Raw genomic sequence first — 144,179 nt, 5'->3', positions numbered from 1 at the left:
CTCGGAACAACCCTACTCCTCGGCCAGAGCGTCCAGTCTATTTGTATAAATGTTAGATTTTTTTCTTCCACTTTGACATTACAAAGTATTTTGTGTAGATCGTTGACCAGAAATGACAATACAATCAATTTGAATCCCTTTGTAACCCAACAAATTGTGGAAAAAGTCAGAGGGTGTGAATAGTTTCTGAAAGCACTGGGTTTCTATAGAAGAAGACCATTTTTATTCTCAACTTCTTAGTTAACTCATAAATATGCTTTTTAAATGCCCAGATATTTGTAAGCACCATCCAAGGTACTTATGCTTAAATCATTAGAATTATTTTTGTGTGCTCTAGAAAACAATATATACTTTGTTTGACCCGCATTCAATACAAATGTAATGCACACTGACAAGTGAAACAACTTTAACAAATGATTTGTGAAGTAATTCCCCTTCTATAATTTAACATGGCCATCATACTGCATGGTTTTAAGAGATTTAAAGGTCCTATGCAGCCATTTTAACTAAATGTCAATTTGTATTTTTTGTATTTGTATTGATTATGGATCCCCATTAGCAGCAGCTACTCTTCCTGGGGTCCAGCAAAATTAAGGCAGTTTATACAATTTTAAAAACATTACAATACATTCACAGATTTCACAACACACTGTGTGCCCTCAGGCCACTACTCCACCACTACCACATATCTACAGTACTAAATCCATGTGTATGTATAGTGCGTATGTTATCGTGTGCTTGTGTGTGTGTGTGTGTGCACGTGTCTGCCAATGTGTGTGTTGCTTTACAGTCACCGCTGTTCCATAAGGTGTTTTTTTAATCTGTTTTTTAAATCTAATTTTACTGCTTGCGTCAGTTACTTGATGTGGAATAGAGTTCCATGTAGTCATGGCTCTATGTAGTACTGTGTGCCTCCCATAGTCTGTTCTGGACTTGGGACTGTGAAGAGACCTCGTGTGGCATGTCTTGTTCATTCATTTCAGGGTAACAATTAAGGGTAACAATTAAGGGTAGCACTTTATAATAATTCCACGTAATAAAGCATTTATAATGGATTAGTAAATAGTTTCTTCATCATTTATTAATCATTACTCCCACATTTTGTAAATGTTAGTTACATAGTTATTCACACATTTATAAACAACTTTTAAAGTATTTAATAATGCTTCATAAGATCATTCATACGATGTCTAATATAGATCCTTATAAACCATTTACTAATCATTAGTTAAGTCTTTTTGCGTGGTCTCATCTGAAGTGTGGGCTATTTATACTTTACTTACATTTTTTATTTTATTACTTTTACCCCTTTTTTCTCAGCCAATTTCGTGGTAGTGACAGTCTTGTCTCATCGCTGCAACGCCCGTACAGACTTGGGAAAGGCGAAGGTCGAGAGCCGTGCATCCTCCAAAACACAACCCAACCAAGCCGCACTGCTTCTTGACACAATGCCCACTTAACCCGGAAGCCAGCCGCACCAATGTTTCGGAGGAAACACTGTGCGCACCTTGCGACCGTGTCAGCGTGCTCTGCGCCCGGCCCGACACAAGAGTCACTAGTGCGCGATGGGACAAGGACATCCCTGCCAGCCAAACCCTCCCCTAACTCGAACTCAGAATCTCTAGTGGCACAGCTAGCACTGCGATGCAGTGCCTTAGACCACTTGTGCCACTCGGGAGGCCCCCTTTAGAAGTACTTTAGAAATGTTTTGAGTGACCAGTGTAATTTCTCACAAAAAGATGGACATGCCATTGGTAGACATTCCAGCAGTGCCTGATGCTCCTTAAGGTTTAAAATGGCCCTTAGAACATTATCAATGGTTAAACAATAAGCACACAATACAAACGATGTTTAAGACAATATATTGAACATTTTATTCCAAAACAGTCACACCTTTGTAATAGTGTAATGTGTAACTTTAGATACTCCGTGCTGAGTAAAATAACGGTTTTAGTCTGAAAATGCAAACATAAGCGTTTCTTGTCAATGGCTTTTCTACCAAAAGTCTGGATTGCAGTCACTCTTTTAGAGCAATCTAATCACGGTTAACTCAGAACTACAATCTCTCCTAATTTGGTCAGCTGTATGATTAAATGATGGATCCATACCATAGAGATAGATAGAGGGCTCATCTTTGTATCTTTTCCATTATAGCGTCTGTGACAGCATGGGCAGCGCCATTGAAGCAGTAGTTAATTTGCTTCTTCACGATTGGTTGGACATCCAACAGGACTCCAACAGGGTCACCAGGAGTGATCAGCCAATGAAATTGGAAGTCCCAACCAGTTGACTGCATTAAAATGCTGAAAGACCTCAATGGCGCTGCCCATGCCAAAACGGTCTTTTGGCCACAAGAGGCCTCTATCATTCTTTATAGGCCATGTTAGAAATTGGGAGTACTGTTTGCGAAATCTCCACCCTAGTAAACGTAAACATTCAGGACAACGTGCTGCAAAAGGACCATCAGGTTGGTTGGTGGTACCTTAAATGGGGAGAACGGGCTCGTGGTAATGTCTGGACCGGTATCAGTGGAATGGTATCAATTACATGAAAGACATGGTTTCCATGTGTTTGATGCCATTCCATTAGCGCCATTCCAGACGTTATTATGAGCCGTCCTCCCCTCAGCAGCCTCCACTGCATCAGGTAGGCCTAATGCTGGAATGTATACCAATGGCATGCCCATCTTTTTGTAAACAAATTCACTGGTCACTCAAAACATTTTTAAAGTATTTATAATGCATAAATAGCCCACACTTTAGATCAGACCACACAAAAATACTTAACTAATGATTAGTAAATGGTTTATAAGGACCTATATTAAACATCTTATGAATGGAGTAATGATTAGTAATGATGAATAAACTATTTACTAATCCATTATAAATTCTTTATTATGTGGAGTTATTTAAAAATTGCTAACCAATTGAGTACCTTACTATGATTTGTTTTCATTTAAAATGGTCAAAAAGAAACAAAAATAGCTTCTTAGAAAAGAGCAAATTCTCAAGCAAGAATTTTGCAAGCTATGACTCTCTGGGAGTGGTCTGAGTGGGGAGGGAAAAACTGAAAACTAGCTGTTACTGGCAGAGAGGTTTGGAAATCTCTTTCTTATTGGTCTATTAACGAATTTACCACCTGGTGATGTCACCAGACAGGTTGAAATTTCAGGTGGTCTTTTCAAACAGCTCTTACACTAAAAGGGCATTATCATAATTTCACTATTTCACAGATTTATTACAACCTCATAGTGTGGAAATATATACAGTATAAAACACCGGAAATCACATTTTGACTGCACTGGGCTTTTAAGAATATTATTATATTGTTGTTCTGTGTGTGTGGTGGCGGTGGTGGGAAGGGGGGTAATGAGGTGGTTTCAGGTAGATTAATCTAATAATAGCCAATTGATATTGAGCATGATATTGAAATCTCAATCAACCACGATACCGGGAACCTCTGTCCACCAACATGATTTTATGACCACAACTTAAGTGAACCAGACATCGACGTGTGTGTGGCATATCAAGAAGCTGATTAAACAGCATGATCATTACACAGGTGCACCTTGGGCTGGGGACAATAAACGGACACTCTAAAATGTGCAGTTTTGTCACACAACACAATGCCACAGATGTTTCAAGTTTTGAGGGAGTGTACAATTGGCATGCTGACTGCAGGAATGTTAACCAGAGCTGTTGCCAGATAATTGAATATTAATTTCTCTTCCATATGCTGCCTCCAATGTCATTTTAGAGAATTTGGCAGTACATCTAAACACGTGTAACCAAGCCAGCCCAGGACCTCCAAATCCGGCTTCTACACCTGCGGGTTCGTCTGAGACCAGCTACCCTGACAGCTGATGAAACTGGATTTACACAACCAAAGAATTTCTGCACAAACTGTCAGAAACCGTCTCAGGGAAGCTCATCTGCAGTTCAGTGTTGTAACCAAATTCATTGGGAAAATGCTTACCTTCGATGGTCACTGGCACGCTGGAGAAGTGTGCTCTTCACAGATTCATCCCGGTTTCAATTGTAGATGGCAGACAGCGTCATGTGGGCGAGCGGTTTGCTGATGTCAACGTTGTGAACAGAGTGCTCCATGGTGGCGGTGGAGTTATGGTAAGTGCAGGTATAAGCTGCAGACAACAAACACAACTGCATTTTATCGATGGCAATTTGAATATACAGAGATCTTGAGGCCCATTGTTGTGCCATTCATCCGCTGCCATCACCTCATGTTTCAGCCTGATAATGCACGGCCCCATGTCGCAAGGATCTGTACACAATTCCTGGTAACTGAAATTCCATGGCCTGCATACTCACCAGACATGTCACCCATTAAGCATGTTTGGGATGCTCTGGATTGATGAGTACGACAGCGTGTTCCAGTTCCCTCCAATATCCAGCAACTTTGCACAGCCCAAATTGAAGAGGAGTGGGACAACATTCTACAGACCACAATCAACAGCCTGATCATCTCCATGGAAAGGTTTGATTGTTTGTGTTTATTGTATTTTCTTATTTATAATTATTCTTGCTTTTTTGTGTGGGTGTGAAGTTTGTGATGCGAAATGTTTTTATCTATCAGCCTAGGGACTATACATTAAATCTAGCCAACTGGCTAAATCCAGCACATTTACAGAAATGTGAATTAATAATGTAGGCCTACATTGTCCGTCAAAAAAAATAAAAAATGAGTCGTTTTATTTCAAATATTTAATCTAAGCCATTTGTTGAACGTCACATTGATAGCCTAATGTGAATGGGACCTTCTGCACCTAGATGCCCCTGTTTGTACGGAGTTGAGATCATTTCAGCGCCTCTATCGCCTGAACAGGGCCTTTGACACTCCTCTCGACCGCACGGCGCACCAACGCCCTCGCCGACAGCTGGAGCTGGGTGAACGGCTTTCTTCAGTCACTATTAAAATGCACAAAGGCAGAAGTGATGGAATAAGGAGCTGAAGCTTTTGTGGATATACAGGATATAGACCTAGGCATATCACTTGAATGAAATGTATTCATGCAGGCTGTCGACAGAGATAATGTTGTGCGTTAGAGTATGTGGTCCCGAGCTCTCCAGAGATGTGTTTCTACCTGGGGTCGTGTTCGTGCAAGGATAAATTGGGAATCCAAACCAAAAGAGATGGTAAGTTGTGCGTGTCGACCCATAAATGAATTCATAGTGATAGATAGTCTAAATTGTTATGTTACAGTATAGGCAGGCATATGTTTATAGCATGGGTACTCAAATCTTACCCTACGTGGTCCGGAGCCTGCTGGTTTTCTGTTATACCTGACAATTAATTGCACACACCTGGTGTCCCAGGTCTAAATCAGTTCCTGATTAGAGGGGAACAATAAAAAAAATGCAGGTGAACTGGCTTCGAGGTCCAGAATTGAGTTTGAGGGTTATATAGGCTACTGGACTGAACTGATCGACAATAATAATTCAATGTGTTTCCAGTAGTAGGCTTACTCATTAGGCTACAATGATGATTCAATAGGCTGAAGTCGCTGGTTGTTGACAAGTTTGGCGAAGAGACATGGTGAAGCTCAGGTAACAATGTCATTAATTAACAGTGGACTCATTAACATCATATTAGACTATATGGAAGTCTCTTGATAATTGAATAATTGCAATAATATGTTGTGTAATTCCAGAAGGTGGCGTTAATGGCTAGCGTTGAGTTCTCTCAGCGTGGAACTACAGGCTAGCTAATTGATGGATTCATTCACTGCTCGCTGTTTAATGGTCATCAAAGGGATGTGTAATCTGCTGAAATGAGTTCATTATCATCATCATCATTATGGGGCGGCAGGTAGCCTAGTTGTTAGAGCGTTGGACTAGTAACCGAAAGGTTGCAAAATCGAATCCCCGAGCTGACAAGGTAGAAATCTGTCTGTTCTGCCCCTGAACAAGGCAGTCAACCCACTGTTCCTAGGCCGTCATTGAAAATAAGAATTTGTTCTTAACTGACTTGCCTAGTTAAATAAATGTAAATAAATAAATAAAATACTACTGTCCCGTGGCACTCACGTCTGTAGCCATGAAGTGCTTTGAAAGGCTTGTCATGGCTCAAATCACCACCATCATCCCGGAAACATTAGACCCACTCCAATTTGTATACCACCCCCAACAGACCGCCCTTTCCCACCTGGACTTAAGGAGTGCCCACAAAGCTCATCACTAAGCTAAGGACCCTGGGACTAAACACCTCCCTCTGCAACTGGATCCTGGACTTACTGACAGGCCGACCCCCAGGTGGTAAGGGTAGGCAACAACACATCTGCCATGCTGCGTGCTTAGTCCCCTCCTGTACTCCCTGTTCACCCACAACTACCTGGCCAAGCATGACTCCAACACCATCATTAAGTTTGCTGATGACACAACAGTGGTAAGCCTGATCACCGACAACGATGAGACTGCCTATAGGAACGAGGTCAGAGACCTGTCAGTGTGGTGCCAGGCCTACAACATCTCCCTCAACGTGAGCAAGACAAAGGAGCTGATCGTGGACTACATGAAAACGAGGGATGAACATGCCCCCATTCACATCGATTAGGGCTGTAGTGGAGTGGGTCGAGAGCTTCAAGTTCCTTGGTGTCCACATCACCAACAAACTATCTGTCACACCCTGATCTGTTTCACCTGTCTTTGTGCTTGTCTCCACCCCCCTCCAGGTGTCACACATCTTCCCCATTATATTTATACTTGTGTTGTAACGGCTGTCCTCGCTGACAGAAGAAGAGGACCAAAACGCAGAGTGGTTAGTGTTCATTATTTAATGAAAATAGACTGAACACTTCAAAATACAAAACAACAAACGTGACAAAACCGCAAACAGTCCCGTGTGGCACGAACACTGACACGGGATACAACCACCCACAAAACCCACGTGAATCACCGGCTGCCTAAGTATGATTCTCAATCAGGGACAACGATTGACAGCTGTCTCTGATTGAGAATCATACCCGGCCGAACACAAATATCCCAACATAGAACAAACACATCGACAACCCACCCCAACTCACGCCCTGACCAACTAAAATAATACAAGAGAAAGGAAAAACAGGTCAGGAACGTGACATAACCCCCCCCCTTAAGGTGCGAACTCCGGGCGCACCAGCATAAAGTCTAGGGGAGGGTCTGGGTGGGCGTCTGTCCACGGTGGCGGCTCTGGCGCTGGTCGTGGTCCCCACCCCACCATAGTCAAACCCCGCTTCCTTGGCCTCCTCCCAATGGCCACCCTCCATATAACCCCCATTAGATTAAGGGGCAGCACCGGAATGAGGGGCAACACCGGACTGAGGGGCAACACCGGACTGAGGGGCAACACCGGAATGAGGGGCGGATCCTGGCTGGCTGGCTCTGGCGGATCCTGGCTGGCTGGCTGGCTCTGGCGGATCCTGGCTGGCTGGCTGGCTCTGGCGGATCCTGGCTGGCTGGCTGGCTCTGGCGGATCCTGGCTGGCTGGCTGGCTCTGGCGGATCCTGGCTGGACGGCTGGCTCTGGCGGATCCTGGCTGGACGGCTGGCTCTGGCGGATCCTGGCTGGACGGCTCTGGCGGATCCTGGCTGGACGGCTCTGGCTGATCCTGGCTGGACGGCTCTGAAGGCTCAGTACAGACGGACAGCGCTGGGCAGGCAGACAGTTCAGACAGCGCTGGGAAGGCAGGCAGTTCAGACAGCGCTGGGAAGGCAGGCAGTTCAGACAGCGCTGGGAAGGCAGGCAGTTCAGACAGCGCTGGGAAGGCAGGCAGTTCAGACAGCGCTGGGAAGGCAGGCAGTTCAGACAGCGCTGGGAAGGTGGGAGCAGCCGGAGAGAGAACCCGGAGAGACAGCCTGGTGCGGGGGGCTGCCACCGGTGGACTGGTACGTGGAGGTGGCACCGGGTATACCGGACCGTGAAGGAGGACACGCGCTCTTGAGCACCGAGCCTCCCCAACCCTACCAGGTTGAATGGTCCCCGTAGCCCTGCCAGTGCGGCGAGGTGGAATAGCCCGCACTGGGCTATGCTGGCAAACCGGGGACACCATTCGTAAGGCTGTTGCCATGTATGCCGGCCCGAGGAGACGCACTGGAGGCCAGATGCGTTGGGCCGGCTTCATGACATCCGGCTCGATGCCCAACCTAGCCCTACCAGTGCGGCGAGGTGGAATAGCCCGCACTGGGCTAAGCACGCGTACTGGGGACACCGTGCGCTTTACCGCATAACACGGTGTCTGACCAGTACGACGCCCTCTCACTCCACGGTAAGCACGGGGAGTTGGCTCAGGTATCCTACCCGGCTTTGCCACACTCCGCGTGTGCCCCCCCCCAAGAAATTTTTGGGTCTGACTCCCGGGCTTCCGTGCTAGCCGCGTACCTTCATACCCCCGGTTCCTCTCTCCGGTTGCCTCCGCTCTCCTCGCTTCCTCCAGCTGTTCCCATGGGAGGCGATCCTTTCCAGCCAGGATCTCCTCCCATGTGTAACAACCCTTGCCGTCCAAGACGTCTTCCCATGTCCATTCCTGTGTCTGTCTCTGCTGCTGTCGCTGCCCGTTTACACTCCGCTTGGTCCTAGATTGGTGGGTGGTTCTGTAACGGCTGTCCTCGCTGACAGAAGAAGAGGACCAAAACGCAGAGTGGTTAGTGTTCATTATTTAATGAAAATAGACTGAACACTTCAAAATACAAAACAACAAACGTGACAAAACCGCAAACAGTCCCGTGTGGCACGAACACTGACACGGAATACAACCACCCACAAAACCCACGTGAATCACCGGCTGCCTAAGTATGATTCTCAATCAGGGACAACGATTGACAGCTGTCTCTGATTGAGAATCATACCCGGCCGAACACAAAAATCCCAACATAGAACAAACACATCGACAACCCACCCCAACTCACGCCCTGACCAACTAAAATAATACAAGAGAAAGGAAAAACAGGTCAGGAACGTGACATGTGTTCTCTGTTTGTCTGTTGCCAGTTCGTTTTGTTCGGCAAGTCTATCAGCGTTTTTCCCCTTGCTTCTGTCTTTTTCTAGTTCCTGTTTTCTAGTTTTCCCGGTTTTGACCATTCTGCCTGCTCTGACCCTGCCTGCCGTTTCGTACCTTGTCACATCACCCTGGATTATTGACCTCTGCCTGCCCTGACCCCGAGACTGCCTGCTGTTCTGTACCTTATGGACTCTGATCTGGATCACTGATCTCTGCCTGCCCTTGACCTGTCGTTTTGCCTTCTAGTAATAAACTTTTGTTACTTCACCACTGTCTGCATCTGGGTCTTCTCCTGAAACATGATACTATCATGGTCCAAACACACCACACCAAGACGCCTATTCCCCCTCAGGAGACTGAAAATATTTGGCATGGGTCACCAGATGCTCAAAAAGTTCTACAGCTGCATCACTGAAACAGACAGAGAGACATACACAGATAGACACAGACAGACAGAACACGCATGCACAACGCACACACACAACTCTTGTGCATAAACAGCACACATACATGCATATGCGCGCACACACTCAAAATGAATTGATATGAATCAACAGGCCAACTTGATGTGGAAAAGGATTAAGCAGAATAACTTGTTTTCACTATTGTTCTCGTCATTGGATAAGTACTCAGACAGTGCTATATTTATGGAAATGCCCATGTGGTCTGTGGTGGTTGTGGTTATGTTTGCTCTAAAGGAGTACACCATCCTCTTCAGTGATGTGGTCACCTTCACCAACATCTGCTCAGAGTGTGAGCCCATCCAGATCGTCAACATGCTCAACTCCATGTACCTCAAGTTCGACCGGCTCACCACAGTACACCACAGTACACACAGTTTACAAGGTAACAAAATATTACATTTGTTAGATAGGCTAAACATCATTATTTATCATTCATAATTGAATCTTGTGAATTATTCTACATATCCATCTATTCATCTTGACCAGGCAGCCTGGAATAGCCATTCCAGTACTTATCTGACCAATATCAATCTGCCTGTGGTTGTGTGTGCATCAGGTGGAGACCATAGGCCTACATGGTGGTTGGTGGTGTGCCTATCCCATTGTCCGGCCATTCTGAAAGGGTGGCCAACTTCGCCCTGGGCATGATCATAGCAGCTAGGGAGGTCATCAACCCCATCACAGGGGGGCTTATCCAGGTGAGACCCACAGATGGCTGGTGTGTTTTTGAATGCTGGATTGATTCTTCCCTATATTTTTGTAACAGCATTGTTCCATTGATCCAAATCCAAAGGGTTCTGTTTCCCTGCCCTTGTCTTTCTTTTTGAGATGATCTTTCTCAGTTCTCCTGCTAGTTCATCACAATACAATACCTCTCTCTGTGTCAGAGGCTGGTCTAGTGGGTAACGAAGCTGCCAGCAGCACATAAATGTCACCCCCTAGCGTTGATACGAACCTTTCCACTACTCAGTGATCATTTACACCTATTTCTATCTCGATAAAGTAAAAATATCCCACAAAATATATTTAAGAAACAACCAATACCTTTCTGCTGTAGATCCGGATGGGTGTACACAACGGGCCGGTTCTAGATGGTGTGGTGGAGGAGAAGATGCCTCGGTACTGCCTGTTTTCGGAGACAGTAAGCACAGCGTCTCGCATGGAGAGCCACGGCCTCCCCAACAAGATCCACCTCAGCCCTAGTGTTTACCTGTAAGACCTCAGCTCATGTCACTGAACTGCAGGAAATGAAATCAATCAAGAAAGCAAGCAAGCAATTGTATTTATAAAGCCATTTTTACATCAACTGTTGTCACAAAGTGCTTTACAGTAAATTGATGGTTGGTTGGTTGGTATGTTAGTTGCTTGGTTGGTTGATGGATTGATTTATTAATTGAGTGCTTTGTTGGTTGAGCCCATAGGACTCTGGTCAAACATAGTGCACAATAGAAGGAAAAGGGTGTTCATATGTATAAGGCTTTGTGTTCATATGTCTTCTCCCTCCAGGGTTCTGAAAGACAAGGGCTTCATGCTGTCTGTCTGTCTGTCTACCTCTCAACTACTCTCTTTGAAAATACACACCTTTATAAATATACAGTACAGCTGAGGAAATGTCTTAGATGTGCGTCTCACCTTGTTGCACCTTATTTGTCTAATTCTTTGGGTAGCTCAGCCTCAAATGCATTATCTCAACAGGTTTTCTGTTCCCTGATATTTACGGCGCATTTAGCCACAATCACCACTGTGGTAGATTCCTAATGCCTCACTCTAATGCTAGACCTCTTTGTTGTAACCTAATCCCACAGCCATCCAGAGGGTGCAAAGTGAAGACAGGAACCCCACAGTGTCCATGGAGTATAGAGACGGCCTGAACTACCCGCTGCCCTCAGTCCAGCTCACTGACCCCCAGCCACAACTCAGAGCCGAGCCTCACAGGTGCCTCCTCCTCCTCCTCCTCCTCCTCCTCCTCCTCTTCTTCTTCTTCTTTCTTTTCTTATATCTTTCTTTCATTTTATTTCATGACATTCTTGAATATTTACATTTGAATTAAATCGTATATTCTTAATCTCTTATATTCTTCATATTGTTCTAAGATGATCTTTAAGTCATAGGTAAAAGACCGCTCCTCCATTTCTTTTACATTTCTCCTATTCGTTACCTCCATTGCCTCCCACTCAGCCTGCAGTGGTGACTCTTGGGAGGTTCGTGTGTTTCATAGGAAACCTCAGGACTCAGAGAGCTACGGCGGTCTCCACAGTGACAACAAGTCAGAGGAGGGAGGTCTCCTCAACCCAGACCACCAACTGACCAGAGAAACCTTGTACCAGAGTCCCACTCCCATAGAGGCTGAGGCTCCTCCTTCCATTCAGAGGAACAAACACATCCAGGCCAGTTTCTGTGTGGTCCTCTGAACTGTTGAAATACTACCCAGACCAGTCACTGTAGCCCAGTTTATACCTGGTGTCACGCCCTGGCCTTAGTATTCTTTGTTTTCTTTATTATTTTAGTTAGGTCAGGGTGTGACATGGGAAGTTTGTGTGTTTCCTCTAGTTTAGGGTGTGTGTATTGTTTAGGGGGTGTTGTATAGTGTATGGGGTTGTGTTCAGGAGAGAGTTCTAGGAAAGTCTATGGTTGCCTGGTTTGGTTCTCAATCAGAGACAGATGTCATTAATTGTCTCTGATTGGGAGCCATATTTAAGGCAGCCATAGGCTTTAGGTGATTGTGGGAGATTGTCTATGTCAGTGTGTAATGGTCAGTGTCAGCACCATTTTGTTTATATAGCTTCACGGTCGTCAGTTTGTTATTTTGTTAGTTTGTGTATAGTTGTTCGTTTCGTGTTTCTTTTCTCTCTTCTAATAAAAGAAGATGTATTTTGCACACGCTGCGCCTTGGTCCATTCATTCACCTCAAGACGACCGTGACAGAATCTCCCACCACACATGGATCAAGCAGCGTGAGCGGAACCAACAACAGCGGCAAAGTAACCAGGACTCGTGGACATGGGAGGATGTATTGGACGGCAAGGGTTGCTACACATGGGAGGAGATCCGAGCTGGAAGAGATCGCCTTCCATGGGAACAGCTGGAGGCGATTAGGAGAGCAGAGGCAACCGGAGAGAGGAACCGAAGTTATGAGGGTACGCGACTAGCAAGGAAGCCTGTGAGTAAACCCCAAAAATGTCTTGGGGGGGGGCTAAGAGGTAGTGGGCCGAGGGCAGGTAGGAGACCTGCGCCCACTTCCCAGGCTAACCGTGGAGAGCGGGAGTATGGGCAGACACCGTGTTACGCAGTAGAGCGCACGGTGTCTCCTGTACGTGTGCATAGCCCGGTGCGGGTTATTCCACCTCCCCGCACTGGCAGGGCTAGATTGAGTATTGAGCCGGATGTCATGAAGCCGGCCCTACATATCTGGCCACCAGTGCGTCTCCTCGGGCCGGTTTACATGGCACCAGCCTTACGCATGGTGTCCCCGGTTCGCCTACATAGCCCGGTGCGGGTTATTCCACCTCCCCGCACTGGTCGGGCGACGGGGAGCATTCAACCAGGTAAGGTTGGGCAGGCTCAATGCTCAAGGGAGCCAGTACGCCTGCACGGTCCGGTATTTCTGGCGCCACCTCCCCCCTCCAGGCCAGTACCACCAGTGCCTACACCACGCACCAGGCTTCCAGTGCGTCTCCAGAGCCCTGTTCCTCCTCCACGCACTCTCCCTATGGTGCGTGTCTCCAGTCCAGTACCACCAGTTCCGGCACCACGCACTAAGCCTCCTGTGCGTCTCCAGAGCCCTGTACGCACTGTTCCTTCTCCCCGTACTCGCCCTGATGTGCGTGCCCTCAGCCCGGTACCACCAGTGCCGGTACCACGCACCAGGCCTATAGTACGCCTTGAGAGTCCAGTGTGCCCTGTTGTTGTTCCCCGCACTAGCCTGAAGGTGCATGTCCTTAGCCCGGTACCTCCAGTTCCGGCACCACGCACCAGGCCTACAGTGCGTCTCAGCCGGCCTGAACTGCCCGTCTGCCCAACGGCGCCTGAACTGCCCGTCTGCCCAACGGCGCCTGAACTGCCCGTCTGCCCTACGCCGTCTGAACTGTCCGTCTGCCAAGTGCCGCATGAGCTGCCCGTCTGTATTGAGCCTTCAAAGCCGCCCGTCTGCCATGAGCCTGCAAAGCCGCCCGTCTGCCATGAGCCTACAGAGCCGTCCGCCAGACAGGAGCCGCTAGAGCCGTCCGCCAGACAGGAGCCGCTAGAGCCTTCCGCCAGACCGGATCAGCCAGAGCCTTCCGCCAGACCGGATCAGCCAGAGCCTTCCGCCAGACCGGATCAGCCAGAGCCTTCCGCCAGACCGGATCAGCCAGAGCCTTCCGCCAGACCGGATCAGCCAGAGCCTTCCGCCAGACCGGATCAGCCAGAGCCTTCCGCCAGACCGGATCAGCCAGAGCCTTCCGCGAGCCATGACCAGCCAGAGCCGTCAGCGAGCCATGACCAGCCAGAGCCGTCAGCGAGCCATGACCAGCCAGAGCCGTCAGCGAGCCATGACCAGCCAGAGCCGTCAGCGAGCCATGACCAGCCAGAGCCGTCAGCGAGCCATGACCAGCCAGAGCCGTCAGCGAGCCATGACCAGCCAGAGCCGTCAGCGAGCCATGACCAGCCAGAGCCGTCAGCGAGCCATGACCAGCCAGAGCCGTCAGCGAGCCATGACCAGCCAGAGCCGTCAGCGAGCCATGACCAGCCAGAGCCGTCATCCAGCCATGACCAGCCAGAGCCGTCATCCAGCCATGACCAGCCAGAGCCGTCATCCAGCCATGACCAGCCAGAGCCGTCATCCAGCCATGACCAGCCAGAGCCGTCATCCAGCCATGACCAGCCAGAGCCGTCATCCAGCCATGACCAGCCAGAGCCGTCATCCAGCCATGACCAGCCAGAGCCGTCATCCAGCCAGGATCCGCCAGAGCCAGCCAGCCAGGATCCACCAGAGCCAGCCAGCCAGGATCCGCCAGAGCCAGCCAGCCAGGATCCGCCAGAGCCAGCCAGCCAGGATCCGCCAGCCAGCCAGGGTCAGCCAGCCAGTCCGGTGTTGTCCCTCAGTCCGGAGCTGCCGTCCCTCAGTCCGGAGCTGCCCCTTATCCTGGTGCTGCCCCTTATCCTGGTGCTGCCCCTTATCCTGGTGCTGCCCCTTAGTCCGGTGCTGCCCCTTAGTCCGGTGTTGCCACTTAGTCCGGTGCTGCCCCTTAATCCAGTGGGGTTAATTTGGAGGATGGTCATTTGGAGGAGGATACAAAAGCGGGTAGTGACTATGGTGGGGTGGGGACCACGACCAGCGCCAGAGCCGCCACCGTGGACAGACGCCCACCCAGACCCTCCCCTAGACTTTATGCTGGTGCGTCCGGAGTTCGCACCTTGAGGGGGGGGTTATGTCACGCCCTGGCCTTAGTATTCTTTGTTTTCTTTATTATTTTAGTTAGGTCAGGGTGTGACATGGGAAGTTTGTGTGTTTTCTCTAGTTTAGGGTGTGTGTATTGTTTAGGGGGTGTTGTATAGTGTATGGGGTTGTGTTCAGGAGAGAGTTCTAGGAAAGTCTATGGTTGCCTGGTTTGGTTCTCAATCAGAGACAGATGTCATTAATTGTCTCTGATTGGGAGCCATAGGCTTTAGGTGATTGTGGGAGATTGTCTATGTCAGTGTGTAATGGTCAGTGTCAGCACCATTTTGTTTATATAGCTTCACGGTCGTCAGTTTGTTATTTTGTTAGTTTGTGTATAGTTGTTCGTTTCGTGTTTCTTTTCTCTCTTCTAATAAAAGAAGATGTATTTTGCACACGCTGCGCCTTGGTCCATTCATTCACCTCAAGACGACCGTGACACCTGGTGCTAACACATACGTCCTTTATCCTGAGCTTGTCCTCATTCTGATTGTGCCCACATTTTACCCGTTGCATCTACACATGATAAAATACACATATTAGAATGTGTCTCTTATCCGTCTACTGTGTCCGCCTTGTGACCAGATTTCCTGGTCCTTCCCGGTATGCAAATTATTTAACAGATATTATTTCAAAATAATATTTCTTAAAGACACATATTGATAAGTCAATGGTGCCACCTGTCAATGATTTTAGAGGGAGGTATAACGATGATTTAATATGTTTTACTGTCCAACTCCTTCTCCACTGGTAAGACATCCAGACACAATGCATCCCTGACTACCTCTGGAGGTGGTCAGGAACATCAGATCTGGCTGACCTACAAAACTGTAGCTGACACTCTGCCCTAGATACTGCTTGTGGGATAGGCCTATTTCCGTAGGCCTAACTCCCTGCTCTTCACATATTTATGGGCTATAGAATAGATATTGTTCCGCCAAAGGGTCCATCTCTCGCCATCTATCTTCACCTCACGAATCCGTCTCCGCAATCGCATCCAGATCTGTCAGATGGTTGGCCAGAACTGGTCGGTTGGTGTAGATGTTATCCACAGGCAGAAGAAATGTTACCGTCTTTACTTTGGCCCTGCAAAACAAGGGGAATTAATAGAAACCATAAGCAAAATGCTACATGTTGCTTTAAATTAGGTGATCTAAAAATTCTGGTGAGGTTGGATGAGAAGGCCCACTGGGACACTCACCTGTTTTTGTGTACGTATTCTTGGAGAAAGAACCTGTTGGTTAACTTCTTTGCAGTGGTGCTGATCTCGTTTCGTCTTGTGTGGAATTCCCGAAGATGGATGTGGCCCTTCTGTCGAACTTCCTCGTGAACTCGACCCCAACTTGAGTTGCTTCCCTTCGCAACCGCTTCATCTTTCGACACACTCTCTTCGGTCTCGCTCTTCCTGATCACACGTGGCTTGTTGGAGGCGATTGAGTACCTCCGGCTGGTCATTACAATGTTCTCTGTGAGATCAATAAAACAAATTGATCAGATTATTTTGTTCAAACCAGGCCTAGCTTTAAACAATGTTTATACATAAAACATTGTGCTTTATCTTTCCATTTAAAACGACAACTGCAGTTGATAGTGCGACTTTACCCATACTGCCGCTCGAGTGCGGACGCATTCCGTCTCAGGTTTATGTGGGATGGATTGTAGTCAGCCCCGGTCCTGGGCTGTCCTGCTGGTGAATATGGATTAGGTTCACCAGGCTCAGTCCCAATCACCGGCTGACTGATTTCCCCCTGTAGCACACTGTTCTCCATATCAAGCTTCTTGATTTCATTGCTATCTCCATGACCACCTCAGCGAGGCTCCAGCTGCTTCCATGGTGCTGGATTTCTGCTGCCAGAACCACGGCTTCCCATACAACCACGACTCGAGCAAGAGGAGCTCGTTTTGTTGCGGTTTTAACATGCTGCCTGTTCTAGCTCTCTGCCAGTCTCTGTCTGCGTCTCTCAATCTCCGTCTAGATCATGTTCAAAGAAGATTATGTCGCCTTTCATCACTTATACAGCTAAAAGGGCTCGGGTGATCAGCCAATGGGACACAAGCATTGTTTTTATTAAGTGGCGCGCAGTGTCGTATTTCAGGAAAAGCATGCTGCGGAATGGACAAGGAGATGAAATCCTTGCTCTGAACATTTCAGCAAAGGAGGTAAGCTATATAATAACATCTAATAAAGTTGTCTTGAATCAAACCGTAGGCTAGGCCATTGTGTGAATCTGATAATGAGGCAGATTACAATTGTCCTCCGGGGCAAATGATGTGTATCTCCTCCCCACCACCCACGACATCTAAAATATTAATTAGATCTAGCAAAGATGAATCTAGGGTGGCAAAACAACCGGCAGACACATTATTGTTGCTCTCTTTTATTGTATAAAACGCATCAATAAAAATGTGTCATAAATGGACAAGAAGGTTCTATTAGGCTACTATAGGTTTTGATTGGCTTAGGTCGGATGACATCAGGTTTTAGTTATCTGTTACCAGAGAGACTGCAGCCATCGGGACCAAATGAAACATTACACGTTTACACACTGCAGCATGTGCACAGAAAAGTAGACACATGCTCATGTGATATGGCTCACAACAAGTCAGATTGGTTGTCTCTGTGATGTTGCGTCCCATTGCGATAATAAACATGAAACAAAAATACATGGTTATCACTCACATTCATTGTCTAAAAAGTGAAAGTTACCTCAGGACTGACAGCCAACAAACGTCACAATAAGAAATGCCCATCATTCATGATATCACAATTGTCAAACGGCCTTCTATTTGGCTGGTACCCTAAAGAGTTTGTGGCAGATCAAGCGCTTGAATAGCTCAGCAGCTTTAACTTTGAAAAGGTGAAAGAATTGTTATTTTCTCATCCAGTTTCGTTTTACAATGCGAGTAAAGTGCACAGATCTTTAATTGCATGGTCCCAGCCATTAACAGGTGAGAGCACAGTTTTTTTTAATGTAGGCTACATTTTTCATTGAAACAGACCAACAGGTCAATATTGGGGGTTTCTAATCTTACTATCACTATGGTATCAAAGACTCTAGAATTTTGGCAACAAAATTGGTTGAAGCTGTTTCCATGTTATTTTAACTTAGGCTATTGGATTTGCAACCCAAAATTTATATTGAATTAATTTTGTTGATAACAAATCAAATAATCAAACCGAAACCCAGTGGGATGATGACACACAAACGCTCCAAAGCAATTATTGTGCAATCCGGAGTAAAACAGTAGGATAGTGCAGTAAAGGAGCAATCAATTTTTAAAAAACTTGCTGGCATCTTTCAGCATAACAATATTTAATTGACCAGCGCCCATACGGTGGGAATAGGGTGCCATTTTGGACACATCCAGAGAGACAGTCAGACATGGATTCAGTTACACCACATGCAGACCAGAACCACTGGAAGTGAGTGGTACATGGTAAGTAAGCTCAATGTGTTTCCTTTCAGAGAACAAACTATAAAGAAAGCTATTATTTTGTTTCTGTATGAGTTTGTCAGGGTGATTTGGTACTGCTTAGACCAGAATGAGAGTGCACACACGCGCATACACACGGCGCACGCACATGCACACACACACAAAATGAGTGCACTTTATATGGAATAGGCTGCCATTTGGGATGCAGCCGAGGAGCGGAGCAGGCAGCGGCACAGCTGGGAGTCCTCCTCTCATTCTCACAGAACAACAGGATTGCCTCTGTGTTGCCTCCGATGACGTGAATGCAAATGACCGTTGGACGACTGAAGAACCCCATTCTGAGGAGACGTCAAAAAGAAGGTGGTGAAGGAGAGAATAAATGAGAGAAGGGAGGGTGGGAGCGGAGCTGGGTTATAAAATGCATTGGGTACATCATGACTCTGTAACTTCTTGCTTAGGTTTAGCTTTACTGTAATTGTGGTACTTATTAAATACTTTTGTATTTATATTTATTAAGGATCTCCACTAGCTGCTGCTAATACCCTGACTACACAGCTTGCGTCGGGTGCGCGAGTGTTGCAAAATAAATGTAGAAATCTATATTATTAAATTATTGCACGCGCGTGCCAACGAGCGTCTGTGTTGCTAAGGGCTAACACGGAACCCAAACCGGCTGCGCATGTGCGCCATCGTGCATAAATGTATTTTGTTCCCACACACCAAACACGATCACAACACGCAGGTTAAAATATCAAAACAAACTCTGAACCAATTACATTCATTTGGGGACAGGTCGAAAAGCATTAAACATTTATTGCAATTTAGCTAGCTAGCTTGCACTTGCTAGCTAATTTGTCCTATTTAGCTAGCTTGCTGTTGCTAGATAATTTGTCCTGGGATATAAACATTGAGTTGTTATTTTACCTGAAATGCACAAGGTCCTCTACTCCGACAATTAATCCACACATAAAACGGTCAACCGAATCATTTCTAGTCATCTCTCCTCCTTCCAGGTTTTTTCTTCTCTGGACTTAATATTGTGATTGGTAACTTTCATAAATTAGGTGCATTACCGCCACCGACCTTGTTTGTCTTTCAGTCACCCACATGGGTATAACCAATGAGGAGATGGCACGTGGGTACCTGCTTCTATAAACCAATGAGGAGATGGGAGAGGCAGGATTTGCAGCGCTATCTGCGTCACAAATAGAACTGACTTCTATTTTAGCCCTTGGCAACACAGACGCTCGTTGGCGCGTGCGAGCAGTGTGGGTGCAATAATTGAATAATATAGATTTCTAAAATTATTTTGCAACGCGAGCGGTGTAGTCAGGGTTTAAAATAGAAGTCAGTTGCTAAGGCAGCAGCCACTCTATCTAGGGAGTTATCTAATTTTTTAAAAACATTACAATACATTTCACAACAGATTTCACACTATACTAAGTGTGTGCCCTCAGGCCACTACCACATATCTACAACACAATATCCATGTGCGTATATGTTATCATGTGTGCGTGTATGCATGTGTATGTGCCTGTGTGTGATTTTACTGCTTGCTTGAGATGTTTGATGTGGAATAGAGTTCCATGTAGTCATGGCTCTATGTAGTACTGTGCACCTCCCATAGTCTGTTATGGACTTGGGGACTATGAACAGACCTCTGGTGGCATATCCTGTTGGGTATGCACGAGTGTTGTTAAGAAGTCAGAGCAACACTTTATTATGGACAGACCTCTCCCCACCTTAGCTACATCAAAATGTTTTGACCATGACAGTTTACAATCCAGGGTTTCTCCAAGTAGTTTAGTGTCCTCAACTTGCTAAATTTACACATTATTCATTAGAGGATTTAATTGAGGTTTAGAGTTTAGTGACAAATTTGTCCCAAATAAAATGCTTTTAGTTTTTGAAATATTTCCGGACTAAATTATTTCTTGCCACCCATTCTGAAACTGACTGCAGCTTTTTGTTAAGCGTTGCAGTGATTTCACGTGCTGTGGTAGCTTACTTGTACAATGTTGTGTCATCAGCATACATAGACACGCAGGCTTTACTCTGAGACAGTGGCAGGTCATAGTAAAGATTTGAAAAAGTAAGGGGCCTAGACATCTTCCCTGGGGAATGCCTGATTCTACCTGGAATATGTTGGATATGCTTCCATTAAAGAACAACCTCTGTGTTCTGTTAGACAGGTAATTCTTTATCCACAATATAGCAGGGGGTGTAAAGCCATAACACATACGTTTTTTCAGTAGCAGATTATGATCGATAATGTCAAAAGCCGCACTCAAGTCTAACAGAACGGCTCCCACAAGCTTTTTATTATCAATTACTCTCAGCCAATCATCAGTAATTTGTGTAAGTGCCATACATGTTGAATGACCTTCCTTATAATCATCTGATGATTTATCACTCCAGTGTTAATCTGCTAAATTGTAATTATTCGATTTATTGTCTACCTCCTCATGCCTTTTGCACACATTGTATATAGATTCTCTTTTTTTCTACCATGTTATTGACTTGTCTATTGTTTACTCCATGTGTAACTCTGTGTTGTTGTCTGTTCACACTGCTATGCTTTATCTTGGCCAGGTCGCAGCTGCAAATGAGAACTTGTTCTCAACTAGCCTACCTGGTTAAATAAAGGTGAAATAAAAATAAATAAAATAAATAAGCATGCTGAAAATCTGTTAATTTCTTTAATGTAGCTGTTAAAACATTTTTTCCCCAAAAGTTTACTAAAAGGTTGGTAAAAAGATGATTGGTTGACTGTTTGAGCCAGTAAAGATGCTTTGCTATTCTTGGGTAGCGGAATTACTTTTGCTTCCCTCCAGGTCTGAGGTCACACACTTTCCCGTAGGTTTAGATTGTTGAGATGGCAGATAGGAGTGGCAATATCTTCCGCTATCATCCTCAGTAATTTTCCATCCAAGTTGTCAGACCCCGGTGGCTTGTCATTGTTGATAGACAACAATCATTTTTTCACCTCTTCCACACTCACTTTACGAAATTCAAAACAACAATGTGTCTTTCATAATTTGGTCAGTTGTGCATGGATGTGTAGGTTCAGAATTTTTTTTGTTTGTATGTCATGCCTAAATTTGCTAATCTTGCCAATGAAAAGATCATTAAAGTAGTCGGCAATATCAGTATGGTTTTGTGATGAATGAGCCATCTGTTTCAATGAATGACAGAGCCAAGTTTGCCTTTTTTGCCCAAAATGACATTTAAGGTGCTCCAAAGCTTTTTACAATAATTCTTTATATCATTTATCTTTTTTTCATAGTAGTTTATTGTTCTTTTGTTCAGTTTAGTCACATGAATTATCAATTGACAGTACGTTTGCCAATCAGCTGTGCAGCCAGATATATTACATTAAGTTGGTCTTATACCTGTGCATTAACACTAATTACTCTAGTAACATTGTATTGACACATTGTTACATAGTACCTTCAGCAATTACATAGTATTGGAGTTCAACTGTTATTACACTAGGGGAATAAGGAACAGTCCCTATTAGAGGTCGACCAAATATGATTTTTCAAAGCCGATACCAATACCGACTATTGGAGGACCAAAAAAAGCCGATACCGATTAAATCGGCCGATTTTTAAAATATATATTGTAATAATGACAATTACAACAATACTGACTGAACAATGAACACTTTTATTTTAACCTAATATAATACATGAATCAAATCTATTTAGTCTCAAATAAATAATGAAACATGCTCAATTTGGTTTAAATAATGCAAAAACAGTGTTGGAGAAGAAAGTAAAAGTGCAATATGTGCCATGTAAAAAAGCTAACGTTTGAATTCCTTGCTCAGAACATATGAAAGCTGGTGGTTCAATATTCCCAGTTAAAACTTCTTAAGTTGTAGATATTATAGGAATTATGACGCGTCGACTATTTCTCTCTATACCATTTGTATTTCATATACAATTGAAGTCGGAAGTTTACATACACCTTAGCCAAATACATTTAAACTCAGTTTTTCACAATTCCTGACATTTAATCCTAGTAACAATTTCGTTTTAGATCAGTTAGGATCACCACTTTATTTGAATAATGTGAAATGTTAGAATAATAGTAGAGAGAATGATTTATTTCAGCTTTTATTTCTTTCATCACATTCCCAGTGGGACAGAAGTTTACATACACTCAATTAGTATTTGGTAGCATTGCCTTTCAATTGTTTAACTTGGGTCAAACGTTTCAGGTAGCCTTCCACATGCTTCCCACAATAAGTTGGGTGAATTTTGGCCCATACACTTTTTCAGTTTTGCCCACATATTTTCTATGGGATTGAGGTCAGGGCTTTGTGACGGCCACTCCAATACCTTGACTTTGTTGTCCTTAAGCCATTTCACCACCAGCCATTTCACCAGGATTGAGGTCAGGGCTTTGTGATGGCCACTCCAATACCTTGACTTTGTTGTCCTTAAGCCATTTTGACACAACCTTGGAAGTATGCTTGGGGTCATTGTCCATTTGGAAGACCCATTTGCGACCAAACTTTAACTTCCTGACTGATGTCTTGAGATGTTGCTTCAATATATCCAATAATGTTCCTTCATCATGATGCCATCTATTTTGTGAAGTGCACCAGTCCCTCCTGCAGCAAAGCACCCCCACAATATGATGCTGCCACCCCCGTGCTTCACGGTTGGGATGGTGTTCTTCGGCTTGTAAGCCTCCCCCTTTTTCCTCCAAACATAACGATGGTCATTATGGCCAAACAGTTCTATTTTTGTTTCATCAGACCAGAGGCCATTTCTCCAAAAAGTACGATCTTTGTCCCCATGTACAGTTGCAAACCGTAGTCTGCCTTTTTTATGGCGGTCCTTTGCTGTTGTTCTGGGATTGATTTGCACTTTTCCACCAAAGTACGTTCATCTCTAGGAGACAGAACGCGTCTCCTTCCTGAGCGGTATGACGGCTGCGTGGTCCCATGGTGTTTATACTTGCGTGCTATTGTTTATACAGATGAACGTGGTTCCTTCAGGCATTTGGAAATTGGTACCAAGGATGAACCAGACTTGTGGAGGCCTACAATTTATTTTCTAAGGTCTTGGATGATTTAACTTTGTCAAGCAAAGTTTGAAGATAGGCCTTGAAGGTAGGCCTTTTCTGAGATCTTGGCTGATTTCTTTTAATTTTCCCATGATGTCAAGCAAAGAGGCACGGAGTTTGAAGGTAGGCCTTGAAATACATCCACAGGTACACCTCCAATTGACAGATTATGTCAACTAGCCTATCAGACGCTTCTAAAGCCATGACATAATTTTCTGGAATTTTCCAAGCTGTTTAAAGGCACAGTCAACTTAGTGTATGTGAACTTCTGACCCACTGGAATTGAGATAGTTTGTTAACAAGAAATTTGTGGAGCGGTTGAAAAACGAGTTTTAATGACTCCAACCTAAGTGTATGTAAACTTCCGACTTCAACTGTATGTACAGTATGTACGTAATCCCTATGTATACATGTATGTATGTATGTATGTATGTATGTATGTATGTATGTAAGTGAAGAAAAATACTACTAGAGATTAATTTTCACTTACCCTGTGGGGTTTATGGACGTTAACAAATTTTATTTAAATGTTATACATAAAACATTAGTTTGTTCATTCTTTTTTTTATTTAGCCAAACAAAAAATCATATATTTTTTAAATATTAATAATTCTTATTTACAATTTAAAACAGTACAGTAAATAATAATAACAACATTATCAATCATAAAAATGTTATAAAACATAAACTTTCAATTCGAAAATCTGTGAGCTGGGAATTCCAGAATGTTAGGATACAAAGTAGCTATGCGGAGTTGTCCTACATTCAAACAGGAACTAGAGGTGTGTTCAATCAAACAAGAAGTAGGCTACATGTCAATTTGTTCAGCAGGACACAACGTTGTGGAACATTCCGATAGAAATAAATGATGTGGAATGAAACATGTCTCTCTGCCTTATAGAAGAAGAAATCATGCCGGCTGAATCCATCCAATTTCTATCTGCATCCTTCAACAATGTTTGGCTACTGACCCTAATTTCCTTTATAGAACTCCTTGAACTGTCATTTTACAGTACCTTTTGGAATTGCTTACCCCAGGTGGCAAACATTTGCAGCATAAATATAACCAACAGAATATGGACAAATTGTTGTGACCAGAATTACAACCAAACTTTTGCTCTGTTGAACGCACCTCAAGCTCATTAAGGTCACAATTTTCTAAAGGGATGGGGTTGGGTAGAGAAGGCGTGTGTTGTCTGGGTGTGTGTGTGTACAGAGTAAGGAGATGAGGCGGTCGGCAGGGGAGTGCAAACATGGATTGAGCCTTAAAAACAAAACAAAGTAACGGTACAGCAGCCTGTTCTACTGGACATCATCGTCATCATCACCAGGACTGCAGACTACCGGGACGCCAGACTACCACGACCAAAGTCTACAGACTTCTGGACTTCCCCATCCACTTCCCTTTTTTCCCCAGCTCCCATAAAGTCACAGTTCCAGTCCCCTGCTCCTTTCTGTATAATTCCTGGCAGGAGGAAAAACGACGTCTGTCACCAGGAGCCATTTTGGGTAAACATGTCCTCCTAGGCACTGTCAGATTGCAGCATGCCTATTGGCTGCTCAGAAGGCGCTGTGTCGTTCTGTTCCTGGTGGTCTTGTGTGAGGGATCTTGGCATGGAGGAGAGACATAGATAGTCAATTCATGTTTCAAATCACAAACAGACATCTGATGAATGTATGATGCGACCAAGCACGCACGCACACACATATCTGCTGGTAGGTTAGTATAATGCACAGCTCAGTGCCACTTGTTCCATAATGACAGAGCCGAAAGCATGGTAAAGTGAGGGGGGGGGGGATTGTGTGACGTGCCAGCCTTAGAAACGATAGTGAGGGAGATATTAGAAAGAGAGGAGCAGAAACTGAATGAGAGGAGTTGTCTATGCAGCTGAGATCCAATGAAAGAGAACAAATGAACAAAGGGAACAACACAAAGAGATGAGACAAAGAGACAAAACTCTGGCTAATCCAGCAACAGCTCATGCGTAAAAATAAATGATGAAACAATGATATCAGAGAAAGTAGTGACGGATTAAAAAGAGTGATGACGTGAGAACAAAACTGTACCACACGAAAGTAAACAAACACATTTGATATGAAGAGCGTGAAGGTTAGCACTGTAAGTAGCTAGGCTAATGATTGAACAGCCCATTGGCTGAATGTATCAAGCTTCTCACAATAGGAGTGCTGACTTAGGGTCCGTTTTCCTTTAACATCACAATGAATAAGATAACATGGACGGGGGGGGGAGGGGAGCTGATCCTAGATCAGTACTCCTATTCTGAGACATTTGATGCAGACAGCCTCAGTTGTCTAAAGAAACAGCAGTTTCAATGTTTCGGGGCAGTTCCACAGACCTGCTCATTCATGACGGTGGAGAGCTCCGTGAGCATGTCCCTGTAGTGGGCTCTCATCTCCTCCTGGTACTCCAGCTGGTCCTCCTTGATCAGCCGCTCGTTGACATCCAGCGCCTGGCCGCACGCCTCTGCAAACTGCCTTCAGAGCCAGACAGGGTATGTTAGGGCACTATGAGGGCCAAGAGTTTTCCCTGTCCTGACCATGTGACTTGATCTGGAAAAACTCTGGGTTCTAGTTATCTTGACCTGAATTGACCCCAACCCTTTTGCTTAAGACGTATCAAATGCATCATCGATCTATGTGTGGCGCAGTTGGTAAAAGCGTGGCTCTGGCAATGCCAAGGTCGTGGATCCAATTCCCACAGGGGTCACACAACTAGGGCTGTGGCGGTCACGAAATTTCGTCAGCTGGTGATTGTCAAGCAAATAACTGTTGGTCTCACGGTAATTGACCGTTAATTAATATAAATACATTTAGCATCTCCTGGCTTCCTACAAGCCACTGATGCAGACCTTTGGAACATCTACATTTTTAAAAGTCGAATAACTCCATGTAATATAGCCTACACCTTCATAATAAATCCATTATTTATTTTAGACATGGCTAAAGAAACATGATATGAAGAAAATGTAGTCTATTTCAGATGAACAGAACAGCATACTCTGAGTTGTCCTTATGTTAAGTCCTGATCTGGCTATGCCATATGGCTGTTGGCTACATTAGCTGTCAAGATTTGCTTAGAATTCCGTGGCATTATTTTTTATTATAGTATGAAGAATACAATTGAACAAAGCTGAATAAAATAGAAAGGATATTTTCTCCAAATGATTTGAGGGAGTGCGCACATGTAGCTATTCTGTATTGAGCGGTTAACAAAGAAATAGGTACTAAACTCAGCAAAAAAAGAAATGTCCCTTTTTCAGAACCCTGTCTTTCAAAGATAATTCGTAAAAATCCAAATAACTTCACAGATCTTCATGCTTGTTCAATGAACCATGAACAATTAATGAACATGCACCTGTGGAACGGTCGTGAAGACACTAACAGCTTACAGACGGTAGGCAATTAAGGTCACAGTTATGAAAACTTAGGACACTAAAGAGGCCTTTCTACTGACTCTGAAAAACACCAAAAGAAAGATGCCCAGGGTCCCTGCTCATCTGCGTGATCGTGCCTTAGTCATGCTGCAAGGAGGCATGAGGACTGCAGATGTGGCCAGGGCAATATATTGCAATGTCCGTACTGTGAGACGCCTAAGACAGCGCTACAGGGAGACAGGACGGACAGCTGATCGTCCTCGCAGTTGCAGACCACGTGTAACAACACCTGCACAGGATCGGTACATCCGAAAATCACACCTGCGGGACAGGTACAGGATGGCAACAACAACTGCCCGAGTTACACCAGGAACGCACAATCCCTCCATCAGTGCTCAGACTGTCCAGCAGACTGAGAGAGGCTGGACTGAGGGCTTGTGGGCCTGTTGTAAGGCAGGTCCTCAACAGACATCACCGGCAACAATGTTGCCTATGGGCACAAACCCACCGTCACTGGACCAGACAGGACTGGCAAAAAGTGCTCTTCACTGACGAGTCGCGGTTTTGTCTCACCAGGGATGATGGTCGGATTCGCATTTATCGTCGAAGGAATGAGCGTTACACCGAGGCCTGTACTCTGGAGCGGGATCGATTTGGAGGTGGAGGGTCCGTCATGGTCTGGGGCGGTGTGTCACAGCATCATCGGACTGAGCTTGTTGTCATTGCAGGCAATCTCAACACTGTGCGTTACAGGAAGATATCCTCCTCCCTCATGTGGTACCCTTCCTGCAGGCTCATCCTGACATGACCCTCCAGGATGACAATGCTACCAGCCATACTGCTCGTTCTGTGTATGATTTCCTGCAAGACAGGAATGTCAGTGTTCTGCCATGGCCAGCAAAGAGGATCTCAATCCCATTGAGCACGTCTGGGACCTGTTGGGTCGGAGGGTGAGGGCTAGGGCCATTCCCCCCAGAAATGTCCGGGAACTTGCAGGTGCCTTGGCGGAAGAGTGGGGTAACATCTCACAGCAAGAACTGGCACATCTGGTGCAGTCCATGAGGAGGAGATGCACTGCAGTACTTAATGCAGCTGGTGGCCACACCAGATACTGACTGTTACTTTTGATTTTGACCCCCCCCTTTGTTCAGGGACACATTATTCCATTTCTATTAGTCACATGTCTGTGGAACATGTTCAGTTTATGTCTCAGTTGTTGAATCTTGTTATGTTCCTACAAATATTTACACATGTTAAGTTTGCTGAAAATAAACGCAGTTGACAGTGAGAGGACATTTCTTTTTTTGCTGAGTTTATATGCTTAATTTAGAGTTATTAATGTAACTTTAGTTGTTCTACAAACGTTGGGCTATATGTTTTGATTTTTGATACATTTTAAGACTGCAGGATGCTACTCTAATGATGATTTGAAAAAAGTCCATGAGCTATGGTTTGTTTTTTTCCGCAGGCTGTACACACTTCGTCAGTACACACTTGTACACGCTGTACACACTTGATAATGCCTCGATTTTGCCAGCGGCATCCCTTTTGTGTGGCCATAATGCACCCTTAAAAAGTCCATGCCTTTTGCAGCCCTTCTCCCTGTGTGCTGCCTGCTCCGAAGCGCCTCTCACTCACACCGCTTTCCATCTCACATGATCGGGTCTTTCTCACAGGCTACAATGAAGACAGACACATCCGGGACGCAACTGCGCGCGTCCTTATCCAATTCCGAGGTGCATATTTAAGGTATTGGAAGAACTGTCCACATTTACTTTTCGTCAGCCAACAAGATTAGTAGGCCTAACGAACAGCAAAAGCATTAGCCTACGTCAATCTACTATCCCCCATAAACAGTTGACCTATTCTATTCTGTGCAAGAAATAAATATTCCAAACACAGTCTGGGATAGTTGTGGAATGCGATAGATCACAAATTAATACAACCACTAGCATCAAAAAACGTTTTTTACGCACTGAGGCTGACGCAACAGATCAGAAAGTTTAGCTTAAAATGTTGATAAACTATCAGGCTATTTCTTCACATTATAAGCGCAGCAATGCGCACATGGCAGTGGTATACAAGCGCAAATCTGCCATTAGCAGAAAGCACCATTATCAAAAGTGACTGCAAATGCAATTATGCATGTAATGCTTTTATTATAAAGGTGCATTTTTATGGTGAAAATTTTCTTCCCCAAACGTGAAACTCACGCGCTGCTTATGGATGCCAGTTAGGCTCTACACCCCTTGTAAAGCAGATTAATGTGCTTAATTCTAAGAAGGTATTTGGCCAATTTAGTTGTGATACAAACCTTATCAAAACATGAGGTGTTTGATTCGAAAAAAATCACAAAAAAAGGCATTGTTTCTTGCCTTATCCTGGGCATCATTCACAAGTGATAATATATCATTCACAAGTTGATAGGCTAATTTTGTCACCCATCAGACTATTCTTGATTTAATCTTGTCTTTCCATATCCTAAATAATGTGTGAAATTCAATTTTGATTTAGAGTGGACCATTATCATGCACCTGTTTCGAAACAGGGGCAGGGGTAAAAAATACATCTCTGCACTTACATTGTTTCCTGAATGCTTAAACACGAACAGTGATTCTTGAAGCATTATATTTGAAATCATTAACACTTGTAGCCAATGCATTTACCAAGTGTGCCAAACTGAATGCACGTTCTCTGCTTACACTCAGTTTGAAATTTTAAAAACACACTTTTTGCAAAACTGTAAACACAACTCACTGCTTTACACTCAGTTTGCAATTTAATAACACACTTCTAGCAAAACTGTAAACATTGGTCCCTACATTGCTACACTATTTTGCCAATTGCCTTTCCACATTGACAATGTGAAAACACTTTTAGAATACGAGTTCACTTACAAATCAGAGCTTGAGCACTATAAATAGGCCACAGGTAAACATTTGGTTTGGACAACAATGGAGGCCAATATTGGACAGAGTAAAAGGGGTGAGAACTAGAGGAGGACGGGGAAGAGGAAGAGGAGTCAGGAACACAATAACTGATGAAATCAGAGCGACTGTGGTTGACCATGTTTTCGACCATGTTGTCAACCATGGGATGAGCATGAGGGAGGCTGGGCAACGGGTTCAACCAAATCTGAGCCGCTATACTGTTGCATGTATCATCCGGATATTTCGAAATGAGAACCGGTAAGTAACTTTAAGTCCTGTAGTCTTACTGGTACAGTAATATGTACTGTACTTTCATAATGAGAAGGATCTATCACTAAAACCATTCAAATGTTTTCACAGAACTCCAAGAAAACCAGTATCTGGTGGAAGAGGTCGACTGTTCACCTCAGAGCAGGAGACCCACATTGTAAATATGGTCATTGCAAATAACTGCATCAGACTCAGAGAACAGCAGGACCACATAATGGCAGATAACACCGTATTCCAAAACGTCAACAGAGTGAGTCTCTCTGCACAGTCTCGTCTACTGAAACACAATAGAATTAGAATGAAGCAGCTGTACAGAGTCCCTTTCGAAAGAAACGCAGACTGTGTAAAACAACTGAGATATGAAGCGCAGGTAAGCTATACTATCCTATCATTGGTACTGGATCTGGAAGTGTATGGTGCTACATCATATAATTGACTGATCCCTGCTTTTCGTACCGCGCTACATTGTTTTGTCTTGTCTCTTTCAGAGAGTCATGGAGCTAGAAGCAGATGCAGTACATCATGAGCTAATATATGTGGACGAGGCAGGTTTCAACCATGCAAAAATATCATCGGACACCGTGCCATCATCAACGTCCCGGGACAACGTGGTGGCAACATAACAATGTGTGTGGCTATTAGTCAAAACAGCGTCCTTCACCATCATGCAATCCTAGGCCCATACAACACTGCACACATTATCACATTTCTGGACACCCTCCACAACAGACTAATCTCTAATGACCAGGGGCCAGAGCAGCCCAGGTACGTTATCATCTGGGACAATGTTAGTTTCCACCGGGCTGCTGTGGTCCGCAATTGGTTCACAGGTCACCCACTTTTCAGCACACTCAATCTCCCCCATACTCTCCGTTCTTGAATCCTATTGAAAAATGATTCTCTGCATGGCGTTGGAAGGTGTACGATCGCCAGCCCCACCAACGCATACCCCTTCTACAGGTGATGGAGGAGGCTTGTGGAGACATGGATCAGGGGTCATGCCAGGCCTGGATACGACACTCCAGGTGATACTTTCCACGCTGCCTAGCTCAAGACAACATCGCATGTGCTGTGAATGAAGTCTTATGGCCAGACCCACAAAGAAGCCTAATTTTATTCTGTTCTTTTTTTTCTCGAGCACAAATATTTTTGTTTTCTTCTACTGCGTTTTTGTTGTTTGAGGAGTGTTAGAACATTCTGAGAAAAAACTAAACTTTTCCCCCTTATTTGTATTGATAGTGTGTTATGTTCGGAATACACATCCATACTTTACATGTTTGGATACCTGTGTGTATGTGTTTTTACTACACGTATGACAAAACTTTATTGCAAACTGCTATGCCCTGCACACAAAAAAGTGTTTTTCATTTATACTATCAGTGCGTAGTTGGTGCTTCGTGTGCTTATTCAAATTGTGGTTTGTGTGTACTGTATTGACGCTTTGTTTGAAGAGTTTTGCAAGAATTGTTTGCTTTTGCAAGAGATGAGATAATGTTTTGCTGGTTAGGTTTAAGGTTTTGTGGTTAGTGTGTAGAGTTTTGCAAAAATAGCCTATAGTTTCAAAGATAGTGCCTAAGCAATCATAAAAAAAATGTAAATAGCGAATGGAGGACGGTTTTCCTGTGGTTCATTTTCCTGCCAGCCAGGTAGGCTATTACTCCTGTTGTAAAGATAAGCAATGTGCCTAATATTTGCTTAATATTAGGAAAGTTGAAAAATAAATAAAGTAGGCCTAGCCTATAGAAAGCTGATGGGATCCTCCTCTTTTTAATAGAGGCCATCACTCTGTTTTCTCCGCAATTGCATAGCCTATAGAAATGTTGCGCAACATGAGCTCATGGGCTCTCGTGAAGTGTTTGATTATATTTTCGATTACATTTATGTCAGAGTGATTAGGGGGACAATAGAGTGCTAAGTACCAGACAGTTAGCAAGTTTGGTAGGCTACTAATGACTATCAGCGTCATCAGAGCTTGGAGAAGCCTAATTATCATGAGTAAGCGGTCACCAGGAATTTGACTGCCTTCATGACTCGTGACCACTAGTGTGGCGGTAATACAGTCACCGCAACAGCCCTAAACATAACCATACTAAACATTTACTTTTTGGATAAAAGCATATGCTAAGTGGTGCATAAGTCATGAGAAGTGTTGTGATGAATACCTGAAAATCTCCTTGAGCAGTTTGACTTGGTTGTCGGGGTACTTCTTGGCATTTTTCTCTTCCAGGAAGGCTCGGGCATAGGCCATGGGCCCTGCATTGACCTGTAAGGTAAGTTCATGGTTATTCACCTGCACCATTTTCAACAGACACCGCAGTAGGAAGAAATGAGAACTGAGGGTAATGCTAGTAATGCAAGAGGCTAATGCTAAAGATGCAAGACGCTAATGCTAATAGTGATGCTAGAGGCTAATGCGAATTCTGTGGTTGCCATAGCACCATGAGGTCACTTAGGCAGAGACCTACCTTACATTTTGTAAATATTTGTATATAATTAATACATTTTATGAAATGTTTTGCAATGCTTTATTATAAAGGTGTTTTTTCCCCCATGCGTTCCGGTACCTCAGAGCCCCCGCCCATCTCATGCTCGCTTTTTGTTTGGTACCTCCCGATTTACCAATCGAGCATTGTTCTCGCGAGGCCCCAAGCAAACATTTTTATTTAGGAAAACGGCTAACTTCCCACACTTCCACACATTTTGCAATGGGGCAGAAAGAAAAATGTGCAGTTGTATAGCTGATCTCATGCTATTCTACACATTTTCCCATGAGGCTGAGAGAAAAATGTGCAGTTTCATAGGTGCATGGGGGGTACTCTACGTGTGTATCAGCTCAGCTATTTCTGAACTCACTAATGTGTGTGTGTGTGTGTTGTTGTGTGTGAGAGTGTCTGTGTCAGTTGTGTCTGTCAGCTCAACTCACTTGAGTTGTAGTGTGTGTGTGTGTGTGTGTGTGGTGTGTTTGTGTGTGTGTGTCTGTATGTGTGTCTGCATAGTATGTGTATGTCAGCTCTGCTATGACCTCTGAACTCAACTCCTTTCTGTGTGTCTCTCTCCATCTTTCTCCTCCTCCACCCCTACCCTTACCTTGACGCTGACGCTACCCTGCAGTTTCAGCTGAAGCCGGATCATGTCAACCTCTGCCATGGCACACAGCTGGTTGAGCTCGGACACCTTGCAGGACATCTCGTCGATGGCCACCTCGATGGGGTTCATCTCCGTGCTCTGCTGCTCCACCACCTGGATACGCTTTTTCAGGTAGGGGAAGGTGGAGTTCGCTGGGTAGGGAGAGAGAAAGGGGGAGTAGACACACGGTTTAAGGAACCAATTGGTTAAACCTTGTGGTCATGGGTGGCTCAGTTGTTAGAGCATGAGTAGGGAGCATAGAGTTAGGACCGTGGGTTCGATGCCCGCTGGGGCTACCCATATGAAAAAATGCTTTGGAGAAAAGGGTCTGCTAGATGGGATACATTTTATTGGGTTTGTTTAGGAATTTATTTTATTTTGAACCTAGACCCTATTACTGGTCAGAATAGGTCACTGATTACAGCACTGGTCAGTATACTAGTGATTACAGTTACGGCTCAGTATTTACTGGTTATTCAGACACTTCCTATTAGTATAGTGTACAAGCCAATGGCTCAGTGGGTTAGAGCATCACCTGGGTTGTCGGTTCGAATCCTGCACATTCCACCTACTGAATATATGTGACAGTCAATGTTGACAGCTCTTTCGTATTAAAATATTAGCAGAAATGACCTTTTTAATAACTCACTGGTTAGTATGGTGCGTCTCTTGCACTGTTCCTCCACGTCGCCATGTTTCTTCCCCGACAGAGTGAACGGCGTCTCGAACACGAAGCGATTGATGTTGTGATGTCGCTCGAAGTCCGTCTTCTTCTCCTGCTGCTCCTTGTCGTCGAAGTAGGGCACTACGTAGGTCACCTGGATGTAGGCGTACTTGGGGTCCAGGTCTTTAGGATTTACCTGGTGGGTTGTATCAAACAGTTCACAGTCTGTGTCGTATTCATTAGTACACACCATAGAAAACCGTAGCAAAACATTTTTGCAATGGAAAATGTTCTGCAAACAAAAACGAGAGTTACTTATTGGAGAAATTCAGGTAGCCTCTCCCCGTTTTGGTCCGTTTTCCACCATTTGGTGTCTAACGACCCTGCTCTCTTCAAAAATCAGTCTACTGTGTTTTGTCTTGGTCTCTTAACCTCACTGAGTCAGTCTCATAGTTAGTCTTGTGCAGTCAGTCAGTTGTATTCTTGCTCTACCTAAAAGCCTGGCATGCAAGGCTACTAATCTCTTCACCTATATATATATATATATATATATATATATATATATATATATATATATATATACACTGCTCAAAAAAATAAAGGGAACACTAAAATAACACATCCTAGATCTGAATGAATGAAATATTCTTATTAAATACTTTTTCTTTACATAGTTGAATGTGCTGACAACAAAATCACACAAAGATTATCAATGGAAATCAAATTTATCAACCCATGGAGGTCTGGATTTGGAGTCACACTCAAAATTAAAGTGGAAAACCACACTACAGGCTGATCCAACTTTGATGTAATGTCCTAAATGGATGGAGCGAGACATGATGTCCCAGATGTGCTCAATTGGATTCAGGTCTGGGGAACGGGCGGGCCAGTCCATAGCTTCAATGCCTTTCTCTCGCAGGAACTGCTGACACACTCTAGCCACATGAGGTCTAGCATTGTCTTGCATTAGGAGGAACCCAGGGCCAACCGCACCAGCATATGGTCTCACAAGGGGTCTGAGGATCTCATCTCGGTACCTAATGGCAGTCAGGCTACCTCTGGCGAGCACATGGAGGGCTGTGTGGCCCCCCAAAGAAATGCCACCCCACACCATGACTGACCCACCGCCAAACCGGTCATGCTGGAGGATGTTGCAGGCAGCAGAACGTTCTCCACGGCGTCTCCAGACTCTGTCACGTCTGTCACATGTGCTCAGTGTGAACCTGCTTTCATCTGTGAAGAGCACAGGGCGCCAGTGGCGAATTTGCCAATCTTGGTGTTCTCTGGCAAATGCCAAACGTCCTGCACGGTGTTGGGCTGTAAGCACAACCCCCACCTGTGGACGTCGGGCCCTCATACCACCCTCATGGAGTCTGTTTCTGACCGTTTGAGCAGACACATGCACATCTGTGGCCTGCTGGAGGTCATTTTGCAGGGCTCTGGCAGTGCTCCTCCTGCTCCTCCTTGCACAAAGGCGGAGGTAGCGGTCCTGCTGCTGGGTTGTTGCCCTCCTATGGCCTCCTCCACGTCTCCTGATGTACTGGCCTGTCTCCTGGTAGCGCCTCCATGCTCTGGACACTACGCTGACAGACACAGCAAACCTTCTTGCCACAGCTCGCATTGATGTGCCATCCTGGATGAGCTGCACTACCTGAGCCACTTGTGTGGGTTGTAGACTCCGTCTCATGCTACCACTAGAGTGAAAGCACCGCCAGCATTCAAAAGTGACCAAAACATCAGCCAGGAAGCATAGGAACTGAGAAGTGGTCTGTGGTCACCACCTGCAGAACCACTCCTTTATTGGGGGTGTCTTGCTAATTGCCTATAATTTCCACCTGTTGTCTATTCCATTTGCACAACAGCATGTGAAATTTATTGTCAATCAGTGTTGCTTCCTAAGTGGACAGTTTGATTTCACAGAAGTGTGACTGACTTGGAGTTACATTGTGTTGTTTAAGTGTTCCCTTTATTTTTTTGAGCAGTGTATATATATATGGTGAACGATTGAGTGTATATTTAGATTTTATTAGGATCCCCATTAGCCAACACCAATGGAGACAGCTAGTCTTACAGGGGTTCGACACACAACAAAAAAGACATTACAGACAAAATACTTTAGAATTGACATGCATTTAAAACATTAACATGTATGAATTGGTTACACATACACGTCAGTACATACAAATGTCGTATCTTAATTTGACCATCCTGTTGATGCAGGAATTTTCCTGTACAGCTGGAAATGCAAACTTGTAGTGTATTTGAGGTTTAAAAGGCTTCTAAAGTTTGTAATTTCCACTTTAAAATGTCAGACTTGACATGCCCTAATGAAACATTTATCAACCCCTACACATTTTTTTCATTATTTATAAAACACAATAATTGACATTTCCTGTTGCTGTAGGATTATTTTCCTGCTGTAGCAAACTGTCTCATATTAAGATCCGACATCTGTACACACAAAAAGTAGGTCACATGAGGGAGAGGCGTTGTGCCATGAGGTGTTGCTTTATTTGTTTTTTGAAAACAAGTTTGCTGTTCACTTGCGCTATATGAGTTCCATGCAATCATGGCTCTGTGTAATATTGTACGTTTCCTTGAATTTGTTCTGGACCTGGAGACTGTGAAAAGACTGCATGTCTGGTGGGTAAGTGTGTGTGACAGTGCTGTGTACAAGTTGACTATGCAAACAATTTGGAATTTCCAACACATTAGTGTTTCTTATAAAAACAAGAAGTGATGCAGTCAGTCTTTCCCTCAACTGTTAGCCAAGAGAAACTGGCATGCATAGTATTGATATTAGCCCTCTGATTACAATGAAGAGCAAAAAGTGCCGCTCTGTTCTGGGCCAGCTGCAGCTTAACTAGGACCTTCTTTGCAGCACTTTTTTTTCACTTGGCCCCCCACACCTCCTGGTCAATGGTCATGCTGCTCTCCCTATGGTCATTCCCCCACATTTATTTATTCAACACTGCTACATTTATGATATATATAGTGCTATTTCTATATTTCTATTTTTTTATTACAATTTTCATGATTTTATTTCACTTACTCCCTCTTGTTGGAGCTCGGAGCCTAAGATTTTCACTCTACTCTGCAATAACCCCTGTACACGTGACCTTTAAACAATCTGAATCTCTGAATCATATGACTGGGCAATAATCAAGATAAGATAAAACTAGAGCCTGCAGGACTTGCTTTGTGGAGTGTGGTGTCAAAAAAGCAAAGATCTCTCCCCATCTTTACAACCATTGAATCTACAGTATATGTTTTGGCCATGACAGTTTACAATCTAAGGTAACACCAAGTAATTTAGTCTCCTCAACTTGCTCAACATCCACACCATTCATTACCAGATTCAGCCGATGTCTCGAACTTAGACCAAATACAACACTATTCGTTTTAGAGATGTTCAGGACCAGTTTATAACTGGCCACCGTTTCAAAAACCGACTGCAACTCTTTGTTTAGGGTTGCAGTGACTTTACTAGCTGTGGTTGCTGACCTATAGATCTGGACGAAAACTAACAAATGTAGATTTTTGAGTGTAACGCCCCATTAATTGCGATTCTGGCCCTTTATTTGCGCATCTAGCGAGTGAGGAACGTGCAATATAATGTGCCGGTCGAGCGATGCTGCTCATTTCATAGCAAAGTTAGATACAAATGATATACTTCTGCCAGGCAAACCTACTTTGCAGTTAACGTTTAATTGAGACGGTTATCGCATCAACTGGCTACACCCGGAGTGAAAGACAAACGTGCGCACCACACAGACAGACAGGGGCAATATTGCTAGAAATTAATTGGCAGATATTGTGTCAGGTTTGGCTTTTTAAGCCAATGGCGGCTAACCAGGGGTGTCAAGTTGTGTTGATTACCTAGTAGTTGGGAGCTGGCGGTGTCTGATACTTGTGAGATTTGTTTATGACAGTTTGCGATGGAACACGTGAAAATTGCATATACTTTCAGAATTGTTTGGTTAGCTACTCATACAGTAGGTGGGCTGCGAGCTACTGGTAGTTCACAATCGACCTGTTGGAGCCCATGGTCTAAATGAATCACTACTTCACTGGCTGCTTTTATATGGAGAAAGATTGCTGTCAAAATGTAGTAGTACATTCATTAATTTGACAACAATCCTTCTGTGAAAGAAACCGAGATAGCTAGAGAGTGCTAAGGAGGCCGAAACACTTTGAATAATACTGTCTATGAAACATATAGATGTGACAGTGTTTGAAAGCTGGGGGGAGGTAGTAGACTGACCTTGTTGGAGTCCTGGATCATCTTGACGTTGTCGGCCCCAAACTTGTCCGAGTAGAGTTTGAGGAGCCTCTGGGAGATCTCGGACAGTCCTGTCAGCTTAGGCTCCTTGTAGATGAACTCTTTACTCTCCTCCTCCTCAAAGAATCCCTGTTACAGAAACACCATTTTACCCAACCACCTGTGTCTCTGTGTGTGTGTGTGTGTGTGTGTGTGTGTGTGTGTGTGCTTGCCTGTGCTTCTGACTAAGTCACTCTGAATGAGAGCTTTTGTTGTAAAATGTAATGTGTGTGTAAGTGTCTGTTTGTCTAAATGCAATGCCTGCGTCAATACTTTGAAGAGTATGTATATGTGCGTGTATTGTTTAGAAACTGTGGCCCTTTGTTTTCTTTTTCCATCCCTCAGCTGAATATTAATAACCCTTAGCTGGAATATCTAGGCTCACATCACCCCTTAGTGGTTTACTGCGCTTCCCTATCAGTCTAGTCATGTGTTTCTTAGTGTTAGGTCAGCTTGTTAGAACACAATTGTAATCACAAAAGTTACTGACAAAATTGCAATGTTATGTTCTGGATAAAACAGAGGCCATTTAGAGGTCAGAGGTCATTCTCAAAGCACCGTGGGGTCAAAGGGCAATGAGGGTTATTTTCAGACAGTGTGTTCTTTCCTATGGAAAACTCCTAGGCTCTGTCTCAATTAGTCTTTCTTCAATTCCTGGCATCCTATATCGTCCTTCCCTCCTTTTTATTTATTTATTTTTTGTACTTTTACCCATTTTTCTCCCTAATTTCGTGATATCCAATTGGTAGTTACATCGCTGCAACTCCCCTACGGACTCGGGAGAGGCGGAGGTCAAGAGCCATGCGTCCCCCGAAACACGACCCTGCCAAGCCGCATTGCTTCTTGACACATTGCTCGCTTAACCCGGAAGCCAGCCGCACCATTGTGTCAGAGGAGAACACCATCCAGCTGGCGACCGGGGTCAGCTTGCAGGTGCCCGGCCCCCCACAAGGAGTCGCTAGAGTGCGATGGGACAAGGAAATGGGCCAAACCTTCCCCTTACTTAGACGACGCTGGAATTGTACGCCTCCTCATGGGTCTCCCGTAACACAGCCTGGGATTGAACCCGAGTCTGTAGTGACGCCTCAAGCACTGCGATACAGTGCCTTAGACCTGTGCCACTCGGGAGGCCCTCGTCTCTTTCTTAACCGTATTGGAGGAAAAGGTCCAAGATAGGGTTGAATGGTGGGAACTCGGTTACTGAGATTTACTGCCCAAAACCACTCCTGCATTTCCTGCAGAATAGCCTACGCTACAGTAATATAAGGACCGAATGCCCTTCTAATTTACATATCTCTATTTGGCTTTTGGGGGTCACCTTAATTTTTTATTGTAAAGATTTTATTGTTTTAATTGCAGCTGCAGAGTTTTGAAACAGCCTTTCATTCAAATAATCATTCGTTGCTTTAAATCAGATCATGTGTGAGCAGTCTGTTCAAGATTGATTTAGACAGTACCAGTCAAAAGTTTGGACACACCTACTAATTCCAGGGTTTTTCTTTATTTTTTACTATTTTCTACATTGTAGAATAATAGTGAAGACATCAAAACTATGAAATAACACATGGAATCATGTAGTAACCAAATAATTGTTAAACAAATACAAATATATTTTATATTCTTCAATGTTGCCACCCATTGCCTTGATGACAGCTTTTGCACACTCTTGGCTTTCTCTCAACCAGCTTCACCTTTGCAGAGTTGCAAAGAAAAAGCCATATGTCAGACTGGCCAATAAAAAGAAAAGATTAAGATGGGCAAAAGAACACAGACACTGTAGAGAGGAACTCTGCCTAGAAGGCCAGCATCCTGGAGTCGCCTCTTCACTGTTGACTTTGAGACTGGTGTTTTGCGGGTACTATTTAACGAAGCTGCCAGTTGAGGACTTGTGAGGCGTCTGTTTCTCAAACTAGACACTAATGTACTTGTCCTCTTACTCAGTTGTGCACCGGGGCCCCCCACTCCTCTTTCTATTCTGGTTAGAGCCAGTTTGCGCTGTTCTGTGAAGGGAATGGTACACAGCGTTGTACGAGATCTTCAGTTTCTTGGCAATTTCTCACATGGAATAGCCTTCATTTCTCAGAACAAGAATAGACTGACAGGTTTCAGAAGAAAGTTATTTGTTTCTGGCCATTTTGAGCCTGAAATCAAACCAACAAATGCTGATGCACCAGATACTCAACTAGTCTAAAGAAGGCCAGTTTTATTGCTTCTTTAATCAGAACAACAGTTTTCAGCTGTGCTAACATAATTGCAAAAGGGTTTTCTAATGATCAATTAGCCTTTTAAAATGATAAACTTGGATTAGCTAACACAACGTGCCATTGGAACACAGGAGTGATGGTTGCTGATAATGGGCCTCTTTACGCCTATGTAGATATTCCATTAAAAATCAGCCGTTTCCAGCTACAATAGTAATTTACAACATTAGAGCCAGTTTGCGCTGTTCTGTGAAGGGAGTAGTACACAGCGTTGTACGAGATCTTCAGTGGACAAAAAAAGTGATTTTCTTTCAAAAACAAGGACCCTAAACTTTTGAATGGTAGTGTATGTCCTAGCCTACCTCTTTCAGGTAATGAATGATGGATTATGCATAATAAGCTTTTAACTAGTCTCTGTCTCTTGCGCAATATGCACACACCTGTGCTCCTCTCCCTGTTTGGGATAGGGGGCAGCATTTTCACCTTTGCATGAAATGCGTGCCCAGAGTAAACTGCCTGCTACTCTGTCCCAGATGCTAATATATGCATATTATTAGTAGTATTGGATAAAAAACACTCTGAAGTTTCTAAAACTGTTTGAATGATGTCTGTGAGTATAACAGAACTCATATGGCAGGCGAAAACCTGAGAAAAATCCAACCAGGAAGTGGGAAATCTGAGGTTTGTAGTTTTTCAAAGCTTGGCCTACCGAATACACAGTGTCTATGGGGTTAAATTGCACTTCCTAAGGCTTCTGCTATAAAGGAGGGGGGAATGGGAGCTGAATGAGTCATGGGTCTGGCAGAGTGTCTCAGGCTCGTGGCGTGCGCTCCCGACAGAGTTAGCTCTCGTTCCAATGCTTTGCTGCAGACAATGGAATTCTCCGGTTGGAACATTAGTGATGATTTATGTTAAAAACATCCTAAAGATTGATTCCATTCATCGTTTGATATGTTTCTACGACCTGTAACGGAACTTTGAGTTTTTGTCTGGACGCAGTGCTCATGAAGATGGATTACTGGGCTGAACACGCTAACAACTAGTGGCTATTTGGACATAAATGATGGACTTTATGGAACTTTATGGAACAAATCAGTCATTTATTGTCGAACTGGGATTCCTGGGAGTGCATTCTGATGAAGATCATCAAAGGTAAGTGAATATTTATCATGTTATTTCTAACTTCTGTTGACTCCAACATGGTGGGTATTTCTTTGGCTGGATTGGGCTCTGAGCGCCGTACTCAGATTTTTTTTTTAACTTGACGGAAAAAGCATTAACACAGCGGTTGCATTAAGGAGAAGTCTATCTTTAATTCTGTGAACAACACTTGTATCTTTTATCAATGTTTATTATGAGTATTTCTGGGATTTCTGTGGCTATAAAACACCGGATGTTTTGGAATCAAAATATTACTGCACGTAACGCGCCAATGTAAACTGAGATTTTGGGATATAAATATGCACATTATCGAACAAAACATACATGTATTGTGTAACATGATGTCCTATGAGTGTCATCTGATGAAGATCATTAAAGGTTAGTGATTCATTTTATCTATATTTCTGCTTTTTGTGACTCTTATCTTTGGCTTGAAAAATGGCTGTTTTTTTGACTTGGCTCTGAACTAACATAATCATATGTTGTGCTTTCGCTGTAAAGCCTTTTTGAAATCGGACACGATGGGTAGATTAACAAGATGTTAATCTTTCATTTGCTGTATTGGACTTGGTAATGTGTGAAAGTTACATATTTCAAAAAAAAAAAAATGAATTTCCCGCACTGCCTTTTCAGCGGAATGTTGTCGAGAGGTTCCGCTAGCGGAAAGCCTGCGCTAGAAAGGTTAAAAAACACTTCTTAGCTCTTGGAGTCCCATGCAGGAAAAGCTAGACTAGTTTTTTTCTGTTGTGCGTAATGTGCAGTAGTCTACAGTATCGTATATGTATTGGATAACGACATAATCATTTGGGCTTTTTTGGGCTTGGGCTCTTTAATGTATGGCTCATTAGGCTCCGGTAGCATTAGGCTTGAATTTTCGATCAAAGCTCTAATCAAATCCAGAGATAGGCTATTTATATGCTTTTGAATGACACTTCTGGTTTTGACAGCAAGTACCGGGTTACCCGGGAAAAAAGTGATTTATTCTCAGGATGGAACATTTGTAAAATACTGGGAAAATATTCAACCCTAGTCCAAGGTCCCTCCACTCAGACTCTCGGTTTGGAGGAGGCGGCTGAGAGGGGATGAGAGGAATCGAGGAGTGATGAGTTGAGAAAGAGCCCTTACATTCCAACATTCATGACCAGGGCCCGCATTCATAAAGTGCCTCAGAGTAGGAGTGCTGATCTAGGATCAGGTTGCCCCTCTTATTCATTATGACTTAAAATGCTAAACAGATCCTAAAATCAGCAGTCCCACTCTGAGATGTTTTGTGAATATGGGCCCTGGTCTGGCCTGCCTGCATGTATACTGCCATGTCATCTTGACACCAACTGTTCTAAGATCTGTTCAAAGGATCTGGAGATTAGAGATTGGGATCGTTGAGGGGGAAAAGATTACTGGAGATTATAGGATGTAGGTATCGGGGTCAATTCTATTTAAATTCCTCCAACTCAGGAAGTAAACTGAAATTCCAATTCCCTAATTTTCCTAATTTCCTTTCGATGAGGGAAATGTAAATTCTGCTTTATTCCTGAATTGACTGAATTGATATAGAATCGACCCCAAACCCCGGTAGGTATACATATCATATAGAAGCGCATAACAATATGTATACAGCATATATCTTAGAAGAAAGGTTAGAGAAGCTACTACCGGTGAAGGGAGAAGAGAGAAGGTAAGCGGAACAAAAACATAAAGAGAGACAAAAACTTACCGCAATCTTGATACAGAAAAAACAAAATGAAGAAAAGAAAAAGAGCAGATGGAGGAATTAAAAGAGACTGACTAGAGACAAGTTGTGATCCACCCCTCTCTCAATTCACCAAAGGTTAAATGTCTAAAGGATTCAGGCTCTTCTAAGATGTGTCCAACCAGCTTAGTGAATGTAGGAGTTTGACGTCCTTTATGGGACAAAATACTCGGTGAGACTGGGTTCGTACCAGAGGGCTATAGCTATAGCATGTACTGACTAGCTATCAAGCTAGTAGAAGCTAGTTGAAGCAGGTTTAGCATCGCGCTGTGACATCATTCCTCCTCCCCTGAGACCTGAAGGACTGAATCCCAGAGCAGGGATGGTACACGCTAGCCTGAGTGCCAGTCTGTGTGTGCGATCCAGATCGATGCCAAACATGACAATGAGTAACAAGGAGTTAGCATGATAGCACAAACAAACTGTTCCTCAGGCTAGGTACACAGTACACACACACACCTATCAATAAGGTGTGCTTGTCATTTTCAGTGTCTTCAGTGGCTCTGATGGCACTTACCAATCCGTAGAACGCCACGCGGTAGTATCGGCCAAACAGACGCTTCTCAGAGTTCACGACCTCTGTCACCTTCAGGTAGGAGCGGTGGATGTCGTAGTACAGCTCCGATAGCCTCTGTGGATCACACACACAATGTCAATCACATCTGGTATTACACCATCTCCTTCCTGTCCGAGTGTTTCTGGCCTGGTCAAGAAACAACCTTGTCCTATCCCCCCTGTCACCTTGAAATCTCGCCTCTTCTCAAAGACGGCAATGACGGGTTTGTTGATATCGGCGATGAGCTCGTGCCTCTCAGACTTCCACAGGTAGTCCACACACAGCTCCAGCTGCTCCACTAGAGTGTCCTACATACACAGGAAGGTTAGGATCTGTTTAGCATTTGAAGTCTAAATGAATAAGAGGCGACCTGATGAATAAGATGCGACCTGATCAACACTCCTACTCTGAGACACTTTATGAATACGGGCCCAGGCTCTGCACTGCATTGTCATTGAATGATCTTCCAAATCTATACAATTCTTTGTACTGTAGCCAGTGGTGGTGAGGGTACCTCAGTGTAGGGGGTATCCTGAGTCCCTGTGTCCTCTTTCATGGCCCCCTCTTCCTTCACGTTCGGTGAGATGCACAGGAAGGCCGCCCAGCCCATGGAGAACGACGCTGAGGTTTCAAACAGGATATGACATCAGAGAAGGAGGGACATAGGAGCAGAGAGCTCATAGGAACAACATGTTGTCACTCTCTTCTTTATGCTTGTGTGCATTTTATCATCCGATGGTATGAACCCATACACCACACACTCTCACTAACTCTCTCACACACACACACACACACACACACACACACACACACACACACACACACACACACACACACACACACACACACACACACACACACACAGTGGTACTTAACATTCCTTGTGTTCCATATCAACAAACCCAAACAAAGAACAGTAACTCCATTCATTGTGAACGTGCTTTCTTTACACATATCAAGTGAAACTTAGGTGGACATCAATAAAGGCATCTCAAAAGCCAAGGTAGACCACAGACATCCAGACACTTTTCTATAGTAAAGGCAAATCAGTGGACATTATACCTGCCTGGACATTCTGCAAGTCTTTTGAGTCATAAGGTATGTTCAGCATACCACTTAGAATGCATGTCCAATACATTGCTTTGTTCTAAGTGGTATGGCTAAGCCATTGCAGTGGACTTCAAAAACATTACACTGTGCATCTGTAATAATTCAGACTCCATTTTGCTAGTTGCAGTCAAAGTTTGGTCCTAGTGTTTTTAAGTAAACGGTTTTCACTATCTATATTGTATACTGTATGTAGATTATGTGTAAATTCTATATACTCTGTTTATTGCTGTCAGCACCATTTCACAAGGTTAAATTCCTGGTAGATGTACACTTTACATATACTTAGGTAAGGGTCATTAAAACTTGTTTTTCAACCACTCCACAAATTTCTTGTTAACAAACTATAGTTTTGGCAAGTCGGTTAGGACATCTACTTTGTGCATGACACAAGTCATTTTCCCAACAATTATTTACAGACAGATTATTTCACTTATAATTCACTGTATCACAATTCCAGTGGGTCAGAAGTTTACATACACTAAGTTGACTGTGCCTTTAAACAGCTTGGAAAATTCCAGAAAATGATGTCATGGTTTAGAAGCTTCTGATGGGCTAATTGACATCATTTGAGTCAATTGGAGGTGTACCTGTGGATGTATTTCATTGAGTGTATGTTCACTTCTGACCCACTGGGAATGTGATGAAATAAATAAATAATTCTCTCTACTATTATTCTGACATTTCACATTCTTAAAATAAAGTGGTGATCCTAACTGACCTAAGACAGGGAATTTTTACTAGGATTAAATGTCAGGAATTGTGAAAAACTGAGTTTAAATGTATTTGGCTAAGGTGTATGTAAACTTCCGACTTCAACTGTACATGTACGAATAAAGTTCTGATTCTGAAGTCAGCATAGCTTGAATCAGCCCCCACCCTTTACACATCCCTGTTCCATGGCGGCACACTCACTTTCTCCATCTCGGGGGGTTAGTAAGGGGCTACAGTTAATGACATTGGGCTCCTCAGGAACCACACTTAACATCCTGGCCTTGTCAGGTTTCCAGTAGCCTGCGTTATAAGGAGGAGTATAGGAGTTTACTGTACACAATGTAACTTTCCACTTGCTGTTTTGCCTTTTTTCACTTCACGACAAGCCAGTGCTTTACAAGGCATGCTTTCCACACCCGGCGAGTGGCGGCAGAAAGAGAGAGATGACGGCTCATGCGCTGAATGGTGAAGCATGCATCGGCTAGCAAGCACATACACGCGCAGATGGAGACAGAGTTCCCGTGTCAAAGTAGCACATACTATACATGAGAGGATGTGAAGTCGAACTCACAGCAGCAGACACTGGTAATGTCTCAAATGGCACCCTATTTCCTATGTAGTGCACTACTTTTGACCAGGGCTCGTCAAAAGTAGTGCACTATATAGGGAATATGGTGCTATTTGGGACGCACACCTATGTTTGTGTATGAGAGATTAAAGAGTGGATGGCCAGTACTGTAGCACATAGAGGTCTCTGTGTGCTGATTGGATGATGTCATTGTTTTCCAGACACTCGAGTTGTGAGAGAGCACACACAGCTCAGCTCTGACTAACCTCTCTTCTCACACACACACAAAATAAGTAACATGCCAACACACAAAAGCATGCACACATACAGTGGATAACAAACCCACAAGCACATGTATACACACACACTCACAGACACAAGCATACACGCACACACATCAACCCACTCATACCATTTCCACCCCTTCACAAGCAGAAGAACTAGTTAGAAACAAATGTTTGCACAGAGAGGCCACAGTAGCCATATGCACAAAGCGCTGAATGATGATGTCACACATGCTGTCCAGCCAATCGATGGACAGAAGCGGCCAGAAGACTCACAAGCAAAGAGGTCAGAGGTTCTCCACACACACGCTGGAGAACACGCATGCATGCGCACACACACACACACACACACACACACACACACACACACACACACACACACACACACACACACACACACACACACACACACACACACACACACACACACACACTGCAGAAGCTTGTTAGCAGTACTGCCATGTTGCGGCCCACCGGGCTGTGCTCACCTCTCCTCTTGAGGGACTCAGCGATCAGGGCTGAGATGTGAATGTAACACATGGCCGCCTGAGGGACAGAGGAACAGGAGGAAAGGAGGTGAACAGTTTAATCACAGATACCATCACATCATTAACTAGGCGTCTCGGAGTAGGAGTGCTGATCTACGATCAGTTTGGACTTTTAGTTCACAATGAATAAGATTACCTGGATTACATGGACAGGGGGGGGGAGATGATTCGAGATCAGCACTCCTACTCTGAGATGCTCTGATATGGCCCCTGAACACTATCACAGTGTAACAACCCTAGTCTTGGAAAGAGACTGTAGCAGTCTGAAGTTTGAATTACACGCTAAAATGATGCTATGGTGTCAGAGGTGGGATGGTACAGTGGGTATAATAAGTATTCACCCCCCCCCTTAGATTTCTACACATTTTATTGTGTTACAAAGTGAGTTTAAAATTGATTTAATGGTGTTTTAAAAAAAAAAATCAATGATCTACACAACATTTCTTAAAAAGTAATAAAAAATGAAAACACAAATATTCCTTGATTAGATGTAATCACCTTTGGCAGTGATTACAGGTGTGAGTCTTCTTGGGTTTGTTTCTAAGAGCTCTGCACACCTGGACTGTGCAATGAATCAATGGACTGTGCAAAAAATCAATGATCTACACAACATTTCTTAAAAAGTAATAAAAAATGAAAACACAAATATTCCTTGATTAGATGTAATCACCTTTGGCAGTGATTACAGGTGTGAGTCTTCTTGGGTTTGTCTCTAAGAGCTCTGCACACCTGGACTGTGCAATGTTTGGCCATTAGGTGTTGGGGGGTCATGGCTACACAGCAATTTTCAAATCTTGCCATAGATTTTCAATCAGATTTAAGTCAAAACTGTAACTTGGCCACTCAGGCACATTCACTGTCTTCTTGGTAACCAACCCCAGTGTAGATTTGGCATTGTGTTGTACGTTATTGTCCTACTGAAAGGTGAATTTGTCTCCCAATGTCTGGTGGAAAGCAGACTGAAGCAGGTTTTCCTCTAGGATTATACCTGTGTTTAGCTTCATCCCATTTCTTTTTATCCTGAAAAACTGGGCAGCCACCACCATGCTTGAAAATAAGGAGGCAGTTACTCACTGACGTGTTGTCATAAGGCTTTGCATTTGGACCAAAAAGTTTATTCCAACTTTAGTGCCTTGCTGCAAACTGGATGCATGTTTTGGATTATTTTTTATTCCGTATTTATGTATTCTTCTTTTCACTCTGTCATTTAGGTCATTATTGTGGAGTAACTACAATATTGTTGATCTACCCTCAGTTTTTTCTCCCATCACAGCCATTGAACTCTGTAGCCGTTTAAAAAAAAAATCACCAACGGCCTCATGGTGACATCCCTGAGCAGTTTCCTTCCTGCCCTGCAGCTCAGTTCAGAAGGACGACTGTGTCTTTGGTGTGTTTGGGTGGTTAAATACATCATCCGTTATTAACTTGACCACGCATGAAAATATATTCAATGTCTGATTTGTTATTGTTACCCATCTGCCAATCCCTGCCCTTCTTTATTACGCTTTCGAAAAGCTCCCTGGTCTTTGTAGATGAATCTGTGCTTGAAATGCAATACTTGACTGAGGGAGCTTACAGATGTTGTATGTATGGGGGACAGAGGAAGGGGTTAGTCATTTTTTTTTCTTCACACAGATTGAGTTCATATAACTTATTATGTGATTTGTTAAACCAGATTTTACAACGGAACTACACTGAAGAAAAATATAAATGCATGTAAAGTGTTGGTCCTACGCTTCATGAGCTGAAATAAAAGATCCCCAAAATGTTCCATATTTGTTTACATCCCTGTCAGTGATCATTTCTCCTTTGCCAAGATAATTCATCTACTGGACAATAAAAGGCCACTCTAAAATGTGCAGTTATGTCACACAACACAATGCCACAGATGTCTCAAGTTTTGAGGGAGTGTGCAATTGGCATGCTGACTGCAGGAATGTCCACCAGAGCTGTTGCCAGATCATTTATTGTTAATTTCTCTTCCCGTAAGCCGACTTCCAACGTTGTTTTGTAGAATTTGTCAGTACGTCCAACGCCTCACAACCGCAGACCACATGTAGCCACTCCAGCCCAGGACCTCCACATCTGGCTTCTTTACCTGCAGGATCGTCTGAGACCAGCCACCTGGACAGCTGATGAAACCATGGATTTACACAACCGAAGAATTTCTGCACAAAGGGTAACTGGCGGGGGAATGGGCTTCAGGGAAGCTTATCTGCATGCTAGTAGTCCTCATCAGGGTCTTGACCTGACTGCAGTTCGGCGTTGTAAATGACTTCAGTGGGAAAATGCTCATCTTTGATGGCCACTTGCACGCTGGAAGTGTGCTCTTCACGGAAGAATCCCGGTTTCAATTGTACCAGGTAGATGGCACGTGTATTGCATTGTGTGGGCAAGCGGTTCGCTGATGTCAACATTGTGAACAGAGTTCCCCATGGTGGCAGTGAGATTATGGTATGGGCAAGCATAAGCTACAGACAACGAACACAAATGTATTTTATTGATGGCAATTTGAATGCCCAGAGATACCATGATGAGATCCTGAGGAACATTGTCGTGCCATTCATCCGCTGCCATCACCTCATGTTTCAGCATGAAAATGCACGGCCCCATGTCGCAAGGATCTGTACACAATTCCTAGAAGCTGAAAATGTCTCAGTTCTTCCATGGCCATGTCACCCATTGAGTATGTTTGGGATGCTCTGGATCGACGTGTACAAGCGGGTTCCATTTCCCACCAACTTCGCACAGCCATTGAAGAGAAGTGGGATAACATTTCACAGAACACAATCAACAGCCTGATCAATCAACAACTCTATGCGAAGGAGATGTGTCGCGCTGCATGAGGCAAATGGTGGTCACACCAGATACTGACTGGTTTTCCCATTCCACGCCCCCACCTTTAAAAAAAAGTTATCTGTGAATAACAGATGCATATCTGTATTCCCAGTCATGTGAGATCCATAGATTAGGGCCTAATGAATTTATTTCAACTGAGTGATTTCCTTATATGAACGGTAACTCAGCAAAAACTTTGAAATGTTTGCATGCTGCGTTTATTTTTTTGTTCAGTGTAATTTAGTCTGGCCTTAACAAAGGGAGTGAATACTTATGCCACAACTATATTTTAGTTATTTAAATTTGTAAACATTTGTAGAATTTTCTTTTCACTTCGACATTATAGAGTATTTTGTGTAGATCTATGACAATTTTTTAAAATTCATTTCAGTCCCACTTTGTAACGCAACAAAATGTGAAAAAAATCCAAGGGGGTGAATACTTATGATACCCACTGTACATATCTCTGTACCCTACAGTATACATAACATAGCATCAGATCACATAACATATCCCAGTAACCCAGGTCCTACTGTACCTCGGAGAGGTCTCCGTTGCGGACGTGTATCTTGGCCATGCTCTCCAGCCAGGTGCGCCGGAGCTCGGGCGTGCTGGCGTAGGAGTTGGCCAGGCTGTACTGCAGGTCCACCAGCATCTCCGGGTCCTTCTCGTGCTCCTTCATCTGGGACGTGGCCATCAGCACTGTGCGGATCCGCTTGGTCAAGTCTTTCACCTCGGCAGGGAACGGTGTGTTCTGGGAGTGCAGATGGATCATACACGTCGACATCACACTTCATAAAGGTTTATTGTCCTTTTGGGCAAAGGGTTTTTGGCTTCTGTGTGGCTCAGTTACAGAAACAATGTACATGGCATGACGTCACATCAGCTCAAACACGGACAGTATACACAATTGCAGCATATACAAACATTATTAGTCACTAGAGGGAGTGAAGAGAGGAATCACTAACTCACTAATTCCTCAACACTAGGGCTGACACCCAAATGCCACCCTATTGCCATATAGGCAGTGTCAGAGGAAGGCCCTAACAATTGTCAAAGATTCCTGCCACCCAAGACATCGACTGTCCATCCTGCTACTGCACTAACTCTTTTGACACATCACATATGCTGCTGTTACTGTTTATTATCTATCCTGTTGCCTAGTCACTTTATCCCTACCTATATGTACATATCTACCGCTATTACCTCGTACCCCTGCACATCGACTCGGTACTGGTACTCAGTGTATATAGCCATTTTACATTTACATTTTAGTCATTTAGCAGACGCTCTTATCCAGAGCGACTTACAGTAGAGTGCATACATTTTATTACATTTTACATACTGAGACAAGGATATCCCTACCGGCCAAACCCTCCCTAACCCGGACGACGCTATGCCAATTGTGCGTCGCCCCACGGACCTCCCGGTTGCGGCCGGCTGCGACAGAGCCTGGGCGCGAACCCAGCCCAGCCTGGGCGCGAACCCAGAGACTCTGGTGGCGCAGCTAGCACTGCGATGCAGTGCCCTAGACCACTGCGCCACCCGGGAGACCATCATGTTATTGTTACTCGTTGTGTATTTATTCCTCGTGTTATTATTTTTCATTTTTTTTCTCTTTGCATTGTTGGGAAGGGCCCGTAAGTAAGTATTTCACTGTTAGTCTACATCTGTTGTTTACGAAGCATGTGACAAATAACATTTGATTTTCTGCAATTCTTCAAATTTTTCCACAGGGCGGAGAGAAAAATTACCAGTTTTACAGCAAATTTCATGAAATTCTACACATTTTTTCCATAGGGTGGAGAGAAAATGTTGCTGTTTTAAAGCTAGTTTGTTGCAATTCTACATATTTTACCATGGGGCGGAGAGAAATGTTTGCAGTTTTTAATATGATCTCTGAGTGAGACTGACTACTAACTTAGATAGCTGGCCCCTAGACTAACTTACCAATCAAAAAAAATTCTGCTGACAAGGGCTAATTGAGTGACTATTAGTGACTGACATTACAAGAGAAAAACTGTTGATACACAACGAAATTTAGAAATTGCACCTTGTGTTTTCCAATTTCCTACCGCGCAACCGTAAGTTGACACCCCGACTGAGTTCCCCCGCCAGTTGCCCATCCCTGATATATACTGTAGTGGATTATAAAGGGAATAGGGTGCCATTTGGGACTCAGCACATTTCTCACTCCAGTCCCTGTTCTCACCTTGAGAGGAGCATCTCCGTTGGCAAAGTTATTGATGATGGCCAGAGACTGTTGGAAGCGTGAGCCTCCGATGCCAGCATCCGCGATCAGCTGACTCACTGCCTTGATCAGCTGGAGGGATGGAGGAGCGAGAGAGGAGAGAAAGAGAGTAAAGGTGACGCTAATCACAACCGCTCTGAGTCAGGGTGGCGACGTGTGTGTGGTCTCTGATCGGCTGCTAAACTGTCCGTTTCAGAGGTAAACAAAGCCATAGAAATATCGTGGCCTTTCTCTAGCCAGGCCCTGTGTTCATCGAACAAAACAGTGAAAATAAAGAAAGCTCTGGCACACACACACTCACACACATACCCACCCCCACACCAAGACCCACACCACACACATCCCTCCACCACCACTGGCTGACCTGTAGGTGGGAGCGGACGATGGACTTCCCCTTGGTGAACTCAAAGTTTTTCCTCATGAAGAAGTAGAGGAGTGCGGAGGCCTCAGTCTGGGTGGAGCTGGAGCGGTGGTTACAACACTTCAGGATCTCGTAGCACAGGCAGCCACACAGGTCCGCTTTACCCTGGAAGAACGCAGAGGGGAACTAGAGAGAGAGAGGGCGTAAGAAGGGAGAGCGAGGGGAAGTAAGGAAGGGGACAGAGAGAAGAGATGGGGTTAAAGAGGAAGAGAGTAGGGAAGGAGAGAAAGAGGGACAGAGAGAGAGAGAGTTCAGCGTCAATAATGTAATATGAAGTCAGTTAGTGTGCATGGGTGTGAGAGAGCTATCAGCTAGTACACAGACCTTCTGTATGAAGAGGCGCAGGGCAGCGAAGACGTGTCTCAGGGTGCTGGTGGACTGATTGATCTGGAAGAACAGGAGGTAGGTGTCGAACACCGTCTTCATCAGCAGGTTCTGACCCTCGTCCTGCAGCAACTGTTTCTGTGGGAGAGAAAGAACAACAATCAACATATGGCATCCTATTCCTTATCTCGTCCACCAGCCGGGTGGGTACCATAAGGGTACCCTATTCCATATATAGGGCACTATTTTTGATCAGGGCCTATAGGGCTCTTGTCAAAAGTAGTGCACTATATAGAGAAAATGGTGCCATTTGGGACACAGACATAATATGAATCACAAAAGAGTCAAAAAGACAAACAAAGCAGCATGTCTAGGTTGCTGGGTTGCTTTACAGAGTATAGCAATTATAGGTATTGAGGAACAGCTGACTTGAGGGCTGAGGAGTGCACAGTAGCCTACAAGAACAACAGACGATACAAATCCCTAGCTTGGAATACAACCTGAATATCTCAGATTCAGTGAAGTGAAACAATAGTGAATAGTGAAACAGAGTGGTATTTAGTGTGGATTTCAGGTGAAAAAGTCACTGTAGTTCTTAGTAATAACCACAAGGTGGCAGTGGTGTATTAAAATAGGCTCATGAACGACAGGTCTGTTTGTTCCCTCGTGATTCTAGGAATCTACCAACTGGCATGTCTGGAAAACCTGGGAATTTTGGGAAAGTTGAGCAACCGTAGCAGGTCTGTAGGTTGTAGAGATCGGTGTTTGACCATTCAGACAGTGGTCAGTGTTGTTGTCTGACCTTGTGGTGATGGACAAAGAGGCCCAGGACATCCAGTACGATGAGGGCCACCTCGGTGGACAGATTGGCCTCGATGTCCGTCGGGCTCAGGTGGTCACCCTCTGGGATGTTCCCATCTGAGTGAAGGACAGGAAAAGGGCAATGGTACAGCCGCACAGCCAGCAACAACAGCCCAACCCTAACCCTAGCAATAACCCTCACGCACCTAACAAAAGACAACACGAGAGACAGAATTATAATAGCTAAGTAATGTTACTTAGCACTGTAATAGATAAGAAACAGCACTATTGGCGGTTGGTAAAAGTAAAAAAGCTATTGGCCTAGGACAACAAAAGCTAACTTAACTAACTAAGTAACAGAACACATTGATGTGAACTAAACAGTTTTGAAATGGGACCGGGGTGGCATTGCCCAGGTGTTGTTAGGCGGGAGTACTCAGGGGGGGGCATTACCAGTCTCCATCATCTGCAGCAGCTTGGGGTTGGTCAGGGCGTTCTTGGCCCGGATGATGGGCATTGTCTGGGAGCGGGCGTGCCGATGGCCGTCCTGTCCTGACAGCATCCTGGTGACCAGACGGTCAGGGGTCAAAAGGTCAACACATAACTTTCAACCTCACAAGTCGGGGTGGTGTTCAGCAGGGACGAAACAGGTGAAAGTGTTTTGAAACAAAGGGAGATACTCTGTGAACTTATCCGATAGGAACGCTCATTTTACCCGTTCCATAATGTTTTGCGTTTCGTGAACACGACACCCAATATATTCACTCCACCTCGAAAACAGCCTGTAATTCTGCACTGCCGCCCAATCCCAAATGGACCAGTAGACCCTATGCACTTGTGGAGATCTGAGAGGATGTGATTGGTATAAGCAATATGGAGAAATTTCCAATTAACCTTGGAGGACCATTTATTGATTGCACCTGTCAAATCTTATCAGATCTCCACAAGTGCATAGGGTCCAGGGGTCCATTTGGGATTGGTCCTAAGTGTTTGAAAATGTCTAAGAAAACGTTATCGCCTGTAACGTGACAACACACAGGTTAATGCGACCACGTAGTAGAAACGGGATTGCTGTTAAGACAGGGATTCTATTTTTAATGAGGGAGGATATGCAGACAAAGGACTAGGCAATTACACAGCGCCACACGTATGGTAGACACTGAGGGGCATGCTGGGCAAACAGAGTGGCCACCACACTACGTCAAATGACACACTCACAATGTCCACCATGGATGGTCACTTGTTCAGGACCATGAAGACGACACTGATGAGCAGCAATGATGAACTAAACTCATAACAGGACAAATGGTGTACACAAACTCAGCTGTTTTAAGTCCTATTTATAGTTTCCTGGACTAAAAATGTATAGTTTACTGGACTAACATGAAGTTGAGTGATAGAGGTAGAAAGGAGCTTTTCTGTTCCACTTTATTTTGAGCTTTCGTCCAGTAAGCTATACATTTTTGTTCAGTAAACTATATAAAGAAAATTTAAGACACCTAGCTATTGTTACTGCCTGTAGAAAGTCTACACCCCCTTTAACTTTTTTCACATTTTGTTGCGTTACAAAGAGGGATTAAAATGGGTTTAATTGTCATTTTTTGTCAACGATCTACACACATTTTACAATAAAACTGTAACGTAATTTTTTGGGGGAAAAGTCAAGGGGTCTGAATACTTTCTGAACTGCACTGTATTTATCACCCTTTTCACTATCGTGCCAACCTGAACTATATTATACTGGCTCTGATATTTTATTTTCACATTGTCCTTTCCAGCACGGTTCCAGCAACTACAGTGGATGCGTAACCAGGCCAGCAGAGTGCAGCTCGGCTCAGCTCAGTAGTGTGAAAAGGGTACGTATGTGTGTGTGTAAGTTCGTGTCGGACGCTGTGCGGAGTTCCGAGGTGAAGTTTCCCCTAGGTACAGATTCCCCTCCCCCAATCCTAACCTTAACCATTAGTGGGGTAAACGCTAAACTGATCCAAGATCAGGTGGTAGGGAAAACTTCACCCTGCTCCCTGTGTGGAGGGCCCCCAGGTAGCGACTGTGTGTTTACCATTGAGGGAGCAGGCCTGTGGAGGACTGGGCGGAATGGTTAGAGCCCTTCAGGGTGCCATTGTTCTGGGTGCCCTGGGCCAGCTTTACCACGGCCGCTAGCTTCCTGTTCACAAGCCAATGACACCAGCGTTAAGTAACAGCATCATCATCATCATTATCATCATACTCTTCCTCCTCGTTGTCAAACTGAACATCACGACCCGAATTTATCAAGCGTCTCAGATTAGGAGAGCTGATCTAGGATCAGTTTAGCCTTTCATATCATAATGAATCAGATTATTATGGACGGGGGGGGGGTCCTGAACCGAGATCAGCACTCCTACTCTGAAACGCTTGATGCATGTGGGCTCAGGTGGGCTAAAGGCATCAAGCCAAGCAGAAAGAGGAGGGGGTCATTTCAGTATGGGACGCTGCCACAGCAAAGTAGCGGGGTTAGTGGCGTTAGATAGAGAAATATTTTTTTTTTTACAATGTTAGGTTGAGGTTGTCGTTAGTTTGGAAGGATTTTACGGGCTATAGAGAGCATTAGTTGGAAGCAAGGGTCAGAGCGCTTTAGTAAACGCGACCTAGTTGGCTTGCTGCCAATACATTAGCTAGTGTACGTGGTGACAGAGATGAACATACGAATTGAGCCGAACAAGACCAGCTAATGCCGTCTCAATGAGCAGATGTGTTAGTGGTCAGGTCACTGATGCTACTACGGCCGGTACACACAGAGAATGTAGAGCAGCGGATGGAGGGATGATGAGGAGGAGGGATGGTCATCATGCGACATGAATGCTACGTGATCATTAGCTCACATATGACAGCGGCAAAGCCATGCAGTAGCTACACACGTGTACCCGCGCGCGCGCACAAAAATATCACAGCAAAAGTTTTTAGGGTTAAACGGTAAGAAATCAGTCTTCGTTGCACCACATTCGTCCCACATGTAGGGTGGCCATCAATACATGTGCAGTCACATAGACCATCCATTAACACATCAATACATGGAGCGTAGAGGAGAAAACGCAGAGGGGGAGGCAAGAGCAAGGTCAACGAACACACATACCAGTGTAATCAGTGTGTCAACATGTAGTATCAGTGTTTACGAGTGTTTAATGTATTATCAACGTGACAGAAACGCCGACAAGTGTAATAGAAAACAGCCGCTTAGTGGATGGGTCCCAAACGGCACCCTATTTGCCTTTGTCTAATCAAATCAGTGCATTGGTCACGTACACAGATTTGCAGGTGTTATAACAGGTGCAGCGAAATGCTTATGTTACTAGCTCCAAGAGTGCAGTAGAATGTCTCGCAAATACAATACAAACACACAAATAATAAAACTAATCAAGAAATAGCAGAACTGGTCCAATTAACAATCCAGGGGTAGATATATTAGCGCGAGCCTGTGTCAGAATCCAGAATATAAATACATGGTGTGTATAGACAGTATCTAATTAGGAAATAAAATGGTATCTACAGTAGTAGGTATATTAGGATGAGCTATGTCGAGAATACAGTACAAGTCAAAAGTGGAGTCATGTAGTAACCAAAAATGTGTTCAACAAATCCAAATATATTTTAGATTCTTCAAAGTAGCCAACCCTTTGCCTTGATGACAGCTTTGCACACTCTTGGCATTCTCTCAACCAGCTTCATGAGGAATGCTTTTCCAACAGTCTTGAAGGAGTTCCCACATATGCTGAGCACTTGTAGGCTGATTTTCCTTTACCCTGCGGTCCAACTCATCCCAAACCCTCTCAATTGTGTTGAGGTCGGGTGATTGTGGAGGCCAGGTCATCTGATGCAGCACTCCATCCCTCTCCTTGGTCCATCACTCTCCTTACACAGTAGGAGTTCAGGAGCAGGGCCCTGAGCATAGTGACACGCTTGGAGGGCACTACGGTGTTGAAAGCAGAGCTGTAGTCGATGAACAGCATTCTCACATAGGTATTCCTCTTGTCCAGGTGGGATAGGGCAGTGTGCCCTACTACTACCCATAAGGGTAGTACACCCTGGTCAAAGGTAGTGCACTATAAAGGAAATAGGAGCAGGGGCCATAGGGCTCTGGACAAAAGTAGTGCACTATAAAGTGAATAGGGTGCTATTTGGGACACAACCAGCGTTACAGGTGTGTTGTGTGTTGACGTGTCTCTGTATGTATGCTCCTGCTAGGCTGTATCCACTCAACAGAGAGATGTGCAAGATGAGGTAAGAAGAGGGAAATAAAAACCACTGAGGCGCAATTGAAACGGAATACGTTATAGGAATGTCTCAGCAAAACCTTTAAACAGCGCTGTGGATGCACAAGTCATCGGCATACTTCAAAAAAGAGCTCACACTGAGTTCAGACAGGCATCAAACGTTGGCGCCTCAGAGAAGGAGAGAGAGCGAGAGAGAGAGAGACAGACAGACAGCCTATTCAAATCCCCCAGCAGCCTCTCTGATTAAGGTCGCATGTTACTTGTCATGTTACCCAAGACAACGTATGTGACCCAAATGGCACCCTGTTCCCTTTATAGTGCACTTACGGGCTCTGGTCAAAAGTCTCCCAGCCCCTTCGTTTTTTATTCTACTAATGCCTGACATAGTTAAAAACGCCACATTCCCAGCCTTTTGTTGGCTCTGACAAAAAGAGAACAAAAAGAAAAATAATAAACATAAATAAACATCTCTGCTTTTTCTTCTTCTTCACATTGAGGAGGAAATAAGGACAAATGAATATAGACGAGAGGAATTCAAATTCAGGCGAAGAGAAAAAGTCTGGTTGGGAAAGCCTATGACTGTTCCAGGATCCACGTACACACACACGCGCACACACACACACGCACGAACACACAAAGTGTACCCCAATACCTATATCTGAGGTGTGAATTGAACAGCATCACACACTGGTTTGAGCTCACTAGAGCATATCCATGTGATCAGGCTCTTCACCACACACACACACACATACCAACAAACAGACAGACACACACACACACACACACACACACACACACACACACACACACACACCAACAAACAGACAGACACACACACACACACCAACAAACAGACAGACACACCAACAAACAGACACACACACCACCAAACAGACACACACACCACCAAACAGACACACACACACACAAACAGACAGACAGACAGGCAGACACACCAAACAGACAGACCCCCCCCCCCCCCCCCCCCCCAACTACCATGCTCTTGCCAACCACGACAGTGAGAAACGTCCCAGTTCGCCCACCTCGTTGTCAACATCTCTGTGTGTCTGCCATGAATCATATTTCCCCCTTCCTCTCCACCCTCTCTCTCTCTTGCTCTCTTCTCCCTCCCTTTATCGACTGCAGCCAGCAGCAGGAGAACTATGGGGTTGGCAGGGGATCCACCCTCTTTTTGTCTCCCCAGTAGACGCAAACACACGTGCACACACACACACACAGACAGACACAGACAGACACACACACACACACATATGCACACCCACGCACAGACACAGACAGGCAGCAGCAGCTGGGGCTAGGGAGACAGTCAGTGAGCCCCACCCTGGATCCTTGGAGTAGTCTGGGTGTGTGTGCATACGCATACAGTACACATATTCCGTTTGTGTTTGACCGACTGTTGCGTGCGCATACATTATGCACGTTAAGTGTGTATGTGACTGTGTGTCAGTTGGGGGGAGGGTAGTTGAATGTGTGTGTGGTTGAATTTGTGTGTGCGTGTGTGTGTGTGTGTGTGTGTATCTGGCTGTTGAGCAAACATTACATTTCAAACAATCTGACACAAGGTTCTGTTGCATGTCTTTCATTGATAAAACCAATGAACACACACACACACACACGTGCGCATGCACACACACACAAAACCTCCGAGTGGGAGAAGAAGAACTGTAGCAGGTACATAGTATCAGCTAAAAGGCTGATACTTACCTGGCTATGTGGCGCTTCCCCAGGAATCTAAAGTGCTGGAGACACAGCCTGCATAGAGGAAGATGAGAGAGAGTGTGTATTAGGGTGTGTGTATGTGTGTGTGTGTTGAGTATAAATTTGTAAGCATGTGGGTATGTGTTGTGCGTGCTGTCACAATGCATGTGTGTGCTTGTGCAGTCACGATGTGTGTATGTGTGTGTGTGTGTGTGTGTGTGTGTCCAGTGTGTCCAGTGTGAGCTGAGGAGAGGTACTACAGCACTGTGTGTCTTGGAGCTGTGTGATATAAAAACTGAAGCTCCAGCAGAGACAGGAAAGTGAATTTACTGCAGTGAATTTACTACAGAGCTGAGTGGAGGCTAGGGGAGAAAAGTTGGAGCCTATTTCTCTATAACTCTCGTCAGTTTTACAGCCCCCCGCTCTCTCTCTTTCTCGGTCTCATTCGTTCCCCTCTGCCAAGTCTCCCATTATTCCCTTCCTCCTCTGTCTCTCTCTGATATGTACACCTTCCTCCTTCCCTCCCTCCACATAATGAGAGGACAAAGTCATTAGCACTGGAAGGTTCAACTAAGCCTACTAAAGTTCAACTTCAAGTTAGGGTTAGATTCAATCCGGACCGCAATTGGCATGCTGACTGCAGGAATGTCAACCAGAGCTGTTGCCAGAGAATTGAATGTTCATTTCTCTACCGTAAGCTGACTCCAACGTCGTTTTAGAGAATTTGGCAGTACGTCCAACCGGCCTCACAACCGCAGACCACGTGAACCACGCTAGCCCAGGACCTCCACATCTGGCTTCTTCACTAGTGGGATCGTCTGAAGGGGGGTGGAGTATTTCTTTCTGTAATTTATTTTGTGGGGGAAAAACCCATTCTGATTGGCTGAGCCTGGCTCCCCAGTGGGTGGGCCTATGCCCTCCAAGGACCACCCATGGTTGCACCCCTGCCCAGTCATGTGAAATCCATAGATTAGGGCATAATACATTTATTTCAATTGACTGATTTCTTTTTATTAACTGTAACTCAGAAAAATCTTCGAAATTGTTGCATGTTGGGTTTACATTTTTGTTCAGTATACATCTATGTGTTTGTGCGGTATGGTCAAAAAAAATGTGTAATAATGTCTTCTCTTCCTCTATAGGCTTCTTCACAACCAAGGTTAAAAGGAATGTACCATTTCTGTTACACAATGTACAGTGTTTTAGTGAAGAATGGGGAATTTATCAATAATGTGTGGGGGGAAACGGTGGAACAGTGTCAGGAACGCAGTCCTAGTTCCGCTGGAGGTGGGAGACACTGTTTATGTCCAGCTCAGTGGCAGGACGGTCTTCGAAACAACCTCAACCACTACAACACCGTCCAGTGGGTTCCTGTTCTTCAGCATGTGATAGGCTGACAGTACAAGTATGCAGTGGGATACATTTGTATTCACTGACAAGACCGATCATTTGTCAATGAATACGTCACAACTGTGAATAGATCACAACTGTTTAGAAGTTAAAAAAATTATATAAAAAAAAAAACACAAATGTGGTTATTTTTGTAAAAGCTAGTGTTTTTATCAGGTGTGGGGTGTTGTATTATCAAACTACGATCACACATTTCATCTTTTGAGAACGTAAGCTTTTCTATTTCACCAAGGGGGGGGGGGGGGGGGGGGGGGGGTCCTTTAGTAGGTTTCTGCTGGGCATCAAGCAATAATATTGGAGACACCAGCACCAATACCCAACCACATTAAAGTGTAAGTCAGTGGAAACAATTCTCATTAGTGTGCCTGAGTCAGCAAGAACACTCTCAATATTCTCCATATTCTTCTTTTAAATCAACTTCTTCCCAGCGTTGCGTTTTCAACTACTTATTTGAAGTCTGAAATGGGTACGTGTGTCTTTGAAAATAAATGTCACGTGTCCAGCAACCTGTAGTATCTGTCCATCCGCACAGGGACAGAGGAAGTGTTAACACTGAGGATACTTACTCCAGGATGTTGAAGAAGTCAGAGATCTCCTGGTGTATGGCTCGGTGCCAATAGGAAACCATCACCTCTGCAAATAGAAAAAAAGGCAGTGTTATTATCACATGTACCTGTACTACTTCACTGTGCAAAAGCAAGAAATTGACTAACAGCGCATGCCAGTATCGCGATACTCTTAATTATCATGGCAAGCAAACAAACAGCCTTATTTCGTCATCCAGAGTCACATATGTTTACTTCCCAAGCGTTAGCACCAATAAGGCATAGTTTAGACTTCTTCCTGTTTTTCTTTTTGCCATGGAAACTCGAGTATACTGGTATCGTAACAACCCTACTGCAGGCTACGGTCTGGTATGGAAGAGGTTAACACTAAGGAATTGGTACTAGCTTCCCGGCTACTGTAGTGTAGGCTTAGCATATGGTGCGATTGCTAGCAGGCCACTGTACTATTGGCTATGGTCTGGTAGTGTCACGTTCGTTGATGGAAGAATCAGACCAAGGTGCAGCGTGGGAAGCGTACATCGTTTATTTTGATGAACACGAAAAAAAACGATCAACTACAACCGAACGTGAAGCTACATGCAGTGCAGAACGCAACTACACACAAACAAGATCCCACAAACTAAAGGTGGAAAAAAGGCTGCCTAAGTATGATCCCTAATCAGAGACAACGATAGACAGCTGCCTCTGATTGGGAACCATACCCGGCCAACAAAGAAATAGAAAAACTAGAATGCCCACCCAAATCACACCCTGACCTAACCAAATAGAGAAATAAAAAGGCTCTCTAAGGTCAGGGCGTGACAGGAGGTGAAGGGGTTAACCATAGAATTACATAAAGAACACATACACAGTGCACTCCAAAGGCATTGGGACAGTGACACTTTTTTGTTGCTGTTTTGGCTCTGGATTCCAGCAGTTTGGATTTGAAATGATGCAATGGCTGAGGTTAAAGTGCAGATGATATTTGTGCTTCTGTAACTTTCTCACTCGTCATTATTCATGACTCATTCAGGATGATCCGTAACCATGGTAGCATCCACATTGCTGTAGAAGTGTTTAGAAACATGTTCTATTCTTATTTACAAAAAAGTGACTTCAAAATGACACAATACATTATGTACCAGTAATTTGTCCACAAAATGAACTGAAACACAACCAAAACAAACAGCAAATACATCCAACAAATGTGTAGTCACAAGCTTGATGTAGACATTGCGTGCTACGAATATTGGACCAATACACTACATGGCCAAAAGTATGTGGTCACCTGCTCGTCAAACATCTCATTCCAAAATCATGGGCATTAATATGGAGTTGGTCCATCCTTTGCTGCTAGAACAGCCTCCACTCTTCTGGGAAGGCTTTCCACTAGATGTTGGGACTTGCTTCCATTCAGCAACAAGAGCATTAGTGAGGTCGGGCACTGATATTGGGCGATTAGGCCTGGCTCGCAGTCGGCGTTCCAATTCATCCCAAAGGTGTTCGATGGGGTTGAGGTCAGGGCTCTGTGCAGGCCAGTTAAGTTATTCCACACCGATCTCGACAAACCATTTCTGTATGGACCTCGCTTTATGCACAGGGGCATTGTCATGCTAAAACAGGAAAGGGCCTTCCCCAAACTGTTGCCACAAAATTAGAAGCACTGAATCGTCTAGAATGTCATTGTATGTAGATTTCCCTTCACTGGAACTAAGGGCCTAGCCCGAACCGTGAAAAACAGCCCCAGACCATTATTCCTCCTCCACCAAACTTTACAGTTGGCTCTATGCATTCAGGCAGGTAGTGTTCTCCTGGCATCTGCCAAACCCAGATTTGTCCGTCGGACTGACAGATGGTGAAGCGTGATTCATCACTCCAGAGAACGCGTTTCCACTGCTCCAGAGTCAAATGACGGTGAGCTTTACACCACTCCAGCTGACGCTTGGCATTGCACATGGTGATCTTAGGCTTGTGTGTGGCTGCTCGGCCATGGAAACCCATTTCATGAAGCGCCGACTAACAGTTATTTTGCTGACATTGCTTCCAGAGGCAGTTTTGAACTCAGTAGTGAGTGTTGCAACCGGGGACAGCCGATATTCAGCACTTGGCAGTCCCGTTCTGGGAGGCTTGTGTGGCCTACCACTTCGCGGCTGAGGCGTTGATGCTCCTAGACATTTCCACTTCACAATAACAGCACTTACAGTTGACCGGGGCAGCTCCAGTAGGGCAGAAATTTGACGAACTGACTTGTTGGAAAGGTGGCATCCTATGATGGTGCCACGATGAAAGACACTGAGCTATTCAGTACATTCTACAGCCAATATTTGTCTGTGGACATTTCATGGTTGTGTGCTCGATTTTGTACACACGACAGCAACTGGTGTGACTGAAATAGCCGAATCCACTCATTTGAAGTGGTGTCCACATACTACGTAACTTTTTACTACTTTAATACACATAGTGAATTTGTCCCAATACTTTTGGTCCCCTAAAATGGCGGGGGGACTATGTACAAAAAGTGCTGTAATTTCTAAACTGTTCACCAGATATGAATGACAATAACCTCAAGTTAATAAAAGCTGACAACCTGCACTTTAACCTCATAGTCATTGTATAATTTCAAATACAAAAACAAAATACAAAAAATAAATTGTGTCACTGTCCCAATACTTTTGGAGCTTACTGTAGTGAATTATACAGTAGGACCTGTATGGAGGTAACACTATGTGTCTCACCCTCCGATATGGTCTTCATGATGTGGAGGAAACACATGAGCAGACTGCGCGTCTCGGCCTGGTCCAGCTTGTCAAAGCGAGATCCAAAGCCTATCAGAGACTGAGGCCGGGCAAACTGATGACAGAGAGAGTGAGGAAAGGAAGGAAGGGAGAGAAAGGGGGGAAGTTAGGGAGAGGGGGAGGGGAGAGAGAGGTGGGAGGTAAAGAGAGAAGGGGGTGGCAGAGAGAGAGAGGAGGAGGAAGACACACACGTTCTTCTTTATGCTATAGCTATTTTCTTTTTGTTCTTTCTTTAAGCGAGCACGGTGTCTGCACAACATTTCTGGACATGAAATACTGCCGAGTGAGTGTTGTCATCTTTCTCACCTTTTCACATCCGTCCATCTTCTCACTGTTCCTGTCACTGGTGCTGGGGTTGGACTCTATGCTGATCAGAGAACCCCGTGAGTCGGCATGGTTACCCGTGGAAACAGCCAGGGAGGAGAAGGCTGGGGAGGGGGGGGCGACAGTTAGAGGTTATGGACCTTTATGTGTAGAGAGGTGCACACACAGTTGCAAACACGCATACACACAAGCACGCACACACACACACACACACACACACACACACACACACACACACACACACACACACACACACACACACACACACACACACACACACACACACACACACACACACACACACTACCTGTGATGGAGTTGAGCACTTCTTTGGAAAAGGAGGCATCCACCGAGTTACCATGGCGAATGACGTGAGCCACCTGACCTGCCACGCCCACTCCCACACTCACGTCGTCTCTTGAACCCTGGAGAGGGGGAAAGAGTTTTCTCTAACACCACTAGGCCAGAGGGATACATTTCACTGTGACACCACGAGGCCAGAGGGTTACATTTCACTGTTACACCACGAGGCCAGAGGGGATACATTTCACTGTGACACCACGAAGCCAGAGGGGATACATTTCACTGTTACACCACGAAGCCAGAGGGGATACATTTCACTGTGACACCACTTGGTCAGATGGATACATTTCACTGTAGCCTTTTCTCATTTGGGCAAAAGTCCGTCCTCCACCCTCTTTCCTCTGTCCTGTCTCCTCTGTGACCCGAAACCCGATAAGTGGTGGAGGAGATGTCAATTGGTTAGTAGGTGAATGGAAGAGTGTCCTCCCCTCCTCGATAGCCACCTTCCATCAAGGATAGTCATGTGTATCCTACCCAAGTCCTTCGCCGAAGTGTTTTGAAATCTGCCGCACCCCTTTTGAATCAGCTTTTGTTTTGTTAGAGGAGAAAAGCAAGCACACCTTGAAAAACAATATGCTAAAATCACGATTTCACATGTGAAATCATGCGAAAGCGTGTGTTTTCGGAACACTTCACATGTGATCACGTTTTCACGTGTAGTTTCATGTTATCACATGTTGCTTTACATGTTATCACATTAACTTCACATAAGATCACGTGAAAACGTGTTTTTTGGGAACTCTAGATTTTTCGGTAAGGGATTTATCGTTTTATCTGTAAAATGCACAAGTAACTTCATTCGTTTTTACCATTTGATACATTTATTTTTGGATCCGCCGCTGTAAATGTAATTTGCCTGATGACTCACGAGTGGAGGAGGAGAGTCTCATTTCATACAAGGGCATTTTCATCCACGTTCCCTCTCCTCGACGCTTTTTCTCAATTACCTTTGACCTTTTCCAAAAAGAGGCGAGAGGGGACGGAGGAGAGACTACGCAGGAGTTGAGCAAGACCAATTGAGAAAACGCTAATGAGATCACTTAAGCAGAGGGCAACTTTGCATTGTAACACCACTGGACCAGAGGGAATCAGTTTACTGTGAAAGCCAATTTATGTTAGATCTGATATTGTGGTCGGAGGGAGTGACGCGATTGCGGAGGCATGCAGAGGCCAAATCAAGCTCCGGACCGCATCGCCGTGCACCTCTCAAATTTTGTAACAATGCGGAGGGCTCCGTATAGCTCCACATTGACATGATTGGTTTACGGTAGGTGGAGGCGGTACGTCCTGTATAAACACAAACTCACTTCCTTGACAACTTCCTTCACAATAGCTCTGCTCCACTAAGCGCAAGAATTATGAAAACCCTGACATCTGCAGAGGCTGCATCGCAGTAAACGCTGTACGTCAACTTCAGATGACGGATTGACCATGCAGAGCCTTTAACAGAGGGAGAGAGGGATACATTTCACTGTGACACCACTAGGCCAGAGAGAAACATTTCACTGTGACACCACTAGGCCAGAGAGAAACATTTCACTGTGACACCACTAGGCCAGAGAGAAACATTTCACTGTGACACCACTAGGCCAGAGAGAAACATTTCACTGTGACACCACTAGGCCAGAGAGAAACATTTCACTGTGACACCACTAGGCCAGAGAGAAACATTTCACTGTGACACCACTAGGCCAGAGAGAAACATTTCACTCTGACACCACTAGGCCAGAGGGAAACATTTCACTGTGACACCACTAGGCCAGAGAGAAACATTTCACTCTGACACCACTAGGCCAGAGGGAAACATTTCACTGTGACACCACTAGGCCAGAGGGAAACATTTCACTGTAACTCCACTGGGCCTGTGGGACACAGTTCACTGTTTAAATAGAACTCAAACTCTTACTTGGTCACTGGAGGTGAAGTAGATGGGGAAGAGGTCTCGGAGGAAGAAGCGAGGCATGTTGTCTAGGATGAGGCCGTACAGAGGCAGGTAAAGGGACGCTATCCTCGCCTGTTTATCCTGGAGAATATGAAGAGAGAGGTAGGAGAGAGGGGGGGGGGCAGAGGGAGAAAAGAGAGAGGGGTGGCAGAGAGAGGAGAGAGAAACAGAGGGATAGGGAGGAGAGAGAGAGGAGAGAGAGGGGGGAGGGGCAGAGGGAGAAAAGAGAGAGGGGTGGCAGAGAGAGAGGAGAGAGAAACAGAGGGATAGGGAGGAGAGAGAGAGAGGAGAGAAAAGGAGGGAATAGAGAGAGAATTTGAGACAGACAGAGATAGAGCGAGAGAGACACCGATAGTGAGCGACAGACCTACAGAGGGTAAATATCAGGGGTTTTAAACTGTGCCTGATTGAGAGAGGAACAGAGATCTGTCAACAGTTGTACAGTGTTGGGTTTGGCAGGCTCCTAATCTCAGATGGGTTCTGGCTGTCTGAGGTTGAGTCCAAAATGGCACCCTATTCCCTACTGTACATAGTGCCCTACTCTTGACCAGAGCACCTCCTCTCCTCGGATGCTCAGAGGTCCCAGTGAGAATGGCGCATTACTTAGCATGCTTCCTGTACACCGAACCGCAGGATAGGGTGTGTGTGTGTGCCCAGATTTATGATTTCCTGCTGTTTCATATCATCCTAGCCACCACTGTAATGCGCCTCTCTTTCCTAACACACACACCCACTTTTAGTCAATCCAATATCTGTGAGAAAATCTCGACACAGAGAACACTCCTGGAAGTGTGACGTGATGACAGGCAAAATAAAAAGTGATTTTTACTGTGTATATGTTTCAGTCAGCTGTAGTACATTGTACACTGTCTAATCAGAATATTTCAGTTCCCTGTGTGGAACATCGATATTGGTACAGCCTGGTCCCAGATCTGTTTGCACTTCAAACGGTAACAGAGGAGTTGGCTAAACTAAAACAGAAACAGATCTGGAAACAGGCTAATATTGCTACGTGGCCCTAGCTTACCTTCACAACTTTTCTTACAGACATACATTACATGATCAGATCTAGGACCAGAAATATGACAAACTGACTTGTTGGAAAGGTGACATCCTATGACGGTACCCCATTGAAAGTCACTGAGCTCTTCAGTAAGGCCATCCTACCGACAATGTTTGTCTATGGAGATTGTATGGCTGTGTGCTCGATTTTATACACCTGTCAGCAATGGGTGTGGCTGAAATAGCCGAATCCACTAATTTGAAGGGGTGTCCACATACTTTTGCATATATAGTGTACTTCTCGACTATAGGGCTCTGGTCAGAAGTAGTGCACTATAGAAAATAGGGTGCCATTGGGGACATTATATTATTATCTGGTGTCCGCTACATGGCGTTGGCGTGTGTGGCGTACCTTCATGGCATAGCGGGCATCCATCGAGTGCTTGGCCATCAGGTTCTTGAGGCTGGCGAGGGCCAGGTGGCGCAGGTCCTGCTCATCCTGCAACGCCAGGCCCAGCTCCCGTAGCAACAAGCCCGTCAGGAAGTGCTTCCGGCAGAACTCGCCGGTCAGGCTGTACTCCGGCACATCCACTAGGGGGAGAATAAGGAGGGAGAGAGAGGCGGTTGGGGGGGAGAAAACAAGGGGGAGAGAAAGAGGCAGAGCGAGAGAGAGAGAGAAAGAGGCAGAGAGAGAGAGAGAAAGAGGCAGAGAGAGAGAGCAAAAGAGGCAGAGAGAGAGAGCAAAAGAGGCAGAGAGAGAGAGCAAAAGAGGCAGAGAGAGAGAGAGAAAGAGAGAGAGAGAGAGAGAGAGAGAGAGAGAGACAGAGACAGAGACAGAGACAGAGACAGAGACAGAGACAGAGACAGAGACAGAGAGAGAGAGAGAGAGAGAGAGAGAGAGAGAGAGAGAAAGAGGCAGAGAGAGAGCAAAAGAGGCAGAGAGAGAGAGAGAAAGAGGCAGAGAGAGAGAGAGAGAGAGAGAGAGAGGCAGAGACAGAGAGACAGAGAGACAGAGAGAGAGAGAGAGAGAGAGAGAGAGAGACAGAGACAGAGAGACAGAGAGAGAGAGAGAGAGAGAGCGCTCAGTGCCCCAACAGCATCCAAGTCTCATATACAAGTGGTTCTCAACCTTCTTTATAGCAGACACCAGAACGCTATGGTCCTTCCTTCTTGGAGGAACCCTTACATTAAAACTAACACTTTAGAATGGACTAAATTGATGTCAGCTAATCCTTTTAGTGACTGGTAAGCAACATCTCAGGGACCAGAGCTGGTCCTAGTACCAGAGGTTGAAAAACTGCCATATACTACTGTTGCACATACGAGAATTCTCCTGCACAACCACCACTACACTAAATGTTAGAACTAAATGACGGGCTGTTCATTCCATCCAGTTCCAGTCGTATGGTAAAGAACATCAGTACAACATCGTGTGAATATCACAAAACGGGACCAATAGTTACCCTGAGCACTTTGCCTTTCTTGTGATGCGTTGTCTGAAATGGACAGGAAAGAGAAAGAACAGAAAAGAAAAGTGTTAAGCGGTGTAATGAATGAAGATGAACGCAACGGTGTTAAAACCTAAGACGGACTTCGATTGGGTCCCTGTGAACCCGAGATGACCTCTGACCTGTGATTTGAGCGGAGGGGAGGGGCAGACTGAGAGGGATGTAGTGCTCGTGGTTGCACACCTCTCGCAGGAACTCAAACTTGAACTCACACAGCACCTGTTGAGAGAAACATCGGGGTCACAATTGGGCTGTGGCGGTGACGAAATTTTGTCAGCCGGTGATTGTCAAGCAAATAACTGTCGGTCTCACGGTAATTGACCGTTAATTAACATAAACACATTTTGCATTTCCTGGCGACAGATGCAGACCTTTGTGACATACACATTTTAAAAAGTCGAATAAATCCATGTAATATAGCCTACACCTTCACAATAAACCCATCATTTATTTTAGACAGGTCTAAAGAAACATGATATGAAGAAAATGTAGTCTATTTTAGAAGAACAATAGCATACTCTGAGTCGTCCTTATGTTAGGTCCTGATCTAGCTATGCCATATGACTGTGGGCTACAATAGTTCATTTCACAGACAAGATTTGCTTAGAATTCCGTGGCATTATTTTATATTATAGTAAGAAGAATACAATTGAACAAAGCTGAATAAAATAGAAAGGATATTTCTCCAAATGATTTGAGGGAGTGTGGACATGCGGCTATTCTGTGTTGAGCGATTAACAAAGAAATAGGTATTCCTATATGCTTAATTTAGAGTTATTCTAGTAACTTTAGTTGTTCTATAAACATTGGGCTATATGTTTAGATTTTTAATACACTGTAAGGCTGCATGATGCGACTCTAATATTTGAAAAAAGTCACTTGAAAGGCATGAGCTCTGCTTTGTTTTTTGCGCAGGCCGTATACACTTCGTCAATTTCTCATTCACAATTTGAGAAGCACTTGATAATGCCTCGCATTTCCTGGCGGCATCCACTTTGTGTGGCCATAAAGCACCCCAGAAAATCCATGCCTTTTGCACCCCTTCTCCCTAAATGCTGGCCGCTCTGAAGCACCTCTCATCTCACTCACATGGCTCCAATCACTTGATTGGGTTTTTCCTACAGGCTACAAGTGAAGATAGACACATCGGGGACGCAAATGTGCGTGTCCTTTTCCAATTCCGAGATGCATATTTAAGATATTGGAAGAACTGTCCACATTTACTTTCCGTCAGCCAACAAGATGAGTAGGCCTAACGACACCAAAAACACTAGCTTAAGTCAAACTACTATCCCCCATAGTACAGAAGTTGACCTATTCTATTCTGTGCGAGAAATACATATGCCAAACAGTCTGGGACAGTTGTGGGATGCGATAGATCCCAAATTAATACAACCACTAACACTTTTTTAAAAACGCACTGAGACTGACGCAACAGATCAATAAGTTTAGCTTAAAACGTTGATAAACTATTAGGCTATTTCTTCACATTATAAGCGCAGCAATGCGCACATGGCAGTAGGCTGTAAGCGTGAACGTTCCACTAGCAGAAAACACCATTATCAAAAGTGACCACAAATGCGATTATGCATTTAATGCTTTTATTATAAAAGTGCATTTTTATGGTGAAAATTATCTTTCCCAAACTTGAAACTCATGGGCTGCTTATATATGCCAGTTAGGCTCTACACCACTTGTAAAGTGGATTAATGTGCTTCATTTTAAAATAAGCTATTTAGCCACTATGTTGTGATACAAACCTTATGCAAACATATAGGCCTATGGGCTAGGCTACATGAGGTGTGTGACTATGATTAGAAAAAGTAAAAAACAAAAAAGGCATTGTTTCTTGCCTTAAGATGGTGATAAAATATAACTCACAAGTGATAGGCTAATATTGTCACCCATCAGACTATTCTTGATTTCATCTTGTCTTTACATATACTAAATAATATATGTGTGAAATTTGGTTTTTAAATTTAAAATGGACCATTATCATGCATCTGTCTCGGAACAGGGTCAGGGGAAAAAATACATGTTATCTCTGACTTAAATAGCGAATGGAGGATGCTTTTCCCGTGGTTCATTTTCCTGCCAGCCAGGTAGGCTATTACTCCTGTTGTAAAGATAAGCAATGTGCTTAATATTTGCTTAATATTAGGAAGGTTGAAAAATAAATATAGTAGGCCTAGCCTATAGAAAGCTGATGGGATCCTTCCCTTTTTTTAATAGAGGCCACCATTCTGTTTTCTTGCGCAATTGCATAGCCTATAGAAATGTTATGCAACATGGGCTCATGGTCTCTCATGAAGTGTTTGATTAGATTTTCCATGACATTTGCATTGATGTCAGAGTGATTAGAGGGACAATAGAGTGCTGAGTATCAGGCACTTAGCAAGTTTGGTAGACTACTAATGACCATCAGCAGCATCAGAGCTTGGAGAAGCCTAATTACCGTGACTAAACGGTCACGTGGAATTTGACTGCCTTCATGACTCGTGACCGTCGGTGTGGCAGTAATACAGTCACCGCAAAAGCCCTAGTCACAACCCGATTGACCGAATAAAAACACCCCAACACCTCTGAAGTTCATCGTTTTCTATTCTAGTATATATTTCATTGTTTTCTATTGCATTCTATTCTACCGTGAGTGACATTGGCTATTACACCGGCAGATGAGGAAACGCTTTATTCATATATCCTCTGTCACTGAGAAACAGAATGAGAAGGATGTGTGTATTTGTGTGTGTGTGTGTGTGTGTGTGTGTGTGTGTGTGTGTGTGTGTGTGTGTGTGTGTGTGTGTGTGTGTGTAAGTGTGTGTGTGTGTGTAAGTGTGTGTGTGACCTTGTTGTCAGTGGCTGTGATCATGTTGACGTAGTTGCTGATCAGCTTGAAGGTGAACCCTCGGTCCATGAGGGTGAAGCAACGCTGGGAGGGAGGGATGGAAAGAGGGCGGGATGGATGGAGGGAAAGGAGGGGGGAGGGAGATAAGGAGGAGAGGAAGGAGGTAGGGAAAGAGGGAGGGAGGGAGGTCAGCATTAGTTTATAAAGAACATGAAAGAGAGAGACCATTTCATAATTTCACAACACAGTTCAAATACATGCTCTGGAACTTTGGCGACCACTAAGTATCTTTTAAACTTCCCGTTTTAGGGTGGATGTGTCAATGTGTAGTTCATACATGCGTAATCTACTCCTCTGTAAACTGGTCACCTCTGTATACCCGTCGCAAGACCCACTAGTTGATGCTTATTTATAAAACCCTCTTAGGCCTCACTCCCACCACCTATCTGAGATACCTACTGCAACCCTCATCCTCCACATACAACACCCGTTCTGCCAGTCACATTCTGTTAAAGGTCCCCAAAGCGCACACATCCCTGGGTCGCTCCTCTTTTCAGTTCGCAACAAAAACTGTACAGTTTTATCTTCATCTCTTCATTCAAAGATTCAATCATGGACACTTACTGACAGTTGTGGCTGCTTCACGTGATGTATTGTTGTCTCTACACATCACGCCCACAGAGCAGAGTGAGAAAGAGTGCAATGAAGGGGTGCATATATATGCACATATGTGACGTAGTATGCAATTTTCGGAGACCACTTTTTGTTCGTGAGTGCTACTTTCAGAAATACTGTCTAAAAAATATACAAAAGTACCGGAGAATCTCTTTAAGGAAATCAATATCTAACAATAATTAGCAGTGGAAGCCATTTTCATTTACAGTTAGCTTAATTGCATTCAACTCTGCTTCCGTATCATTAGTCAGGGAATACAAATGCATTACCCGTGGCAGCATTTGAGCCTGATTTCGACAAGCGATAAAGACAGCTCCCTGAACATGTCATTTGTGTGTAATGTGTGTGATGCCCACCTTGACAAAGGCTGCCACGGCCAGGTTGGCACTGCGGGTTTCCTCTGCCAGCTCCTTGCTCTTCCAGAAGATGTGGTCGGACACGGTCATGACTAGGCTCTCCAGGCGACTCAGGTAGGTTGAAGGGAGCCTCTGTGGTCGAGGGAGCTGAGGCACACATAATATGGAACTTAACATATGGGCTTAATGTATTAGTTGCACTAGCAACACCAAGGTCGTAGGTTCAATTCCAGCAGGGATCACATATACATACTAACAGCACTGAATGGAACAGTGGGACATAGGACAGATGCAGGCCCAATACAAGGTCGGCAAGTAGGCCCGCAGAGAATCTGAATATGTCTGACTTCAGTACTAACTTTCAAGTGTTTTCCATACTGCATGTATTATTGTGTATTGTGTATTTGTATGCTGTCTTTCCAAAATGAATTTCCCTGTAAAAGGACAATAAATTATTTTGTATCGTACCGTAAGTTGCTTTTGATGAAAGTGTCTGGTAAGTGGCATACACACCGGCCAGTTTATTAGGTACACCCCCCCGTTCACGAAAATGGATTGCTCTTACAGACAGTGATTCGCGTGGCCATGGTTTGCTATATAAAACAGCCATCGAGGCATTCAGTTACTGTTCGAATGAACGTTAGACGGGGCAAAACAAGTGACCTAAGCGACTTTGAGCGTAGCATGGCCGTCTGTGCGAGGCACACCGGATCCAGTATCTCAGAAACGGGCCACACTCCTGGGCTTTTCACACACGGCAGGACTCAAGGACATTAAAGTACTTTTTCAAGCACTAATATGTATTTCAAGGACCATCAATTTGTAATAGTTAAAATTATTATTATGCAATAGTTGCCACCAGATGGCAGTATATCGCCACAACCTCATGCAAAAAACGTAGTATTCGTCACTACCTTACAAGTTCAAAATCAAATCAAATCAAATGTTATTGGTCATATACACATGGTTAGCAGATGTTATAGCGAGTGTAGCGAAATGCTTGTAAATAATAATACGTTGTTTCACTACATATTTACTATATATACATGAGTGGTACGTCAGTACTTATGATTTTGCAATTTGAGTAGGGATGAGCAGAGTTTTGGGACATGCCTACTGGTGAACACACATTTCCTATTCGCATGACTACACATTTCCATCTTAATGACTGTTTTCTGGGGAATTTGGGAATCTACTACTTAATAGCTGGCACCTTTAGTGTCGCCGGTCGGGAGAAGGGCGGACGGGCGGGCTGGGCGAGGAAGCTGCATGTTAACGGGCAACAGAACGGCAGGAGCACGGCTTGATAAAGTGGAATATCGCGGGCGCCCACGAGAATGAGGCGATTTGCAAAAAAGCTCTGGAGGTTGTTGAAGAGAAAAAGTCACATAATGTAGAACTGGCACCAGTGTACATTTACGTCATTTACATTTATGTGTAGGTGTGTAGGATGCAGCGTTGTGTCTTTCCCCCTTCATGTTGCTCTTCAGGGCCGATTCACCCATGCTCGCAATGTCAAAGTCTAACGCATGTTTTGCACCTTACCACCTTGGGTTGGTTGGGTCCGGTGACATAGTGGTAAAAAAAAAGGTGGGTAAACTATACTGAACAAAAATATAAGACGCAACATGTAAAGTGCTGGTCCTATGTTTCATGAGCTGAAATAAAAGATCTCAGAAAAGTTCCATACCAACAAACGGCAGGATTTAATCTACATTCGCTCGGCCTTTTAGCCATCGATGTGACATTTGGCAACGCCTAAACCGTCTGTACATGCCTGGCTGAGTGGCAGTGTGGGTGGAATGAGTGAGTTCGCCTGGCAACCACAGAGCGAAACACGTGAGGAAATAAAACTCAAGTTGTCTGCCTGGAATACATTTTCCAAATATTTTTCATAAACATATTTATCATTATCTGTTCTCCTTTCATTTTAATTGAATCACTTTTCAAGTACCAACTTGAGAAAATGTCAGATTCTCAAGGTATTCCAGTACTTGAATTTCAGAATGCCAAATTCAAGTTCTTTAAGCACCTCAATCACCTTGTGCCAACCCTGTGTCTAGGGTTTACAGAGAAAGGTGCGACAAACAAAAACCATTCAGTCAGTGGCAGTCCTCTGGGCGAAAACAGCTCGTTGATGAGATAGGTCGAAGGAGAATGGCAAGAATAGTGCAAACTTAACAGGCGGGCCACAGACAGACAAATAACAGTGGTGTGCAGAACGGCTTCTCGGAACGCACATTTGTCAATCCTTGTCACGGATGGGCTATTGCAGCAGACGACCACACCGGGTTCCACTCCTATCAGCTAAAACAAGAAGAAGCGAGCGACTCCAGTTGACACACGATCAACAACACTGGACAATTGAAGAGGTGAAAAACATTGCCTGGCACATGACAGGGAGTTCAGTTCACTTGATTGGCCTGTGGAATCCCCAGACCTCAACCCAATAGAGCATCTTTGGGATGAGATGGAATGGGCTGCATGGACCAACATCCCTGTGGAATGTTTCCGACACCATGTAGAATGCCCCGAACAATTCAGACTGTTCTGAAGGCAAAGGAGAATCCGACCCGGTACTATATGGGTGCACCTAATAAACTGGCCGGTGAGTGTATAATATAATCATTAGATATACTCTTTGAGTAATGAGGTTTGAGAACGTGATGGTCTCTTTGCGTGAGTTAAATACAACAGGGACAATGACACTGAAATTATGACAGTCACACTGAGGAATACATTTTGACTAAGACAGAGTTCATCTCATGTATTGTTTATTGGTATGCTAATCTGTCACCTCCCCCCTCACAGGGAGTGTATATGTACATATATAACAGCTTCATATCTTATGTTTCTATACCTTGACATTGTCTGAGTCCACTAGATGCTGGGCCATGGACTTGACAATGAGCTCGAAGAAGAACCAGGAAAACTGCAGCAGACAGGGGTAAAAGGTCAAACAGGGGTCAGATCACCCGGGTTACGTTCAGTTAGGCACTCAGGGTCACATTCAACGGCACATCCAGATAGATATATATCACGTAGAGCAGATATGTACGATAAGGAATCCTAACATTTCTAAGTATGTCTTTATTTGGATAGCCCCAAATAGGTTTGTAGATGTTCAGTAGACTGTCAACAACATTTCAACTACATTTCAATGAACTCTCCACTAACCTTAACCCTAGGCCTAACACTTAATCCTTACTCTAACCCTAACCCTAAACCTAACCGTAACCCTAGCAAGCAGTTGCATGTTAACAGAGATGCAGCTGACAGTTTGTTGACAGTGTGAGCATCTGTAGATCAGGGGACTATCCACCCAAATGACACCCTATTCCCTACATAGTGCACTAATGTTAACCAGAGCCCTATGGGTTCCTATAAAGGGAATATGGTGTCATTTGGGACTGGGAGTGGCGTCCATCTAGGCTCACCCTGAGGATGTTCCTGACGGCCGGCTGCTCGTTGCTCTTCAGGTCAGAGGTCATGGCCTTGGCCAGCTCCTCGTGGACCGTCCGGAAGCCATGCGACTCCGCCTTAAACACAAACTGACCACCGCAGTGGAGAGAACGAGGTCAATGAGACAGACGGACATAGAGACGGACATAGAGACGGACATAGAGACAGTAAGACAGACAGACAGACAAGCTGTACCGACACTTTTGCTCTATCTCACTTTCTGTACACGCAATTAGTAGCATCAAGGGAACCAAACATGCAATATGTTTGGCTCTGCATTTAATTAAACCTACATAAAAACAAAACAACGCCGATTAAGGCTGATGTAATCAGAGTTGAGGATGAAGAAAAAGCTGAGTCTGACAAAATTTGTAATAAAATATGCATCAAAAAAATCTTGATCTAATGTAGTTTTCCCTTGGCACATCAAATTCATTGGGGTACGTGCTTCTGTACTGTATCTATAAATCTATGTGCTTATTTTGGCACTCAATCTCTTTTTCTCTTTTTGTGCGAAATGTTCCACCCACACTGTACGTGTATGGCACACACACACCTCATTACCACAGACGTCACCCAATTGAGTTAATTCATTAACAACGGTAACCACACGCACGCACACATATGCAACGATGCACGCACACGCGCATATGCAGCGTGCACAAACACACACATGCTACACGCACACAAACACACACACATCTGGTACCCAGCCACACACACCCACACGGCGAGAAAGCACTGGTCGAAAATTGCTTGCCCCTAGCCCCACGAGCAGCATGCCAATCAGTTGCCATAGTAACGCCAGTTCCATTACAGTGGCCCTCCCATTCTTTCCTCCCCTCTTCTCCTTCCACCCTCCCTCCATTTCTCTTTCTGTCTCTCTGCACCTCTTAAAGATCAATTGTAGGATTCTCGTTTTCTTTCTACCAGACATGAAAAATCTTGTGCTAAACTGGTTCTTATTCTCCATTTCCCTTTCTCACTTTCTGTCTCTTCCTCTCTCACTCTCTCTCGCTCTCTTCGTAACAAGCATGCCTTGCATTCTTATTGAAACGGCTCGGTGTCCTTGTTTGCCTTCCACCAGACACCCCCCCCCTTCTCTCTTCCCCACAGCCATGCTTGTCTGTGTGTGAGCTGAGAGCCGTGTGTGTGGCAGACTCTCTCTCGTCTCTCTGTGTCCACAGTGTTCTGGGCACATTGCCCTAGACCCTCAGCCACACTCCTGCACTCACCACACCCCAAAGCCCCCACCGTAGCCCACACACACACACACACACACACACGTATGTACACACACGCACACACACACACACACACACAGTCACGTGTGAATGCGCACAAACACACACATACACAGCACGCACACAAAGCCCCCTTCTCTCCCTTCACTAATGAAGCTGTCTGTGAGTTACTCTCCTCCCCTCTGCTCTCATTAGCTCTCCTCACCTCTCCTCTCCTCCTCTCGTCTCCTTTCCCCTCCTCTCCACTCAGCCCAACCCCTCTCCTCTACCCTATGACACCACCCGGCTAAACAACTGCAGAATCGGAGCCTCGCTCTTCCTGCAAGACAGGGCTAAGATCCCAATGAAATGAGCACCATACCTTTATGTAGGAGTGCAGGTAGTGGTCTAGGTTTTCTTCATGGCACTTGGCAACAATGTGGACCAGCACCCTGGTGAAACACAAGGTGGTCACTCAGTCATCATCATTATCTGGCAACATTAATAGTTGGCAATATGAATTCTGGCAACATGTATTCCTGCATGATCCGGTGGCACTGAGAGTGGTCCGTGGCCTGCAGTGCCTCATCCTACCTGGTGGTGGTGGTGGTGACTTCGTCGTTGTCGTTCTGGGTGAGGACCTTGAACAGCTGGTTGAAGAGCACAGGCAGGAAACGAATTATCACTGGAATCTTCTCAATGCTCAGTAAGCCCTGTGGGAGAAAGAGAATAAAGAGAAAGAGAATCAGAGAGAGAGAGAGAGGTAGTCAGAGACAGAGCGAGGATAGAGAGAGAGAGAGAGAGAGAGAGAGAGAGAGAGAGAGAGAGAGAGAGAGAGAGAGAGAAAGAGAGAGGAAAGACGGTCAGTGAAGGGTTGTATAGTATGGGAGTGAAATGCTAGTATGGGAGTGAAATCTCTCTATCCTCCCTCCCTCCCTTCGTTTCTCCAGACCTTTAGGCAGTTGAGGAAGTTTGAGGTAGGTGATTGGGAGAGGTCCGTGTCTCGTTTTTGGCACTGTTGGAAGAAGCGGTTCAGGTGGGGGTCCTGGCGATCAAGGAGAGAAGACACAGTCACAACCAGAACCACCATCACTGAGTGATAGACTGTGCACAGGAGATGAGGACTAAATCCAGGAGCAAACTGAATCTGCATCCCAAAAGGCATCTTATTCCCTACATAGTGCACTAGTTTTGACCAGAGCCCTATGGACAAAAGTAGTGCGTGCACAAGATAGGGAATAGGTTGCCATTTGGGGCCGCAATCCTAAATGTCACAATGGGATAACAAGGATTGACTTGCTGGAGTTGAAACCCGTTAAAGGTTGGTTAAATAAGATTTGTATTTTTAACTTGTGGTGGTTTCATGGAGTGGCAGGGTAAGTCCAGACTCTTACCTGAGTATAGACTGTGGAGAGGACGTTGGTGGAGACCTTGAATATGGGCTTACCTCCGTCCACCCACTTCAGATCTGAGCCGTTCTGGGGGGAGAGAGGGAGGAAGGGTCACTGAGCACCAAGGAGATCCATGCTTGCTTAACACTTTACTGTTGTTCACTTTGGTGTGCTCACTTCATACCTCTCTCTCTCTCACTCGCTCACGCGCTCTCTCTCTCACTCACTCGCTCTCTCGCTCTCTCTTTCTTTCTCTCGCTCTCACTCTCTCCCTCGCTCACTCACTCTCTCCCTCGCTCACTCTCTCACTCGCTCTCTCTCACACTCGCTCTCTCTCACACTCGCCCTCTCTCACACTCGCTCTCTCTCTCTCACACCCGCTCTCTCTCTCTCACACCCGCTCTCTCTCTCTCACACCCGCTCTCTCTCTCTCACACCCGCTCTCTCTCTCTCACACCCGCTCTCTCTCTCTCACACCCGCTCTCTCTCTCTCACACCCGCTCTCTCTCTCACTCTCTCTCTCTCTCTCTCTCTCCATTCACAATTCAAATTCAAAATGCTTTTATATTGGCATGACAAAACTTACATTTGTATTGCCAAAGTAACAATGCTTTCTCTATCAATTCCTGTATCTCCTTCCTTTCTTTCTACTTTCCCCCCTATTGTCTCTACTCTCTCCTTCCCTCCCTTCCATTGATCTCACCCCTCCGTCCCTCCCTCCTTCTCTCCTCTACCTTAGTAGATCCAGGTTCTTTGACGAGCAGGTATCCAGGGGGCAGGCTACAGGCCACAGGGATGTTGAAATCCTGTGAGGCCAGGCGACCCTCTCTGAGCAGAGGCAGCCACGAGTAGCCCACTGCAGTCACACACACACACACACACACACACACACACACACACACACACACACACACACACACACACACACACACACACGAGAAAGAACACATGGGAAAACACTATACTGTGTGTAATGTGTAAATCAATCAATGAAATGTTTTAATAAAGCCCTTGTTATATCAGCAGTTGTCACAAAGTATTTTTTACAGCAAGCTCAATCAGAAGCAAGAGCACAGTAGTATTGGCCTGTAGACGTAGCATGCACCATCACACTCCAGAATTCAATAACACAATCACAACAGTATCGAGGCGATGTTGCTGCACAGTGATAAGCGAACACCGACTAGCTACCATCCAATCCATTGACAAACTTGCCTCAAAGACATATATGCCATCTAACAGATGCTTTTATCCATACATTTTTGGACTGCTGGCCCAAGCGGGAACCAAACCCATTACCCTGGCGTCGCAAACACTATGCTCTACCAACTGAGCCACAAAGGATCACAGTATTTCTCCTTCCTCCCTACCTGGGGTCTCCAGGGCCTCCTTCTTCTTGGAGTTGGTCTTGGCGTTGATGTCACAGGTCACATGGTAGAAGGAGAAGAGTAGATGGTGCTTCTCGTGGAGCTGGGTGGGCAACTCAATCTTCACCTGGGACACAGAGGATGACACAAAGGACCATTTCAGAAACAGACAAATTATTTAAAGTGCATTTAACAAAAGCCTCAATATATTAAAAAAATTATAATGTACAGTACCAGTCAAAAATTCGGACACACATATTCATGAAATGGTTTTTCTTTATTTTTTACTATTTTCTTAATTGTAGAATAATAGTGAAGACATCAAAACTATGAAATGACACATTTGGAATCATGTAGTAAAAAAGTGTTAAACAAATCAAAATATATTTTATATTTGAGATTCTTCAAGTAGCCACCCTTTGTCTTGATGACAGCTTTGCACACGCTTGGCATTCTCTCAACCAGCTTCACCTGGAATGCTTCACCTGGAATGCTTCCCACATATGCTGAGCACTTGTTGGCTGCTTTTCCTTCACTCTGTGGCCTAACTCAGCCCAAACCATCTCAATTGGGTTGAGGTCGGGTGATTGTGGAGGCCAGTTAATCTGATACAGCACTCCAGCACTCTCCTTCTTGGTCAAATAGCCCTTACACAGCCGGGGGGTGTGTTGGGTCATTGTCCTGTTAAAAACAAATGATAGTCCCACTAAGCGCAAACCAGATGGGATGGCGTATCGCTGCAGAATGCTGTGGTAGCCATGCTGGTTAAGTGTGCCTTGATTTCTAAATAAATCACTGACCGTGTCACCAGAAAAGCACCATCACACCTCCTCCTTGTTTCACAGTGGGAACCACACATGCAGAGATCATCCGTTCACCTTCTCTGCGTCTCACAAAGACACAGCGGTTGGAACCAACAATCTCAAATTTGTACTCATCAGACCAAAGGACAAATTTCCACCGGTCTAATGTCCATTGCTCGTGTTTCTTGGCCCAAGCAAGTCTCTTATTGTTATTGTTGTCCTTTAGTAGTGCTTTCTTTGCAGCAATTCGACCATGAAGGCCTGATTCACGCAGTCTCCTCTGAACAGTTGATGTTGAGATGTGTCTGTTACTTGAACTCTGTGAAGCATTTATTTGGGCTGCAATTTCTGAGGCTGGTAACTCTAATGAACTTATCCTCTGCAGCAGAGGTAACTCTGGGTCTTCCTTTCCTGTGGCGGTCCTCATAAGAGCCAGTTTCATCATAGCGCTTGATGGTTTTTGCGACTGCACTTAAAGAAACTTTCGAAGTGTTTAGTGATGGACTGTCATTTCTCTTTGCTAATTTGAGCTGTTCTTGCCATAATATGGACTTGGTCTTTTACCAAATAGCGCTATCTTCTGTATACCACCCCTACCTTGTCACAACACAACTGATTGTCTCAAACGCATTAAGAAGGAAATGAATTCCACAAATTAACAAGGCACACCTATTAATTGAAATGCATTCCAGGTGACTACTTCATGATGCTGGTTGAGAGAATGCCAAGAGTGTGCAATGCTGTTATCAAGGCAAAGGGTGGCTACATTGAAGAATCTCAAATATAAAATATTTGGTTACTACATGATTCCATATGTGTTATTTCATAGTTTTGATGTCTTCACTATTATTCTACAATGTAGAAAATAGTAAACATAAAGAAAAACCCTTGAATGAGTAGGTGTGTCCAAACTTTTGACTGGTACAATATATATATATTTATTGACACAAGTGGCAGAACTGGTGTCACAGTGGTGAACAATCAACTGAGCCACTAAGTTCCGTGGTGAAGTTTCCCCTGGGTACAGATCTAGTATAATCTTCCCCTTCCCCCAATCCTAACCCTAACCATTAGTGGGGGAAATGCAAAACTGACCTAAAATCAGCATCTTGGGGCAACTTTATTCTACACCTGCCACTACACGGTGAGGGCTCTAGCCTGGTATGCACATGTCTGATTGTGCTTCAGCCTCTCTCATTCATGATAATGAGCATCAGGAGAGTTGGCCTAAGCACAAACAAAACTGGCTACCAGGCAATTAGAGCCCTGCACATGCCCCTTCCAATCAATCTCTTCCCATTCCTCTCCCCCTAGCCATACACCTCTTCAACACTCTCATTCCACACTCACCTCATCATAGAAGTCTGGGTTCTGGGAGTGATGAAGGACCGTGGAGCAGGCTGCTGTGGTGAAAACTGGACCCCCAGGCTTGCCGTATATGCACTGAGGCAACAAGTAAAAAAACAAATGAAGAGAAAAGTGACGTTTTTCAAAACATCCACCATGATACCCTAAATTCAATCAATGACAAAGAAGATATTGAGAAGATACTACACCTTCAAAGGTTTGGCAATTTCCTCATCTGAACTCCGAAACTCCACATAGACTGCAAGGTTACGAGCCTGTGAATGAAAATGGCGTTGTTAGATTTGTGAGCATACAGTATTTCATGCGTGTCTGCAAAGAGGTCCCATATATGTACAGTGTGACTTGTGTGTCTACTACATGTCCTTTCCTTCGTATCTAGTACAGTTTTCACAATACCAGTATCACAATACCAGTATATAGGTTTCCTTGCCATGATATTTCTGAGTATATCTAGTATATATCACAAGTGATGTTTGATAAAGTACGACTAGAATTTATATATAAATGCCTGGATTACTTACATTTTGGTGAATCTCTTATACAATGGGTTAAAGTTATGTAGAGCAACCCCAGATGTAAAATAGTCAATAATGGTTACTTCTCAGAAAGTATTGAACTTTAAAGAAAAGTAAAACAAGGCTGTCCGTTGTCTCCATATCTATTTGAAAAACTAGCTATTAAAATTTGATTCTACAAGAACATCAAGGGGTTAGAAATCCAGGGGATAAAAACAAAAGTGTCAATATATTTAGATGACTCTAGTTTTTTTCTTAAGTCTGCAATCTGGATCCCTGCACAGTCTCATTGAAGATCTTTATCCCTTTTCTAGCCTCTATGGCTTAAAACGAATTATGACAAGTGTACCATATTAAGTATTGGATTGATAAAAAATACATTGTTTACACTACCTTGTAGTTTATCAATAAGATAGGTAAGATGGTGAAGTAGACATACTTGGTATTCACATCTCAAAAATTATAAATTAACTTACCACAATTAATTTCAATAGAAAGTTCGAAAAAAATAGATAAGATTCTGCAACCATGGAGAGGCAAATACTTGTCTATTTATGAAAAAATCATGTTGATTAACTCTTTGGTCCTATCACAGTTTACTTACTTACTAACGGCACTGCCTACTCCAGATGACTCGCTTTTTAAATCATATGAGCAAAAAATATTTCATTTTATTTGGAATGCTAAGCCAGACAAAATTAAACGTGCCTATTTATATAATGAATATGAGTTTGGGAGGCAAAAATTATAAAATATTAATGCTTTAATCCTCTCATTAAAAGCTTCACTCATACATAAGTTATACCTAAACCCAAAATGGTTCTCCAGTAGATTATTAAGAAAAGCTCATCCTTTGTTCAAAAATGGCAATTTTTGCCTTCATACAGATTACAACTTCTCATTTCTGACAAATTGAAAACAACATTTTGTTTAAAGTATCGCTCTTTCTCAAACAAGCCATACAAAGCTGGTTACAATTTCAGTTTTATCCTCCAGAAAAGAGAGAACAAATATTACAACAAATGTTATGGTTAAACTCAAATATACTGATGAATAAAAAAAACATTCTTTATGGAATAAAAAAAAATGGTATTATATTTATTAATGATATTATGAATAGAAACGGAGGAGTTATGTCACATTCAGTTATCAAAAATATATGGGAATATCTGCTCAATCCAAACTTTCAACCAACTGATTGCAGCACTACCACAAAAATGGAGGAGGCAAGTGGAAAAGGGAGAAGGTAGGGAACTTGTTTGCCGCCAATATATTAAAGATACACATTGGCTGAAAGGAACTGGCATAAATAGAAAAATATACCAGTTTCATCTGAGGACAAAAATGTTGACAGCTGTGCTATACAGGTTACAAAATAAATGGAAAGAGATGGTTTTATGAACTGGTACAAAAAAACTACACTTGATTCAACACTTCGAGTTTTTCCATTTAAATTATTATATAAAATTCTTGCCACCAACAGAATGCTATATATATGGGGCATACAACAATCTCAGCTCTGTAGATTTTGCTGTGAAGAGACAGAATCACTAGATCATTTATTCTGGTATTGCCCCGATGTAGCTTGTTTCTGGTCACAGGTTCAGGAAGGGTTAAAAAATCAACCTTACAAATAGCAGTGTTGGGCGATCTGGAAAGCCATAGTCAGTCAATAAATAATATAATAATACTCGTAGGAAAGGTTTTTGTCTTTAGCTCACAATCTGTGGATAATATATGATTAGAAAGGTATTTTCTTTTGTAAAACATCACAGCACAATTGAAAAATATATGGTACATGGAAACCAAACAAGGGTGGTCTATGGTGATAGGTGGGATGGGCTGAGAGTGGCTGAGGGTTGGGATTAAGGAGCTTATGTTTGGTCATGTATTATTGTTATGTGACTGCTTTATATAAAAGTACCATGTATATGTAAAATGTTTATGTAAAATGTATGTATATGTGGCAGAAAAGCTGTAAAAAAAACGAAGATATTTATCCTCCTGGTAGAGGGGTTAAAAATAAATCATTAAAAAACATTTTTTTTTAAAGTGGTGTGTGGGTTTGGGTGTGTACGGTACCTTGGCGAAGCTCTTCTGGCTGTCGTATTTGAGGTGTCGGGGGTAGACGTAGACGTGGTTCTTGTAGACGTGGTGTGGCTGGGTGAACTTGGTGGAGTCCTGGACAAACTCCTCCACCTCCACGGTGGCCTGGTGCTGGCTGCAGTCCTCGAAGGGCTTGACGGGCACATAGGATGACGTCACACAGTCTGCAGACAGACAGAGAGAGAGCGCGAGAGAGAGAGAGAGGACATATGTAATACATGTAACACTGATGGCTATCAAAAGTATAGAGAGAGAGGTAGAAAGAGAGATAGAGAAACAGTAAAGCGAGAGGGAGACAGAGGGGTAGAAATAGAGATGGAGAGGGGAGCGTAGAGAGAGAGAGAGAGAAAATAAAGAGAGAGCGAAAGAGAGAGAGAAGACATTTGTAATACCTGTAACACTGATGGCTATCAACAGTAGAGAGAGAGAGAGAGGGAGAGGGAGAGAGGGAGGGGTAGAAAGAGAGATAAAGAGGCGAGAGGTACAGAGAGAGAGGGAAAGAGAAAAGAAAGAGAGAGAGAGAGAACGAGAAAGGGAGACATGAGGGTTGTCGAAGTGAGAAAGAGAAAAAAAAGAGAACATAAAAGTGTTGGACTAACTTGGATGCTCCATAGGGACATAGTCCACTGTGATGTCCAGGTTCCCTGGAATGGTCTGCAGTTTACTGGTCTTCTCAGCCCTGCAAAGATACAGAGAGAGCCAATGAATGAGTGAGCAGTGAGCACCCTATGACTAGGGCCAGGAGTTTGCCAGGTCAGGTTAGGTGGTCATGACAAACTCTACTACCTAATTATGACCTAAAAAGGGATCTGGACCATGGGTTGAACTGACAGTATTTGCATCCCAAATGGCAACCTATTCCCTATATAGTAAACTACTTTCAACTAGAGCCCTATGGGCTCTGGTCAAATGTTGTGCACTAAATAGGGAATAGGCCATTTGGGACGCAATCTTGATGTCTTTTCGGTGCCCTACCTCCTGTACTCAGACACCAGCTTGATGAGATCTTCGGTGGAGATCTTGTTGCTCTCCTGTTTGAAAAGGGGCGAGAAGCGAGACTCCCGGTCCACCGTCCCCTGGTTGTCCTTAAACACAGACCTGAGACAGACAGAAAGACAAGACAGACAGGCAGAACAGACGAGACAGATAGATGGACGGATGCACAGACAAGACAGACAGGAAAAAAGTTTAGAGTGTAAGATACTTATCAATTACCTACACCTTTATAGACATCCGTGTGATGCAGTTTGATCATTAAAAGGAGAAAAGGTCAATAATTGGATATGGAGTGGGTAGGATACCAGAAAACACAGTGTGGCTCAGTGTCCCTCACCTGATGCACCAGGCAAAGGGCATGTGGTACTTCCCCAGTTTACTGCAGAACTGCTTGTTGGATTTCAGCATCTTTTGAACCGTCTTCAAAGGGACAGGAACAGAGAGAGAGGGGTGCAGAGTGGGGGAGAGAGAAAGAGAGTGAGAGTCAGAGAGAAGGAAACATTACTTTAAAAAGGGGCAGCATAGTTGATATTCCTGAAGTCTGCCGGTGGGTTTCGGAAAACACAGAAATAAATGATCCTCGACGTAGATAAATTGCAAGTCTAAATCAACAGGGGTGTGTCATGAACCTGGCAGGAGGCGCAGCGCTCCCGTCTGCTCATCCACTCAACTTCCCAAACATACGCCAGGATTTCACTCCGTGGAATTCTATGGGGGCATCTTGGAAAAGAATCTTGGAAAATCTATGAGGAAAAATGTATTTCCAAACCATCTGATTTCCTGTGTGATTAAGGGGAATTTAAATAGAGCTTTACAAGAAATCTCACTGGAAAGACCCTGTAAAGGTTGTGCATACCGCTGTTTCACTACTAAGGGCCTGGGGGAAACAAGCAGTGTTTTACTGTACATTGTTCTACACACCAACTCCCTCAACTTATGTTCCATAATAGATTGTCCAAAAGTAGAGTTACACAATTCCTGTAATTTCCCCAAATGTCCAAATTTTTCCTAGTTGGAGGATTCATAGATTTTCTGCTTATTACCTCCTGATTCCGAGATAGCTCTAACCTAGATTTGTAGTTTTTATTAGTTGCAAGTCTATTAGAATTTCTTTCTTTTTTTAAGCTGTTAATGTAAGTTTTAGTTTTTCATTATTGTTGCCATATTATTCTTGTTTCTAAGTATTGTACGTTTTTTTTGGACACTTGAAAACGAGATTGTGCATCTCAAGAGACTCCATCCCGCAAAACTTCAATTAAATAAATAAATACAAAATGGGAATTTGGGGAAAGTTACCCGAATTTTGCTAACCTACCCATAGGTAATAGGCTATAAAGGTGAGGGGTGGTAGTTAGAGAGAATTTAACTGTGATGTAGAGTTGCGTCACCTTGCTGGAGTCTGTGTTTTTGATGTACGGCTCTGTTCCCACGGCAATATTTCCCATCAGCACCTTCTCCACCCTCGCCACTAGAACAATGTCCGTGTGGGGGTTTGTCACTGAGAAGATGGCCTGCGTACACACGCACACACGCAAAAGAAAGGAGTAAGTATCTCTCTATGACAATCCCAGTTCTGCCCCATCCCCTCTTCGTTGCTGAAACTGATCCTAGATTTGCACCTTGGGGAAACTTCCTCCGGAGCGTTGCTGTAGCCTACCTGTTTGGGGAAACGGAGCCAGTCGTCCAGGTCCAGGCTGAGGTGACAGTCTCCAGGTCTCTTCTCTGCAGGGGAGCTCAGTCCATTCTCCTGCCCCGCCCCGGGCCCTCCCGACCCAGTCCCGCCCAGCATCTGACGCACCGTCTCGTGGTTCAGGTCAACATGGAAGTCGGCCGACACCTTCCTCCCCTCCCGCACATCCAGCAGGGCCACAGTCACAAAGAAGGGCTCAATCTGATGGGGATACATTACATGTGATGAGCACCAGGGCTTCACCAAGGTTTTCCAGCACACAGCTTTGACATGCTTGCTATGTTGTTCTACTGTACTTCAAACAATTTGTAGGCAGGTTGATTAGGATTCAAACCTTCTCTTATTCCTACTCCCGTACGCGTTAGCGTATGCGTATTACACCAAGCAAATCATTCAAAAGATTAACGCTATTCATTTTTCCAGTGACCACTGCACTCAATAGCTGATCTAGGATCATCCATCGCGGCACAGTAAACAACCGAGTGAAAAGTGTTTAGACCATTGAGCACTATCAGTTATGTAACGCGTGAGCTCACCTCAATAACTGCGGCGCTGTTAGTTCCAACGTCATCATGCTAAGTCTACCTTTAAGCTGCGGAGAACTGTGCGTGTGTGCGTGCGTGAGATGGTGGTGGTGCACTTGAGGTTTTAACGGGGTCTCACGTTGGTGACAGGACCAGCCTCGGTCTCATTGATGCAGCCCTGCAGCGTCAGGTTGAGGGATCCACAGGCGATCATCAGCCTCCTCCCCAGCTTCTCCTCGAAGGGACGGATTGGGGGGCCCTCACCCCTAGGGTACTCCTCCCGCGGACTCCTCAACACCTGACACACAACCAGACAGCACCAGAGGAGGGACACACAATTGGACTATCAGTGGTCTGGACCAGAAGCCTGCAGACACAGAGGCCCTCCTGGGACAGAGATTACCATCCCTGACCTAACAGTACTTAATTGACAGGTGAAATGTGTAGTACTGTACCACCAACAGTTCTGCACAAGGTGTGTTAACCCCTATAGTGTACCTACAGTGTCAGGCTATTAACCCCTAAACACTACCTACCGGGGTGTCAGGGTCCAGGGAGAACAGGTTGAGCCTCTCTTCTCTTCTGGCCGATCGGACCACCTCCTCAGTTTCAGAGAAATACTGAGAGAGAGAGAAAGAGAGAAGATATCCCCACAAATAAAATACAGAATATACAGAATATGTACTAAAGGAGAACTACAGGAAAAGGAGGACCGAGTACGCCCCCATTCTCAGCGACGGAGCTGTAGTGGGGCAGGTTGAGAGCTTCAAGTTCCTTGGCGTCCACATCACCAACAAACTAACATGGTCCAAGCACACCAAGACAGTCGTGAAGAGGGCACAACAAAACCTATTCCCCCTCAGGAGAATGAACAGATTTGTCATGGTTCATCAGATCCTCAAAAGGTTTTACAGTTGCACCATCGAGAGCATTCTGACGGGTTGCATCACTGCCTGGTATGGCAACTGCTCGGCCTCCAAACGCAAGGCACTACAGAGGGTAGTGCGTACGGCCCAGTACATCACCGGGGCCAAGCTTCCTGCCATCCAGGACCTCTATACCAGGCGGTGTCAGAGGAAGGCCCTAAAAATTGTCAAAGACTCCAGCCACCCTAGTCATAGACTGTTCTCTCTGCTACCGCACAGCAAATGGTACCGGAGCGCCAAGTCTAGGTCCAAGAGGCTCCTAAATAGCTTCTACCCCCAAGCCATAAAACTCTTGAACAGCTAATCAAAAGGCTACCCAGACTATTTGTATTGCACCCCCCCATCCACCCTATGGAACGCTGCTGCTACTCTCTGTTATTATCTATGCATAGTCACTTTAATAACTTTACCTACATGTACATATTACCTCAATTACCTCGACACATGTGTCCCCACACATTGACATTGACTCTGTACCGGTACCCCCTGTATATAGCCCCGCTATTGTTATTTACTGCTGCTCTTTAATCATTTGTTATTCTTATCTATTGCCTTTTTTTGTTGGAATTTTCTTAAAACTGCATTGTTGGTTAAGGGCTTGTAAGTAAGCATTTCACTGTAAGGTCTACCTACACCTGTTGTATTCGGCGCATGTGACAAATACAATTTGATTTCAAATTAGCATAATACAAGTAGAAGCATTGATCATTTTTACGGGTCAAATTACATCTCCACACACCCACCTTGGCCAGCTCAGGGTTGATGCCGCTCTCTGTCGTCTCTTCATTCTCAGGTAAACACACGTCGCTTAGAGACAGATCACAGACGTCTGGTGGGGAAAGAGACAGACAGTTACAGTCAATACCTCCGGTGAAATTCATGTCTACCATTCTTGTTTTTAATATTGGCTCATTTCCTCTGGTCTTCAATGACGGCTATAGAATGAGAGGGAGACTGCAAGGCTGTTGTCATGGAAGCCGCCATACCTGAGTGTGTTCTGAGAGGGGTAGAGGTGGGGAGGAGAGGGGGAGTAGGGGAGCGCTCTCTCTCTCTCACACTGGCCTTCCCTGGCCTCTAATGGAGCTTACTGTATGTGTTTATCCTTTCACTACCATCCCTCCATTCAGCCAGTGTAGGTCAACCTTTTATGTGGTACTGTAAAAGAGGCCCCACACCAAGAGAGGAATGGAAATAGACAACTGTTTTCTTTCACATAGAGAGCGCGGGGTGGGTGGGTAGGAGAGAGGGAGAGAGAGAGAGGGGGGGAAGGGGGAATAGAGAAAGAAAGAAAGAAGGAGAGAGAGAGAGAGAAAAAGAGAGAAAGAGCAGAAGTAGTGCAGAGCCCTGCATGTGTATTAGGTCTGCTGATGCTGCTCCTCTTCTCTCATTGCATGGTTAAACAGAACAAATACGACCTACGAAGATCGATCAAGATGGCGAGACACAAGTATAGGGAGAAAGTGGAGGAGCAAGTCTGCGGGTCGGATACTAGGCGTACGTGGCAGGGGTTTCTAACGATCACGGATGACAAAAAGACAGCTAAACACCTTTTTCTCACGGTTCGTGCAAAACGACTCTGAGCTGCCGAGGAGAGCCCCTGAGGACAACAAGGGCTACGTGCTTACGGTAGGAGGAAGTTCAAGTCCAACGCTCTAGCGGTTAGAGCGTTGGACTTGGACCGAAAGGTTGCAAGATCGAATCCCTGAGCTGACAAGGTAAAAATCTGTCGTTCTGCCCCTGAACAAGGCAGTTAACCCACTGTTCCTAGGCCGTCATTGAAAATAAGAATATGTTCTTAACTGACTTGCCTAGTTAATTAAAGGTAAAATAAGATAAATAAATCAAATGTAAGTCATTCAAACGTGTTAACCCTCGCAAAGCTGGCGGCCCAGATGGCGTCCCTAGCCGCGCCCTCAGAGCATGTGCAGACCAGCTAGTTGTTGTGTTTTCTGACATTTTCAAACTCTCTCTAGCCATCATCCCTGTGCTCAAGAAAGGGAAAGTAACTGAACTGAATGACTACCGTCCCGTAGCACTCACTTCCGTCATCCTGAAGTGCTTCGAGAGTCAAAGACCACATAACCTCCTCCCTCCCCTGACACACTCCACCCTCTTGAATTCGCATACCGCCCCGACAGATCCACGGACGACGCAATCGCCACTGCACTGCACACTGCCCTCACCCATCTGGACCAGAAGAATGCATATGTGAGGATGCTGTTGATTGACTACAGCTCGGCCTTCAATAGCATAGTGCCCTCTAAGCTCACCACAAAACTCACAGCCCTGGGACTGAACTCCTCCCAATGCAAGTGGGTCCTGGACTTCCTGACAGGCCGCACCCAGGTGGTGAAGGTCGGCAACATTACCTCGTCCCAAGGGTTGGAACCGGTTCAGGGAACAGAACCGAAAACAAGTCATTTTTCAAGGAACCGAAATGGAACCGGGAACAAAAGTGATCCATACTGCTCCAGAAGAGAACTGTTATTTTAAAAGCATGGAAACCGGTAATAACTTTCTTTTACATTCCAGGCACGCAACAAAAGCCCCACATGCAAAGCCCCCACTCTGTCACTCAGAAATGTACTCCAGCATCTGTCTACGAGCTGAAAATCTTTGTGTATGCGTGTTTAGGCTACCTGCCCCTCCCGCCTCCGAAGCATACTGTAGGCTACTGTACTGACGTTAGAAGCATGTGAAGATAGGGAGAGAGCTGTTTTATTAGCTAGAGAAGAATGGATTAACTCAAGCTGGTTAGCTAGCTAGCTCAAAGGACATTCAAAGTTCCTTCATACAGTAGAAGCCGCTTCTCCTGGGTATAATTCTGCGGACCTAATTCAGATAATGTAACCCTCTCGCTCTCTCCCCACCCTTAAAATCTCAAGTCTTATAAGTCTCATCTTGCGCCATAGGCTACACTTATCTTTCCATGACGCATGTAAACTACTAGCTTGCCTGCTCTATTCTCACTGATTGGTGAAGTAATGTAATGAGCTAAACGTAAAAAAGTGTATATTTTACAGGTTAAAAAAAGGAACAGAAAGGAACGTTATAAACGGGTACTTTTTTGGGGGTTGAACCGGTTCAGAACTTTATTTTTCTGGTCAGAACAGTGGTTCTGTTCGGAATGAAACGATTAGACATCTCAGCAGTGGCGGTTCTAGACCATTTCAACTGGGGGGGCCAAGCTGGGGCCAGTTGTACTGTTAGAGGGGCCAGTTACATTAGACGTTATTGTTGTCATCGTTTTCTTCACTGCATTGCAGGCATTAGCAGGCAAAAGACCATGTTCATAATCATCATCGCTGCCACTGTCTAATAACAGATTTTAAAAAAGAACGATAGCAAAAATGAGTTATGTAAAAATTATTTCATACTCCACATTTAGGGGGGCCACAAGGGGGTCCAAAATTGTTGTCACAGGGGCACTGAGGGCACCCCCCCCCCCCCAGAACCGCCACTGCATCTCAGAGGAGCTGAAATGGTCAAACCACATGGACACTGTGAAGAATAAGGCACGACAGCAACTGTCAGGAGGCTGAAGAAATTAAGCCTGTCCCCAAGGGCCCTAACAGTGTTCGACGGGAGCACCATCCAGAGCATACTGTCGGGCTGCGTCACAGCCCGGTACGGCAACTCCACTGCCACTGACCGCAAGGCAATACAGAGGGTAGTACGCTCAGCCGAACACATCATCGGGTGCACACTGCCTGCCTTCCAGGGCACCTACAACACCAGGTGTTGCAGGAAGACCAAGAAGATCACCAGGGACCTCAGTCACGCGAGCCACGACCTGTTCTCCCCACTTCCATCACTCAGACACGGGCAATACAAGAGCATCATGGCTCAAACTAACAGAATGGCAAACAGCTTCTACCCCCAGATCATCAGACTGTTGAATAGCCACCACTACTCCTACTCCAGGATAATAACTAACTAAGCATGACTTGTTGTTCGTTTCTGGATTAGCCCTGGGAGCTCCACCGGCCAGGGCGGCTGATGAAACTGTACACCACACCACCTCCAGGTGATATTATATGGCGCTTAATGGCTAATAAGGCTCAGGTCAGTTAGTACACCGAACCTGATTTAACATCATGCTAGTACCGCAACACAGAACCATGATGACTACGGCTATTACGTCATTCGTAGTCGTTTTCACAACCTCAATTCTCCATGGTCCAGGGCGGTGTGTGCAATTTGTTTGGCTATATTCCACACCGAGGCTTTTAAAAAAAATAATTACGTTTAAGCTATAAAAACCAAGGTAGAGTGTTTTGCCTTGTGTCCGGTCTAATCTCCTGCTGGAACACTAACAATAAGGATCAAGTCACCGCACATTAAGTCTCAACTTAGCCATGGCAGAGTATCCTACAGCCATTATGAATACCAGACTTCAACTACAGCAAATGTGTTCCGCCACTTCGTTAAGTATGATGTTATTTCACTGTTATGGTTCTGTAATCAACCCGAGGGATATGGTAGCCTGGTCCCAGGTCTGTTTGTGCTGTCTTACCAACTCCTATGGTCATTGTCAAGCCGAATACATAAGAAGTTGGCTAGACAGCACAAACAGATCTGGAACCAGGCTAGGGTTCTGTTGGGCATATTCTAATCTATATTCGAAACTCCTCTACTCTTTCCTCTCCCGCTCTGGGACTATGAGGCTTAGGTGTCAGGATCTAAGTAGAAAAAAAGAGGAATATGTCCACTCAGCATTTGCTTCTCCCATAAGTTAATTTCTATGAAACTCAGTGATTTAACATTTTTTTTTTAAATCACTTTTGGGAGACAGCAAACGGTCAGGGAACATCTTCCTTAAGATGTTGTTTTCAAGTCTTGTTTTCAGGACACGTTACGATGCGTGTGTCTCTTCTCATCATCAGGGTCGTGTTCAGTAGGCACACGGAAGAAAAACGGTTCAAAATGGAGTGAGGTACTATCTGGGCCCGTCAAAATAAGAAACACTTTTTCTCATTATCCGTTGCGAAATGTTTTACTACTCTGTGTCCAAATAAACCGGAACCAGGTCCAGAGTAGATGTAGGGTGAAGTTGCATCTAGACACTGATCTTGGGTGAGTTTAGCATTTCCCCCACTAATGGTAACGGTTAGGATTGGGGGAGGGGAAGCTGATCCTGAATCTGTATGGAGGTCTAGAGTACTCACCATGCCGTGTGTCGATGAGGTCTACATTCTTACGGTCCAGCTGCGTCAGTGGGGTGGGGCCGTCGTTGGGGCTGATCTGGAGGATCCGGGTCAAGGTACTGATCCACTCCTCCATGTCCTGCTCGCTCTCCGCCGCCAGCACGAAGTACGTCACCTCGTTCATCTTCAGCTCAAAGGCGTACTTCCTCAGACGGTTGTTCTACAGGGGGTGTTTTGGTTAGTGTTAGTTCGCACAGTGCTTTGACAGACAAGTCAGTAAATGAGTGAATTTTGTGCATTTGGGTGGTGCACGACTAGCTGCGTCTCTGAAATCTCCTATCGTATCTTACCGTATCGTATCCGTATTGTAACATTGTGTTACAATAACCCATAGGGCTCTGGTCATAAGTAGTGGACTATGGATTTCCCATCACTAGGCAAGGGTGCAGCCATGGGTGGGCCTGGGAGGGCATAGGCCCGCCCACTGGGGAGCCATGCCCAGCCAATCAGGATGAGTTTTCCCCCACAAAAGGGCTTTAGTACAGACAGAAATACTCCTCAGCTGTTTAATCAGCTTCTTGATATGCCACACCTGTCAGGTGGATGGATTATCTTGGCAAAGGAGAACTGCTCACTAACAGGGTTGTAAACAAATCTGCGAGATAAATAATATTTTAGTGCGTATGAAACATTTCTAGGATTTTGTTTTTCTGCTCATGAAACATGGGACCAACACTTTACTTGTTGCATTTATATTTTTGTTCAGTTTATTTCCTCTCAAGAGTCTTAGCTAGGGAAAGTTGCAACACTCCGAGCTCCTCGATTGGATAGTCTATAGGGAACTGGTTTTAAAGTGTACCAGTGGCGTTCCACAGCTAGCAAGTGTGTCAATCTATATGTGTGGTGTGTGTATGTATTTGTGCATGCGCATGTGTGTGTGTGTGTGCCCGAATGTGTGTGCAAATCTAATTTCACAGTCTATTGGGACTCCATCATCGTCTACCCACCTGAACCACACCGGTACACGAGTCCAGGAAGATGCAGCCCTTGGGTTCTTTGGAGATCTTCTCATCTTTGTAAAAGTTCATGATGTAGGAGTTATCAGTCAGCTGTGTCAGCTGGAAGTACCTCCTCTTGAACGACTACAGGGACGTCAAGATAAAAATACAACCCCATCAAAATCAATTACAGGCAATAAAGATGTAGTCACCCTAACCCAGACAATAACACCCTCCGTTCATCACTGAACGTGTCACTACAGTACGTGATCTGAGGTTCTGTCCCAAATGGCACCCTATTCCCTATAAAGTGCACTACTTTTGACCAGGGCCCTATGGGTAGGGCTCTGTATAAAGGTAAGTTGTAGTGCAATACATAGGGAACAGGGTGCCATTTGGGACGCAACCACTGAATATGTAACCCGTGTGACAGTAAATTGGACATGGCCTGGGCCAGTGGTGCTCTACATTAACACAGAGTGTCTTTAGAAGAGACAGGCCATAACTTAAAGCCACAGGGGACTGATGAGGTCATAAAAAAGTGCCAGGACCCTGCAGGGCCGGTCTGACTAAGAGTCTGCTTTTTCAGAAGACAGAATGGGAGGGAGAGGCTGAGAGGGAGACCAGGAAAAGAGTGAGACGATAGAGAGAGTCAAGAAATGTGTGTGTGTGAGAGTGTGTGTGTGAGAGAAAGAGGAATGTAGTTGGAAAAAGTCCTACGACGAGGTAAAAAAAAGATGGTGGAGAAGAGAGGAGTACAGGCATCAGAGACAGAGAGAGACAGACAGAGAGAGCAAGAGGTAGAGCGAGAGGAAGACAGGCATCATAGAGAGAGCACGAGAGACAGAACCACAAAGAATTTGAAAATGTCTCTTTTGTTTGTAATCTATTTCACTTGCTTTGGCAATGTAAACATACACTACAACAAGTATGTGAACACCTGCTCGTCGAACATCTCATTCCAAAATCATGGGCATTAACATGGAGTTGGTCTGCTATAACAGCCTCCACTCTTCTGGGAAGGTTTTCCACTAGATGCTGGAACATTGCTGCGGGGACTTGCTTCCATTTAACCACAAGAGCATTAGTGAGGTCGGGCACCGATATTGCTCGCAGTCGGCGTTCCAATTCATCCCAAAAGGGTTCGATGGGGGTTGAGGTCAGGGCTCTGTGCAGGCCAGTCATGTTCTTCCACACTGGTCTCAACAAACCATTTCTGTATTTACCTCGCTTTGTGCACAGGGGCATTGTCATGCTGAAACAGGAAAAGGCCTTCCCCAAACTGTTGCCCCAAAGTTGGAAGCACAGAATCGTCTAGAATGTCATTGTATGCTGTAGCGTTAAGATTTCTCATAACTGGAACTAAGGGGCCTAGCCCAAACCATGAAAAACAGCCCCAGACCATTATTCCTCTTCCAATAAACTTTACAGTTGGCACTATGCATTGGGGCAGGTAGCGTTTTCCTGGCATACGCCAAACCCAGATTCGCACGCGTTTCTACTGGTCCAGAGTCCAATGGCAGCGAGCTTTACACCATCCTATGATGGTGCCACATTGAAAGTCACTGAGCTCTTCAGTAAGGCCATTCTACTGCCAATGTTTGTCTATGGAGATTGCATGGCTGTGTGCTCGATTGTATACACCTGTCAGCAACGGGTGTGGCTGAAATAGCCAAATCCACTAATTTAAAGGGGTGTCCACATACTTTCAATATATAGTGTATGTTTCCCATGCCAATAAAGCCCTTTGAATTTAATTGAGAGGGGGGGGGGTATTGTGGGGGAGTCTGTGGTACACTTCCTCACCCGAACAGTGATGCTGTTGTTGACAGTGCTGTTGAAGTTCCCTTTATAGAGCCATCCCGATCGGAACACACCGATCCCTCCTCCTCCTCCTCCCCCTCCTTTAGACGAGGACAAAGACGCTGTGTCCTGCAAAAACCAAAACAGACATCTTTAAAATCAGGCTCGATGGGTACATCCCACGTGGCAAACTACTCTCTATGAAACGCACTAACTTTATAGGGCTCTGGTCAAAAGTAGTGCACTACAAAGGGTGCCATTTGGAACCAACTATGTCTCAATAACCAAGGTCTAAATATGTCTGCCATCGAGATACAATATAATACTTTCTTCCGTTTCATTCTATGATGCCTAATTTGTCATGAACATACACCTGCTGTAACAGAGCTGAACCTGGATGAGCCTTAGAGGATATTGTTTTTGGAGAGCCATTGATTCTGGCTCAGTTGAATTCAATTGAATTAAGCTTGTACTCAATGGACCTCGACCAAAAACAACAGAGTAGAAATATGCGAGTAGACGTGCATTATGACAGTTTAACAGTAGGGCTAATCAATGGCCTATGACTATTCATCATACTCAGGCTACGTCCCAAATGACACCCTATTCCCTATATAGTGCAATGCTATTGACCAGAGCCATATGGGCCCTGTTCAAAAGTAGTGCATTTAAAGGGAATAGGGTCCATGAAAACAGGCCTGACCTCATCCTTGTCCACGTCCTCATGGTCAATCTCAAAGGAGTGGGAGGGCAACTTCTCCGCCTTGTACAGCTTCCTGTGAGGGAGAGAGAGATTTGATATGTTTCTTTATGTTTGCTTTGGCAATGTATGTGATTAACATGTCTCGTGGGCTTCATAACCACGTCTTTATAACAATTCAATAATGATGGAACGTGAGACGGGGACCAGTTCCAGTGATGTAAAGTAACTAGGTAAAAATACTGAAGTCGTACTCGGTGACTTTCACTTTAATTGAGTCATTTTCTGTTCTGTTATCTTTACTTTTACTCAAGTATTACAATTGAGTACTTTTTCCACCACTGATCAGTTCAACATTCAACACCCATGACGCTTTGCGCATACACCTAAGGTAGGTACGGTACCTAAGTACTACTACATACAACTAAGGTAGGTACGGTACCTAAGTACTACTACATACAACTAAGGTAGGTACGGTACCTAAGTACTACTACATACAACTAAGGTAGGTACGGTACCTAAGTACTACTACATACAACTAAGGTCGGTACGGAGGTACAACCTTTATATACAACATCTCCTCCCCTTTTACACAAATTGTTCCCATTATGAACAACCGTCCTCTGCAGTCTGGACAGTGTAGGACACAGGACCAATCTGAGCAATGACTGTAGCAGGAACCCACTTTGGTCCGTTGAGGTAGTTCCTAGCCAAGGTAGTTCCTTGCTCTTTGTTCACAACGTTTGACTTAGCTCTCCTGTTGACATCCCACATGAAAAAAATACTATAGTGTATACTATGGTATGAATACTATAGTATTCACTGTAGTGTTTTTGCAGACTTTACAGTAGTATTCACTGTGGTCTTGTGGGGACTGAAGTCCGCAAAAACACTAAAGTGAATACTGTAGTATTTACTGGAGTATACTATAGTAATAACTGCATTGGTTTTGTGAACTGTAGTATACTGTAGGTTTTACTGTAGTGTTTTTGCAGACTATAGTATACTGTAGTTTTTAGGGACATTACTGTAGTATTTACTAAAGTGTTTCCGTTTAATTATCTTTGATATAGAAGTGGTGGTCTTTGTCCTTGAGGAAACATACTGGAGAAATACTAAAAGAGCACATTTTCCATAACAGGTAGGTAAGGACTGGGTTCTGAACGTAGTTCAGAGCTTCTGCTCTTTTCTATAACCTGTAGGGAACACAATATATGGTCTATACTGGGCATGTAGGTTTCTCACTTACGGGTGGCACAAATTGGGATATGGGGGAGGGGAATGTGCAGAGTATAGCAAATGAAATGCTGTAGTATTTACTATAGCTAAAACAATTGTGTTTTTGCGGATGGAAGTGGTTTTGCAGACATTTCTGTAGTATTTACAGTGTTTTGTGGATAATACTTTAGTATTTACTACAGTATTCTACAGTATACTACAAAATGCTATACTAAGTACTACTAGGATCGAGAAATACTAGTGTGTAGTATAATATTCTACAGTATACTACAGTTTATTACAGAATTATATAGTAAGTACTATAGTAAACTGTAGTATTGTCTCATTTGCTTTCGGAGGTTTGAGTAGGTCGAAGCTTGTGTGTAGCTATCTCTTCATGAGTAGCGATGCAGGCGAAGCCTTGGTGGCTGTGTGAGGTGTCTTCCTGTAGGATACTAGGAAGCTGTTCAAGCATTGGGTGCAGTGTCCCTTGATCCTGAGACGCTTTTAATGTTTCATGGTCTGTATGATCCTCTCTGCCAGCCCGTTGGTAGATGGATGATATGGTGCAGACCTGATGTGCTGTACGCCATTCACCTGTAGGATTGTAGCCAATTCTTGGGACAGTAGCTGCGGTCCGTTGTTGCTAACGAGTTGGAGTGGCGATCCGAACCAACTAAACACCTCCAAGCATCTCAATGGTCTTCCCTGCAGTAGTAGACCTCAAGATGACAAGCTCTGGCCACTTACTTTGAGCATCCACTACCATGAGAAACATTCCGTCTTTGAATGGAAATGTGAAGTCGATGTGTATGAGTTGCCACGCCTCTTCCGGTCAATCCCACGGATGAAGAGGTGAACGTTGATGTACTTTGCGAACCTTCTGACATGAGGAACATGTTTTTTCGCTTTCATCGCAATGCTTCCATCCAATCCAGGCCACCAGAAGTAGGTTATCATTCCACAATGACCTGAGCGAAGCTAATTTCTAAATCTCTTTCTTTTAGTCAAGATGTGACGAGCCAGACAACCAGCTTCACTGCAGGTGCTCAACCACCACCCTCACTGCTCTCCCTCCACAAGTAACCACATCCTCTTCTCCTGTTCAACTACTAAAAATGATTGTACATATACCCCTGTGCCCATCTCAGTGTAACATGATCCATCCAAGGCCTCAGCTGGATGCCTAAAATGTGAGAAATGTAAGCAATATGCTTTGGCTGAATTTTTTTATATATTTTTTTACACCTTTATTTAACTAGGCAAGTCAGTTAAGAACACATTCTTATTTTAAATGACGGCCTAGGAACGGTGGGTTAACTGCCTTGTTCAGGGGCAGAACGGCAGATTTTTACCTTGTCAGCTCGGGGATTCAATCTTGCAACCTTACGGTTAACAAGTCCAACGCTCTAACCACCTGCTTTACATTGCACTCCACGAGAAGCCTGCCTGTTACGCGAATGCAGTAAGAAGCCAAGGTAAGTTGCTAGCTAGCATTAAACTTATCTTATAAAAAACAATCAATCATAATCACTAGTTAACTACACATGGTTGATGATATTACTAGTTTATCTAGCATGTCCTGCGTTGCATATAATCGATGCGGTGCGCATTCGCGAAAAAGGACTGTTGTTGCTCCAACGTGTACCTAACCATAAACATCAATGCCTTTCTTAAAATCAATACACAAGTATATATTTTTAAACCTGCATATTTAGTTAACATTGCCTGCTAACATGAATTTCTTTTAACTAGGGAAATGGTGTCACTTCTCTTGCAACAGAGTCATGGTATATGCAGCAGTTTGGGCCGCCTGGCTCGTTGCGAACTGTGTGAAGACTATTTCTTCCTAACAAAGACAGCCAACTTCGCCAAACGGGGGATGATTTAACAAAAGCGCATTTGCGAAAAAAGCACAATCGTTGCACGACTGTACCTAACCATAAACATCAATGCCTTTCTTAAAATTAATACACAGAAGTATATATTTTTAAACCTGCATATTTAGCTAAAAGAAATCCAGGTTAGCAGGCAATATTAACCAGGTGAAATTGTGTCACTTCTCTTGCGTTCATTGCATGCAGAGTCAGGGTATATGCAACAGTTTGGGCCGCCTGGCTCGTTGCGAACTAATTTGCCAGAATTTTACGTAATTATGACATAACATTGAAGGTTGTGCAATGTAACAGGAATATTTAGACTTATGGATGCCACCCGTTAGATAAAATACGGAACGGTTCCGTATTTCACTGAAAGAATAAAAGTTTTGTTTTCGAGATGATAGTTTGCCGGATTCGACCATATTAATGACCTAAGGCTCGTATTTCTGTGTGTTATTATGTTATAACTAAGTCTATGATTTGATAGAGTAGTCTGACAGAGATGGTAGGCACCAGCAGCCTCGTAAGCATTCATTCAAACAGCACTTTCGTGCGTTTTGCCAGCAGCTCTTCGCAATGCTTCAAGCATTGAGCTGTTTATGACTTCAAGCCTATCAACTCCCGAGATTAGGCTGGTGTAACCGATGTGAAATGGCTAGCTAGTTAGCGGGGTGCGCGCTAATAGCATTTCAAACGTCACTTGCTCTGAGACTTGGAGTTGTTGTTCCCCTTGCTCTGCATTGGTAACGCTGCTTCGAGGGTGGCTGTTGTCGATGTGTTCCTGGTTCGAGCACAGGTAGGAGCGAGGAGAGGGACGGAAGCTATACTGTTACACTGGCAATACTAAAGTGCCTATAAGAACATCCAATAGTCAAAGGTATATGAAATACAAATCGTATAGAGAGAAATAGTCCTATAATTCCTATAATAACTACAACCTAAAACTTCTTACCTGGAAATATTGAAGACTCATGTTAAAAGGAACCACCAGCTTTCATATGTTCTCATGTTCTGAGCAAGGAACTTAAACTTTAGCTTTCTTACATGGCACATATTGCACTTTTACTTTCTTCTCCAACACTTTGTTTTTGCATTATTTAAACCAAATTGAACATGTTTCATTATTTATTTGAGGCTAAATTGATTTTATTGATGTATTATATTAAGTTAAAATAAGTGTTCATTCAGTATTGTTGTAATTGTCATTATTACAATATATATATATATATATAAATAAATAAAATTCGGCCGATTAATCGGTATCAGCTTTTTTTGGTCCTCCAATAATCGGTATCGGCGTTGAAAAATCATAATCGATCGACCTCTAGTTCTTTGGCTGTCACCAAAGGAGAGAACTTTTTGGTTCCAGATAGAAGTCTTTTTGGTTCTATGTAGAACCCTCTGTGGAATGGAGCCCAAAAGGGTTCTACCTAGAAGGGGTTCTTCCAGGAACCAAACATTTTTTGGGATTGACTTAGAGTTTTTATTTTGCTGTTTTTGTATAATGTACTTTGAGGTCACTGATATTTCACCTGATGTGGTGGAAGTTGTCGAACCAGATCAGAACGCCTTCGAAGACCACCTTCAGGCACGGACTGAGAAGGATGTTGAGGTTTTTGACCAGGTCAAAATTATTGTCCACTGTTAATTTATTTTCTGGCCTTCCAAGAGATATATAAGAGATGTATTTGTAATAATATGAACTATAAATTGCATTTATTTCTATTATCAGTCAAGGTGAGACTGAACATGGACAGGGCGCATGAGAAAAAGGAGAGCCACCTGAGAAGAATCAAGGGGACCTAGCGCTTCGACATCTGGGTGAATTACTTGGTTTAGAAGAAGGACGAAAGGAAGGCGAGACCCGGGATAGCTTGGTGCTCTTTCGCTCCTAGCTGGGGTCAACTGTTCTCCAGGACCTAGGGGTTCTGCCTAACACCCAGACATGGATCCACTACCATTATCAACCACCCTCCAACGTTTCATTACATCAGCTACTGTTATTGTCAAGTTGTCATTATCTGCTAAGAAAGAGCAAGACAACTATCATACTGGGCACATAATGTGGGTTGCACAGATTAGCTAAAAACACTAGCACTGCAAACACTCAGAACAAAGAGGTCAGCAGCGCCTGGACTTTGGAGTTTCCCTCTGAGTCCACTACATGTTGAAAAACAAGTGACAGGCAGAACCTCCTATCCACACAAGACCCACCTCTCTATTCCACACACCATAATTCTGTATTTCAGTCTATGATTGCCATGTGAGTGTACAAAAAATCTGAAAGTAAATTGACAAGCGTACCAAAAAAATATCAATGGTTATGTATTTAAATCAAAAAATATTACTAGATTGGTTTTCACATTGGTGTTTGTGATGGTATTTGTTAATTCAACATTATTAATTGTATCAAGACTTACAATAGATATATATTCAACCACAAGGGTGTACTAATGTGCTCTGATTTTTTTTTTTAAATCATAATTGAGGACTAAAATTATTTCAGTGTAGATAAGGGAAGGCCTGTTTAAAATGAAAACATTCCAGCCAGACAAGCAAGTGTATAAATCAAATGTATTTGCATATGAATGGAGTGGAAATCAGTTCACTTTGTGATCTGTAAGGTAAGTAACAATGTGTGTGTGGGGGGGGGGGGGCATTGAAATTATATTATGTTTACCCTGATGCCTGTTAATTCATAAAAAGCAGAAGATGGTAAATAACATTAATCGCAATGGTTAGCCTATGCAAATGGATAGGAATACATTTTGCCTAATTGGTAATATGATGTGGGGAAAGTCGGGATCCTAGTCAGGCTTCTGTTTGTCAATTCCAGATTAAATATAGGTCTTCATGTGTATCAATCTGTAGGCAACTGTGGGCTAAATTTATGAAAAACAGCTTAAATGTTCAGGCTTCATCATGATCTGTGATCAAAACAGGCTGGGGTGTTTTTGGTTCCGTTTAGTCTAAGGATATGCGTAAGAACGCAACTGCACTGAAATGAATAGCTTGATTCAATGGGATTCTCGTGAATAATACATGTTTTTCTGTTAAACTGTTTGGTCTATGCATAGTCCCACACTAATTCTAACTTTTCGGTATTTTGCATTAGGCATAGTTCTAGATTGCAGAGCATTTAATAAACCATCCACATTTTCCTGGGATGTTAAAACTTCTTATGGCTGCATCCCGCTACCGGGATCGATATGACAGCAGCCAGATAAAGTGCAGGGCGCCAAATTCAAAAAACAGAAATCTCATAATTAAAATTCCTCAAACATACATGTGTCTTATATCATTTTAAAGGTATTCTTGTTGTTAATCCCACCAAAGTGTCCGATTTCAAATATGCTTTTCAGCGAAAGCACTACAAACAATTATGTTAGGTCACCACAAAACCATAATAAGCACAGCCATTTTTCCAGCGAAAGATAGCAGTCAGAAAAAGCAGAAATAGAGATAAAATGCATCACTAACATTTGATTATCTTCATCAGATGACACTCATAGGACTTCATGTTACACAATACATGCGTGTTTTGTTTGATAAAGTTCATATTTATAACAAAAAATCGGAGTTTACATTGGCGCGTTAGATTCACTAGTTCCAAAAACATCCAGTGATAGTGCATAGCCACATCGTTTCAACAGAAATACTCATCATAAATGTAGATGATAATACAAGTTATACACATGGAATTATAGATATACCTCTCCTTAATGCAACCGCTGTGTCAGATTTAAAAAAAACTTTACGGAAAAAGCAAATCATGCAATAATCTGAGACGGGGCTCAGAACAATAGCCAAATTAGCCGCCATGTTGGACTCAACAGAAACCAGAAAATACATGATAAATGTTTCCTTACCTTTGATGAACTTCATCAGAATGCAGTCCTAGGAATCCCAGGTCCACAATAAATGCTTGATTTGTTCGATAATGTCCGTTATTTATGTCCAATTAGCTACTTTGGTTCGCGCCTTCGGTAAACAATTCCAAAGTCAGAAAGCGCCTCCACTATAACGTGACGAAATGTTCAAAAGTTCCATAACAGTCAGTAGAAACATGTCAAACGATGTACTGAATCAATCTTTAGAATGTTGTTAACATACATCTTGAATAACGTTCCAACCGGAAAATTAAATTGACTTCAGAAGAGCGATGGAACGGACGTCCTACTCATGTGAAGGCGCATGGTGAATGCGTGATCAGCCCGTGGAAGTGATTACTCATTCCTGTCTCCTTCGGCCCCCCCCTTCACATTAGAGTCATCAGACAAAGTTCTGTTGACTATTGACATCTAGTGGAAGCCGTAGGAAGTGAAAACTCATCTATATCTCGCTGTCATTTCAATTGAGAGCATGGTTGAAAATCTGACACCTCAGAAACAATTCAAACAGGAAGTGGAACTTATCAGGTTTTTGCCTGCCATATGAGTTCTGTTATACTCACAGACATACTTCAAACAGTTTTAGAAACTTCAGAGTGTTTTCTATCCAATATGAATAATAATATGCATATATTAGCAACTGGGACTAAGGCCATTTAATATGGGCACCTCTGGGCACCTTTCATCCATCTACTCAATACTGCCCCTGCAGCCATAAGAAGTTAAGGCTGCGCAAGACTTTCGATAGGCTAGTAGACTGCTGAAATAATTGTAGCGTTTATCATTGTTAAAGCCTAGATCGCTTTATAAAATCTGGACTGTTTCTTTTCCTATAGCTAAGCAAACAAGTGGTAGCATATTATTTTGCACGTCTCTATAACAAGGCCTATATCCTCACATACTCCCTCAATTTGAACCCCGCTTTCCACAGAAATGTATGGACGAAGGATTGCATGATGACAGTAAATGTGTCTGTTAATCCAGTAAAGTGGGGGTGGAAACGAAGTCAAATCATGACATCAGTGATTTTCAGGCCAGAGAAAGATGCCAGAGATTCCGAGTTGGATGACTGTTCAAAACAAAAATCCCAGTCTGAGCAAATTTTTTGCCCAGAGTTCCCAGTTGTCTTGAACGCACTGAAGTCGGAAGTCAGAGATTGCCAACTTCCGAGTTGTTTTGAAAGCGCCACCAGAGACCTAGACTACCCACAACAAAGAAAAGGAAAGTGGGATACCTAGTCAGTTGTACAACTGAATGCATTCAACTGAAATGTGTCTTCTGCATTTAACCCAACCCCTCTGAATCAGAGCGGTGCGGGGGCCTCCTTAATCGAAATCCACTTATTCGTCGCCCAGGGAACAATGGGTTGACTGCCTTGCTCGGGCAAAATGACAAAAAAAAGCTAGCAACCTTTTGGTTACTTGCCCAACACTAACCACTAGGCTACCAAGAATCCCTTGTGTTTGTATTGATGCGAGAAATAGGCATATCTACACAGTAATGGTGGCTGCGATATCAACTAGCCTAATAATTTTTGCATCGAGGTGATAGGCCTATTTTAGCTAAATCGACAACTGAAATTGATGAACTAAACAGACACTTAAACTAACACGTAACGGGTAACACATCTAGACGTTTTAAGGCGTTCATGGTAAGATCATTCATAATAAACTTATACGCAAACTGACACGTGACGTGAACACCACGTCTACATGACGTATCACGTGACATGAACGTGTCGGCAGTTTGACGCCTTAGAAACAAACTTGTCTCCATTGACAGTAATTCATGGCATTATTTTATAGCGCTAGGAAGACGCTCGGTGACCGGTATCAGTAGCTTCACGAGGCTTAATTCTGGCATGAATCACCACCCATAGTAGCGCGGTGTGAGATTCCCAAAGTCTGGGGCGTCAGCCTTCTCGTCCTCTCTAATATCGCTCCAGTAGTTATCACTTCACAAGCTCAGGGCATGCCCGGCATGCCCAGCATGCATCTGTAGTCTACTTGTGTGCTGCTATAGCCCCTTGCTTTAGCTACTGTCATGGAGTTCGCTAAATATTTTCATAAAGAGACTGATAAAACACACAGGTGCTAAATCAAGGTCACTTGATTTAGGACCAAGAGCAAGAGAGGGAGTACGGTGATGTAGTGTGCACAACTAAATAATCATTGTGGAATCTGAAAAGACACGTATCCTGAAAGCATGATGGTGTACTTACTACGTGCACATGCTAAAAGAAAGGAAGGCGGTGGTTAGATAACTAAGTGTGTCATTGTAGCAAAGTATGTATCAACAAAAAATCTGATCTCTTAAACGTTTCATTCATTTTTTCTTCTATTATCTATACAATAGGCCATCATTGATTTTGGTCCAATAGGCCTGGCATATTCCCACATTCAAGGAGCTTTCCGTTTTGATTGGGTTATTTTGCCTAAAAACCTATAGAACGTTTTAAAAACAAATCTGCATCTGCCCGGCCTGGCAAGACTGGCCAAAGGGGTGTTTAGCATCCACAGTGGCTCTGCAAGTGTGAGAAGGGTATTCTCCGCTGCTGACCTGCTTTGCAGGCACCACATCACATGAGCCTGAAGCCACAGACTGGCCAAACTCGAGTTTCTAAGGCACTAATAAGTAATTTTTCAATTAATATGTATTTAATTATAAGTAAGTCACAGCCTATATTTGCAATTTATAGACTTTAATGAATTAATATAACAAAATGTTTAATTGCTGAGAGCTTTATGTACGTACCAGCTTATTGTGTCGCACTCGCAAATGCTTCACAATGTATTTCTTTGTAGACTATAGCCTTGAAATAATATAGGCTAAATAATTCATGTTTGTTCAATCTTAGGCTCCATGTCTGGCTCCTGACCTATTTAGAGTGCTTACAATGCATGCGGAAACTAATCAGACCCATTCACTTTTTCCACATTTTGTTACGTTACAGCACTATTCTAAAAAGGACTACATTGGTTTTTTTCACTCATCAATCTCCACACAATACCCCATAATGACAAAGCAAAACAGGTTTCTCATTTTTTTGTTGTAAATGTATCAAATGAAAAAAAAAAAAAACATCACATTTACGTTAGTATTCAGACCCTTTACTCAGTACTTTGTTGAAGCACCTTTGGCAGGATGACATCCTCAATTCTTCTTGGGTATGACACTACAAGCTTGGCACACCTGTATTTGGGGAGTTTCTCCCATTCTTTTCTGCAGACCCTCTCAAGCTCTGTCAGGTTGGGTGGTGAGCATCGCTGCACAGCTATTTTCAGGTCTCTCCAGAGATGTTCGATTGGGTTCAAGTTCGGGCTCTGGCTGGGCCACTCAAGGCCATTCAGAGACTTGTCCCGAAGCCAATCCTGTGTTGTCTTGGCTGTGTGCGTAAGGTCATTGTCCTGTTGGAAGGTGAACCGTCGCCCCAGTCTGAGGTCCTGAGCACTCTGGAGCAGGTTTTCATCAAGGATCTTTCAGTACTTTGCTCCGTTCATCTTTTCCTTGATCCTAGTCTCCCAGTCCCTGCAGCTGAAAAACATGGTGCCAGGTTTCCTCCAGATGTGACACTTGGCATTCAGGCCAAAGAGTTCAATCTTGGTTTCATCAAACCAGAGAATCTTGTTTGTCATGGTCTGAGAGTCTTTTAGATGCCTTTTGGCAAACTCCAAGTGGGCTGTCATGTGCCTTTTACTGAGGAGTGGCTTCCGTCTGGCCACTCTACCATAAAAGCCTGATTGGTGGAGTGCTGCACAGATGGTTGACCTTCTGGAAGGTTCTCCCATCTCCACAGAGGAACCATTGAGTTCTTGATCACCTCCCTGACCAAGGCCCTTCTCCCCCGATGGCTCAGTTTGGCCGGGCGGCCAGCTCTAGGAAGAGTCTTGGTGGTCCCAAACTTTTTCCATTTAAGAATGGAGGCCACGGTGTTCTTGGGGACCTTCAATAGTGCAGACATTTTTTGGTACCCTTCCTCAGATCGGTGCCTCGACACAATCGTGTCTCGGAGCTCTACACACAATTCCTTCGACCTCATGGCTTGGTTTTTGCTCTGATCTTATATAGACAGGTGTGTGCCTTTCCAAATCATGTCCAATCAATTGAATTTACCACAGGTGGACTCCAATCAAGTTGTAGAAACATCTCAAGGATGATCAATGGAAACAGGATGCACCTGTATGTGGATTGCACCTGTATGCACCACCATATGGATTAGTTTCAATACTTAAAAACCAAATGGTAGGTCCAGCTAGTCATAAAAATAGATGCATGTTAAATTGTGATTTTGAAGAATGAATCGAATTAGGAGCGGCAGTTTTTTCCCCCTGTCAGCGCTGAGCGTTTTTCAGCGGCGCTGTTCGAAAGGACATGGAGCGCCGGAGCACAAGCACTCATTCTGCCTTCCCCACTTCTCTCTCCCTTCACAGAGTCGGGGGGGATGTCTTCCATTAGGGATATCAAGAGGGAGAAGACTACACTTAAAAGACTCCAGGCAGAAAGAGAGAAGGGTCTGCGTTCCAAAAGGCACCCTAGTACCACTACATTTGAACTGGGCCCATAGGGATCTGGTGAAAAGTTGTGCACTATGCAGTAAGGGAATAGGGTGTCATATGGGACACAGACAAGGAGGATGTCCTCTTTCTATGTCTCCTTTCATCATATCGTAAATGTACTAGACTCAGTAATGACATTCAACCTCAACTCTACTGTTGATACCTGTGTTGTGATAGCAACATAACAGTCCAGCAGTATTTTGTAGTAGTAGTAGGGCCTGTTTAACTACACAGGCATGGGCTAACTTGAGCCCAGAGTTGTTTCTGACCAGATCACATTGTCAGGAAAAACTCCTGCCGAATAGTCCGAATGAATCTAAGATAAGTCAAGAAATCTGTAATTAATTTTGACGTTTTTGCCGAGGAAGTCTTAGTCGCGCAGATGTTACTAAGATGTTTGGTGCAGTATTTCTCAAGTGAAATGTGCATGAAAACTAGTCGTCTGTTGTTGAACGACAACAAACACTTAATTGAAGAATCCCTGCTTTTGACCAATCACTGATGAAGGGGCATAAACTTTGGCTACCGAATTTCGACAAGGCTCAAGAAAAAATGTTGTGTGCTCCAACAGCTGGAAAAAAACCCTGCTGAACGCTGCCCAACACCAAAATGAACAAACATAAAAATGTTGATTAATATATCTGTGAATTCTTTTGACTGGGAAGCATACGGTAAGCTTTACTGTAGAGGTGCTGGGTGCATGGAGTTGGATAGAGGGTAGACTTGCTACACAGCTTGTTATAGCATGGGCAGCGCCATCGAGGTCTTTCTCCATTTTAAACGGGTTAAAGGGACAATATTCAGTTCAGTTTTGTTAAACAGCAGATTGCCCCGTGGGGAGATCATCATAGCAAAGATAGGAGGTTTTCTCTCTTTTCCATCTCTATGGCCCGGGTGTCTGAGCTGAGCCCTGACTTATGTGTGGCTGAGTCCTCTCCATTTCCTCCCGAAAAGGACCCGACAAAGGGTTGCCCTCGCTCCAGTGCGCTCATGAGCCGCCCTGTGTTTGTGTGTGTGCTCTGAGCTGGAGACACAACGGATTCCCTCTTTTATAAGGATAGCAGACCCGGCACTGGAACTAGTCTCAGCAAATATAATTGATGCCATCTTTTTAAAAGTGTCTCCAACAGGCTTAAAAGAAATGGCAATCTTCGGCGTCACCCCTGTGTTTGGACGTCATAGTTTGAATAGTCTTGCATCATGCCAGACTTCAAGGCTCTTGTAAACTCAGCAAAAAAAAAAGAAACAGCCCTTTTTCAGGACCCTGTCTTTCAAAGATCATTCGTAAAAACCCAAGTAACTTCACAGCTCTTCGTTGTAAAGGGTTTAAACACTGTTTCCCATGCTTGTTCAATGAACCATAAACAATGAACATGCACCTGTGGAACGGTCGTTAAGACACTAACAGCTTACAGACAGTAGGCAAATGAAAACTTAGGACACTAAAGAGGCCTTTCTACTGAATGAAAAACACCAAAAGAAAGATGCCCAGGGTCCCTGCTCATCTGCGTGAACGTGCCTTAGGCATGCTGCAAGGTGGCATGAGGACTGTAGATGTTGCCAGGGCAATAAATTGCAATTTCCGTACTGTGAGACACCTAAGACAGCGCTATAGGGAGACAGGACGGACAGCTGATCGTCCTCGCATTGGCAGACCACGTGTAACAACACCTGCACAGGATCGGTACATCCAAACATCACACTTGCAGGTGCCTTGGTGGAAGAGTAGGGTAACAGCTCACAGCAAGAACTGGCAAATCTGGTGCAGTCCATGAGGAGGAGATGCACTGCAGTACTTAATGCAGCTGGTGGCCACACCAGATACTGACGGTTACTTTTGATTTTGACCCCCCCTTTGTTCAGGGACACATTATTCCATTTCTGTTAGTCACATGTCTGTGGAACTTGTTCAGTTTATGTCTCAGTTGTTGAATCTTGTTATGTTCATACAAATATTTACACATGTTAAGTTTGCTGAAAATGAAGAGGACATTTCTTTTTTTGCTGAGTTTATGTAATCTCTGGAGGGACACATCTTGTGAAGATGACTAGCTCATAGTGAACTGGGCTGTTAATCTGTCAATTGGATCCCAGACATATAGTATGATCAGCCAAAACTGATCTTAGATCTGCTGCTAACTGTGTCCAGGGTATCTCACAAAGGCTAGCGGTAGCTCCCAAACTGATCCTAGATCTGCTGCTAACTCTGTGTCCAAGGAAAGACAGAGGAACTGATTCAGAGAGAAAACTCATATCATGTGGATATAACCTCTATAAGAGCATGTACATTCAGTCTCTTAGTATCTATGATGGTAACTACTGTATACATTATCAAAAGTAAACTATGGATCAGTTTTAGAGTTGATGTACAGTATATGAACTCAAAAAGATTTAAAGTTCAACAAACTCAGAAAGGTCACGTGAAATTAACTGGACTCCAGCATAACCAACCCACGGGAGACCAGGAGAACATTACAGTGGTCTGGATAGGGGTCAGAGATCAAAGAGGCCCTGCTCTGATGGCTGGTCTCCCAGGGGTTGAGTGACCAATGCACAGCCCTGACATCCCCGCAGCTGGACAGCCTGCCACTCAACAACACATCCCACCGGCGTCCACCATTTTGTTTTTTGTTCCCATTGTTGACATCACAGAGAGCTATTTTTCGAGAGACCCATTATGCAACCGCAGACCACTGAGGCCGCCTCTTAAATGGCACTCTATTCCCTATTTAGTGAACTCTGGTCAAAAGTAGTGCACTAAATAGAGAATAGGGTTCCATTAGGGACACATCCCCTGGATCTTCTGGTCTAGCTGAGGTTTTCAGCTGCGTCTTTCCTGGTGTTTATGTGAAGTACGCTTTTGGAAAGTCTGGCATGCGTTCCTGACACAGACGCTATGTCAAAAACAGTTAAGCCCTGGAGTGGGCCCTGTCTAACTCAATACTCATAACACTTAGAAGTACATGAAGTGGCAAAGTACAGTACTTTTCTTATGCGGAACAATGAAAATATGTACACACACTGCTCTGTACATAAGTCTAATCCTAGCCAAGGGTTGCGAAATTCTGGTAACTTTTTTTTCACAACATTTCTGGAAAACCTGGGTATTTTGGGAAAGTTGACAGAATTGCGCAACTCTTTCATAGCCTGTTCTGTACCTGGGAAGTAGCCGGTAATCTCCTGCGTACTCATCATATTTGTAATGGACCACGTGTAGTTGGGAGTTGTAGTACTCGCAGGCCTGGAATAGAGGAGAAGAAAGAGGAAGAGGAGGAGAGAGAGGTTCTGTTAATGCCTTAGTCCAGGTGAATAACAGACAGTTGATTCTGTCTGTATATATGACCGTGTGTGTGAGTGTGTTTTATTTCATGTATTTATTTGACCTTTATTTTAACAGGGAGTCCCATTGAGACAATGGTCTCTTTCGCAACTACACAACAAATTACACATAGGAAATATACCAATCACATTCCTCAGCAAAGAGGTTCTCAATTAACAAGAATAGAGATGTGTGTGTGTGTGTGTGTGCGCGTCTTGGCATGGGCAGTTGATGCTTAAAATCCCCTCTCTGTCACAACGTGGTTCTTATACAGCTCTACAGATAGTCTCACACACACACACACACACACACACACACACACACACACACACACACACACACACACACACACACACACACACACACACACACACACACACACACACACACACACACACACACACACACACCTATCCATTCAAATAAGTAGATCCAAAGCACAGTAATGGTAATGTAAAGGCAGTGTACAGCTTTGTTTTACATGAGTAGCTGTCCTCATACAACCCAGTGTGACGCAAGCTAGGGCTGCAGAGTCTGCCTCCCTCCACAACATCAATGTCGCGTCCCAAATTGTGCCATATTCCCTACATAGTACACTACTTTTGACACGGGCCCATAGGGAAAAGGGTGCCATTTGTAGAGGGAGGCAGACTCCGCAGCCCGAGCTTGGCTTCACACAGGTCATCTTGGAGCCCCACAAGCTTACAGAGTTACAAGATTGAATCCATGATTAGATGAATCAAACCGTAGGAAGAATTTAATTAACATTCTGTCCCACGGGCTTGAGTTAGACTTTCTTTCTCTCCCTCTCGCTCTCTTCTCTCTGTCTCTCACATGCACACAAAGCGCAGATACGCAAGCTCGGTTACGCGCAAGCGCACTCCCTCTCACTCGTAAACACACACACACAGACAGACACTCACGCACGCACGCACTCTCACCCTCTCTCTCTATCTCCTCTCAGCAGTGTGTTTTCTCTGTTGTTCTGTGGATTCTCATCTTCTTTCTGTCTGAGTGGCGGTATCATTATCTACCACTTAAACACAGCTCCACTGGCAGTCATCACGTTCATTATTAAAGACACTCAAAACATATTTACTTCCACAAGGCAATAACACATGTCTGGGAGCACACACTTAAATAGCCATTCTCTCTCTCTCTCTCTGTGTGTGTGTCTCTCTCTCTCTCTCTATGGTCTCTCACACGCACCCCGTCATCAGTAAGCTGTGACGGTGTGGTGTCTGGTGTGTTTCCGTATGCAGCGAGGATATCTGTGAGACAGTGGTTTGGCTAATTTGAGCACTTCCTCCTAGCCGGCGTGTGCTGTAACTCTTTCACTTCAGCCCCCCCCCCCCCATCAAACATGACGTGTCACGATAAGAGCGTGAAAACAGGCACACCCAAATGGCAGCCAACTGCTTTTGACCAGGGCCCATAGGGTACCACCACAAATGATTGCCCTATAAAGGGAATCGGGTGCCATGTGGGTCACAGCCACAGTATAGGCTTATCAGATCCACATCTTCAACTGACAACCCAATAGGGGAAATGTATGCAAAATTTCGCTGGTTGTCGTCATTTGCATTTCTAGGGTTCCTCAAAAAGAGATGAAATGGTTTCATGGTTAAAAAGGTGGCAGTCGTGGCTGTGTAGCTATCGTAACTAAGGAGACACTGTATTAAATCCAACACAACAGTCAACTGAGGGGAAATTTTTATATCACCCACAGACTTAACTTTTCAACTACTTTAGATGGATGAAGTCATGTTTGTGAAAACACAGCCTTGCTCTCACACAGGCCCAGGGCGGCAGGTAGCCTAGTGGTTAGAGCGTTGGGCCAGTAACTGAAAGGATGCTGGATCGAATCCCCGAGCTGACAAGGTAAAAATCTATCGTTCTGAGCAAGGCAGTTAACCTAGTGTTCCCCGGGTGCCGAAGATGTCGATTAAGGCAGTCCCTCGCACCTCTCTGATTCAGAGGAGTTGGGTTAAATGCGGAAGACACATTTCAGTTGAAGGCATTCAGTTGTACAACAGACCAGGTTTTCCCCATCCCAAATGCCTCCCTACATTAGAGCACTACGTTTGACCAGAGCCCTATGGGAAATAGGGTGAGCATTATAAAGGGAATAGGGTGCCATTTGGGATGCAGCCCCATACACTAGGCAGCAACTGAAACCTCCCAGCCACCACCCATAGCCCTTAGTGTCTTTGCAGGCCAGCCCAACTAAGCAGAGCAGAGTCCCTCCAAAACAACAGGATACAGTGGACAAAATCCCTGCTCTCTCTCTCTCTCTCTCTCCCTCTCCCTCTCCATCCCTGCATGGCCAGCAGGCAGCCTCAGATGATTCAGCTCCATAGACGAGCTCATTGGAAGCAGCAGTCAGCGGTCCAGTCAGCTCAGCCCCACAGCTCCAACAACACGGCTGGGTTCCCCACCACCCCCTCACCACGCTCCAGATGCTGTTGATTCCCACAGAGAGAAACATGATCCAGCTGCACGACTGTACTTCTGGTTCAGAGGAGGAGCAGTAACTCCAAGGCATTGGGTTCAGAATACATGTTCGGAACTTTCTCGTGTGTATTCCGTGCATAGGGACTGAAGTGGGTCGGAGACCAGGAAGCCCTCTCTCTCTCTGCAGTCTTGCACGTTCACTCATAGAGCTAGCCGGAGAAACTCTCCTTCTCCCTCTCTCACACGCACAAACACACTCGCTCGCAGGCACACAGAAACACACACAGCTCCTGGAGGAACAGAACACATCTGTGCTCCTGATGTCACTGCCTCACGGGCTCATGTTGATGTAGACCTCTGTGTTGAGGATATGTTTAAAGTACACTAACAACTACATGTAGTCCTGACCCTTACCCGGACGACCCCCACGCCAAGCTGCCTGCCTGCCAGACTGAATGTGGAGTCAGCCCTGCTCCATAGCCCTCCTCTGCACCCAAGCTCAATCACACAACTAAGCATGGCACTCTCTCTCTCTCTCACACACTCACCTGTCTGACCAGCAGACACTCGGCTTGAAGCTCGGCCCCCTGGGGCACGGTGGACTGCAGTGTCCGTCTCTCCAGGGGCACTGTGGACACCTGGGGGGGACAGAGGGGGAGGAGACATCAGATGGGGAGGGGCAGTTTGATGTCAGGTGAAAAGATCATCTCTTGTGAAAGACTGTCGGGCTGGAAGGCGTGTGGACTTGACATCTCAACCTCTTCCCCTAGAAGAAAATTCTATAGCTGTTGTTTATGCGAGAGCTGGTTTTGGATTACTGAGATGAGGTAAAAGCTGATACATGCAGAAGTGGGATAGGATATATGTGCAGGTCCGAATATGAAAATGATTGAACTCCAAGGATACAGTCTTTACCACTATGATGTACAGTCAGATCACTGAGCCCTATTCCAGTGTGTCAGCACTTGACGAATAACATCTGACCAAGAGCTCCGGGGTGGTCATAATTCATTCATAAATATTGCGGTCAAAAATAGCAAATGGCTCAAATAAAAGGCTCAAATAAATCATCCATACCTAGAAGGAAAGATTGAAGTTGGAGAAATACTGCTCTCACTGATTACGCAGCTAGTGGCAACTCTATGCAATTCTGTCTGTGTCCCAAATGGCACCCTATTCCTATTCCCATAGGACTCTAGTCAAAAGTAGTGCACTATATAGGGAATAGGGTGTCATTCGGGACGTAGGCCACTGAGAACAGCCAAGTTCCCGTCCTCTCTGATCAATGCTTGGTTCTGATTTACTGTGTCTGCAGTCAGCTGTTTAAAATGCAGCACACTCAGAGGAAGGACATTTATTTTGGGGTTTTGGAAGCGAATTAGGTTTGTCCATTAGCAAGTGAATTGGAGTTTCAATTAGATTGAGCTATGGAGACCCAGCAAATGAAACAGGACTGTTTGGTTGCCGGGCCTGTGTGTGTGTGTGTGTGTGTGTGTGTGTGTGTGTGTGTGTGTGTGTGTGTGTGTGTGTGTGTGTGTGTGTGTGTGTGTGTGTGTGTGTGTATCACGGTAGCAGAGTCATGAATTTAAACATCAACTCAGGGATCGAGAGCCGAGTCATTTCCCTAAAACCAATTAAAACGAGTTAATATGAAGTGGCGGTCTTAAGGAGTCACATTAGCGCACTAATTAAGTCACTAATGATAAACAGCCACGGGACACTGGGGGAGCAATGGGGGGAATGAGGGGCTCAGAATGCAAAATGAGTGTGTGTGTCTGTCTGTCCTTCTGTCTTGTTGAAAAACATTGGTGTGGCTGGCATGAGGCGGCAGGTAGCCTAGTGGTTAGAGCGTTGAGAGGTAGAGCGTTAAGTTTGAATCCCCGAGCTGACAAGGTACAAATCTGTCGTTCTGCCCCTGAACAAGGCAGTTAACCCACTGTTCCTAATTTGTTCTTAACTGACCTGCCTAGTTAAATAAAGGTTAAATAAATAAAATAAATGAGCCAGACACAGACAGTCCCACACACACCCACACCCTCATTCCCACACCCCCATTCCCACACACACACACAGCAAATTAAGTAAGTGAAAGGAGGTCGTTTGTGGGTGACATACAGACAGACTTGACAGAGACAGAATGGCATTCACACACACACACACGTCTCGAACGCACATGCACGTACACACACAGACGCGTTCGTACCCACCGTGAAATCGTTGTCGGGGAAGAGGAGCAGCTCTCTGAGGGGGTCTTCCTTCAGCTCATCTCCCAGGTCACAGATCACAGCCTCGTAGTCCAGAGGGTCTATCAGCTTGGGTTTCTCCTGCTGGAACACACACAAACAGACAGACATTTTACTTGACTTATCCCATGTGGCAGTGAAATAAAACACTTGGGTACTACTTGGGGAAACACAGATGAGAATGTGGCGGACGCTGGATTCCAATCCCGGTCCACGTGGAACACACTCATTATCAAAATTGCGCAGTCAGCCATACACTTGATGACTGCTGCAACAGTCACACCATGGGGATATCCAACATATTCAACTATTAGGTCACACAGAAAGTCTTCTACATCTAGGGCTTATCATGCTGTAACACACAGAGAGAGAGAAAGACAGACAGACAGCCAGCAACACAAATGACTACGCTATCACCAAGTGCAATTTGCCTCTACACTGTTCAACAATCATGACTTATAAACCTCTCTGAACTCTGAGAGAAGTCAGCCAGTCAACAAGTGTTCTTCAAATCAAAGACGATCCAAATGGTGTGGCTAGGCAAATTGTCTAAACCTCAGAACATCTGTTAATCTATCTATTTATCTATGGATGGGCATAAATCTTTTTGTTGTTGTTGCAAGGCATGAAAAACTAGCTACCCCCTCACTTCCTGTGTTTACTCCGTCACCATTGGATCAGCTGCACAGACGTCAAGGCTGCACCCAAAATGCGACCCCGTTCCCGATAGACCCTGGCCAAAAGTGGCGCACTTACATAGCGAAGAGAGTGCCATTTGGGACGCGGGCCCCAGTCTAGAGGGGCGGGGAAGAGAGAAGTAAAATAGAGGATTAAGTGGCTACATGTCATGTGCCAAACCAAACTGAACCAAAAAACATGTTGAGCCGTTCCCCTCTTTCCAACGAGGGAAACTGTTTGACTGACAGATGGACACTATATCACATTCGCAGTGATCATAACAGCTCAGAAAACGTATTTAAATGACAGGCTCAATGTCACCTATTATTTGTAGATTCTGGTGCTCAATAGTATTCAGATGCAAAGGATTACGTCAGAGATTCGAGTTCTGAAATGACCGTAGACTGCTATATCACAAAGGCAGACGTTTACAATACATTTTAGGTTAAGGGTTAGGCTACACATCTGCACAACACATGGTCTCAACAAGCCCATCCACACAGTGCGTTTCACAGAAAGCGAAATGGACTGCACATGATGAGACGAGGGTATTTCCGTCCTCAAAGGAAAGCGTTATGTCTTATTCATCACTGCTAACAAAAACTGTGGTCGGAGAAGATGAAAACTGAAGACCTGTGTTCTCTGTTCACACGCCCATAGCGGGGGGTTCCGACCACTACCCCCTGTTCAGTTAGACCAGGGGTGTATTCATTAGTGCACACCGTAGCAAAACGGTTTAAAAAGGAAATGGGTTTATTGGATTTCTTAAAGGGTTTCTTAAGTTCAGCTAGGTCCCTCCCCATTTCAGCCTCCGTTTGGTTCCTAGTGAACACACCTCTGACCGAATGCACCCCTCACCCACAAGGGAAAGAGGTAGAAATCATTTAGAAACCATAGTCATTGAGGCATAAAACCATGACAAAGAATGTGACAAAAAACGAAAGACTGAAAAATACCCAGAATCATAACATTCCTTGTTGTGAGGAAGGATCTTGGTGTGACTCAAATGTAAAAAAAATAAAAATAAACAATTTGTTTATACGAACTGTACCTGACTGGAAGGGAGAATGACGACTGAGGACAATTTCATTTCTCAACCTCACAGAAATGTCTACCAAGACAATATCTTTTGCCTGAGTGGCCTGTGGTCCAGCGGTTAGTGCCGAGTACCCGCCCCGGCACACGTTTAGCCAAAACTACCCGTCCGCATGGGTTCGAATCTGCCTCGCAATCTCTCCTACCTTGGTTCCAGTCAGTAGGGATCTTACCATACAGACGGACTGGGGGGAGGGGCAGAGAAACACATGAACAACAGTCTTTCATATTCAGCATTCATTCACGCTGTTGCCAAATCCCTTAATCACCCTACTGAGCAGGGCTTTGGGTTTGGCTCATTCAGTTTTGACACTTGACTTGACCAGAGGCACTGAGGGGTCAAATGGCACCCCTTAGTTTTGGTCTAGTTTTGGTTCCCCTTTAGTCTGGTCAAAAATAGTGCAATGGTGAGGGAGTAGGGTGTCATTAAGACAGACAAAACTGCTGGGAAAACGACACAACACCGTGTAAGGAAATAGGCGCTGATAACAGTCAGCCGAAGCTAGCTTAGCGTCATACACCTCCCCTGACACCTGACGTACCATCGGCTCAGTAACACAGCAGCTTGGTGCCGACTGAGACTTCAGAGTTAGCCGTGTTGCTGTCGGCGTCGTATCAAATCTCAGAGCAGCTCGATATACGCTACGTAAACACCTACACGCTTGGTGTCTACATTGCACCAGACAACATCACACCGATATAGTTAGGATGTTGCGGAGCATTTGTACAATCAGACCTACGTACGGAGGCGTACAAGTCCCTTGCTGACAACCTCCTATCTCCAGTTTGAATGTTGTGAACATATAGATCACTTTTCCTGATTGTACATGGCCACTCCACTGGTTAAAAACTCAGATAGACATAGGGAGCGATACTGTTTTGAGTCTCTGCCAGTTACAGATACCAACACACCAATCAGATAGCCAATGACTCTCTGTTTGACTAACTAGTATTAGGCAAAGGCTAGCAATGTCCAATTCCAACCTGTGCCATGTCGGTTAGCCTCATGTTGACGGACAGGTGCAGTGTAGAGTGAAGACTGATTGGAGACTGATCCTGGGTCAGTTTCGTCTTTCACCCACTAATGATTAAGGTTAGGACTGGGGAAGGGGAAGCTGATCCTAGATCTGTACCTAAGGGGAACTTCACCCCGGATCGACAGGTGCAACAGAAAGGAACAGGAAGCCCAGGGCAATAAAAACACACAGGTTACGGCACTGCACTAAAGAGGGAGATAGAAAGATAGAAATATAGATAGCTAGATAGACAGAGAAAGAGAAAGAGAGGGCATACATACAACGCTCAGGCGGTTGAAATCGTTCCGCACACGCCTGGTCTTATCCCTGTTCTTCCTTCGGAACGTGATCTTACTCCTGAAACTCATCCTGGTTCAAAACGGGAGACGACTGCACACGGATACCGGTGACACACACTGACACGAGAACACAGAGAGGGACATGTGTTCCAGCAGGCAGAAGCAGAAGGTCCATTGAAGGGTGTGCGAGACCTGTTGGAGCGTGTGGTGGCCCAAGGAGGAAGTAGAGACTTGATGTCACGCAGTGACAGGAGGTGCAGCAGGGGAAACTTACAACAACAGAAAAAGTCCAACCACCAAACCACTCTCTCGCTCCGCTTCTCTCTGTAGACCGCTTTCTCTCTCTCTCTCTCTCTCTCTGTTCTTAATCTCACCACATTTTCGGGATGGATTCCCGCTGGGGCCGCTCATATGGAAAATGTACTGTGTGCACACACTACGGTCACTCACTTGGTATAAAAACGTCTGACGAATGGCATTAATTATATCATCATAATTATTATGAATATTATTATTATTAGATCCATTAGCCATAGTAACATTACAGGGCTGGCTATACTTAGTTGTGCTTGGTACTGCTTGGTAATAGTGACACTGCGTACACATTGGTCGAGACTAAAGTGACCACTTAACTGACCACATCTCCCCGCTACGTCACACAACTGAATTCTTACAAACTACCACCATGACACACTCTCGGTTTTTGTCTCCATGGTTGTAATCAATGCTCAACCCTCTCACTCTCTTTTCACAAACATGCATGCACACACACGCACACGCACAACCTACAGTTGAAGTCGGAAGTTTACATACACTTAGATTGGAGTCATAAAAACCCAGAAGATGATGTCATGGCTTTAGAAGCTTCTGATGGGCTAATTGACATCATTTGAGTCAATTGGAGGTGTACCTGCGGATGTATTTCAAGGCCTACCTTCAGAAATTGTAGGCCTCCACAAGTCTGGTTCATCCTTGGGAGCAATTTCCAAACACCTGAAGGTACCACGTTGAGCTGTACAAACAATAGTACTCAAGTATAAACACCATGGGACCACGCAGTCAACATACCGCTCAGGAAGAAGACGCGTTCTGTCTCCTAGAGATGAACGTACTTTGGTACGAAAAGTGCAAATAGATCCCAGAATAGCAAAGGACCTTGTAAAGATTCTGGAGGAAACAGGTACAAAAGTATCTATATCCACAGTAAAACAAGTCCTATATTGACATAACCTGAAAGGCCGCTCAGCAAGGAAGAAGCCACTGCTCCAAAACCGCCATAAAAAACCAGACTACGGTTTGCAACTGCACATGGGGACAAAGATCGTACTTTTTGGAGAAATGTCCTCTGGTCTGATGAAACAAAAATAGAACTGTTTGGCCATAATGAACATTATTATGTTTGGAGGAAAAAGGGGGAGGCTTGCAAGCCGAAGAACACCATCCCAACCGTGAAGCACGGGGATGGCAGCATCATGTTGTGGGGGTGCTTTGCTGCAGGAGGGACTGGTGCGCTTCACAAAATAGATGGCATCATGAGGAAGGAACATTATGTAGATATATTGAAGCAACATCTCAAGACATCCGTCAGGAAGTTAAAGCTTGGTCGCAAATGGGTCTTCCAAATGGACAATGACCCCAATCATACTTCCAGTTGTGGCAAAATAGCTTAAGGACAACAAAGTCAAGGTATTAGAGTGGCCATCACAAAGCCCTGACCTTAATCCTATAGAAAATTAGTGGGCAGAACTGAAAAAGCGTGTGTGAGCATGGAGGCTTACAAACCTGACTCAGTTACACCAGCTCTGTCAGGAGGAATGGGACAAAATTCACCCAACTTATTGTGGGAAGCTTGTGGAAGGCTACCCGAAACGTTTGACCCAAGTTAAACAATTTAAAGGCAATGCTACCAAATACTAATTGAGTGTATGTAAACTTCTGACCCACTGGGAATGTGATGAAAGAAATAAAAGCTGAAATAAATAATTCTCTCTACTATTATTCTGACACTTCACATTCTTTAAAATAAGGTGTTGATCCTAACTGACCTAAGACAGGGAATTTTTACTTGGATTAGATGTCAGGAATTGTGAAAAACAGAGTTTAAATGTATTTGGCCAAGGTATATGTAAACTTCCGACTTGAACTGTAGATGTGTTTGAAGTGCAACTTCCTTTATTCTCCAGAGAAGGGGGGCATTTATAAACAAATAGGTGCACGCGAGGACACACATTTACATTTGAGTTATTTAGCAGACGCTCTTATCCCGAGAAAATTACAGGAGTTAAGTGCCTTGCTCAAGGGCACATCGACAGATGTTTCACCTAGTCGGCTCGGGGATTTGAACTAGCAACCGCTAGGCTACCGCACATACATACATACAACCCCCCCCCCCCCCCCCCCACACACACACATACTTCCCTTGATGAAATTTCAATGCAGAACAGAGAGCTGTCAACTGCCAGACAGTTTGAGGAACTGACCCTGTGACGTCACAGCCTCTGAATCCGTGTCCCAAATTGTGCCCTATTCCCTACATAGTGCACTACTTTACTTTTGACCAGGGCTCATAGGGCTATGTTAAAATTAGTGCACTATATAGGGAATAGGGTGCCATTTGGGAATCAACCTGTCTGAGTGCTGTTAGCCTGATTACATTAGCTACTGTTACGTCTTTTTATGTTATTGATCATTTTAAAAAGAGGTGAAAATGCTATCGATTTTTACTCTCTCCATCCATTGGTGGTCAATGCAACACCAGGGAAGAGCACCAAGAGTTTAAAGCTGTAATGCAGCATGACTTTGACACGCAAACCAACACATGAGAAGAACGATACAGACAGGGGTCACAGGAAGAGTCATTGACAGACACTGATTGAGAGAGAGGAGACAAGGGTTGCATCCCAAATAGCACCCTATTCCAATGGCCAAATGAAGAAACCATAGGCCCCGGGGCAGTTTTCAGCTGGGCTAACATAATTGCAAAAGGGTTTTCTAATGATCAATTAGCCTTTTAAAAGTATAAACTTGGATTAACTAACACAACGTGCCATTGGAACACAGGAGTGATGGTTGCTGATAATGGGCCTCCGTACGCCTATGTAGATATTCTATTTTTTTTTTAAATATTTTTTTTAATCTGCCGTTTCCAGCGACAATAGTCATTTACAACATTAACAATGTCTACACTGTATTTCTGATCAATTTGATGTTATTTTAATGGACAAAAAATGTGCTTTTCTTTCAAAAACAAGGACATTTCTAAGTGAACCCAAACTTTTGAACGGTAGTGTATACAGTTGCTTGCGAAAGTATTGACCCCCCTTGGCATCTTTCCTATTTTGTTGCCTTACAACCTAGAATTAAAATAGATTTTTTGGTGGTTTGTTTCAATTGATTTTCACAACATGCCTACCACTTTGAAGATGCAACATATTTTTTCTTGTGAAACAAACAATAAATAAAAAATAAAAAACCTGAAAACTTGAGCGTGCATAACTATTCACCCCCCCCCCCCAAAGTCAATACTTTGTAGAGCCACATTTTGCAGCCATTTACAAGTCTCTTGGGGTATGTCTCTATAAGCTTGGCACATCTAGCCATTGGGATTTTTGCCCATTCTTCAAGGCAAAACTGCTCCAGCTCCTTCAAGTTGGATGGGTTCGGCTGGTGTACAGCAATCTTTAAGTCATACCACAGATTCTCAATTGGATTGAGGTCTGGGCTTTGACTAGGCCATTCCAAGACATTTAAATGTTTCCCCTTAAACCACTTGAGTGTTGCTTTAGCAGTATGCTTAGGGTCATTGTCCTGCTGGAAGGTGAACCTCCGTCCCAGTCTCAAATCTCTGGAAGACTGAAACAGGTTTCCCTCAAGAATGTCCCTGTATTTAGTGCCATCCATCATTCCTTCAATTCTGACCAGTTTCCCAGTCCCTTCCGATGAAAAACATCCCCACAGCATGATGCTGCCACCACCATTCACTGTGGGCATGATGATCTCAGGGTGATGAGAGGTGTTGGGTTTGCGCCAGACATAGCATTTTCCTTGATGGCCAAAAAGCTCAATTTTAGTCTCATCTGACCAGAGTACCTTCTTCCATATGTTTTGGGAGTCTCCCACATACCTTTTGGCAAACTCCAAACATGTTTTCTTATTTATTTTTTAAGCAATGGCTTTTTTCTGGCCACTCTTCTGTAAAGCCCAGCTCTATGGAGCGTACGGCTTAAAGTGGTCCTATGGACAGATACTCCAATCTCTGCTGTGGAGCTTTGTAGCTCCTTCAGGGTAATCTTTGTTGTCTTTGTTGCCTCTCTGATTAATGCCCTCCTTGCCTGGTCCGTGAGTTTTGGTGGGCGGCCCTCTCTTGGCAGGTTTGTTGTGGTGCCATTTTCTTTCCATTTTTTAATAATGGATTTAATGGTGCTCTGTTGGATGTTCAAAGTTTCCGATATGTTTTTATAACCCAACCCTGATCTGTACTTCTCCACAACTTTGTCCCTGACCTGTTTGGAGACCTCCTTGGTCTTCATGGTGCCGCTTGCTTGGTGGTGCCCCTTGCTTAGGGGTGTTGCAGACTCTGGGGTCTTTCAGAACATGTGTGTATATATACACTGAGATCATGTGACAGATCATGTGACACTTAGATTGCACACAGGTGAACTTTATTTAACTAATTATGTGACTTCTGAAGGTAATTGTTTGCACCAGATCTTATTTAGGGGCTTCATAACAAAGGGGGTGAATACATACGCACGCACGACTTTCCGTTTATGTTTGTTTACGTTTACGTTTATTTTTTTCATTTCACTTCACCAATGTGTACTATTTTGTGTATGTCCATTACATGAAATCCAAATAAAAATCTATTTAAATTACAGGTTGTAATGCAACAAAATAGGAAAAACGCCAAGGGGGATGAATACTTTTGCAAGGCAATATGTATCATATTAAATTATCATTGTAATTGCACACACATTGATGTCAGACGTGCACCTACTCCAGTGATCTGTTGCTGATGACTGGGATGAATGCAGGAGCAGATTTCAGGAGCAGGACAAGGCACCCTCTTTTTGACTGATGACTGATATAAGGGCATGTACGTGATAGGCCTATCTGGCGCATATGATTATGATAGTCGTACTGCTTCTTGACAGTGTCATAAAGTGTATGTTCTTAGTCCAAGTAAAGTGACAAAGAGTGGTCATAATGCTTCATGACAGTGTCATAAATTGTAAAGTGATAAAGTGATATAAAATATGAGGACAAAAACATGACAGGAAGTCATTACAACAACAAAGGATTTAAGAAACTAACTTTAAAAAGAAAGGAAACTTCTTGGCAGAATATATATTTTTTTATAAATGTGGGTTTTGACACTCTTTTGTAGGTGTCATAACTAGCCAAAAAAATAACGCAGTATATGTCACAATAGGTATAAACATATGGGTCATGACAGAGTTATGAACATATTATGACAGGTTATGACAAGTTATGTCAGCTGCTATGACATATCATGACATGGTTAGATGGAACATAATGTATTATGACACTGGGTGTCACGTAAACTGTAATCTGTTACATTACCAGCAAAAATATTGTAATCAGAATACAGATACTTTTGAAAAAGTAGATGATTACTTCGAGGATTACGTTTTAAAATCTGAAAGGATGTTTGCAAGAAAACAAATCTTTGACAGTTCTCTGTTTTCTCAATGACATTCAAATCAGCATTGAAAAAAAACACAAGTTTAAGTTTGTTCCACCTGAGCGAGTCTGACCACAAGTCAGAGATGATTAAAACTCGTTTTTCAACCCCTCCACAAATTTCTTGTTAACAAACTATAGTTTTGGCAAGTTGGTTAGGACATCTACTTGGTGCATGACACAAGTAATCTTTCCAACAATTGTTTACACACAGATTATTTCACTTATAATTCACTGTATCACAATTCCAGTGGGTCAGCAGTTTACATACACTAAGTTGACTGTGCCTTTAAACAGCTTGGAAAATTCCAGAAAATGATGCCATGGCTTTAGAAGCTTCTGAAAGGCTAATTGACATCATTTGAGTCAATTGGAGGTGTACCTGCGGATGTATTTCAAGGCCTACCTTCAAACTCAGTGCCTCTTTGCTTGACATCATGGGAAAATCAAATGAAATCAGCCAAGACCTCAATAAAAAGATTGTAGACCTCCACAAGTCTGGTTCATCCTTGGGAGCAATTTCCAAATGCCTGAAAGGTACCACGTTCATCTGTACAAACAATAGTACTCAAGTATAAACACCATGGGACCACGCAGTCAACATACCGCTCAGGAAGAGATGCGTCCTGTCTCCTAGAGATGAACGTACTTTGGTACGAAAAGTGCAAATAAATCTCAGAACAACAGCAAAGGACCTTGTGACGATGCTGGAGGAAACAAGTACAAAAGTATCTATATCCACAGTAAAACAAGTCCAATATCGACATAACCTGAAAGGCCGCTCAGCAAGGAAAAAGCCACTGCTTCAAAACCGCCATAAAAAAGCAGACTACGGATTGCAACTGCACATAGGGACAAAGATCGTACTTTTAGGAGAAATGTCCTCTGGTCTGATGAAACAAAAATAAAACTGTTTGGCCATAATGACCATTATTATGTTTGGAGGAAAAGGAGGAAAAAGAGGCTTGCAAGCCGAAGAACACCATCCCAACCGTGAAGCACGGGGGTGGCAGCATCATGTTGTGGGGGTGCTTTGCTGCAGGAGGGACTGGTGCACTTCACAAAATAGATGGCATCATGAGGAAGGAACATTATGTGGATATATTGAAGCAACATCTCAAGACATCAGTCAGGAAGTTAAAGCCTGGTCGCAAATGGGTCTTCCAAATGGACAATGACCCCAACCATACTTCCAAAGTTGTGGCAAAATGGCTTAAGGACAACAAAGTCAAGGTATTGGAGTGGCCATCAGAAAGCCCTGACCTCAATCCTATGGAAAATGTGTGGGCAGAACTGAAAAAGCGTGTGTGAGCAAGGAGGCCTACAAACCTGACTCAGTTACACCAGCTCTGTCAGGAGGAATGGGCCAAAATTCACCCAACTTATTGTGGGAAGCTTGTGGAAGGCTACCCAAAATGTTTGACCCAAGTTAAACAATTGAAAGGGAATGCTACCAAATACTAATTGAGTGTATGTAAACTTCTGACCCACTGGGAATGTGATGAAAGAAATAAAAGCTGAAATAAATCATTCTCTCTACTATTATTCAGACATTTCACATTCTTAAAATAAGGTGGTGATCCTAACTGATCTAAAACGAAATTGTTACTAGGATTAAATGTCAGGAATTGTGAAAAACTGAGTTTAAATGTATTTGGCTAAGGTGTATGTAAACTTCCAACTTCAACTGTACATTTTGTCTTATTTTAATGCCTCTTAAGGGGAAAGTAATCTAAAAGTAGCTGAATGTAATCAGATTAAGTTACTGAGTTTGGGTAATCCAAAAGTTATGTTACTGATTTGGAGCCCCTCAGGGGTGCGTGCTCAGTCCCCTCCTGTACTCCCTGTTCACCCACGACTGCGTGGCCAGGCACAACTCCAACACTATCATTAAGTTTGCAGACGACACAACAGTGGTAGGCCTGATCAACGATGAGACAGCCTATAGGGAGGAGGTCAGAGATCTGGCTGGGTGGTGCCAGAATAACAACCTATCCCTCAACATAATCAAGACAAAGGAGATGATTGTGGACTACAGGAAAAGGAGGTCCGAGCACGCCACCATTCTCATCAACAGGGCTGTAGAGGAGCAGGTTGAGAGCTTCAAGTTCCTTGGTGTCCACATCACCAACAAACTAGAATGGTCCAAACACAACAAAGACTATTCCCCCTCAGGAAACTAAAAAGATTTGGCATGGGTCCTCAGATCCTCAAAGGGTTCTACAGCTGCAACATCGAGAGCATCCTGACGGGTACGCCTGGTACGGCAACTACTCGGCCTCCGACCGCAAGGCACTACAGAGGGTAGTGCGTACGGCCCAGTACATCACTGGGGCTAAGCTGCCTGCCATCCAGGACCTCTACACCAGGCGGTGTCAGAGAAAGGCCCTAAAAACTGTCAAAGACCCCAGCCACCCCAGTCATAGAATGTTCTCTCTACTACCGCATGGCAAGCGGTACCGGAACGCCAAGTCTAGGACCAAAAGGCTTCTCAACAGTTTTTATCCCCAAGCCATAAGACTCCTGAACAAGTAATCAAATGGCTACCCGGACTATTTGCAATGTCCCCCCCCCCCCCCCCCCCAACCCGTCTTTTACGCTACTGTTACTATCTGTTTATCATATATGCATAGTCACTTTAACTATACATTCATGTACAATTAGCCTGACTAACCGGTGCCCCCGCACATTGGGTACCCGGGCTATCTACATTGTGTCCCGCCACACACCACCCCCTCTTTTACGCTACTGCTACCTCAATTAGCTTGACTAACCGGTGCCTGTATATAGCCTCACTACTGTATATAGTCTTGCTACTGTTATTTTTCACTGTCTTTTTACTGTTGTTTTTATTTCTTTATCCATTTTTCACCTAATACCTATTTTTTACTTAAAAATCGCACTGTTGGTTAGGGCTTGTAAGTAAGCATTTGTTGTATTCGGCGCACGTGACAAATAAACTTTGATTTGATTTGATTTCAATTTTGGACAGGTAACTAGTAACTGTAACAGATTGCAGTTAGAAAGTAACCTCCCCAACCCTGGAACTACCAATTAGATATCACGAAATTGCGGAGAAAAAGGGGTAAAAAGTACAAAATAATAATAATAATAATATATAATCCATAGATGGCAGTTCCCATTCAAGTCAGGACTGGCATCCATTGCTAGTGTACCGATGAGCTGAACAGTCAAATTGCCAGGGTAAGAGGTTACAAAATCCTTCCATGGATTATACACTACATGACCAACAGTATTGGACACCTGCTCGTCAAACACCTCATTCCAAAATGATGGGGATTAACATTGAGTTGGTCCCCCATTTGCTGCAATAACAGACTCCACTCTTCTGGGAAGGTTTTCCACTAGATGTTGGAACATTGCTGCGGGGACATGATTCCATTCAGCCACAAGAGCATTAGTGAGGTCGGGCACTGATGTTGGGCGATTAGGCCTGGCTTGCAGTCAGAGTTCCAATTCATTCCAAAGGTGTTCGATGGGTTGGAGGTCAGGGCCCTGTGTAGGCCAGTCAAGTTCTTCCACACTGATTTTGACAAACCATTTCTGTATGGACCTCGCTTTGTGCACAGGGGCATTATCATGCTGAAACAGCAAAGGGCCTTCCCCCAAACTGTTGCCACAAAGTTGGAAACACAGAATTGTTTAGAATGTCACTGTATGCTGTAGCGTTAAGATTTCCCTACACTGGAACTAAGGGGCCTAGTCCGAACCATTAAAAACAGCCCCAGACCATTAATCCTCCGACACCAAACTTTACAGTTGGCACTATGCATTCGGGCAGGTAGCATTCTCCTGGTATCCGCCAAACCCAGATTCATCGGTCAGACTGCCAGATGGTGATGTGTGATTCATTACTCCAGAGAATGTGTTTCCACTGCTCCAGAGTCCAATGGCGGCGAGCTTTACACGACTCCAGCTGACACTTGGCATTGCGCATGGTGATCTTAGGCTTGTATGCGGCTGCTCGGCCATGGGAACCCATTTCATGAAGCTCCAGACTAAAAGTTATTGTGCTGACGTGGCTTCCAGAGGCAGTAGCAGCACTTACAGTTGACCAGGGCAGCTCTAGCAGAGCAGAAATTTGACAAACTGACTTGTTGGAAAGGTGGCATCCTATGACTGTGCCACGTTTAAATTCACTGAGCTCTTCAGTACGGGCCATTCTACTGACAATATTTGTTAATGGAGATTGCATGCCTGTCAGCAACGGGTGTGGCTGAAATAGCCGAACCATTAATTTAAAGGGTTGTCTACATACGCTCGTGGTGGCGTAAAACCCTTTTAAGACACTTTATGTTGGTGTTTCCTTAATTTTGGCAGATACCTGTATGTGCTTGTGATAAAACGATTGATCCTCTGTGGCTAAATTATGTTCTCTGGTGTTATAATTATAATAATTGCCTCTTGGGCCGCCTACGGGCTTGGGCCCAGTCCCTGACTCACACAATTGACCAGTCACAATGATTTATTATGCAGTTTATTAGATTTTTTAAATGAATCAGTAACCCAATCAAGGCAGGGCACCCCAGTTACCCACGTGGGCCCCCTACCTCCACTACTCCCCCCAGCTGATGATTAGCAGAGTGGCAGCAGGCAGCGGCAGACTGTCTACACTCATTGAGAGCGGGCTCCTGAATCTTCATGTGGCTGGCGGTTGCATATATATATATATATATATATATATATATATATATATATATATATATTACACTGAGTGTACAAAACATTAAGGACACCTGCTCTTTCAATGACATAGACTGACCAGGTGAATCCAGGTGAAAGCTATGATTCCTTATTGATGTCACTTGTTAAATACACTCCAATCGGTGTAGATGAAGGGGAAGAGACAGGTTAAAAAAATATTTTTAAGCCTTGAGACAATTGAGACATGGATTGTGTATGTGTGCCATTCAGAGGGTGAATAGGCAAGACAAAATATTTAAATGCCTTTGAACTGGATATGGTAGTAGGTGTCAGGTGCACCAGTTTGTGTCAAGAACTGCAACGCTGGGTTTTTCACGCTTAACCGCTTCCCGTGTGTATCAAGAATGGTCCACCACCCAAAGGACATCCAGCCAACTTGACACAACTGTGGGAAGCATTTCAGTCAACGTGTGCCAGAGTCCCTGTGGAACGCTTTCGACACCTCGAGTCCAAGCCGCGACAAATTGAGGCGGATCTGAGGGAAAAGGGGAGGGGTGCAACTCAATATTAGGGAAGGTGTCCTTAATGTTTTGTCCACTGTATATATTTCCTTAATACACATTTCCTTAATACATGCCTCTTGGGCCCCCCAGGGCCTGGACCCAGGGGCTTCAGCACTGGTAAGCCCCTGCATTAATCCAGCCCTGCCTATTCCTTATATAGTGCATTACTTTTGACCAGAACCCATAGTAATGCATTATATAGAGAAAGTAATGCACTACATAGGGAACAATAGGGTGCCATTTGGGACGCACCCCTCAGATCAACAACTCTCCAGGTATATGTTAGTACAGGGCCATTCCATTTGATTTCAATAACTATTTTGATACCAAAACATTCAGGAGATAAAGCTGCTCAAAGTTGCCCCGTTTGCATACCTCACCCCTACAATGACACTGTCATATCTTCATTACTGAAAAAGAGAAACGGTTGAATTTGATATCATTTGAAAGCTTACAATCAGGATGATCAAACTATTTTATAATTTCTTGAAAAAAAATTCTCTAAACATTGTCATTTTTTAACCTTTATTGGCAATCATCTAAAAATGCGTAAACTCTGATTTTTTTCCATTTTCACTTTTGTAGCTTAGTCCCTATTTCATGTCATTTGAGGTGTCCATCTTGTACCCGCCATTGGTTGAGACACAGAATGTTCTTGAATAAAGGGCGAGTGTCATGTTATGGCTGATAAATGTAGCTACTAAACATTACATTTCAACTTTCACATCGTACCACAAAGATGGCTGGAGGTCCACACATCAGGGTTTGTTTACTTGAATGGGAATATCTGTTGTTTTCAAATTCTACTATCAATCTTTCATAGGAAAGCTATTGAAATCATAGAAATATAGATAATAGAAAATTACATTCCCATCTAAGTTTACATTCAACGGTGGGTGGAGCGGTAGCCATCTTTGTGGTAGTAAATGGAAGTGAAAATGACAATAGTGTACCAGCTAATTTCAGTGGTCTGAAGGGATAGGTCCATTCTATGGATTATGTTTCTATGAGTGAATTGGCACCCATCCTCTATTCAAGAGTATGCTGTGTCTCAACTGATAGCGGACACACCTGAAAAACCCTAGATTATGTAAATTAGGGTCTAAGATCCAACATACACTATATATACACAAAAGTATGTGGACACCCCTTCAAGTGTATTCGGGCTATTTCAACCACACCCATTGCTGACAGGTGTATAAAATCGAGCACACAGCCATAGACAAACATTGGCAGTAAAATGGACTTACTGAAGAGCTCAGTGACTTTCAACGTGGCACCGTCATAGAATGCATCCTTTCCAACAAGTCAGTTCGACAAATTCCTGCCCTGCTAGAGCTGCCCCGGTCAACCGTAAGTGCTGTTATTGTGAAGTGAAAACGTCTAGGAGCAACAACGGCTCAGCCGCGAAGTGGTAGGCCACACAAGCTCACAGAACGGGACTGCCGAGTACAGAAGTGTGTAGCGTGTAAAAATCGTCTGTCCTCGGTTGCAACACTCACTACCGAGTTCCAAACTGCCTCTGGAAGCAACGTCAGCAGCTGTTCGTCAGGAGCTTCTTTAAATGGGTTTCAATGGCCAAAACAGCCGCACACAAGCCTAAGATCACCATGCGCAATGACAAGTGTAGCATGGAGTGGTGTAAAGCTCACCGCCATTGGACTCTGTAGCAGTGGAAACACATTATCTGGAGTGATGAATGCCGCTTCACCAACTGGCAGTCTGAAGGACGAATCTGGGTTTGGCGGACACAAGGAGAACGCTACCTGCCCCAATGCATAGTGCCAATTGTAAAGTTTGGTGGAGGAAGAATAATGGTCTGTGGCTGTATTTCATGCTTGAGGCTTTCAAATGATACCAAACTCAACCATTAATGTTTTTCAGTGATTAAAACATGGATGCCTCATGCTAGGGTGTAGTATGCAAAATGGGTCAACTTTGAGCACCTCTTTCTCCTAAATGTTTTGGCATTCAGGTTCAAAAAGTCACTTTCTGACCACTTCTGCAATGGGCAAAAATGTATGGAAAGTTTTGTTAAAATCAAAAGGGGTAAGGTTCATATAGAACGACCCTATACAGATGTACCTAACGTGTATCTAATGGAGAGAGAGAGTACAGTGTCCGAAAACACACCGTGAGTGTGTCATACTCAATATGTTATGTACCTCTCCGTCTTCTCTCTAGCTAGCCCCCTTCTCTCTTGCTCTTAGTGACAGTTAGACCACAGACCACTTTTCTCAGGCAGATCAGGGAAAAAGTGTCTCACACACACACACACAATGTGAGATTAATGGTTGACACCCCTAAACTTCCAGTAAGAGAAGACACATTGATTCCATATAGTAGTACTGCTATCAGTAGTGGTAGTAGTCATACTACTAGTAGTAGTAGTACAATTCTTCCTCCTTATTTCAAACTATTTTGAGTTCCATAATTGCTTCATATTTAGAAAATCTCCATCAGTGTGCATCATCAACAGGCTCTGTTGCACACCAGCCCATTAAGTCATTTAACGAGCTTCTAAAACACTTGCAGCCCATCAAACATCCAACCACCCCTCTCTCTCTCTCCTTCCTTTCCTCCTTCCCTTATTCCCCCCTCGAATTCCGCCTCAGCTGTCTGGGCTGCTTCCATCCCTCCATCTCTCCCTCTTTCCTCTCCACCCACCCACCCACCCTCACTCACTCACTTCCACCAAACAGCCCCTTTCTCCTTCTTTTCTCCCGTTCTCTCCATCCACCCCTGTGCGGATTCTGTCAGTAAACTGCAGCTGTGTGCAGGATCAAAATAGAATGAGTGCAGGCCTTAGAATTAGCAGCGACTGCTTATCAAACAGGGGTGTGAACGAGAGAGAGAGAGAAAATACGGAGGGAGAGCGACACAGAGAGAGAAAGAGACAAATAGACAGAGAGAGAGTTAAGTTAATTAGGATCCCCATTAACTACTGCACATGCAGCAGCTACTCTTCCTGGGGTCCGCATAAAATGTACAAATATCTGATAAAGTACAGAACAGTTATAGACAAGAACAACATAAGATATCACAATAAACAAATTAAAAAAGTATTAGAGTTAAAGAGAGACACAGAGACAAATTTGGGCTCTATAACAAAGACCAAACAGCAAAAACATATACATGATCAAATACAATCTTAGAATCAACTATTAAAACACTACCAGAACACACTGAATTCTCCAATTACACAGGTCAAAATACAAACCCTCCAACCCAAAAAGGCCTGTGGTGTTGATGTTATCCTAAATGAAATGATAAAATATACAGACCAAAAATTCCAATTGGCTTTACTTAAACTCTTTAACATCATCCTCAGCTCTGGCATCTTCCCCAATATTTGGAACAAAGGACTGACCACCCCAATCCACAAAAGTGGAGACAAATCTGACCCCAATAACTACCGTGGAATATGCATCAACAGCAACCTTGGGAAAATCCACTGCATTATCATTAACAGCAGACTTGTACATGTCCTCAGTGTAAACAATGTTCTGAGCAAATGTCATATTGGCTTTTTACCATGTTTTCACCCTGCACACCGTAATTGACAAACAAACAAACAAACCAAAACAAAGGCATAGTCTTCATGTGTGGTTGAGTTCAAAAAAGCTTTTGACTCAATTTGGCATGAGGGTCTACTATACAAATTGATGGCGGGGCGGCAGCGTAGCCTAGTGGTTAGAGTGTTGGACTAGTAACCAAAAGGTTGCAAGATCGAATCCCCGAGCTGACAAGGTACAAAATCTGTCATTCTGCTCTTGAACAAGGCCGTCATTGAAAATAAGAATTTGTTCTTAACTGACTTGCCTAGTTAAAGCAGTGTTGGGGGAAAAACATACAACATTATATAATCTGTGTACACAAACAACAAGTGTGTGGTTAAAATGGACAAAAACACACACATTTCTTTCCACAGGGTCATGGGGTGAGACAGGGATGCAGCTTGAGCCCCACTCTCTTCAACATATATATCAACGGCACTAGGACAGTCTGTCACACCCTACTAAAACCTGAAGTCAAATGTCTACTGTTTGCTGGTGCTTCTGTCCACAATCAAGGAGGGCCTACAGCAGCACCTACATCTTCTGCACAGATTATGTCAGACTTGGGCCCTGACAGTAAATCTCAGTAAGACAAAAATAATGGTGTTCCAAAAAAGGCCCAGATGCCAGGACTACAAATACAAATTCCACCTAGACCAGTGGTTCCCAAACACCTTCAGACATTCAACCTCCATCTAGCACTCTCAAATGTTGTTTTTTGCCATCATTGTAAGCCTGCCACACACACACTATACGATACATTTATTAAACATAAGAATGAGTGTGAGTTTTTGTCACAACGCGGCTCGTGGGAAGTGACAGAGGTCTTATAGGACCAGGGAAAAAATAATAATCAATAATTTTGCTCTTTATTTAGCCATGTTTACGTTTACGTTTAAGTCATTTAGTAGACGCTCTTATCCAGAGCGACTTACAAATTGGAAAGTTCATACATATTCACCCTGGTCCCCCCGTGGGAATTGAACCCTGGTCCCCCTGTGGGAATTGAACCCACAACCCTGGCGTTGCAAGCGCCATGCTCTACCAACTGAGCCACACGGGACCACATCTTACATATATATAAAACATATAAAACTTTATTTGTTCAACAAAAATTGTGAATAACTCACCACAGGTTAATGAGAAGGGTGTACTTGAAAGGATGCCCATAACTCTGCAATGTTAGGTTGTATTGGAGAGTCTCAGTCCACACAGTTTGTGCCTGTATTTAGTTTTCATGCTAGTGAGGGCCGAGAATCCACTCTCGCGAGGTACGTGGTTGCAAAGGGCATCAATGTCTTAACAACGCGATTTGCCAAGGCAAAAAACTCTGAGTGCAGCCCTATCCAGAAATCTGGCAGTGGCTTCTGATTAAATTATATTTTCACAGAACCGCTTGTTGCAATTTTGATGAGGCTCTCTTGTTCAGATATCGGTAAGTGGACTGGAGGCAGGGCATGAAAGGGATAACGAATCCAGTTGTTTGTGTCGTCCGTTTTGGGAAAGTAACTGCGTAATTGCGCACCCAGCGCACTCAGGTGCTTTGCTATATCACATTTGACATTGTCCGTAAGCTTGAGTTCATTTGCACACAAAAAAATCATACAATGATGGAAAGACATGTGTGTTGTCAGAAAAGAGCTCCAACTTCTTAATCATAGCCTCAATTTTGTACCGCATCATTGAATATAGTTGTGGAGAGTCCCTGTAATCCTAGATTCAGATCATTCAGGCGAGAAAAAGCATCCCCCAGATAGACCAGTCGTGTGAGAAACTCGTCATCATGCAAGCGGTCAGACAAGTGAAAATGATGGTCAGTAAAGAAAACTTTAAGCTCATCTCTCAATTCAAAAAACGTGTCAATACTTTGCCCCTTGATAACCAGCGCACTTCTTCTGTATGTTGCAAAAGCGTTACATGGTCGCTGCCCATATCATTGCACAATGTAGAAAATACACGAGAGTTCAGGAGCCTTGCTTTAACAAAGTTAACCATTTTCACTGTAGTGTCCAAAATGTCTTTCAAGCTGTCAGGCATTCCTTTGGCAGCAAGAGCCTCTCGGTGGATGCTGCAGTGTACCCAAGTGGCGTCGGAAGCAACTGCTTGCACGTGCGTTACCACTCCACTATGTCTCCCTGTCATGGCTTTTGTCCAGTAATTAAAAAATATCCTCTCATGTTGACCTGGTTTCCAGTGGTTTGCAGAAGAGGATGTCTACCTTAATTGGGGTGGCAAGTAGCCTAGTGGTTAGAACGTTGGGTTGCTGGATTGAATCCCCGAGCTGACAAGGTAAAAATATGTCGTGCTGCCCGTGAACAAGGCACACAGTGACGCATCAGTGACATGGCAGGAGATGTTCTGAAACAATTACTGCTTCGCATACAAGCCAGTGAATTACAACTGTGTCCCATCACAGCAGCAAGATTTGTGACCCGTTGCAGCAAGAAAAGGGCAACCAGTGAAGAACAAACACCACTGTATATACACAACCCATATTTATGTTTATTAATTTTCCCTTTTGTAACTATTTGCACATCGTTACAACACTGCATATAGCCATAATATGACATTTAAAATATCTACTCCTGTGGAACATTTGCATGTGCAATGTTTGCTGTTCATTTTATATTGTTCATTTCACTTTTGTTTATTATCTATTTCACTTGCTTTGGCAATGTAAACATATGCTTCCCATGCCAATAAATCCCTTTGAATTGAATTGAGAGAGAGCGAGAGGATGCGAGAAAACACAAGAGAAGACGGAAGGAAATAGATGAAAAGCAGAGCTGACAAGGTAGGTCCAAGGCCATGTAATATCCTGGAGTGTGACCACCTTTAGAAGCTGGGAATGTTTATCTCAATTACAATTGATATCTACGTCCCAAATGGCAACCAATTCCCTTCGCAGAGCACTACTTTTGATCAGGGCCCACAGGGCTCTGGTCAAAAGTAGTACACAGCACTACGTACTGTAGGGAAAAAAGGTGCCGTTTGGGAGGCAGTAATAGTCTGTTGTGTGATGGGAGCCAGAGAGTTTATGTTTCCTAGTGCTGAAACAGCACGGGACAGGGTCCAGGACCAGACTGCAGCTATCGTCATCTGGATCACATCAACTCGGTCCACATCTACTGCAGAGACAGAGATAATGAGGGGATAGAGGGGGAGAGAGAAAAAGAGGGGGAGAGGGGGTGGAGAGGGCAGGAAAGAGTAAAGAGAGAGGGCTAGAGAGTACAGAGAGTGAGAATATCATACTCTTATGAACAGGGGAAGGAGGCAGATAAACAAATATATTATTGTCACATACACCAGATAGGTCCTGTGAAATGTGTTGTTTTACAGGGTCAGGTATAGTAGTAGTAAGGCGCCCCTGGAGCAAATTAGGGTTAAGTGCTTGGCTCAAAGGCACACTAACAGATTTTTCACCTTGTCGGCTCGGGTGTTCAAACCAGCAACCTTTTGGTTACTGGCCCAACACTAACCGCTAGACAACCTGCGAGAGAGGGAGGAGATAGAGAAGCGGAGATGAAGGAATGGAATGGCAGGAAGTCGTTACATATTTTCTCTTGACACCAGTGTCAGTGACAGACAGATTGGGACCATGGAGAGTCTGAGAACAGCCTAATGTCTGGACCTCAATCAACCTTAGTTTAATGAGCTTCATACTGCAGCCCTCACCCTGAACTTGATTAATTTTGTGTTGCTATTTATGGAGATATATTGCAGTCAACATGCTGGGAATAGAGTATGCACTGAGCTCACAGTGATGAAGACATGAAAAATGTTTTGACAGCAATGTACAGTGCCTTCGGGAAGTATTCAGACCCCTTGACTTTTTCCACATTTTGTTACGTTACAGCGTATTCTAAAATTGATTAAATAACAATTCCCACAGCAATCTATACGCAACACCCCATAATGGCAAAGCGAAATCAGATTTTTTGAAATGTTTGCAAATTTATTAAAACAAAAAAACAGAAATACCTTATTTACATAAGTATTCAGACCCTTCGCTATAAGACTCGGAATAGAGCTCAGGTGCATCCTGTTTCCATTGATCATCCTTGAGATGTTTCTACAACTTGATTGGTGTCCACCTGTGGAAAATTCAATTGATTGGACATGATTTGAAAATGCACACACCTGTCTATATAAGGTCATACAGTTGACAATGCATGTCAGAGCAAAAACCAAGCCATGAGGTCGAAGGGACTGTCCGTAGATCTCTAAGACAGGACTGTGTCGAGGCACCGATCTGGGGAAGGGTACCAAAACATTTCTGCAGCATTGAAGGTCCCCAAGAGCACAGTGGCCTCCATCATTCTTAAATGGAAGAAGTTTGGAACCACCAAGACTTTCCCTAGAGCTGGCTGGCCGGCCAGCCAAACTGAGCAATCGGAGGAGAAGGACCTTGGTCAGGGAGGTGACCAAGAACCCGATGGTCACTCTGACAGAGCTCTAGAGTTCCTCTGTGGAGATGGGAGAACCTTCCAGAAGGATAACCATCTGTGCAGGACTCTACCAATCAGGCCTTTATGGTAGAGTGGCCAGACGGAAGCCACTCCTCAGTAAAAGGCACACGACAGCCCGCTTGGAGTTTGCCAAAAGGAACCGAAAGACTTTCAGACCATGAGAAACAAGATTCTCTGATCTGATGAAACCAAGATTAACTCTTTGGCCTGAATGCCAAGCATCATGTCTGGAAGAAACCTGTCACCATCCCTACGGTGAAGCATGGTGGTGGCAGCATTCATGCTATGGGGATGTTTTTCAGCTGCAGGGACTGAGAGACAAGTCGGAATCAAGGCAAAGATGAACGGAGAAATGTACAGAGAGATCCTTGATGAAAACCTGCACCAGAGCGCTCAGACCTCAGACTGGGGTGAAGGTTCACCTTCCAACAGAACAACGACCCCTACGCACACAGCCAAGACAATGCAGGAGTGTGGCTTCGGGAAATGTCTCTGAATGTCCTTGAGTGGCCTAGCCAGAGCCCGGATTTGAACATCTCTGGAGGAACCTGAAAATAGCTGTGCAGCAACGCTCCCCATCCAACCTGACAGAGCTTGAGAGGTTCTGCAGAGAAGAATGGGAGAAACTCCCCAAAATCCAGGTGTGCCAAGCTTGTAGCGCCATACCCAAGAAGACTTGAGGCTGTAATCGCTGCCAAAGGTGATTCAACAAATTGCTGAGTAAAAGGGTCTGAATACTTATGTAAATGTGATATTTCCATTTTTTTTTTTTTATAAGTTAGCAAAAATGTATAAAATATTGTTTTGCTTTGGAATTATGGGGTATTGTGTGTAGATTGATGAGGTGGGAAAACGATTTAATGAATTTTAGAATAAGACTGTAACCTAACAAAATGTGGAATAAGTCAAGGGGTCTTTCCGAAGGCACTTTATCTCCATAGCTGTGGCCCCATGGGAGCCTCATCATGTTTGAGCTACATCCGTGTTAGTCATGGATGACTTTAATGAATTATAATTTTTTATTTAACCTTCGTTTAACTAGGCAAGTCAGTTAAGAACAAATTCTTATTTACAATGGTGGCCTAGGAACAGTGGGTTAACTGCCTTGTTCAGGGGCGGAACGACAGATTTATACCTTGTCAGCTCGGGGATTCAATCTAGCAACCTTTCGGTTACTGACCCAACGCTCTAACCACTAGGCTACCTGCCGCCCCTCAAAAAATATATATAAAACATATTAACATGCTTTTTTTATGTTCTTGTGATTTTTGGCCGTCCCTCGACTCATGTTGGTTGGAGCGCTCTCCACTTCCCTCCCAACATGCATTACATAGATTAATTTAAGTTCTTCATGTCTTTCCATCACTGTGAGCTCAGTGCAGACTCCATTCCCAGCCCATAACTGTCTGTCTGTCCGTCCTGCTTCCTCTCCTACACTGTCAGGTCAGATGTGGGTCAATGTCTTAATGGACCAGGAGGATTACAGCTCCTCAGCTCCCTACAGACTACCATACAGGAGAAAGGTCTGCCTGAGCGTCTTACTCCTGTCTACTCGTTCCACTGTACAGGACCAGAAAAAGGAGAGGAAAGCAGAGAAGGGAAGATAACCAGACCAGGAGTCTTTTCATCCTCCCCGTCTTTTCTTCCTCTGTCTCTCTCCGCTCCTTCCAGCAGAGAGGACTACACCGTGCATGAGTCCAGTCTGCAGATGAACAAGACTTTAAGTGCCACAGGGAGAAGGTGAGTAGACAGACAGGTTCCTCTTGTATATGTAAAGAGAGAGAGAGGCAGAGAGAGAGAGAGGCAGAGAGAAGAGAGAGACAGAGAGAAGAGAGAGACAGAGAGAAGAGAGAAGAGAGAGAGAAGAGAGAGAGAGAGAGAAGAGAGAGAGAACTTTGTGGTTGCCTGGCTAGCCCAAACTCCTTGCTCTGGCCAAACACTACACCACACCCACGGACGTTAGTTTCTTCTCCTCAATTAGTCTGGATCTGAGTAACTCCCCTACGATGTCTAGAATGGAAATACGTTCTAGATCGTCTGATTGGTCACAATAAAACGATGGGTTGCGCCAGAGCCAAAACACGGGTGGGTAAAGCAACATTTTGAAAACGTATCATTGACTTTTGTTGCTCTGATTGGTTACGTCCAAACGCCGAGGACTTTGTTTTGTACAACACCCCTCATTTTGCCGTCACCACAAACGACTTCAAAGATTGCCGTCTCAGACTGAAGTACGTAGCGAACGATAGAGCAGCGGAACAATTCAGTTTGAGTCGTCGGGCAAACTTTATGGATCACACCCCCTGCCAAAATGAGCCTGACATTTTTTCTACTTCTTCAGTGTCGTCACACATGCAGCCCTCAGGAAACAAAGGCTTATATGGATGCGCGTCACAGAGAGGGGGATTGTCACTACAACGACCAGGCATATGGATGGTCCGACGGACAGGGACATTGAAATACAGATGCGGCCAGGATTTGTTGGCACCATTCAACAGGGGTAACTATTTAAATATCTCTACACCCCTGCTCCTCGGCACCGCCTTGCCACCCTGGGTATATCCTCACCTCACATCAGTCTCAGACTCCCCACTGATGTCACACCTACTCATTTATGAATCATCATGAACCAAGCGGTCACGTCTCAACACGGTCTTAATAACTCTGGGGTGAAGCTTCCCCTGGGTACAGATCTTGGATCAGCTTCCCCTCCCTAATCATAACCTTAACCATTAGTAGGGAAAATGCTAAACTGACCCAAGAGCAGCGTATAGGGGCATCTTCACCCTACTGCTCCTAATAATGGATCCAAATTGGTATTGCACAATCAGTATCCCTGTCACTCACAGACAGAAACATAAGAATATTGTCCAGTACAGTATCCTACATTTGTTCATTTGCTCATGCATTCACCCGTTGACTTAGACAAACACTCACATCTTATCAGCAGCCTACTAGACGAACCATGAGCAATGAGGCACATTTTTCCCACAGAAACTAAATTCCTCAGGACTGAACCCCAGCCAGCCCCCAGTCCACTTCTCTCCCTGTACACCCCCGCCAGGCCCCTGCTTCTGTTTTCGCCCCTCTCTCTCACACAGCTCTGATCACATCATGCCTCGCTCCTCGATAATACTGCACATTACCCTTCACACACCCATGCACACACACACACTCAGTCACATGCACACACACACAGAGAGAGGACACACGAACATACAGCAAGGGGAGAAAATCGCATGGTAAACACTCGTATCCAAAAATAGAAGGAGACCAAACAGATTCCCTCTAGCCCTCTTACACCCCCCCCAACCCCCCAACAAAGGAAGAAGGGAGGCTGCAGCCTACAGCTCCGCAGTCTGATGTTAGTTACCATAACGATGATGGTGAGGGCTCTGCTTCCCCCGGAGGTGGCGTGGCCCTTGCCGGGCGGCAGGGCGTCCAGGGATAGCTGGTCCTGGCGGGAGCACATGTGGGCACAGTTGGCCCGGCCCACGAAACGCAGGGCCTGGAGGAGCACCAAGCTGGCCGAGCAGCCCATACCCAGCTGCCCAACCACGTCACCCCCAGACAGAGCCCTCTGGCCTGGGATCACCACCCAGCTCTAGCCACCTGTCCCTGGCAGTCTGGACCTTGGACCAGCCTAATGGAGCTAAGTTCAGGAAAGCCCAGCTACAGCCTAGTCCAGTCCAGGTTAGGTTAGCCCAGGTTCCTCCTGTAGCCCTGCTCCAGTCCTAAAGCACCGGTGCTCCAGCCCTGCCTGCCTGCTTCGTACTGCAGACCCACTGCTCTCCTCTAGCTCTGCACTGCTGCGCGCTGAGCGCTGGGCTCCCTCCGGCTGCAGGAGACAGAGGCTGCCTTGTCTCGCCACTCTCCGCACTGATCTGATCTGCCTACACTGCAGCTGAACACAGCTGGCTCCTCCAATCGAAGCAAGCCACGGCCGACAGCTGACCAGATCTGACAGTCAAAAACACACACAGGCACTCTCTAGCACCCAGTCTCACCCTCTCCCTCTAGGTCTCGTGCACTCCCTCTCTCCCTCCCTCTTCCACACATACTGTACACACTCACACAAATATTCCGCAGGGATTGAGAGGGAGATGGTAAAAAGGCTGGAAGTCAATCCAAGCTGGAGCAAGCTCCGGGAATTGCACTACGCAAAGGGGTGAGTGTGTGTTTGTATGTGTGTGTGTGTGTGTGTCT

General features: G+C 44.2%; 1 protein-coding gene across 1 annotated transcript; it reads right to left on the bottom strand.

Moving 5' to 3' along the window:
• Positions 1–23,788: 23,788 nt before the first annotated feature.
• Positions 23,789–143,514, bottom strand: dock10 (dedicator of cytokinesis 10). Its single transcript, XM_038961894.1, has 56 exons — positions 143,347–143,514; positions 117,893–118,012; positions 116,234–116,323; positions 113,071–113,153; positions 98,372–98,474; positions 97,672–97,797; positions 95,875–96,009; positions 94,889–95,087; positions 90,464–90,549; positions 89,331–89,414; positions 88,934–89,092; positions 88,238–88,471; positions 87,969–88,091; positions 86,918–87,000; positions 86,560–86,682; positions 86,184–86,263; positions 85,561–85,748; positions 83,152–83,217; positions 82,946–83,038; positions 80,796–80,919; positions 80,160–80,281; positions 79,429–79,512; positions 78,987–79,079; positions 78,629–78,747; positions 78,417–78,486; positions 76,787–76,900; positions 76,210–76,281; positions 73,350–73,496; positions 72,319–72,402; positions 69,596–69,692; positions 69,429–69,461; positions 68,378–68,556; positions 66,928–67,044; positions 64,966–65,083; positions 64,641–64,762; positions 64,275–64,389; positions 61,561–61,627; positions 59,591–59,638; positions 55,675–55,779; positions 54,069–54,178; positions 53,617–53,732; positions 52,815–52,952; positions 52,434–52,616; positions 52,031–52,141; positions 50,357–50,572; positions 46,921–46,978; positions 45,782–45,880; positions 44,274–44,380; positions 43,945–44,067; positions 43,721–43,834; positions 38,035–38,181; positions 33,756–33,966; positions 33,068–33,258; positions 32,143–32,243; positions 25,743–25,881; positions 23,789–24,993 (listed from the first exon to the last, which is right to left on the bottom strand). Exons 1-56 carry the CDS (start codon positions 143,512–143,514, stop codon positions 24,946–24,948), a joined length of 6,585 nt encoding a protein of 2,194 aa, XP_038817822.1. The 3' UTR covers positions 23,789–24,945.
• Positions 143,515–144,179: the final 665 nt, after the last annotated feature.

The sequence above is a fragment of the Salvelinus namaycush genome, chromosome 23, assembly GCF_016432855.1.
Source record: "Salvelinus namaycush isolate Seneca chromosome 23, SaNama_1.0, whole genome shotgun sequence".
Taxonomy (NCBI): Eukaryota; Metazoa; Chordata; class Actinopteri; order Salmoniformes; family Salmonidae; genus Salvelinus; species Salvelinus namaycush.
This window is presented reverse-complemented; position numbering and strand designations above follow the sequence as displayed.

Bases quoted from the DNA above. Each gene is read 5' to 3' on its own strand.
- dock10 (XM_038961894.1), bottom strand. From the start codon at position 143,514: ATGGGCTGCTCGGCCAGCTTGGTGCTCCTCCAGGCCCTGCGTTTCGTG. The intron at 55,780-59,590 runs GTAAGTATCAGC...GCTTGTGAACAG, and splicing joins GGGAAGCGCCACATAGCCAG to GAAGCTAGCGGCCGTGGTAA. The intron at 45,881-46,920 runs GTGAGCACAGCC...CTTATAACGCAG, and splicing joins TGAGTCCCTCAAGAGGAGAG to GCTACTGGAAACCTGACAAG.